We start from the raw sequence: 141,851 nt of genomic DNA, 5'->3' as shown, positions 1-141,851 counted from the left end.
ATATGGTGGTGATGCTGATGATCATTCTCCCATCATTACCAACCACACCACAACTGAAATCGCTGCTCGTGGTTTTCTTTCAATTCATGCCTCCCCATTCTCCTCCTCGGCACAACCAGGGCTTAGAGCTCTCCATTTGCCAGCCGCGGATCCGAATTGGTCGATTGCGCTTCCAAAGATGTTTACACGGCTTGGCATCCGCCGTTCCAGGCCTTTGAAACGGATCCTGCAAAAGTCAGCTCGACTTCACGACGCTCCTCCTTCCCCATTTTAACTCCTGCTGCCCCTTTACGCTCCATTTTCTCCGTCTCCCTTTGTAATCCCTCATTTTTCCATCGCCACATCTGGTTTCCATTGCTGGCGCTCTCTCCCTTTACCTTGAAGTTTTCAGTAATAAAGATATTAGGCAAAGGGCATCCGCGGCTCCTCAGTCAGAAGGATCCTTAACCCATTCCTTGCGGGGACCATCTTGGCTGCAAAGGCGGAACCCCACTAGGAAACAACAACAACAATAACAACAACGTCAGGAAAATGACACCCCTATGAAAGAGGTGAATGTGGGCGTCCAAACAGACGTTTTCCTAGAAATAACATTTGCCATTTATAAATTCCCATGGCATTGTGCTGCGATGGGGAAATGCCGCCCCTTGGGAAAGATGGGCAACTCGATCTGCGCAAGACAAAGGCAAAGCGGATTGACATTGTATTTCTGTTTATTAGTTTGTCCCACTGTCCTCTAGGGGGACGATTAATTAATTACTTTTTTTTTGCAATTACGCCGCCCCGCAACATAAAAAGCTCTTTGGGCGGCTTACAATAAATACAATAAGAAAGCAATTTAAGGGCAAAAGGAGACGCGTAGATATAAAATCAAACGCAACGCAAACGCAACCAAAAAGCCCTCACCACACGTCTGAAAATAAGAACACACTATTTCAGCTCAGGGACGTCGGTGTAGCCAGGGCGTCATGTATCAGACCTAACCTACCTCTCCAAATAGCTACTTAGAGAGGGTTCAAACGTCCGTTCCGAATGCGGACTGCTGGTGCCTAAACCGATTTGCAGCCTGATCCACAACCTAGCCAGGGCGACATAGCTCAACTGATTCAAGCCCCACTGGCTTCGTGGGCCCAGGAATAGGCACCTGTTGGCGGAGTGGACTAGTGTGAAACCAACCTTGAAAGCGTAGCAGGACGACCGTTTTTGGAGACGGACGGTTTGGCCTGATCCAGCCAGAGGTCATTCCTAAACCCTTCTGTGTTAACTTGTTGGTGTATGGGCAGCGCTTATTATTCAGGGGGAAATCCGTATATAATCTATATCCGGATTTAATAATATATTAGCAAGGATCCTTCACACACACACACAAACACACGCTCCTGAGAAGAAACCTGGACCACCTTCTTTTATGTTAGAGAAACACACCGAGCTGCATCGCCCCAGAAGAAGCTCCAAACCGTTGTGCTGCCTCGATTTCAAAACAACCCCTCAAGTCCTCCCTGGGCAGAGACTTTGGGCAGATTTCCGATCCAAGAAAGCTTTCGGCGGCTTTCCCTTCCTTATTCTCTTTATTACCTGCTTAATTCTTTCCTCATTTTTTTCGGGGCCTCTCCGCCCCCCCTCTCCCTCCTCCTTTGATTCCCCTCTCGCTCACCCTCTCATGACTTAATAAAAAGCAAATCAGCACAATGCGTGCGAGTCTTCTTTAAAAAACCGCTTCTTGGACGGGCAGTGGGGAATCGTCAGAGAGAAAAGGCAAGTTGGGGAAACTCGGGGTGTATGTGGTGGTGGGCTGGGGTGGGGGAAAAGGAAGCAGCGCGATTACCGCAGCCGCGCAGATTTGTAGCAGCAGAGGGCTTTGGACTGTCCCAATAAAACCCGTTCGCTTTGGGTTGCGCTTTTGACGCAGCAGCGCATGGGAACGCGCCCTTGGCTCAAACCCAGCTGAAGTGAGTCGCGGCTGAGCTCCATTGAAAGCAATGGGACTTGTGAGAGCCCCGACTAACTGCCTCCTATGGTTTGCGGTGAGACGATCGCCAAAGCCATCTTTAGCTGGAGAGAAAGAGAAAAGGATCTGTAGAATAGATACAAGGCAAAATATTATTGCTGCTTCTATTAATCATCATCGCCGTCAACTAACGAGTCAGATAATATTGAAAGCGAAATCTGATTCTTTCCAAAGAAGTACACATGAAATCAAAACGCGTACGACAACAGAAGAGGAGAAGAGATAGGAGAAGCAACAGTATGGCGTCAGGATTTCCTTTCATTAGACCCGACATTTATTTTTAAATGGAGAAATCGAGATCTTAAATAGAAAGCCTAATCCCCCATGCATTAATTTGGTAGTAAATTCTGCTGAAATCAGTCTGAAAGCCCCGGTGAAATCAGTTGCTTTTAGTGCTCTGGGAAATACAGTCGGGATCTGGGGATGTCGGAAACTCGATTCCATAAATAGCTTTGCAGAGTTGAACAGAACGACTTGGATTTTTAATGCGATTTTCTGTGTCGCTCCAAAGCTCAGCTCCCTCCGAACAGAATTCCGCTGAAAGTAACAGAATTTGCAAGTAAAACGGATTGGGCTGCAAGTCTCTGTAAGAACCTCATTTTTTGGGGGGATGGGACAGCGCCCCACCTCTGAAACCAATGGGGTTTCTTAACGCAAAGCCAGAGATTTAGGACTGGAAATGCAAAGCGCCTAACCTCGCTTGCTCCTAAACGACTTTACTTCGAAGTAAGTGTTAGTGAAATCACAGCAGAATTGGTTTATAGAAGCAGAAAATGAGTTCGGCATTATTTTTAAGCAGAACGGGCTACAAGGCAAAATCTAGAGTCTTGTAAATCGGATGCGACCATGAAACAGAACCTCCTCTTCCCCCTCTTTCTCCCAGAAGATTTGTGTTGTTTTTTTCCGGGAGCATCTCAGTGTATACTTTAAAAAAATCGAAGGAAAGATATTAGTCTCTAAAGTGGCACAGGGCGAGGCAATCCTATGCACCTCTCAGCAGAAGTGCGTCCTACTAAATTCAGTGGGGTTTATTCCAAGTAAAATGTATTACCTCGAGGAGCAATTCCAGGGGTTTGGACAGAGAAAAGCGAAATAGGAAGTCTGAGCGCCAAGATGCTTGGAATGAAGATCGCATTATAATTTAATTGGAAGTGCGGCGTTTTCTGCAGGAAGCTTCGTCCAGCGAAACCAGTTTTTGGGCCGAAGTTAAGAAACAGTTTTAAAAAAATAGTTTCAAAAGTAGTATTTTTTAAACCAGGTCTGTAAAGGAGCTATCGGTCTCCAAATTATTATCGCGAACAACAAATTGAGCTCCCTTCTAGTAGAGAAAATTGGGGAATCAATTTTCCCGTACTTGTTGTGAGACGGTCGTGTGGGCGTGAGCGTGTTTAAACTGGGTCTAATTTGCATGAAGTTCTGCAGATCCAGGAAAAAGCTTACAAACGGACCCGAGTGGCACTTATCCTGAGAAGGATGAGAAGGAATCGGAGCTCATGATGATCATGATGACGTTTAAAACCAGACTGATAAAAACAACCTGTTTTTACAGTCAAATTCAGAACCTTTTTACCGTCTTTCTGAAAAATAACAACACAGTCCTTCAAATAAACTTGAGAAAAGTCTGAATTTTTGCCATGACACAGCTAGGAGGGGCAGAGGCTCAAGATTACCCCACTGGCAATCACTATGAATGTGTGTGCGCGCGTGCAAGTTAGATTCAAGTTGAGATGCACAATTCACTCCTAAGTAGAGTGTCCACTGCAAGATCTGAGTTCTACTTACACAAGTTCCATTGAAATGGATGAAAGCTAGACGGTCTGGAGAATTCTTACTCAGCCCCCATCCATTCCAATGGGTCTTCAGTTCAGCAGTACTCTTTCCCTGTGGACTCTTGCTGCGTACACACCATACATTTAGAGCACATTTAAAGTACCCGATTGAAACGAATCCTGGGAACTGTAGTCTGTTAAGGGTGCTGGGAATTGCAGGTCTGTGAGGGATAAAGTACAGTGCCCACATCTCTCCCCCCCCCCTTGTGTGCTTTAAATGCCCTTTACAAAAGTATTGTGTGTACACAGCAACTATCTCGGGAATCTCTAGCCAATCCACGTATACCTGAAAGTAAATTCCTCATATTTCAATAGGATGCACCATCCCCCCCCCAGTACATTTGCATAGGATCTCAGCCTTAACCAAGTAATCGAGGCTCCTGGGCAGAATTCCACCCCTCTCCGGCATCACTAGCTGCACCGCAATAGGAGCAGCAAGAGTAACAGATACTATCGCTACTATCTCGAATAGCAGCAGTAATAAGTAATAGCAGCAGTAATAAGAGTTTCAAAATTGATTAGAAACCATCAACCTGGTCGTGCAACGTCTAGAGGGGTTGTGGTTGTGCTTGCTTAACCCGTTTCCTTTGAAGTAAAACTCATTGTGATCAGTGGACTTACTTTTATGTAAGCTCTGGTAGTTTTGCCCTGTAAGCATACAGTGCCATTCTATATGGTCTCCTCAGGCACCAATCCCATTGAGCTAAATGGGAATCCCTTCCAGATAACTGGGTACAGGATCGCATCCTTAGGCCTTAAGACTATCTCATCTTAATTTAACTCCGTCCCCCGCCCCCCAGTCTAAGGAAGTCCTTGCTCAGTCGCTTCAGGCTTCTCCCAGCTATTGTGTTTCTAGCTACCTGCAAAAAAGTAGAGTAATATTTTCACTGCAGGCAATGGTCGATGGGAGCAAGGAAGCTGGCAAGGCCACCCGAAATTTCCACTCGGAATTATTTTAATTCCTAGGAAAACGCCTATAGCGCCGCAATGGTAAGAATGCCTAGTTAAAAATCGTGGACAAATTAGGCGTCGCTGCCTTTGCGAGTCCAAATCTAGGGACCAAAGAATCGCCCGTTGACCGACTGTCCCAACACGCCAATCCAGAAACCCAGCCCCGAGGAAATAAATGGATGCTGCGCTCGTCGATTTCCATCATATACAATGTGCTCCATCGGCCAGTTTAAGGCTGGGGACCAAAGCGCACTTGCTTAGAGAAGTAAATAATTATAATAAAGCAAAGATCATTTGAGATCTGGTGTGGGGCTTAACTCCAGCGCTAACGCAATGCGGCTTGGAGAGGGCGGTTTTCTTGTGCATCCTCAGCAGTGCTCGACGTGGCATTTCATCGACGTTCATCAGCCAAACGAATCCAGACAGGTCGCTGTCCCCAAGGACCTCATACGAGATGAGGGAAGGGCTTTTTTTTACATACAGGTTTAGGCGGACGGGGTTACAAGGCGGTTGGACTATGACTATCATATCAGGAGAGGCTCTTGATGCATCTGGAGTGACTGAACCAAAAACCCAACCGCGGCTGCTCAAGCAGCGCGCGTCAACTCCGAAATCCACTGCGCAGCTCAAGGCGCCGAAGATGGATGGAAGGGGTGGTGGTGGTTGGAAACGGTTCGAGATGTTCCCTTGGGGCAGCACGACCGTCGTAAGATGTCTTCTGTGCAGTGGGTCTCACTCCCCTCTGCTACCAGTTTTAAGGTCGCGCTCAGTCCGATTCTATGCACGTGGTTTACTCAGAGATAAATGCCAGCGAATTCCGTGCCGTTTACTCCCAAGTAAGCGTGTGCAACACGCGATCTGGGTGTGAGAGATGAAGAATCCAATCATGTGCTCGCCGAAAATGGAATCCCTTTGAAGTGAATGGGATCTAACAGCACAGGATTGGATTCTGCTATCCAGAAGGATCCTGTTAGTAGGGAGGGGAACGTGGGTGGAACCAGGTGGGCCGCTCGATGGTGTCAGAATCCCAGCATGGCCCATGATCAGGGATGATGGGAGCTGGAATCCAACCATATCCGGAGGGTCACAGGCTCCCCACCCCGGAACTAGGGTCTGATCCTGCATACAAAGCACAAGCTCTACTACCGTCGAACCATAGCCTTTCCTTTGTACCCTCCGAGGAAATAGATAAATCCGGCTCCCAGCCTGTGCACACTTGCCAGCTAAGCCTTATTTAGCTCCCTTATTTAGCTCCCTTCCCAGTAAACATGCATAGAATCTATCTGTTAGAGGCTAGAGCACCTTTACACCAGTGTTTTCCAAACCTGGGTCTTCAGCTGTTGTTGGACTACAACTCCCATGATCCCTAGCTAGCAGAAACAGTGGTCAGGGATGATGGGAATTGTAGTCCAACAACAGCTGGAGGCCCAAGTTTGGAAAACACTGCTTTACACAATTTTATTTAAAAGCCCCCCCAACCCACTCAATATGTTCCTACCACCCCATAACGTCTGTGTCATTTCAGTAAAAATGCTCCATAGACCAGGCCACAGAATCCACAGTGACGTCACAGTAGAACTTTCCACGAGAGCGTGTTCTCAAACAAGTTGTACTTCCCTCCTAATAATGAGTGCTGGGGCATTTGTGCTCATGCGCGGCGGAGCGGAGGCAGAATAATGTGGACTGGCTTCTCTCATTATCCCTGTAGACTGTGTGACTCCTAAGCAGTTACCTGAAGAGCAGAGTATCTGGCAAGGCCTAGGTTTGATTTGCGGGGGTGGGGCCGGGTATCAGTACTGCAGAAGCTGGACGACGTTTAAAAACTAGAAAATCATGTTAGAGAATGAATCAAAGCATTTCCACCAGGAATTGCCTAACTCCCAGGGGATTGCATTTACTTCAAAGTAAGCTCAGGGAAAAGAATGTGTAAACCACTTACAAGGAAGTTCAACTCTTCTTTCCCAATGGGATCCTCTAAGGCCCGGGGTGTAAATTGACACTGAAATGCCGGCATGTGGATGTGACTTTGCTTCGGTGTAAAGATAAGGTCGGGATGCGAAGTTTGCTTCGAACTAAATAGGGGCCAGATCAGGTGTGACTCTGCAATGGCATGAATACAGAGAAGGAATTATTGTCCTCGAAGTAAATATAAGACCGGGTGTGAGAGGGATTTTACTTCGAGGTGATGAACAGATCGGGTGTGACTCCTTATGACAAGTGTGCAAGTAAAGTTCCGCTGAAATCGACTGAGCTTGACCTCCAAGTCCACGTGTAATCAGGATGGGAAGAAGTAACCCATTTAAGAGTCGACGGTTCTTATTTTCTGTTCACCACCCAACCCATCTTTCCAGAGGCTCTCCATCAGAGTCCAGCTTGGTCCGTTTGCTGGTCCTGTGTTCTTCTGGAGCCATTCCAGTCAAGCAGGAGTTAAGCAGGAGCTGCTGAACACCCACCCTTACCACTCATATCTCTCTTCAATTTTCTTTTGCTTGGAGGACAATGATTTTCCAAGCTGGTTTTTTAAATAAAAAAATTAAATTTAAATAAGAATTTTCTTTTCAAGCAAAGAACGTCCTTTCCCCATCATCACACCTCCTTCATAGGCCTCCATGGCGCTTGGGCAGGGGTCTGGAGCGCCCCACACAGCCTCACCCAGGGCTCTCGCCCTCGTCCTTTTTGGTACCTTCTACCTGATACACGAGCTCCGAGGCCTCCTATTTTTATCACGCGGCTGCTGCAGAGCATAAAATCAGGGAACGACATTCGGCGCTAAGCTGCCCCAGGCGAGGCGTTCCTCGTGCATCTCTGTTTGTGCCGAGGCTCGCATAGCAACGCGAGTCCTTTCTGGAGAGCCAAATGATACTCTTCGACCCTGTTTTGGGCAAAGAAAGCTTTAAGGTCGGGAGGAATGGAGAGGAAGGGGAGGAGGAAGGGACACAGTGGTGGTGGAAACCCTATCCATTCGTTTCAAAGGGATTTATTTCCCTGTAAGATACGATCGGGGTGTTAATTTATCCACAAACACACACCTCTCTCTCTCTCTCTCTCTCTCTCTCTCTCTCTCTCTCTCTCTCACACACACACACACACACACACGAGGTAGCGGATTGCTTAGGAATCTCCAGTTACACCGCACCTATCCTGTTATACAGAGTTGACTGCAGCACCCACAGGCCTAACGCACCCATACTTCTGAAGTATAACTTTGGAAATTCCAGTTACAGATAGGTAGCCGTGTGCATGCACACTTCTGAAGAAGTGTGCATGCACACGAAAGCTCATACCAAGAACTAACTTAGTTGGTCTTTAAGGTGCTACTGGAAGGAATTTTTTTTGTTTTGGAAATTCCTTTCTTCCACCTCGGTGCTAAAAACTTTCTCCAAGAAGGAAGGACTCCTCATTGGGAGGATTTACTTCCAAACCAAAATGCCCAGTATATGTGGAAGCAAGTTCCTTTTCAGTCCAGGGGACTTTCCGGTCAATATCCTGGTCTGGGAGGATCTCTCTTTCTGGGAGAGCGGGGGTGTCGGATGCGCGCAAGTCTCCCAGATTATACGCAGTCTTTAGAGAGCTTCATATAATCTGGTTCTACAAACAGAATGAAAGGGGGAGGGGGGAACTAGTTTAACTTCAACCCCCTTCGGAGTCTGCCCTCATTGGAAGCCTCTCTCAATATTAAGGTGAACGTTTACCCATTGATTTCAATGCCTGCCCGCTTCTGACTGTCGTTTGAACGGAAAGGGATTTCTTAATAAGGCTTCTCCAAATTAACAGTCTTTCAAAGGTGCGAGCCTTTGTATGTTTACTCGTAAGCAAGTCCCACAACGTTCAATGGCAGCTCTAAGAGGCAGAATCTCAAAGAACAGAGGCTCTGGTTATCAGGTGTTGGGGACACGGGATAGTCAATTTAAGACCATTAAGTCCGGAGCCTAATGCGAACTAATTTCACCTCCGCTGCTCTAGATTCAGGTAGGTAGCCATGTGGGTCTGACGCAGTAGAAATATATATAAAAAATTAAAAAATTGTCCAGTAGTACCTTAGAGACCAACTAAGTTTGTTCTTGGTATGAGCTTTTTTGTGCATGCACACTTCACACGAAAGCTAAAGAATAAACTTAGTTGGTCTCTAAGGTGCTACTGGACAATTTTTAAATTATATATATATATATTTCCGCTGCTCTGAGAAGGTTTGCTTCCTCTTAACTGGTTTGCGAATATTACTCAATCTGAGCCAGGCACGCGAGGTCCCACAAGCATGTACAGAGTTCCTCACCCCGAAGTAGTTCCCAAGCATTTAAGATTAAGGGTTAGACATTCCGTATCACGTGTTGTTGCAGCACCCAGGCTAAGCTGAGCTCCGTTTCCTGTCTTTTTAGAAAGCAGTGCCGCTCTCCTTATTTCAAAAGGGTGTTACAATGACGGCCAAGTTCCTGCCCACCCTAAGGGGTTTTAAAGTCACAACTGATTTTTATTGGACTTTGTCAAGCCCCCTCCCCCATTCCCGCCTCCTCAGCTTCGTTGGGCCAAACGTCTGGGGGGCAGAAGCAGTTATGGAGCCTGTTCAGCTGAGAAACATGAATTTTCCCAACCCTAACCTAGTGTTTCGCAGGCTTGGGTCTCCAGCTGTTGTTGGACTACGACTCCCATCACTCCTGACCACTGGTCCTGATGGGAGTTGTAGTCCAACAACAACTGGGAACCAGTACCACCAATTCCAACAGCCTTATATCGGTGCAAGATTGATAGGATGGAGTGTAAAGAGTGAACTCCACGACACAGATATAGACGATTGTACCACCACCACCCATTATTTATTCTTATCAGTATAATTATTCAGTATTAACCATTGTGGTTAACGGGACTCATTGTGGTTAATGGTGTGGCTTATTGTTATATGGCAGGGATGGGTCTTCAGAATTGCTGGACTCCAGCTCCCATCAGCCATGCTAGTTAGAGTCCAACACCACCATCTGGAGGACCCCTTCCTTCCTTCCTTCCTTCCTTCCTTCCTTCCTTCCTTCCTTCCTGCCTGCCTGCCTGCCTGCCTGCCTGCCTGCCTGCCTGCCTGCCTGCCTGCCTGCCTGCCTGCCTGCCTGCCTGCCTGCCTGCCTGCCTGATATCAAGAGTCAAAAGACTACCGCATTGTCGAGGTTCGGGGGGGATCGATTCCAAGACGATCTGGCTTGTAACTCGAAATAACTTTTCAAAATATTTGATAAGGGCGGGGGGGGGGCGATCCCGGCAGCTTCCCTGCCTATCGCTGCCAAATGTAAATGGCGTTAAAAGGGAAACCTCCGAAGAAACAGGGGGAGCCAAGAGGAGACGCTGCCTTATGCAATTGCTACCGAATGAACTGACTGACGGGAATGCAAGACGTCGGGATAAGGGAGAAAGACTGGAAATGGGTAAAATAAGCAGAGAGAGCCGTTCCCAAGCAGCAGCGAAGATAGACGGAAGGATGCCCTGAGTGGCCAGAGGAAGCTGATCAGAGATGAGTTTCTACACCGACCAGCAGCCATTCTCCAGGCAAGGTCTCAGACGCGAGTCTTCCCAGCCTTACCTGGAGATGCTGGGGTTGAAGGTGGGGGACCTTTCAAGATGCAAAGCATGATCAGGATTTTTTCATTTTTAAATGCGTTGTTCAGCCAGCCTGAAAGTCAATGCAGTTCCCTACTCGGAGAAACGGAACCTCCATCTTCAGAGAGCACCCGAGGTTGGGGACCAGCCAGGACGCGGGTGGTGGCCCTTTTCACTGGGGCTTCATGGTTGGTGGACAGACAGTCACACAAACGCCTTAGGAGGATGCAGAAGGCTGGCCTGGAGGGTCGGATCCAGCAGGCCGTTCTGACAGGGGTGCCTCTCAGTCTTAGAGGGAACAGGGGTGCAGTTAGACGGGTTGAGGCTCTGGATTGATTGATTACATTTCCAAACCACCTTTATCTTCCAAGGAGCCCGAGGTGGTGTGCACGGCTCTCCTCCCCATTTCATCTTCGCAACAACCTTGTGAGGTAGATTAGACTAAGAGGTGGTGACTGGTATCGGAATCGGATAGCGCAGGTTAGGTGTTCGTTTCCAAGGCAACGTAAAATGGGTAAGATCAGAGCTCCTAGTTCAGTTCCCTCGAAACAATTTGGCCGAATAGATTTTTGTCCTGCTGGCTTCACACGGTGCAAGCAGCTCCTTTGAATCCGGTTTGTCTGACCAGTTTGAGGACCCTCCTCTTAGGGGGTTCCTCGGCAACGCAAGTCCTAGCAAGTGTCATCCTCAAGTCACCTACTCAAGAAAAAATCACAGGCAAGACAATATTGCTACTCTAGAATTAAAGAGGGGGCGTAGGATCATTTTCTCTGCCATCCCCTGCAATATTGGGAATCTTTCTAAAGGTTTTCTTCTGGTATTGGAAAATATTCATCCCAGCCGAAAATGAATAGTTCATGGCAGGCCAAATGAGTGGCTGGAGCACACAGCTTGTGCTCTTCAGATTGGTTTTAGGCACAGGTGAGACAGGTAATAAGCATCGTGTGAATCACGAAGCTCCTTGAATTCCATCTTCTCTCCCGCATCACCGAACCCCCGCCCTTTTTACATTAACACCATCCCGGAGACTCCTCTTTCCACACCGTACTGGTTCCTAAGAGCCTGCCCAGATCCCCACTTAATAAATGGCAGAGCTAAGGCGGAAGTCGGAGCGCGCGATGGACGCATGGACTGCCTGATTTGTATCCCACTTAATTGGACGGAATTCTAAGCGTTCTCAAATCGAACTGAATTCGAATGAAACGTTGCTGGGATCGATTTGGAGGGAGAAAGCGCAGGGAAGCACCCCAAAATCCTGTGAGGTTTGCATTGTATTGGATAGGACCAGAAGCAACGCGCTTCCTGGGCTCCCACGCAATTGAACACTTGGAAGCAGCCCCAAAGTAAACCTCGCTTCGCCTACTAGGCTTATTTTTACTAGGAACTGAAAGCCATGGAAAAGGGTTCCACCATGGGAAATGCAAGAGGTGACTCAATTTTAAAAGACCTGCTTAGGTAATGGTACATCAGCATCCCATTGAAAGAAAAGAATACTGGGGAGTTATGCCTTCACAAAAATTAGCATTTCTACAGCCCAGTCATTCTTACACATTATTAGCCTCCATATGGTACATAGAACCTGTGCCCAACAGTGACTTGACTCAACCTAATACCTTAGTAGCTGAGACCAGGTTTGAATTTAGTATTTCTCATATCACAGCTCAGGTCTTCAGCCACTGTGCTAGGGCATGGTTTACTAAAAAGCATCATAAGCTACTGGACCAAATTCAAGGTGTTACTGTTAGGAAACTGCAACAGCTTGGGGCCAGTTTACTTGTGAGAGTACTTTACTTCATATATGCCCACTTTGACTGCAGGGAGTTGGTCTAGGTGACTCTTGTGGCCCCTTCCAACTCTATGATTCAATGATTCATCTATGATTTGCAGAACTGGCACTGTTTATGGGTGTTGCATAATACTTATGTGCATTGTAGGAAATCAGTCTTTGGTTTGATGGCAGCTCCTACACTTTGGAACTCCCTGCCTATTGATATCAGGCAGGTGCTTTCACTGTACTACCTAAAACCATTTTGTTTAGGCAAGCCTACCCAGACATGTCTTTTGTATTTTAATTATGTTTGTGTGTTTTTAAATACCTGTTGCTAGCCGTCTTTTGTTGTTTTTGCCATAAACTGCTTAGAGGTTTTATTACAATTGAGTAGTATATTAATTTTGGTGTTTTTTTTTTTTTTTTTAAAAGGTTAATGTGCTTCTAAAGAAGCAAGCATCAGGACTTTTCAGGCTCAAAACTCAAGACATACACCTGCTGCAACACTACAGACCTTTCTGGCTAGGTAATGCAGGTACTGTTGATGGGGGGACCCAATGCAGAGAGGGTTGTGCATCCTTATCCAGGAGCTATTGGCTGCAACACCAACATGTGGGTCTAGGTGGACCCAGACCACAATAGGACAACTGTTCAGGTTAAATATTGTATCCTCATTCTAACTCCAACTGGAATCAAAGAAACTACCACCTTTCACGCAATGTGTTTATGATTCAGAATGTTAGAAGGCACAACCCCCTGAAAAGATGTGCTACCTGTTGAAATGAAAGGGAGCTCTGAAGGTTACAGTGGTGCTAAGGAGTTATGTTGTGCAGCTTTCATTCATTTCAGTGGGGCTTGTTCAGGCCAGTTCCCCCAGAATTGTGTACATATTTTCCGCATCTTACTCCCCGCTCTCTCTGCTGAAGGCAGCTTACAAACAATATAATGCAGACCTTACTGTATAATGATCTTAATGTGACTACAATCAACATCACTGACATGCAGAAATGACTGCATCTTAAGTTTTCTAGATGAAGGCCAATGTCATTATTCATTATTACATTTCTATCTTACCTTTTTCTAAAGAGGTCAAGGTGGCAGACATGGTTCTCTTTCTCACCATTGTATCATCAAAGGCACCCTTTGACATAGCTGTCAACTTTTCCCTTTTCTTGTGAGGAATCCTATTTGGAATAAGGGAATTTCCCTTAAAAAAGGGAAACGTTGACAGCTATGCCCTGTGAAGTAGGTTAGGCTGACAGATTGTGACTGGCCCAAGGTCACCCAGTGAACTTCATGGCTGGGTGGGAATCTGAACCCCAGCATCTCAGGTCTAACACCACACTGGCTTTCTCATTTGGGCAACCAGCTCCACAACTTTGGGACCATGACCATGAAGGCCCTGCTGTCTGGCCTGCCTCCTTGGCTGTTCTCTAACCACCCTGTTTATGCCACGTTGGAGAGGGTTTATCTCAATATGACTTTTGCTCAGTGACTGACAAACCACAGTCTTACTTGCTTCCAAGTAAGGATGTTTAGCATAGCAAATGTCAACCTGCTTAAAATGTGGCATTCCATCTTAATTGGAAATGGCATGTTGTCTGGATTATAGGAGCAGCAAACGTTGATGCCATCTTTATTTTTGTTTTTCTTCTGATGGTTTTCATTTCAAACCACCACCCCCCCTGCTCATTCCTGCTAACAAATTGTTGTTTTTTGGATGTTTTTTTTCAGGAAAAAAATATATATCCACAACCTCTGAATAAGAAAAAAGCACAACTCTCTCTTTTTGTTTTAAAACACAATAGGTGATTTAAATGGGTAGGTTTTCCCCACCAGTTCCCCTCTATGCTAAGGAAAGCTTTGCCATTTAAATTATCTAAGACGTTCAAGGCCAAGCAGCCCAGTTCCGTCAGGGGGAGAGAAAGTTACAGTACTATGTATGTGGATCCAAAAGATAAAGTGAACATGGACTTAGGATTTAATGCTAACCCAACTTACCTGGGAGTAAGCCCATTAAATTCAATAGGACTTACTTCTCAGGAGACATAGCCAGGACTTGAGCCTTATTATTACATTTATATCTTACATTTCCTCCTAGGAGCACAAAATGGCATACATGGTTCTTCCCTTTTCCCTTTTATTTTTACAACAACCTTGTGAGGTGGGTTAGGCTTTGTGACAATGATTGGCCCAGGATTGGCCCAGGATTTGTGTGCAAGGATCGGCCCAGTGAGCTTCAAAGCTGAGCAGGAATTCAAACCCTAGTCTCCCAGCTCATACTCCAACAGTCTAACCACTACACCACTCAGTCGATGCTATATTGTTTGCAACTAGAGCAAAGTTGTAGGAAAGTCAACAATCCAAAAAAGCTTGGTCTTCACAAGCTGGTCTGGGAAAGCCATCCCTCCAGAAAATAGGAGCCAACTCCTAGGGGTCAAGGTTCCTTTAGCCCCCCAATTAAAATATTTGAAGGGGGTTTTCCCCCCAAATTGATGGACTGGACATTGCCATCCAAATAGTGTGCTAGTGCCACATCATGTGATTAGTTATGGGGTGGGGCTTACTTGGGCCCCCCAATATTTTATTCAGGTTGGCACCCTGCTCCAGAACCAGCATATGATAAGGCCAGCAAGTTCTGTTTACGCCACTGATTTCCAATCTTCAGCATCAGGAACTGGATTTGAGCTGTTGCTCTTGGGAGGATTTCTGCCTTCAACGTACTGTAACAATTCAGACCCTTAAACCGCTAGGGAGAAAACAACTGCTCAGCAGGGCTGCCACACATTTGCTCTCCTACATCTGCCATAGGTCTTGCCTTAAAAGCTTTGAATCCCATGCCCTTTCGAAAACCAGCAGAATAAAATCTGGGAGAGGCTGGATCAAGGCCCAACAACGCAGCTCGCCGCCACTGAACTGGACCTAAACCCAACACGTGGACGCAAGGCCTGCCCGGGAGGAGGAGGACAGCAGTATAAGGGGATGCTGCGGCTGCTGCCTCCTCATTGGCTAGCCGAGGAGGCGAGGGGCGGGGTCGGCGCGGAGCCCCGTCGCGGCAATTGGCCAGCGGGAAGGCTCAACGTGAGGAGCGCAGGAGAGCGTTGCCAAAGCCCGGCTTGGATCGTGACCTTCTCGAAGGTCGCTGGAAGCGCCCAGGCTCTTGGCACCAGTTGCCTTCGCGCTTTGTGGCATCTGCCACCCTGGAGGAGGGCGAGGGGGGTGTCCTAAAGCCCTGGGAATTTCCTCTTTGACCCTGGCCTGGGAACACAGTGCAGAGGGGGGAAGGAGGGAGCGCGTGGCCTCCGCAAGAGAGAGGGAGTTCAGCGCCAAAGGCCTCGGCCGGCCGTCGGGTACACCTGTCGGAGGCCGGAGGATCGCCCCACCCACTACGATCGTTGAAACTCAAAGCCTGAGAACAAGATCCAGGGTGGCAGGGGCCAGGGCTGCGAAAGAAAGGGCCCCGTCCTCGCCGTGATAATGCTTTCTTGTATTCGGACGCACTGTCAAACTCCCCACCTCCCCTTCTTCTCCCCGCTTTCTGTGCTTCCAAATGGAGAGCTGCCCGCTTCTTGGGAGTTCTGGTGCGATCTCAGACGCATGCATTACTCAGAAGGAAGCCGCGTCGAGCTTGCTCAGAGCGGGACTTATTCCCACGTAACGGTGCACAGGGTTGCAGGCTGAGTCGCAATTAAAATGGAGTCAAGCCCACGTTGCTTTAAAGTGGGAAAGGGTTTGTTTACACGTTGTCAGAATGGGCCACTCTTGCCAAGATGCTAGAAGCTGAGGTTGCGCCCTCGGCTTTCCTCCAACCGAAGACGCCCCTTGTACACGCAACCTTCTCCCGCGGCTTGCAAGAGGTGGCTTTCTTATCCCACTCTGAAATCAATGTAGATTTCACCTTTCCCATTTCTATCTGCAAATCAGTTTTTTAAAAATCGTGCGCTCTTGAAGAGAGCAGCTCTTTTCAGTGGCATCGTAGCATCGGAAATGCCTCCTGACGAATATTGCGTTCAGGATCCAAGCAGGTAACAGTTACCGTTTTCGAGGTTTTCGAAGAACACACTTGACGGGGATGTGGAAAAGGGAAGGAAAGGAAAATAAATAATAAAAACCCGAACGAACTGTTGCCTTTTTATTTTAGGAAGAGAGCAAAAAATCATAGTAGGAGTCTGCTGAGCACAGCTCTCGTTCTCTCTTTCTAAAACCTACAGCATTCTGTTAATATGTTAGCTAGACATGCACTAATTGTATTACCATGTTGTGAGACGAAACACCTCTCATTAATTTAATTTTTGCCCATTAGGTGACAGGATAAATGCAATAATAGCGCCACTGATTTTCGTTCTCTGGCGTTGGAAGGGGCTGGTCTGGAATCAAGCACCAATTTATTGACTCTAGGGGGAATTTCAGCAGTGTAACTGCATGATAAATGTACGATGGGATGTTATTGTAACGAATAATGACATTCTGCAACGGGCCACATCGTCCTGATAGGTTCATCACCAAGGATACAATTGCTACAAGGTCATATTATTGTTATAAGGTTAATTTACCGGCATCCACTCTATTTATACCACGAGGACGTTACTATCCTTCTGTCCTCATCATCTTTCATTGACTGACTGACAGCGCGGACCACTTAATTAACCCTCTCTCTGAATAGTAAAGCCAGAAATAGAGAATGCAATATTATTTACAGTTGCCTTGTCAATATTAATGCTCGGGCTATTTTCGATTCCCCGAGCTCTCTTCGGGATTATGAGGCTCTCACCCAGCGGCAAGATCAAGCCCGTTTCCCGTTCGGGTTAGGGGAAATCGCGTGCATAATTATAACCAGGTAAGCAATAAACGTGCACGCCAAAGACATCTCAACTAGCAAGCGGAGGGAGATAATCCGGAGCATATGCCCGATTTCCATGGCGTTGGGAGGAACAACCTAACGGGCCTGGCAGAAATCCTCCCTTACCCGAGGGGAGGCACCAAAGGCACCTCTCTCCCCGCCCTGCGCCAAGAAGGTCGCTGTCAGGTTGCGAACCACAAAAAACCCCCCCAAAACAGTTTTGCGAAGCACGAGAACAAACGCAGGCAGGGCTGAAAGGAAGGAGCAAAACATAAAACTGGCTGCAGCTTTAGCTCGGCCTGAGAAAGAAATCCGCCGAAGGGGTTAAAAAAAAGTCTTAAAACTTCCCCATAAAGCTTCGTGGGCCCACCTTACCAAGTCTCGCGAGCTTTGGTCAAGGAGTCTTTGGTTACGCGGTAGATTTTGAACTGATATGTTTGGAACGCGTTGCCGTTGCAAAAGATAAAGCAAAGCTCTGCCCGTTGGTCACAAATAGTTATTGCTCCGATGCGATCAAGGCCGCCCTCGCATCTGTCTCGGGAAAGACTCGGGACGTTTGAAACGCCTTTCATGTGAGGCTCACCACCGCAGCGTTGCGCAAGAAAATGAACCCTAAGGCGTCCCGTAGCGATAAATCTCCCCCGCCGATGGAAATACTTGCTTAAAGCACCAGCGACATTATTTCAGTAGGTTGAATCCATCAACTCCCAAAACTTTTCTTGGCTTTAGCATCACATCTCTTAGGTGGAGATATAGGCTTCCCCATCCCTCACTGCAAATTCCTTCTATTGTCCTTCTCCATTTTACTGACTTACTCCTTTTATTTAATTCATTAGCGAAGTCAACCTACACATCTATATTCATAAATAAGATAGAGGATTGCAGCCGTACTTGTTTATTTGCTGATTTGTATTATTATTTAGCAATCACTAAAGCAAAAGAAACACAAATCAAAGGCATGTGCCAGATTTTAAAAGAGGGAATGGAAACGAATCCCTTACCTCTCAAGTACTGGTTGATCCCTACATCCTAAATGATAGTGCTTTCTATTGAGCTCTTAATGAAATCCACGTCCCACTTTTGATTTATTAGTTAAACCATGGCTCCCTGTAGCCCTCTAAAAGCAGCAGCTGAGGGAGCCATCTCAAAAGGTAAGGAGGATGGCCTGCAATTGCTCTCCTGATATTTGAGCTCTGGCATTGGATACAGAGATGTGGAAAATCTAAGCAGAAATTGCTGCTCAGTCATGAAGCTGAAGCTAACCTTAATGCTTGGGCAAGTTTATATTAGAGGAGGCAGTTTGTAAGGTAACCTTGTCCCAGGACATACAGGGCTTTAAGTGCTGATGTCAACACTTTGAAATGAGCTCCAAAACAAACTAGTTGGAATGAAAATGGCTTAATCCAAGGAGTAATATAATCTGACCAGGTTGGCCCATATAATATCTAGAGGTTGGATTTTGAATCAGTTGGGTTTCCAAGCCATCTTCAAACATAGTCCCATATAGATATCATTATAGTAATTCACTCTAGCTCTGATAAGTGAACAAGGCTAGGTCCAGTTTCTCTAGGGGGATTGCAGCTGGCATACCAGCCAAATCTGATAAAGATCCCTCTGGCTATGAGTGACCATCCAAGAGCAGAGCATGATTGAGAAGGTCCCTCAAGTCATGTGCTTGCTTCTTAAATGAAAGTGCAATCCCCATCCAATACATGCTGAAGTCCCAACCATTAGTAACTTTCAGTTTGTTTACTCCCACCCCCACACAACCCCAATGCCAAACACCAGTTCAGGATTTCCAGAGATTAGTTGATGTCAACAAGAGAGAGAACTGGGTTCCATCTGCATATTGATAAGTGTCAAGGCCAAATCTCCAGATGACTTCATCCAGTGGTTCCAGTCCACAGCCTACATGGGCTACAAGCTGCTTCCTAAAGTGATTTCATAGAGTGTTAACTCAAAACATTTTGCTGCCTCAGGCAAATACAGGATCTGAGAAGAACATGCTAGGATCCTTTACAAAGTTGTAGAAGTTGCTGAAGTACAAACACTTGTATCTGTTGTATGTTGTGCAAAGTTGTTTGACCATCTGTCCATCTGTTCTCTATAAGTTTGGACACCTCTTGAGACATTGTCACTAAACTCAGCATGAGGGTTCCTGAGGTGGGGTAGAGGTTTTTTGTCAAAGTTGGGATGTTGGCTGCCATTTTGAATCAAGATGGCAAACCTGAATGTGACATTGGTGTGATGGGTCCAAACTGTACTGATTTGGACACCTCTGAAGATATCATTGCTCAAGTTGGTACAAGTATTCCTGAGGTGGAGGTGATGTCTTCGTCTATGGTTGGATGCCAGGCACCATGTGGAATCAAGATGGCGGACCAAATAAACCCTAATTAAAGATTAGCGCCCCCCACATCTAGTCATGGCCTAGTCAGGTGTTCTCTGGGTCAGGTTGGAATGTGCATGTTTGTTTGTGTGTGTGTGTGTGTGTGTGTGCACAGCCCTAAAACTCACAAATTACACCATTCATATAAAAATCACAGTATTTTTGGGTTTCTTCAAATTCCTGGGCAGCATTTGACTCTTCCTGCTAATAGCATATCATCTACAAATTGTGCTCCAGCCACCTCTGCAAGGGATTGTGCACCTCTCAGATCATGTGGTTTCATTGTTATCCATAATATCGTTACCGTCCAAGTGACTGCGGTCTTGCTCGTCCAGTTGGGCCAACCTTGTTTCTGTGCAGGAATTTTGTCACAGCTGAGACAGCTCTTACTTATCAGACTACTATGGAAAGAATGGCTGTAATGTCTAGAGTGTATGAGAACAATATTGAGAAATGGGGTCAATGGGACTTAAGATTTAACAGTGTGCTTAAATCCCTTTAATTACAATGGGGTTTAGGTACATCTAACTTTCCCAGGCTTGCGCCCTAAAGCTACAATCCTGAAATCGCTTCTTAATTAGTAACCCTGGGATTTTAGTGGATTTCCTCTGGGATAAATGATTTGAGATCTACAAACAAATGCTCCCGTGAAGAAGGAAGAAAGGACCTACACATAGTACCAGAAGGTAGGTTTTGAGCCACCTATCCCTGGTGACTTCAAATGATGGCAGGGAGAAATCTTAACAAACAACCTACCAGCAGAGAGATTTCAGTGGGAAAAGTTTGGGGTTTGTGACAAGTGATGGGTTAAATTTATTTGGTGGTGGAATGCAGTGAAAGATCCAGAGGCTGCTCTGAAGTTTGAAATGACAGTCCAGAGAGTGGAGCTGCAAAGCCACCTGTGTCCTCTCTGCCACTCAGATTTATAGAGTGCCACATTTTAATAAAAAACACACACACTTTCCCACTTTGGTGCATTAAGAGATTTCTAGCAAGACACAGTAATGTTGCTATAAATTTCTTTCCCAGCACCCTTGCAAGTAATAACTCAAACTCAGTATTTTGGATTAATGTTTATTTTGATGGCTGCATTCCAGGAAGGGAAGGGAAGGGAAGGGTGCCTCCCCACCCACCCCCAGATTGCTATTAGCCTGATGTTTTCAATAAAGACAAGCACAAACTGGGGAACAAACACTTGAGGAAAGAAGGAGGAAATCAAAATGTCTACCAGTGGGCACCTGAGCAAATAACAATCATATGGAGACTGGCTTAGTAAAATTATTGTTGAAGTCACCTCTCGGTGGATTGGGCTGCCTGGCCCACATAATCAGATCATGGACACTGACAGAAGCAGTACTTATGTCTGCGTACCGGAGAATCTACAGACACTATAGCACTCAGGAATCTTTAACCTTAATACAAATATGACCTATAGTAATGCATAAAAACTCTTGAGGGATAGTCTGGAACAACAGGTTTAGACAATCTAGCCATGCAAAGGATGCAGCACTGGTCATCTATTGTAAATTCTGTAATCCTTAAAGAGTTGTCCCTGAACAGTTTCCCTAGACCTTAAATAGTGGACACCTGACCCTTCCCTTACACAGTTCTGAGCCTGTCTTGTGTTGACCACTTTGTGCTTACTCAGGGACTAGAAGTCAGCAGACTGAACTATTAACATTTGTGCTGATCTAGGGTGCAAGACTGCTCTAAGTAGTGATCTCATCAGTGCTGACAAGAAGTTGTCTCATTAGAAGTATTATGAGTTCAAGAAGTAGTTGGATATCTTTTCATCACTTTGAGCAGGGATAGGGAATTTATAGTCCCTCAGGGTTCGCTTACAACTCCCATCATCTCTGGCCATTGGTCATGCTGGCTGAGGCTGATTGAATTTGGAGTCCAAGCACATAAGGAGGGCCACAGGTTTGTCATTCCTGATTAAGAGGATATGGCAGAATATGAGACCTGCGATAGGTTTGTCTTAAATTAAGTCGTCCATTCATCTGTTTGAATTATCATGCAAATTCAACCAGTAGACCAGGGCAAATAGCCACTGAAAATACACTGCACATTTCACTCCACTAACTTGTGGAGTTCTTCCTATGCTAAAGTCAACTCTGATCATAAACTTTCATCACCAGTGGTATTGAATGTATTGATATAGGGGAATAAAACAATTAAAAAAACAAACCATGCTATATTTTCTGACAATGCTGATGATTCATTTGACAATTGATTCCTCACAAGTGAAGTACTGGCATCAGTGGTGACTGGTGCTCATTGAAAGTGGTGGAGCAGATACAGGGAGCCCAACAGTACCTGGAATAAGAACCAATAACAGCTAACTCTAGTTTTGTCCACATCCTCCAACTGGATAAGATAAAGGGGATTTTAACTGTGGATGAAAACTTTATATATGCTCACACATTCTTAGCCATTAAATAAGCACAGGAAAAGGTTATAGATCAGCCTTCCTGCTGTCACCTCTGTGTAAATTCTCCCCCTGCCCCATGCAGTGCCCTCTTCCTAGCCATGTACAATCTCTTCTGGTCTTCTTTCATAAGTGCATGTCTTGTCACTGTCTGACACACCCTTAGACTGTCAGTTAAATTTGTGATGCTTGATGCTATAGGAAAGCCAGACTGATGCAATCTCTCTCTCTCTCTCTCTCTCTCTCTCTCTCTCTCTCTCTCTCATACCCTCCCTTATCCCAGTCTTTTTGCTGCTCTGTGTCAGGGTAGTGGTGGTTACACCACAACTGGGAAAAACTGACTTAAACAAACAGTGTTCCAGTTGCGTATCAAATCATCTCTGTGTGTTTCCTTGGCTAAAGAAACGCCACTGACGTAGAATATGTCAGATCGGCCTTCTCATGGACAATATGGATCAACGTGTTGGTATGTGGTACCCGAGGCATTGCTGCAGGAGAGATGAGATACCACCAGCCAGTTGCGCAGTATTAAAGGATAAATGGGGGCAAGTTCACTTGTAGCTTGTATCATGTTCCATAGTATATTTGGCTCTACATTAATCTACCTTATAAGAGCTTGGCATTGTTAACTATTCTGGTGGAGTATTGAAGTACATATGTTGTTGCAACTAGCAAGCCAAGAGAGCAGGAAAAATCTACCATCAACAATGGTAAAATGAAGCAGAACATAGCACCAATGGTATTTTCCTCACTGCAGCAAATAGCAGGTTCAGAGGCCAATTCTATTGGAACTATGGCATTATGGGAAAGTTAATCTGTTCTGCCCCATGGTCCTGATCAGACTCTCTTCAACAGCGGCTTAATTTTTTTTTTTAACAGCTATGTGAAATGCAGTCAATCAATGCATTTCACAGATTTTTTAGTTTGATTCTTAGGTTATTATTCTCATTATCCTCAAATGTCATGTTAATTTTTTTGGAAGCTCAGCATGTGGGGGTAGAGTTCAAAGCAACATGATCATGATGATGGTGATGATGAACAAGCTTTTTTGAATACTTCAAGTGGTCAGCTCAGTCCAGAATATGTTCCTGATCCAGTTCAGAGTCCTGTGCCTGTTTTGTGCTGAAAATCTGCAATTTATCCCACCCCCCAAAGCAGGGAGAAATAACAGCAAAGCAGGGGTTGAGGGTTGGACGGCATACTGGTGTGGGGCTTTGGTCTGGACTTGAAGCATAATTTCCATCAGTTTTATGTGACAAGCTTTTTTATTTTTATTTTATCATATTGTGTCATTTGGTGCTTAGCCAAATCTATAGATCAGCCAGGAAAACAGACTATAACATGAGCTGCTATAAGATTAACCAGTGCTGAGTCTAAGTGTGTAAATTCTATGCATTTCAACTCAGAACTTAGCTCCATTAAGATCTAGGGGGCTTATGTCCTGATTTATATGGCTAATTTATAGAGACCATTCAGACTACAAAAAGATGAATCTATAATTCAGTAATAGTTTTCCCCAGTGATATACCATATCAAAAAAGATGTTGGGAAAGGGAAGTAGCCCCTTAAGAAGGACATTTTATGTTGTTGTTGCTGCTGTTGATTAAATTTGAATATCACCCTTCATCCACAGATCTTGAGACAGTTACCTCTGGCTACTAGTAGCTGGCAGAGTTATGAAAAAAGACCAAGTTAGTGTCAGAGCAAACTGTGGTGTTCTGCTATGTTGTACTGCCTCCAGCTGAATCACTTTGAGTGAAGCAGAATGCAAGAGTCTCCAGAACAAAAGCAGCAGCAGCAGGACTGAGCAACATGCATATATGCATATATTTAAATTCTTCTGGACCAATTCTTCTGTAATTGGCTAAAAATAAATAAAAAATGCAAAGCCTATTCACAAGGCAGAGAAACAAACAAAACGCTTCCTGGTTCATCAGTACCATTCTACAATGCGATTAGATATCTCCATGAGATTCAAGTTTCAAATGAGGTTAAAAGCTTTATGATTTGTTTAATCAATCCATGTAAACCCAAGGGGCTATTTTTGACCCACAGGGTATTTGTGGCGCACAAAGGGAAGATATCTGTAAACAGACAGTTATATGGTCTCCTCTGTTATATTGGTTGGCAGATTCTAAATGGTTCTGGAATTAACTGGTTGGGGAACATGTTTTCTAATGGATGTCATGTGAAGGGTGTCATCAGCATTGCATTTGGGCAGAGACCAGCACTGAGATGCATTTTGAAGATAAAAATTTCCACAGAACCATGTGCATGCACCGTTCATGGTAATAATGTAATACAGTACACCAATTACAATTAACTAAACAGGCACTATTCTTTGTGTAATGATATAACATTATCGTTATGTGGAAAGACTAAAAAAATACCACTTTGTAGAAATGTGTAGGGAAGGAGAACCCAACACAGTGCCCTTCTTGTTGGTATGCCAGCTCCCATCAGCCCCAGACAATATGGCTATGGCCCAAGAACACCAGCAGGCACTACAATGGCTACTTATAATAGAGGGAGTAGCTGTGCTAACTGTTGGAGGCATCTGTATGCCCATAGCTCAGTCCGAGAGTCCACAGATTACATGCAGAAAGTCCCAGGTTCGGGCATTTTTAGAATAATATTTGCTAGCAAACCTGGAAAATGCCTCTGTCTCAGTTTTTAGAGAGCTATTGCCAGCCAGGGTAAACAATACAGGGCTAGATGAACCAATAATCTGACTCAGTATAAGGCAGCTTCATTTTCCCACATTCGTTCTTCAGTCTTTGCATTTAGGCTTAAGGCATATGGCAGCAGAGCTGCTCTACAGTTCTATGATTATTCCATATGAAGTGTACCAGTTGCCAGGCATGCACAATTTTGAACTTTGAGATTTAGTTAGTTACGGGTGCTGAGGGTTGTTAGGAGACCACTATACTGAAATTCCCATAGTCCCCTGGGAACTAAACCATTATGGGAACAGGCTACTAAACCCTCTCCACATATTTAACAACCTATAGCTCCCAGGATTCTCTGAAGGGAAGCCATGGCTGCTTAAAGTGCTATATTACTGCTTTAATTGTACAATGGTACCTCAGGTTACATATGCTTCAGGTTACATACGCTTCAGGTTACAGACTCCGTTAACCCAGAAATATTGCTTCAGGTTAAGAACTTTGCTTCAGGATGAGAACAGAAATTGTGCTCCGGCAGCAGCAGGAGGCCCCATTAGCTAAAGTGGTGCTTCAGGTTAAGAACAGTTTCAGGTTAAGTACAGACCTCTGGAATGAATTAAGTACTTAACCCGAGGTACCACTGTATAGTGCATATAGCAGAGCTTTCCAAGCATTTCATGTTGGTGACACTTTAGACACGCATGATTTCGTGACACAGTAATTCAGTTTTACTAATTAAACTAACCCCTTTCCAGAAGCAGGGGAGCTTTCACGCAACACACCTACACACTGCAGCCGACACACTAATGTGTTGTGACACACAGTTTGGAAAGCTCTGACATATACAGTCATCGTTGCTGTGGGTGGGGCTAGTTGAAGCTTAGTACACATTTACCATAACTCTTGTGGTATGTCCTATTTTTTTAATCCATTTTTTAATTAGCACTAAAACATTTTCCTGGCTTAAAAAAAAATTTAAAGAGATATAGCCCTATAATACAAAAATGCTATAATGTTATATTTTTAAATACTGACAAAAATACATTTTTTCCAGTCACTATTTTTAGCAACATTTTTAACAATGGTGACCAGAAAAGCTTTTTTTAAAGCAAACCATTTCCAAAAGATTACCGTATTTTTCTGTCTATAAGACGACCCCATGTATAAGATGACCCCTATTTTTGAGGACTCCAATTTAAGAAAATGGGGGGATATGGCCCCTGTGCATAAGAGACGCCCCCAAATTTTGGACATTATTTTTTAGGAAGAAAACCTAGTCTTATACACAGAAAAATACAGTAATATTGTAGCTTTATATATTATGGCACAAGACCTCTCTTTTCCTTACATGGGAGCTTAATACAGATGGGAGCTTAATACTGTAAACGGGCCATTCAGGTATCACAAATGGATTATTGGCAACAGTCTTAACAAGAAAATAACTTTCTTGGCTTTCCTCTGGAAATGGTAAATCTGGATTCAATGGGGGGAAAAACATGGGCTGGCATTTTAATGCTCTCGATGCCATATGGAGCCTGCGAAAAACTTGTATGCATGAGTAGCACCCATCTTAAAATAAACACCCATCTAGAAACACCCGGCACCTTTCCTGTTGCATGGCAGATGGGGATGAAACTCATTCGAATTTGTCCCTGGAGCATAAGTAGCAGGAGAAATGACTGCACAGACATGTCCTTCATCTGCTGTGGGATGAACTGGTAGAAAAAGCTGTGGGACAGACTGTATAGGAACAACCTGGTAACCCTCCTCTGATAGAACTGTGACCAACATTGTGATTGCCCTCTCTTGACCACAGATGGATGCATGGCATAGGGAGCTTCACCAAGGCCAGATGGACATCTGGGCACACCTGAAGCTCAAGCAGCTATGGGTTTTGTCTCATGCAGATGAAGTCATGAACCTGTGAAGATGTAGCTCTAATCTGCTCATAAATGTTAGGAACCCTTACCAAGCTATACTAGCAGGGCCTTCTTAAGCATATCCGGCGCCGTGGTGCAAAAATCCCTCCGGCGCCCCCCCCCCCCGTTTCCCAGTTGTTGACTTTTCCCCAAGCCTCTGCAGGGATTGCTCTTCTCCTGCGGAGGCTTGGGAAAGAAGCTGCAGCCTGCCAGCCATATACTTGGCGGGGCACAACTTCCATCCTAAGCTTCTACAGGAATTGCTCTTCTCTCGCGGAGGCTTGGGAGGCAACCTGCACACCCGCCAGGCATATGGTTGACAGGGCACAGCTGGTGGGTGTGCAGGGAAAGGAGAGGCCACTGGCAAAGCCGTGCAGCTCCCCCACTCGCTGGGGCGCCCCTGAGAGGCCAGCGCCCTGGCACAATGCACCAGTAAGCCCAATAGGAAAGACGGCTCTGTATACTAGTGTGTGAATGCTGGGCATTACATATTCCACTTTAAACAGAAAACAACAGGGACTTGGACTACTGATTCTGCACAGGATAGTAGAAGTGGCTGATTTGCTGTTGTCAGTTAAGTGTTGTCAAGACCCGAGTGATTTTTGTGAGGCTTGGTTCCTCAAGGAATCCTTTGTTCTATCCTGTCAACAAAAAGCCTGGTATAAGTTGTGACTCCCTATCAACTGGCTGCCTCTCCACTGATTGCTATCGTGAACATTACAAACCTAGGTCTTTGAGGTATAAACTAAACATTATTCTGATCAGTGGCAAAATTCAAATCATTGATATTTAACATGTATGTTATTTATTGCATTTATATACCAAGGAACTCAAGGCACCCCACTTTTTATCCTCACCACAACCCTGTGAGGTAGGTTAAGCTGAGAGATCGTGACTGACCCAGGGTCATCCAGTGAGGTTTGTGGCTGAGTGGAGATTTAAACTCTGGTCCTGGTTCAGTACGCTAACCACTATCCCACTGGCCATTTGGGAGTTTTTGTTTTATAGTTAGGGGAATAATGCCTTTAATACTCATTTTTTCTTTTCCACCAGTCCTGACTGCAGTTGCAAAGCTGTGGTTAGGATAAAAGTGAGCCAGGAGGCCATAAATCAGCCAGATTCAAGTTCCTTAACCTTTCATATTAACCTTTCGCATTGATTTGCATGACTGTGCTATGCTTTGCAGCTGTGAATCGTTCTGCAATAAATTTATCAGCTTCTGCTCTGTGAAGTGTGCACCCTTTATTGGCACTCTTTTTCTTGGCGACTCAGAAAAAAAAATCTTTCAGGAGAATTATTGGGATACTGATTGGGATATGTGACTATGAACCAAATGATCAGTCACTCTCCAAAGGGATCTGGTGGGAAAGCTGTATGTTTGTGAGTGGGGAAAGGAAATAAAAAAATCATTCCAGTAGCACCTTAGAAACCAACTATCTGAAGAAGTGTGCATGCACACAAAAGCTTATACCAATAACAAACTTAGTTGGTCTCTAAGGTGCTACTAGAAGGAATTTTTAAATTTTGTTTCGACTACGGCAGACCAACACAGCTACCTACCTGTAACTAGAAGTGGGGAAAGGAGTTCAGTTAATACAAAGGAAAACCTAATTCAATTAGTTCTTTCCTGGAGGGAAAAGGGAGCCAGCAGTTAAATCCACCTGAGGGTTTAAAATAACATGCCCACTTATACATGTACAATCAGAACCTTATTCCAGCAACACTCTGACAAGCATCTCTCTTGCTCTCTTTAAAAATTGGTTTGTTTAATGGGAACCATTATATGAACATAAGAAAAGTCCTGCTTGATAAGACCAAAGGTCCAATGAATCCAGAATCTTGTTCTTCATAGCAGCCAGTCAGATTCCACCAGGAAGTCTACAAGCAGCACATTGGAGGCAGTAACCCTTCCTGTTTTTGCTCCCCAGCAACTAGCTATCAGAGAGATATAATGTCTCTGATGATCTTTCCTTTTGTTTAGCCAGATGGTATGAAACTATGGTACTCTGATCTCTCTTACACAGCAGTAATTCCACTGGTGAAGGAAGTTATGCCCATGTCAAAAGGGCACGAGGGATGGATAGTATATTCAGGCCCTAGGAGTCATTTGAATGGCCAATTCCTTCTCACTTACTAAGCAACTCTAGTAATTTGTCCTTAAGTGCTTAGAGACACTGTTGTGTTGTCCTGTTCACCCTGGGGATTGCCAAGGGAATATTTAAATAGATTTGGGGGTCAATGCAAGGTGATTCACACTCCCCACTCCTGTTTAACTTGGCATTTGAAGAAAGTCATCAGAACCAGATTAGAACTTTTGATGTTGGTGTTCATCTGAATGGCAGCCACAAGCCTCTTGCAGATGCTGATATAAATTTAACAGCAGAACATTTGAACACATTTGAGGAACTGCTTCAAAGATGGACTTGCACAACAACAAAAATAGGTTTGAAAAATATTGGGAGCACATCCCATTTCTCAGTAATTAGTGGAATCTGGATGCTAAGAAGCAACACAACACATGGTCAGTCCTAGCTTTGTTCTTTGCATCTTTACAATGTCCACTAGGGATGGAAGAATCTGTCACTTTCGGTTCTTTCAGTTTCCAATCTTAAATTCAATTCTCCGCATTTCTACAGCAATTTGTATTGTGCATCCACAACCATCAGGAAAATCCATTACAGTGGTACCTCGGGTTAAGTACTTAATTCGTTCCGGAGGTCCGTACTTAACCTGAAACTGTTCTTAACCTGAAGCACCACTTTAGCTAATGGGGCCTCCTGCTCCCACCACGCTGCAAGAGCACGATTTCTGTTCTCATCCTGAAGCAAAGTTCTTAATCTGAAGCACTATTTCTGGGTTAGCGGAGTCTGTAACCTGAAGTGTATGTAATCTGAAGCGTATGTAACCCGAGGTACCACTGTATTTTCATGTGTATTTCTCCTAATGCACACATTTTTGCAAGCATTTTCTCCTAATATAATGCATCTTTGTATGCAGTTTTCACTTACTTATTTTTATTCATGCTTCCCCCTAATATATGCATTACTGGAAACATTGGTTGGAGAGGTGCATCACAAACTTTGGATAAGTGCACATTTCAAAGGATGGCTGTTTTTCAGTTCTCATGTTGTTTCAGAAAGTGTGAATTTGAGAAATTTGGCCTTAAATGTGAACTGAATTTCTTCCCCATTCCTAGTGCAACATTCTATCCCAGACAAAGAGAGCAAGACCAATCTGTTTTACCTACTCTCCTCTGCCCAGCTTCTTACTTTGACCTGGGGCTGATTCAGACTCCACAGACAATAGGAAGTGCTGGACTTCGTGGAGAATCACACCAGAACTTTATAGTATTTTAAAAATTAAAACCAAGCTGCTTAGGAATCTAAATCCTATATACAAAAGTGGAGTCACAGATACCTAATGTGATGCTTGCTTATGTGAGGATGGTGAAAATGAGGCAGGGCAAAAATAGTGACAGATATTTAGCAAAGGGATCATTCAAGGCATCAATAACCCAACAGTCTTCGTTCATAGTAGTCCTGGTGTGCAAATTGGTCATCCAACATGAGTATGACGTGGAAGACTAATCAAACCATTCAATAGATGGTTTCCTTTGAAGTTTCCCTCAGGGTAGCTGGCACTTGTTAACCAAAACCTCCTACAGTTTTATCTAGCAAAGCAAACGATGAGAGGTCTTAGCGCTGAAACAATCTCAATCTATTTTCAAATGGATTGAAATGGACAAGAAGCCCTGCTTGCTGGTGAAGGGGCTGGCCAAGCCTTCATAGTAGATCCTGCTTGTGTCTCATACTTTCATCATGTGTAAAAGCAAATTCATACTAGGCCTCTGTAGTGGTTTGTAGTGGAATGTAACATCTCACCACTCTGTGCAGGAAACACAAATCATGCACATGGTGGTGCCCAGATATGAGCAACTTGTTATGGGCAGGGAGCCAATGCAACATAAAAAGGCAATGCTCAACTCAGTGACCAATGCAAATGCAATCTGCAAATCAGGGATGGAATCCTCTGCTGCCAATTTTCTTGCTTTATAGCAGGCATCCCCAAACTCGGCCCTCCAGATGTTTTGGGATTACAACTCCCATCATCCCTAGCTAACAGGACCAGTGGTCAGGGATGATGGGAATTATAGTCCCCAAACAGCTGGAGGGCTGAGTTTGGGGATGCCTGTGTTATAGCTTTTGATCCAGTGGAGGCATCTCCTAACAGAAGAGAAGAGGCTACAGTGGAAGATTGGGAGGGTTGTGTGTGTGTCTCTTATGTCAGTGCCTCCTTTCCTGACCCGAAACCCTCCAGATATTTTAGACTTTGACTCCCATCAGTCCCAGCCACACAACATGGCTGTGAGGCTGAGGCTGATGGGAGTTGTAGTCCAAAAAATCTGGAGGACCCCAGGCTGACGAAGGCTGCTGTAGATCAAAAGCTATTCCACATGTGGAACAGCAGCACTGGATTTCAGCCATACTCTTATTCTTGATCCTGCTTTTTAGAGCATTACAATAAATTATACACTTTGTATCTTATTTTAAAAAGTTTAATATGCCATAGCTTTTGTTGTTGTTGTTGTTGTTGCATCTGGAAGCCAGCAAATACACAGTGGTTTCAAGGAGACAGCAGCAGCTGCCATAGAGTCAAGGGTTGTGAAAATGGGTCCTGGAGGCGTGGGCGTGATTTCACTGATGTCAGCAGTTCTACTGGAAACTGCGAGATTGCCCATGGCTAAAGTTGAGTGGGCTCATAAATGCTTGTGGAACACTAAAGAATAACTTCCACAGCGTATTTAAATAGTGCTCTTAAAAGTTCCCAATGAGAAACCAAAGCCTGGTCCACATTTGTTCAGCAAAACTATGACATAAGAATTTAATTCCACCGAAGTAGCACTGGCACTTGGCAACATCAGCCCACCACCATATACCTGCAGCACTATATTGTTACCAGAGCAATGAGACAAGTGTGAAGCAACTTACAGGGCTTTACAGAATAATGGGACCATAGGCATGTTGTTCAACCTTTGACAGAACCGGAAGTTTCTCTGGTCCCCCAAGGTTGCATGAAGTAAGCAATGTTTACAGAGCGCAGCTTCACCATTCATTTGAATGGCAGGTATAGTTGCAAAGGGCACGGAGAGATTTTCTGGGGCAAACACTAACTATAAGAAGTAGTTTAATAGCAACTATGAACAGGGTACTTGAGGCCGGTGTGAGTAGCAACTCGTAAATCTGGAACTGATTCTCTGAGGTGCTGTTGAATACTTTCAGCTCCCACTGAAGCCATTAGAATCTAGCATTTGGCACTTCATGAGTTTGGTTCAGCAACCTCACCAGAATCATTTTGTATATTGTAGTAGATGGAACTGATTTGGCTGGGACTAATTAAATTTGATTCCAAAATGGTCATTGTCATCTGACTTAATATGGAATGCAAACATGACTGAACGGTACAAATTAAAAAAGGGAGCAATAAGAAGATTCATTTGTCTACAACTCCAGCAAAAAATAAAGAAATCTAAATTTAAGAATCTTAAGGCAATGATTATTTCTTTGTTGGCGCTAATGTTCGCACGATCACATTCACTTAAAATATGTCATCTGGGAAGGGTTGAAGCTCACTGGCAGAGCATCTGATTTGTATGCAGAAGGTCCCAGGAGCAGTTTCTGACATCCACAGGTAGACCTGGGAATGTCCCCTATCTGAAACCCCAAAGCGATGTAGCCATTCAGTGTCAACAATAGATGGACCAATGGTCTGATTTTGTATAAAGCAGTTTCCTATGGGAGGAATTCAGTGCCACTCTACGGTGATCGCAAGCGCAAGCATTTTGGTTTCTTCCCCACACTGTTCTGGGGGTTGTCCCAACTCTCCAACTCAATTCCGTGTGGGGGGGGGGGTGGGGTGGGAGAGGAGAGCTCAGAAAGCCCCATTTTGTAAGCAGAAATCCTTGTGCAGTGCCTCTGCTAATGAGTCTCCCTGCTTGAACCTTCCCCTGTTTTCCTATGTTCTTCCTTACAAGACATGATAGCTCCTTTTGTTTTGGAGCAGTGAAATAACAAACACATCTTAAATCTGTAGGCCAGCCATTTTAATTCTGGATACCATGGAGACAAAATTGGGGAATGGAAATGTTTATTCTTATCACTGATCCTGAAACAAGAACCAGGGTGTCGTATTTGTTCCAGTTACAGGTAGGTAGCTGTGTTGGTCTGCCGTAGTCGAAACAAAAATTAAAAAAATCCTTCCAGTAGCACCTTAGAGACCAACTAAGTTTGTTATTGGTATGAGCTTTCGTGTGTATTCTGAAGAAGTGTGCACGCACACGAAAGCTCATACCAATAACAAACTTAGATGGTCTCTAAAGTGCTACTGGAAGGAATTTGTTTATTTTGTATTAGTTCCAGGTTAATCTATTGTGTAGTGTTTGATCCAGAGAAGTTGTGATGCACCTTAGTTCTGTGGATTTGGGATGGAGCAAACATACATTTTTATATTTCTTATCTGAGCACTACAGTTATATCATTAACAATAACTACTTAATGGATGACTGGTGAAAATTCTTAAGTCAGTTGTACACTTGGTGCAACTGGTGATCGATGTAATTTTTTCTGTTAAAAGCAACTGAGATTCTTTCTGCTATCACAGACTTCATGCTTGTACTCTGGAATCTCCTATACTGATGCTTGCTTTTCCTGGGTGAATCTGCCTATTTCAGTTTCTCCCAGTGTCTCTCCTTATGACAATCTTAACTTCAGTTCTCTACTGTCCCATATCAGTTTGCATTTTTTTTTATGTCCTAATGAAAATTCATCTGTGAATTTCCTCTAATATGCACAGGCTTGCACATGATTTTGCCTTGCACACACATTTCTGCAAAGCAACTCACCCAGATAGAATGCATTTTAAAGGTTGTTCGCTCCAATAAAAGCATTTTAATGCACACCTGATCCTAGTACACACGTTTTTGTGCTCCTAACTTTGATGGGAAAGGGCACTGCAAAATTCAGAGAAGTGTGAAGGATGGTTGTGTTTTGGTCTGTGTTTGATTCACCTTTAAGTGAGAACCCAATCAACTTTCTCCCCCATCCGTATATGATGCTAAGCCCCAAATGTAGGAAATGAACAAAACTATACCTTTTTTTAAAAAAGGTACCTTTTTTGCAGGTTCATTGTATGACTCTTCTAATACCCGTTGCATGATCTAGGATGGTCCCAGAAAGAGTGGACTAGCATGAGGTGTGTGTGTGTGGATGTCTGTGAATGGCAGAGATTTGATTACATTGGGTGCATGTTCATTTGCCTTTAAAACTACTCTGCTCCATAATCTAGCTTTGTGCTTTTATCTACAGGATGTATAACCAGCTTTATGTCAAGGATTTGTTAAATGTGTTAAAACCAGTAAAATAAATTAATAACCCTGACAAATGTTAAAACCCTAGCCCTTAATACCACTGTATCTCTGGTTATCAAAAGCCAGCAAAACAATGGGGAAAGTTAACTTTCATTAGCAAATTAGAATTCTTGCGGTCAGTTTTGCATAATCACATAATCACAGAGCCAGTGTGGTGTAGTGGTTAAGAGCGGTAGTCTTGTAATCTGGGGAACCGGGTTCACGTCTCCGCTCCTCCACATCCAGCTGCTGGGTGACCTTGGGCCAGTCACACTTCTTTGAAGTCTCTCAGCCCCACTCACCTCACAGAGTGTTTGTTGTGGGGGAGGAAGGGAAAGGAGAATGTTAGCCGCTTTGAGACTCCTTAAAGGGAGTGAAAGGCGGGATATCAAATCAAATCCATCTAGGTTTCTTTTGACTCTCCATGGTGAAAGGAGCTGCTATGCCTTTCTTTTTTAAGAACCACACTTTCTGCGCGCACACGCGCGTGCGCGCGCGCGCACACACACACACACACACACACACACACAGAGCTTTGAACATTTACCTCTCTACAGGAGGGGAATTGCCACACAAAGACAGAAGACGACGCAGTGAGTGCTAGCATCCTTGATTTCCTGCTACTTACATGAATAAGGAGTAGCTAATGAGTGACAATAAGTAAAACAGTAGCTTTGTGTTCCACCTAAGCTAAAATTAATCAATGTAGCATTTGCAAATACGAAAAGACTTATTTGGCTTATATCACCGTTCAGCACCTCAGATCTTGTTTCTTCACCAGCTGAGTCAAGCGGCAGTGACTATTTTTCAAGTGGAAGCAGCCGAAACACCAAATTAGGCCTGGCCAGTTTGAATAAATGTTCTGTGCTCTGTAGGAGAAGGCACACAGCTTTGCTTCCCATGATTCCTCAATGCAAGCAAATGGCTGTTCCTGACTCAGTAGATTTGATACTTAGTAAAGCTCAGCTAGGGTATTCCCAGTAAGAGGCTTGCATGGGATCTTTGTTCTTCTGATTAAGACTGCGGTGCAGCTGTTTCATGCATGCTATGGCAAAGGGCACTGAAGCAGCATTTGAAAGCAGATATCCAGAAAAAAGGAGAGGTTCATGAGATTTATAAAGGAAATTGGGATTTAAGTAATACTTTTGTTCTTGAGACATTTAATTTGGGATTTAGGATGTGTAATGAAGACCGAACATATTTATGACATTTCTCCATCATCATCATTGTTATTACATTATCTTCACCATTACCACCGAGTTTTCTTATTTTGTCGCTGAAGCTCCGAGGCCAATTTATGGACAGAGATATTCATGAACTGCAAGATTTTTGTAAGAATCAAGCCTGTATTCATATTCATCCTCGTCGTGTGAATAAAAACAGGTTCCCTCCTGAGGATGTGGGGAATGTCATCCTTGTGAAATCCATATTGCCATTTAGAAGTCAGCTCGGGGAACAACTGAGCTTGTAAGCTCTATTTGGTGTTGTGTTTGCTGCTGGAGAATCAAACCACGTGCTTGGAAACTGCACCGAGTAAACCAGTCTGTGTTGACCCATTCAACCATGTTCTATCACCATAGCGGTGAAGCAATGTCATTTCTACCATGCAGATATCATGGAACCTTTGGGTGCATCCAGAGGGAGGTTTTGAATAGGGGCAGATGTATATTTGGAGTACACCCATCTCTCACAGTTTGTACACTTTTGTGCCTTCGACCATAGTAGTCCCTGGCCTATCCCATCTGCCCTGTGAGGCATGGCGAGCATACAGTGATTGGCGCCCACCTAGTCATCACGCATGTAGTGCCATTGTAACAAAGAGAAAGGGGAAGTACCTACATTGTCCAAGTATCTACTTTCCTAGATGTTTGTGCTTGTGCTTTAGTGCACAGTTGTCAAATGCACTACCAGCAAGCACTGCACTCCTAACCACATTTATTTGAAACCAAATGCCACTTATTTCAATGGCATTTACTTTGATTGAAGAGTGCTTAGGCTCGCACTCATAGGACACAAAATTGAATTTACCTGGTATCCACTACACTCCTGTTTTGGCTTTGAACTGTTGAGAATGGAAGCACAATAAAGAATGGGTGGAATCCAACGTAGGGTATGTGTGCACCTATGCATGAGGTATGTGTGCATAGAATGAGGTCTGATTGAGCAACTAGACTTCCCCCCTCTCACCTTCCCCTGTGTGCCCCCTCTGCTCACCCCTAAACATGCATACCCTCCAACATTTCTCCAATGAAAATAGGGACGTCCCATTCCATAATGATAATTTTACTATTTATACCCCACACATCCTACTGGGTTGTCCCAGCCACTCTGGGCAGCTTCCTACATAAATAAAAACATAATTAAACATTAAATATTTAAAAAACTTCCCTCTACAGGATTGCCTTCAGGCAGCTGGGGGGGGGTGTCAGATAACTGCATACCCTCCAACATTTCTCCAATGAAAATAGGGACATGCTAAGGAAAAGTGGGACATTCCGGGACCAAATCACAAACCAGGATGGCTTCTCTAAATCAGGGGCATCCCTGGAAAATAGGGACACTTGGAGGGTCTGACCCTGTTCTGGGTATTCACTAAACCCCCCAGAGAAGATTTAGGTGGTATTGGGGGGGTGCGTCCAGAGGGAGGAGAGAGAGGAAAAGTGGAATCTCGCCTAATGCCTTCAAAGCAAAGAATATGATGGGGGGAAACTCTATTTTGGTAATGCTCCTGTCAAAGAGAAGACCTCAGGAGGGTAATGCTGAGAGCAGCACAATCATGGGGATTAAATATAATATAACTGGAGCACCCTCAATGCAGTTTTGACCTCTAATTTGTCAGTGGCATTATTTGGCAATTGAAATGCTCAAAATATACCACAAAGGTCTGTATGTGTATGTGAAGCTTTCTTGAACTTTGATCTGCTTTAGGTCAAACAATATTAGGTCAAACATTACAACGCAGGTGGCAACGTGAAGTAAATGTGAATATTCTGTGAAGCTTTGCAGAGCATCACGGACTTCTTCAGAAATGCAATTCTCTGAAATGGGGAGCCGTGCTTAGGAAGCAACAATGTCTCCCGATATATGGGAAGCCCAAATATGGCTTCTGGGTGAGGATTGAAATACTATGATGCTGAGAATCAGCATTTTCATAACTGAGAAAACACTTTCTGGATCTCCAGATATTTTAATTAAAGAAATGCAAGCTGCCCACACCCAGGCTATTTTAGCAGTCTGCAGGAAAATCATGCCCCACCCCAATTAAACAGGCCTCTACAGCTGTCCTCTAGTGACTGAACAAGACTTGTGTCCCTAGTTGAAAAGGGTACCCCATCTATCAGAAAGGAGAAGATGATTTTAAAATACATTTGATAGGCAGATTTAAGGAACAGACTATGTAGAGTCCAGAACCATCATTTTAATAAAACACTTTACTTTTAAACTTATTTAATTCCGTTCTAAGTTCCAGCAGTTCATTTTAGGACTAGACAGAAAGATAGCATAAGCTGCTATTATCCAATTTTATAGTTAAGGCAGGAGGATCTTGCAAACTAAAGTTTGGGGCATTAGAAAATCCGAAACTCTAATTGGGAAAAGCCAGTGGATCATCATCCCCCCAATTTTTTTTGAGGGTTCACAACTTGCATCTCAGTTCTGCTTCAGCTTCACTGGCTTTTCCATAAAGCTATAAATCCAGATTCACTTGTAATTCCTGGTGTCCTAGATTAAATATGAACTTCTATTCAATGGAAATTCTTCTATTCTTGAAATTAAGTCATGAAGTTATGATTTCAATTTTCAGTTCTTCCAATATACCTGAAGGAGCGTCTCCACCTCCATCGTTCTGCCCAGACACTGAGGTCCAGCTCCGAGGGCCTTCTGGCAGTTCCTTCACTGCGAGAAGCCAAGTTACAGGGAACCAGGCAGAGGGCTTCTTGGTAGTGGCGCCCACCCTGTGGAATGACCTCCCACCAGATGTCAAAGAGAACAACAACTACCAGACTTTTAGAAGACATCTGAAGGCAGCCCTGTTTAGGGAAGCTTTTAATGTTTGATGGACTACTGTATTTTACTATTTTGTTGGAAGCTGCCCAGAGTGGCTGGGGAGACCCAACCAGATGGGCGGGGTACACATAATATTTATTTATTTATTTATTTATTTATTTATTTATTTTACTACATTTACAAAATGAATCACACCACGCACAAACCAATCCAATGCTCATTCCTGAGCACAATGATTTGGATTTAAGTAATGCTCCAGCGGGAAGGTAAATGGCATTTCTGTGTGCTGCTCTGGTTCGCCAGAAGCAGCTTAGTCATGTTGGCCACATGACCTGGAAGCTGTACACTGGCCCCCTTGGCCAGTAAAGCAAGATGCATGCCGCATCCCAGAGTCGTCCGCGACTGGACCTAACGGTCAGGGGTCCTTTTACCTTTACCTTTGATGCTTTGGTATTGAAATAATTGAAACCCACTTGGAGCTGGACATTCTCCCCCCTCAAATTTCTATGTTTTTGAGCCAGGAACTTTAGACTGAGATCAAAAGATTTACTTTCAGGTGCACCAGGCTGCTCAGTGGTTGTTTTAAAAACAGTAGATCCCCATCCCATGTCACAAAGTTGTTTTGGGTAGTCTTTTCCATTTTAAATGCAGGTTGCAATGTGGCATGATGACTACTGCTTTTAAAAATACGAGCCTAAAGTCCCCATAGAGGTGCAGAGAATTAGACAGTTATTTGAATCCTGCCCTTAGACATTTTGCTGCCTGAGGTAGAGCAGAAAATAGCCCTCCCTGTGCTGTGCTCCCGGTGCATAATAGCCAAGGCCAGTCAACTTTTTTTTGGCACACAAAATGGGGAATCCTACATGCACGTTCTCCCTCCCCGGCAGCAAAAATACCATAATAGCAGACTAAAAGCACAAGCCTAACCATGTCTACCCAGACAAAAGTCCTATTGAATTAAATTGGACTAACTTCCAGGTGGGGACGCAGGTGGCGCTGTGGGTTAAAGCCTCAGCGCCTAGGACTTGCCGATCGAAAGGTCGGCGGTTCGAATCCCTGCGGCGGGGTGCGCTTCCGCTGCTCGGTCCCAGCGCCTGCCAACCTAGCAGTTCGAAAGCACCTCCGGGTGCAAGTAGATAAATAGGGACCGCTTACCAGCGGGAAGGTAAACGGCGTTTCCGTGTGCGGCTCTGGCTCGCCAGATGCAGCTTTGTCACGCTGGCCACGTGACCCGGAAGTGTCTCCGGACAGCGCTGGCCCCCGGCCTCTTGAGTGAGATGGGCGCACCAACCCCAGAGTCTGTCAAGACTGGCCCGTACGGGCAGGGGTACCTTTACCTTTACCTTTACCTTTAACTTCCAGGTAAATTGGGTTAGGATTACAACCTAAGTAACTAATAATTTGCTGCTGAAAGCCTGAATCTGCAGCCTGATGTGGTTGCCTCATTTTGCTTAATGGTAAGATTGGCCCTGCCTGATCCCAGCATTAATTTTATTCAGGATTTTATCAGGGACCTAGGAAGTTGCTATACATTGAGCCAGGCCGGTGGTCTCTCAAGCTCAATTCACTGACTTGCAGCAGCTCTTCTGGGTTTCAGAAAGGCACCCCACCCAAGCCCTATTTGGAAATGTCACAGGCTGCACCTGAGATCTTAGGTGCACAACATCCGAACTCTACCACTGAACTATGAGATAGGAAAATGGGAGTGGTTTTTGTTTTGTTTTGTTTAACTTCAGAACCATAACTACATACCGTGCACAGAGTATGTGTAATAAAATCCCAAAGGGCTGATTTTCTCTAGGGTAAGCAACGTCAGGATTTGAAGCGGGGGGAGAGTAAAGGGAAGGGAATGCTTAACCTGTTTCCTTGCCTGTTGCTTCATCACTCTGGGTAACCTGTCAAAGCCATTCCAGCCACTCACCATCTCGCAGTCAGAGCACAAAATGTGCACTTCTCTCAAAAGACTCATATGAAACTCTACTGGGGAGGAAATGGCTGGGTTTGAAACAGCAAGTGGGGAAGGGTTAAGTCTCTTCCCCCCTGACACAGTGTCACCATTCCAAATCTGCCTCTGAAGCTGCAAGTAGCTATTGGCTTTTGACACATGCATATGCATAGAGAACATACCTCTGTCCTCAGAAAGATACAGAGAACATGGAGGTGATTCACACAGTTCCCATCAGCTGTTGTTTCATGGCTAAACCCATGACTGCCTCTCATTTTTGTGAAGGTTTGAAAGTCTTTGGAAGAATAAGGGCTTCGAATCCTAGGACGGCCCACACAATCTGCACACTGAATCATCCATGGAACCAGGAAACATATGCGTAGCTGATGTGAAACTACTGAAAATGTGGAATGGTATTGGGGAGAATTATACAGTAAGCCCACAATTTATTCAGAAGTTACATTCCAGGAATCTCGCCTAAAGCCAAAACCGTGTATAGTCAAAACCCATTGGGTTCAACGGCAGGCGGGATTGCCCAAGTCATTTTCCCCAGACCCCCTCCTCCTGCCCCCTTTATTTATTTACAATTTTTGCCGCGCACCTAAGGCTGAATGCACACAAGTTAAATGGGCGCAAGTTTCAGGCTTACTGTGTTCAATTCCAGTCCATCCTCCAGCTTTCCTTCTTTGGATGACTTTTAGTTGGCTAGAAAGAATACAGAGAACTGCTGCTTGACTCCCCCTTCTTCATCAAAAAAACCCAAATCAAACCACCAAGTTGTTCTGCACCTGGGGTTCATAGAGAAGTCCCTTATCTCATCTGCCCTCCCCATCATCTGCATCTGAAGATCCAACTTTCCCACACTCCCTGTTGCACATTTCTATCCTAAAGAGACTCGACTTAAAGTTGATTTAGGAGAACAAATCCATCTTAAGAGAACAATACTCTATTAATATTCCAAATGGTTTCAGCTTAGCAGTTTTGCAGCTATTGCATCTAAATATTCGATTGGGATTAAGCAGCCACAACCTAGAATAGAGCTCACCTCTCATGTCCCCCCTCAACAGAAAAAAGAAAAGAAAAAAGCAAGCAAGCAAGAAAAAAAGGGTTTCTTTCTTTTTTCCTGCACAATATGGAAAATGTCTACGATATAAAAAAGCAAAAGACACAACACACAGAGGCCCTGACTCTACTGCCCTGATAATTCAGGAGGATATTTCAAGTTACAAGTTTGTTTACCTTCTAGAAAAGTTAATTAGATTCTTTTGATCTCACAAGGGAAACCACAAAGTAAATTTTCTTAGAGTCGTAGTGAAGCCAAAGCTGAAGTTACTCTCCTGACTTTGGATATTCATTAAAACAATTCAATTTGATTTTTAATTTAAAGAAAACATTTTACAATTTTCCCTTTGCTTATTATTAAGAACCCCCTTTGTCCTTAGGCTTGGATATAAAAGCTTTCTTTTCCTTCCTAGAAGCCAACACTAAGCAGTTTAATAACCTGTCTTAAGGCTGTGTTAACTACACGTACAAACAAGCTTGTGCAATGACAACAAATTTATACTCCTAAAAATATTATGACAAATTAAACTTCTTTGTGTTCTATGTACTAATGATGCCTGAATCAAGCTTACATTTGCATCTTCAAAACATATATTACAACTTCCAAAGAAACCCACTATTTCAAACTCAAAACCATTAAATTATATTTTTAAAGCAGGAAAGTGGCAAAAGTTATTCTCCTTAGGAGGTAGAGCAAATAATTTTTTTTTTTTAACATGTGGAATTCACACTGTTCAGAGACTAATTTTGATAATACTTGCTACAAGATTTTGGGCACCAAGACATGAATGCTTTGCATACATAGAGAAAAGACATCGATAAAGGCTCTTTCATTGTTAAAAATGGACAAAACGTAAAAAATAGACAGCAGAGAAACAAAAATAGGAATACCAAATAAAGTGAGAGGAATGATAACAACATAAAAACATTGGTTTTAATGTAAGGTGTAAATTACTCTGACCTACATAAAAATCAAAAGAGGAAAAAGATGAACAATAAATGCAAAACAGGATGTGAATTTTCACAAATATTTATGTAGACTTCATTGCAAAGCAATAGATATGCATGCATGTATTTATATCCAAGCCATAAGTAAAATATACAACTACTCAGATGCTCCCACACAAAACTGGCAAACAAGAATGAATGATTAATAAGTGATAATACATAAGCACCAGCATAAATTTATGTTGATGGATAATATCTTAGTGTATTTACTTAGAAGGTTATTATTTTTAATTATATAAAGTGTGAGGTTTTGTGTGTGCATGCGCAGAGGGTTAATTAGATGACGAGTAACACGTATTCTTCATTGTTGCCAATTTTTAATCAGCAAAATGGGCCACACAAAAGAAAGCCAAATATTTGTCTTGGTGGTTAAACACTGACTATTTGAATCTTGAACCCTTGCTCCTATTAGCAATGAGACTGGAAAACCACACTGTGCCTTGTAAACCATTCTATTTACATATTTTTCCATACATTGCATTTTTAATTCCACAATCTCATTTAAAGATAAGTGGCCCTGAAAATACCCAAATTTTAGTCAGCTTTTAAAGAATCGTACTCTATCCCTAAATAATTAAAAATGCTTTGAATTGCATTTAGTTATTATTTCAATTGCACCGATGTCTTGATCGGTTCAGATCAAAAGGCAAGCGAAACAGATGGTGTATTAGACTCCCTTGTCTTCCCTGCAAATATTATTTTGAATAGTGATCTTCCCCCACATGATTATTCACTAGTCAGAGAAAAAGCCGTCAAATTATTAAGTTAGCTTTAAAAGGTGGGGGAGAGGAAACCATAAACAGCACCATAAAAACTGTCACTTGATCTTTTTAACAAATGAAAGAAATCAGAGAGAAAGTTACATACAACCTACAGGGCGGAGAAGATGACCAAAATGAACAGTATGCCTCATCCCCACTGCAGCTCCATCTTAAAAGACAATGAACTTACCCAGGAAAGAAAGCAAAGTATCAGACCCTACCTTTGGTAGATGAAAAGGAACGGGGGACTGTGTTCCAAAAGTGTATATGACTTAGACTGCCAATATGGTTTGCCTTACCTTAAAATCTATACATTTCTAACCAAAACAGCTTGGAGCAATTCACATAAAACAGACCCAAATGTTGCCCATTCATGTACAAAGATCAGGTTTCTGTCTCAGCTCAGCCTGTGATATCAGGGTGGGTTTTTTCTTTTTTTTTTGGGGGGGGGGGGAATATATATATGTATTCTTATGTTTCCAGTCCTTCCAACATACTTTTTTCATCTTAGGAAAAAGGTCTCTTTTTCTGGTGTGTGGAAAAGGTTTCAGACTTGTCAGGACGCTGGTCTTTTCAGTACAATTTAGCTTTCACTTGATCATTTGCAAGGCTCGAACGATTTGCTGTGGTCACCGGCTCTTGATTATGAATATTGTTGCAGATACATAAAGTTTACTACAAGCAGTAAATATGTCAGGTTTTGCCATGAGGTTTACTAATAAGGAACGGTTACATGGGGATTATTAATGGCAAAGATAATCTTTTCAATAAGGGCTCTTGCTCTCCCATTCTCTCTCCCTCTCTCTCCCTCTCCCCAGGAAAAGCTTAGTTCAGGGGCATTCCTTAACAAGGAAAATGCAAGCATTTGACTCTTGGAAAAGTTTGCTTCAGGCGATGCAAGGAATGTTGGGCATAGGACTTCTGTTCTTGGCTCCCTTCTGACTTAATGTGACTCTGTCTTTCAGCACTATTTGAAATGCCTTTTTAGTTTTATTAATACGTTTGGTTTAATACAGCTTTTTTCTAAGAGTCTTTGACTGTACAAAATTGATGGATTGCCAGGGGACACTTCCCAGTTATTTGCTTAGGTGTTTCCTTGGGTCAAAGTAATGGATAATGTGGATGTTGTTAACTGGTACGCTTTCCCTTTTCATCCGAAGGATTTTGTTTTTTGTTTTTTAAAAGGGACTGTGCACAATCCACCCAAAGTCAGGCACTTTTAAGTCCCATTAATTTCAGCGGGGAGGGATTTAAGCAGGTTGAAATAAATGGGCCTTAAGACTGCTGCATGTTGGCAGGATCATACCCGCAGTTAGGAAGTAAGTGAGCAGACTTTTCGCCCTTGTTGTAGTTAGGATGCTGCACTATAGTATGCAATCACTTTCTTGTGACAACTCAACAATTTTTATTTGCTTTGGTATTCATTACAGTGACAATAAACATGTTGACCTCATCTGGTGTTAATGTGGTTATCATATGGTTGGTTGCCCGGAGAATTCTATGCACATTTAACATTAATTAAATGCATCATTATACACTGGGTATGCATGGAAGGGGAGGAAAAACTCATGGAAAAAGCCTTTCCTGGACTTAAATCCTCGTTTAAATTTATTTCCAGAAACTTACCGAAGGTGTTCAGGAGGATAGACAGGCTTGAGTCACTTGAGCCATTTCTCGGAAACCAATATTGAAAATTCAGTTCTTTCTTTAAAAAAGAAAGAAAGAATGGAAAATTATTATTTAAATAGTTTAGAGTGGCCAGGAGGTAGCTCTCAGTGATTTGATGTAGATCAGCAAAGATTTCTGAGACTCAGTTTTTTAAGAATGGCAGCAACAAAATAAATTTCCATTAAATTATACTTCTGAAATAAAGGAAGATCTCTCTGTGTGGTATCTGGAACAGATTTGTGTGTGGAAGGACAGTGAGCTTGGTTCAGTTTTTGCATGCTCAAAACAAATTCCTGGGCTAACGATTTTTAATGGGAAGTGTGTAGACCTGGTTGGTAGATCCACAAGATTCAAGTCTGTGCACCTCTGCTGCTATGCATGAATTGACTAACCAGTGCAGTGCCGCTGAATTAGTTCATCATGACTTTGAAGGCTATTAATACTCTGATAATATTTTAATTAGGCATTGTTCTCATGCATTGTCTTGTTAACTGAATGGTTCTTAAAAACCCCCAGCCAACTGCAGAATCACAGGAAATCCATACTTTTGCTATATTTGATTTTGCTGCAGTTCTGTGCCTTTTTGACAGAGGTGCAATAGGCAGAACAGAGGTGTCTTCCAGCTATCACATTCATATAAGTCTTCTTTCACAGGACTTGGCTGGAGAGTGGTCTGTCCATTGCTTTTTGGGGTATTGTATGGGTTGTTCTGATACCTACAATTCACATGGGTGGCTGTTCATTATTGTTATTATTTAATACCTTTATATACCACCTTTACCTTCCAAGGATCTCTAGGGGATGTACATGGTTCTCCTCCTCATTTCATTCTCACAACATCCTCACAACCTACCTCCTGTGAGGGAGGTTAAGCTAAGTGATGGTGACTGGCCAGCGAGGTTCATGGCTGAGTGGGGATTTTTTTTTTGTATTTTTATTAAAGATTTTCTTGATTTAATGTCTCTCTCTTGTATTTTTTCCATGTAACATTTTTACAAATCAGTTTCATTTGTTGAGACATTAGGAAGAAAAGGGGGAGAGGGGTGGAGGGTGGGGTTGGGTGGTGATGTTTCTATTTTGCTTAACGTATGTAGGGTTCGGTGTCAGTGTTGCTTGTGCAGGTTCTCTGCTGTTCACTTGTGTTCCTTTGGTGGTGAGAGGGGTTGGGGTTGGCCTTATTTGTTTGTGATTGGCTGTGGTGATCTTTGTTTTCATGTGTGAGTGGGGTGTGTGTGTGTTTTGGGCTGAGTGGGGTTTTGAGCCTTGCTCTCCCAGATCCTGGTCCAGCACTCTAACCATTACACCACACTGGCTCATGCCAACCATGCCCCAAATGAGGAACATGCTGTTTATCTGTGGCAGACATCTTAATCCTAACCAAATTCTCTAGACAAATGGGTTACAATTCCTGCACAGGTCTGTCATAATGTAGACATAGACCAGATTGGTTCCCCCCACTGAGAGATTCTGTGATTTTTGAAGGCTGGTTCTCAGCACACACACACATGTCCGTTATTTGATTTCGCATCACTTGCTTTCACAGTACAGTGGTACCTCAGGTTAAGAACTTAATTTGTTCTGGAGGTCTGTTCTTAACCTGAAACTGTTCTTAACCTGAGGTACCATTTTAGCTAACGAGGCCTCCCGCTGCCACTGTGCGCCGGAGCACAATTACTGTTCTCATCCTGAAGCAAAGTTCTTAACCTGAGGTGCTATTTTTGGGTTAGTGGAGTCTGTAACCTGAAGCATCTGTAATCTGAAGCGTCTGTAACCCGAGGTACCACTGTACTTGAAGACTGACATTGTCAATTTTCAACAAAACTGAAGGTTAGTAGATTCAGCACAGACAAAAGAAAGTATTTCTTTTCAAAGCACGTAGTTAAACTATGTAACTCAATTCCTCATGGCCACCAATTTGAATGGCTTCAAAAGAGGGTTAGACAAATTCATGGAGGATGAGGCTTCCAATGGTTACTAGCCATGGTGACTATATTCTGCCACCACTGTTGGAGGTAGTACTGTTTCTGAATACTGGTTGTTGGAAACTGCATGAGAGGAGAGTGCTGTTATGCCCAGGTCCTCCTTATGGGCTTCTGATAGGCATCTGGTCAGCTACTGTAAGAACAGGATGCTGGACCAGATGGACTCTGTTTCCTTAAAAAAACTCAATTCCTCTCAATCATCTTCACACTTCAGCCAGTATTATGTAGGGGTGTGTGTGCATATGGAAATCCAAATTCAAATCTTTCCTTAGTTAACACAGTGTCCTGTGGCACAAGTCACTCGCAATCAGACTTATTTCAGTAGCAAGGATCCTGTACGTGGAGGAGTTATGGTACCCTCTTGGAAGATAACTGTCTTCCTGCACAACAAGGGCAGGTTTAATTTGTGCCAGAGGTAACCAGGGCTCCATCCTGGCAACTGCTTCAGTGCCAGTACAACAACAAGAAGGAGAAGAAGAAGAAGAAGAAGAAGAAGAAGAAGAGGAGGAGGTGGAGTTTGGATTTGATATCCCGCTTTATCACTACCCGAAGGAGTCTCAAAGCGGCTAACAATCTCCTTTTCCCTTCCTCCCCTACAACAAACATTCTGTGAGGTGAGTTGGGCTGAGAGACTTCAAAGAAGTGTGACTAGCCCAAGGTCACCCAGCAGCTGCATGTGGAGGAGCAGGGAAGTGAACCCGGTTCACCAGATTACGAGACTACAGCTCTTAACCACTACACCACACTGGCTCTCTACAACATGCTGGGACAAATGAAGGAAGGAAAGTCAAAATCTGAAAAGGTGCAAAACGTGCTACAGAGAATCTACACACATCATGGATTAGGAATCCACCAAGCAGGGGGAAGTGTCCTAAGGAATGTGGCATGTGCCAGAGAGATTTTAAAAAGAAAATACAGAAACTAGATAGAAATTAAGCATTGCCTTCCAGATAAAGTCTATGAGGGTGTTAGTCTTGAATGTATAGATCCAGATATCTCTAGAAGCAGGAAAGGTTTTTCAGCCTGAGGGACACAATTCCCCTCAGGAGCCACATGTCAGTGGTGGGTGGGGCCAGAGGCAAAAGTGAGCAGTACAATGGAATGGGCAACAGGTTATATTCCAGCCACACAGAAATAAAGGGTCTGTACACACAATCCCATGCGCACACATCTTTCCACACATCTCTGTCCATGTAAGCATGAGGCATGATCACACTTCCAGCAAGGCAAGAGGACTATTCACAGTCATGGATTCCCACAGAAATAGTCCTGGGAACTGTAGCTTGTTAAAGCCACTGGCAGTTGTTAAGAGACCCCCTATTACCTTCAAAGTGCTACAATTCCCAGAGTTCTCTGGGAAGAGGATGGGAATAGGGATTCTTGCAGCAGCTGTCAGCACCCTTAACTAACTGCAGTTCAGGATGCTTTCAGGGAAGCAACAGCTGTTAATGTGTTATAATAGTGCTTTAAATTTATAGTGTGGATGCAGCTTTAGCTTTTAAGGTATCATAAGGCATTTTGTTGGATTTGTTACAACAGATTAAGGTGTCTAGAAACTATAGGGGAGGAAATCCACCTGCATCAATGTAGATCTTAAGGTGAGTGCTGGCTGGAGTTTTCATTTAAACCAAAAGAGCTTTCCTAGATGCCTTTATCACACTCATTCCCAAGCATGACTCCGACTTGACACAAGTGAAAAATTATAGGCCAATTTCTCTGCTGAACACAGACTACAAGATATTTGCTGGAATATTAGCAAAAAGATTAAAAAAGATTCTGCAGGAAGTTATACATGCAGATCAGGCAGGTTTTCTTCCAGGCAGACAGATGAAAGATAATGTTAGAAATATAATAAATATTTTGGAATATCTGTCTGCCAGGAATGAGAAACAAGCTATACTAATGTTTGTGGATGCAGAGAAGGCTTTTGATAATATATCGTGGGAATTTATGCTAAAAAATTTGGAAATGATGGAAGTCGGAAATGACTTTTATAATGGAATAAGGGCAATTTACTCAGAACAAAGAGCCAAACTGATTGTAAATAATATTCTCACAGAAGAAGTCAAGATACGAAAAGATACCAGACAGGGGTGTCCTCTATCGCCACTGTTATTTATAACAGACCTGGAAGTCCTTTTGTGCTCAATAAGGAATAATGAAATAATAAAAGGAGTAACAGTCGGTCAAAATGAATATAAAGTTAAAGCCTTTGCCGACAACCTAGTAATAACGATTGAAAACCCCCAAAATAGCTTAAATGAGGTGTTAAATGAAATTGACCAATTCGGTAGAGTGGCTGGATTTACGCTAAACAAGAGGAAAACCAAAATAATGGTTAAGAACATAGATCAAAGTCTGGTAGAAGAAATGCAAAGAGAATCAGGGATTGAAGTGGCTAAAAAGATAAAATATCTAGGAATTTGGCTGACCCCCAAAAATATCGACTTATATCAGAACAACTATATACCGGTGTGGAACGGCATTAAGAAAGACTTAGAAACTTGGAGTAGAATGAAACTGTCTTTTTGGGGCAGAATATCAACGATTAAAATGTGTGTGCTTCCAAAGATGCTATTTCTGTTTCAAACGATCCCTATAATCAGGGGAACAAGCGTGTTCAAAGAGTGGCAAAGAATGATTTCAAGATATATCTGGCAGGGCAAGAAGCCTAGAATACAATTTAAGTTACTAACAGATGCCAAAGAAAGAGGCGGTTTTGCCCTGCCGGACTTGAAACTATACTATGAAGCGTCTTGTCTCTGTTGGTTAAGGGACTGGATAAAACTAAAAAACAACAAACTATTGGACCTAGAGGGTTTCGATAATAGATTTGGTTGGCACGCCTACTTATGGTTGGAGAAGAAGAAAACTCATAAGGGTTTTGATAATCATATTTTCAGGAGCTCCATATTGGAAATATGGGAGAGGTACGAAAATATATTGGAACCTAAAGTTCCGCACTGGTTGTCACCATTAGAGATATTGAGTGTAAAGAAAATTAATATGAGAGGAAATTGGATAACTTATGGTGAGTTAGTAATGAAAGAGGGGGGGAAATGGAAAATGAAGCCATATGAACAAGTTAAAGATTATGTGTATGATTGGTTGCATTATCTTCAGGTAAATGAAAGGTTCAAAATGGACCTCAAAGAGAGGGGATTTACAGAGAAAGAATCGAAATTTCAAACAGAGATAATTGATAATGATGTTAAGATATTGTCAAAAATGTACAAAATACTTTTGGAATGGCAAACAAAAGATGAGGAGATAAAGTCGGTCATGATTCAATGGGCCAGAGATTTTGGTTATAATATACAATTGGATGATTGGGAAAAGGTATGGAATGATAATATGAAATTCACTGCATGTACGGCGTTAAAGGAAAATATTATGAAAATGGTTTACAGATGGTATATTACACCCGTAAAGTTAGCAAAAATGTATAAAACATGTAATAAGTGTTGGAAATGTAAAGAAAAAGAAGGTTCATTTTTTCATATGTGGTGGGAATGTAAGAAGGTAAAGGGTTTCTGGGAAATGATATACAACGAATTGAAAAAAATGTTTAAATATACATTTGTTAAAAAACCAGAAGCCTTTTTGTTAGGAATAACAGGAAGAGAGATAAAAAGATGTGATTATAAACTGTTTCAATATGCAGTTACAGCGGCAAGAATACTAAAGGCCCAAAAATGGAAACAAGAGGAATGTATAATTTGCTGTTGAAATGGAATACACAAGATGAAACGGTTAAATCTTCAATGATTAAGTGGGCACAGGATATTGGTCACAACATTTTGTTTGCTGACTGGGAAAAGTTATGGACCACTGGGATGAAATTTACGGCATGCAATGCCTTAAGAGAAAATATTATGAAAATGATTTACAGGTGGTACATGACCCCAGCCAAACTGGCAAAAATCTATCATTTGCCCGATAATAAATGTTGGAAATGCAAAGAAACTGAAGGAACATTCTTTCACCTTTGGTGGACGTGCCCAAAGATTAAGGCTTTCTGGGAAATGATATATAATGAAATGAAAAAGGTATTTAAATATACCTTCTTGAAGAAACCAGAGGCCTTTCTCCTGGGCATGGTTAGCCATGTGGTGTTAAAGAAGGACAGAACTTTGTTTATGTATGCCACAACAGCAGCAAGGATTCTTATTGCAAAGTATTGGAAGACACCAGAGCTACCCACCTTGGAAGAATGGCAGATGAAAATGACAGACTATATGGGACTGGCAGAGATGACGGGCAGAATCCGAGACCAGGAGAAAGAGACAGTGGAAGAAGATTGGAAGAAATTTAAAGATTATCTTAACAAATACTATAAAGTTAATGAAGGCTAGAATGACATGGGTTGGAAAATAATATGGTGTTCAGAGATGTAGATTAAGAAAAGGAATGGAATTGTCAAAAAACTTTGGGAAATAAGGGAATGGATTTACTGACTGGATAATGAAATTAGAATACAGAACGGGGAGGTATGAGGGAGTTGGGGAAAGTAGGTTGAGAAAATAAGGTTTGAAAGTATACTTGTTGTTTTTGTTTTTGTTTGTTTTTTATTGTTGTTGTTTTGTTTGTACATGTTCTTAATGGAAATCTCAATAAATATCTTTTTTTTTTTAAATGGAAACAAGAGGAACTACCGACCTTGACTGAGTGGAGAATGAAACTTATGGATTATGCAGAATTGGATAAAATGACTGGAAAAATTAGATAACAAATTCATTGAGGACTGGGGAAAGTTTACGGATTATCTGAAAACTGTATGTGATGAACAGACAACGCTAGTGGGTTTTAAAGAGGCTTTGTGATAAACAAAGGTATATTGTAAGAAAGAAACTGAGATGGAAGGTTATTATCAAATCGGCATTACTACATAGAAAATGTGTAAAGATATGAAAAATGGATGATTGAAGGAGGTACTGGTGGAAGTTCAAAAACTGTAAATTGGTAAACATGGTTGTCAAAATTATTTGTTAAAGAAAAACTTAATAAAAATTTATATATATAAAAAAATAAACCAAAAGAGCTTTCCTACCCATGGTGTCAAAGGCAGCCCTCAGAGCTAAATATAGTGAATGCACAAGGAGAATGCAGAGTCCCCTGAGGGAGAGGCCTGACATCATGACATGAGATAAACAGATCTGAATGATACCAATTAATTTCAGAGGAAAGAGTTTTCTTAAGGACACTGCTCCTCTATGTCCCAATTGATGTCTTTATGTATATATATCTCTATCTAAAAGAGAATTAGGCATGGCGAGTCTTTCCTGTGTCCCTTCCTCTTCAGCTTCCGCCCTTCCTTCCTTTCTGCCCGTCTTTCATTCAGTCGCTTTCTCTGCTGGGCTCTTTCTAACCTTCCGAACTTTATAAAAAAAACTTCAATCATGGGGTAAAGGCAGCCCCACATCCTGAGCATTGGCTTCATAAAGAGTCCTCACACAGGTCATGCCCTATCCCCTCCAGCGTTCCTTGTGGCCCAAAAGCTTTGTTTTCCAAAGGGGTGGGGGAGAGTGAGGGAAGGCAAGAGGTAAAGAGGGAGCAAAAGAGAAAAAAGAGCTTACAGCATGGTTAAACAATGCCAAATTTTGCCAGTAACAAATACAACATGTTCACTGTTTTGACTCTGCAGATTTATCCTGCAGGGGATAGTGGGTGTGGAAGTGATAGAAGGGGGGAATGGAATGATAAATTCACTTTGAAAGTAGGCTAAGCCTACTTTCTTTCTTTTTCTAGAGAGGGAAAGAAGGCTTGCTGAACAACCTCCCCCCAATAAATGCTGGGGGCGGGGTTCATAGTTACGAGGAGTAGACACAAGGAATTATACTGTTGCAGAACTCAAGATCTGTAAATTGAGAAAGCTACATCAGGAGGATGTCCTTCACAACAGGTTGAGCAAACTTTTGCAAGAGAGATAGAGAGAAGACTGTAGAGGCCAGCTCTGTAGTGCCCCACAATATAAGAATTCCCCCCAAAATCTGTTTTTTAATACCCAAGGCCCCCTTGCCCCTTTCTCCTCATCAGGTGCAGTGCCTCCTTTAATGGGAGAACCACAGAAGAGTATCTCTTTTACCTGAGAGGTAAGCACAGGTGAAGGTGACTAATCTCTACTACCCCCACATAAAGCCTAGGTTTAAATTTCCAAACTTCAAAGAAGAGCAAACAAGGTGTAGAAAGCATTCAGAGGTGTGTTGCTAGAGGTAGAACACAGCTATCACGGCTAGCCTTCTTCCCAAAACCATGAAGTCTAGGTAGTAGACAGTATTAAGCTAGATCTCTAGGAACATATGCCTGAGATTAGTTTAATTCAGGCCCTGGACTGCTACAAGTCCTTCTCCTGGACTTGATGGGCATTATCTCAAGGAATCTAGAACTTGGCATTTCCACCACACCAATCCAAGTGAGAGAGCACAGCAGCAAATTGAAGTCAGAACAAAGGAATGTAGGAACCTGCCTTATACTGAGTCAGACCATTGGGCTATCTAGCTCAGTCTATACTGACTGGCAGTAGTTCTCCAGGATGTTAGTCTCTCCCAACCCTACCTGGAGATGCTGGAGATTGAACCAGGGACCTTCTGCTCTGCAAGGCAAACACTCTGCCACTGTCCTATGGCCCTTCCTGCAGCTTTGTACTATAAGACACATCCATTGTAATCAGTGTAAAACCTTATCCATGAAAGGCAATTGCTTTGAACAGCGAGGAACTCAGGGTGAACTGTATGTAAGTGTCCTCAGTTCCCCTCCACCACCACCTTCTTCTTCTTCTTCTTCTTCTTCTTCTTCTTCTTCTTCTTCTTCTTCTTCTTCTTCTTCTTCTTCTTCTTTAACAAAAGCCAGCTAGTGAATTCACAAGGTCTTAACATCTCTACAGAACAACAGCTCAGTGGTGACAAAGTTCCCAAAGTCACCTTCCAGTAGCTGAGCAGGGCAGAGAGAAACAGCGTGTAATACATATGACAGCAAGCAGAGCATGTGCTGGGCACTTTCCTTATATTGTTACACTCCTGGAAACTCTTGAAACACATTGTAAAGGAAGAAAGCCTCCTGGGCTTGGACTCACCATTAGTCTCATCAAACAAGCCAAGCTTTGATGAAAACAACTCATTACCCAAAGTAGGGAAGAAACTTGTCTGATGTTGTTTACCATTGAGATCGCTCCATTGCTCCTTCCAAGCCGCCTGCGGATATCAGCAAAGAGGGGGGAATAAAAGCCACCATTATAAACTTTCTGTCCTTAAGGTGAGGAGTTTTTTTCCTCTCTCCTTTATTTGGTTTTGGTTGTGGAAAACAAATTTTTCCCAAACACTGACTAATTCAGCAGTTTGGGTCAGCTCCAAAGTATGAAGTGGCTTGTGAACAGAATGCCTCCAATGCTCAGCCTTGCGCCCCCACAACCTTTTTTTAATATATACATGACATTTGTTTTCCTGTGTCTCTTGGCTCATGGACTGGTGGTGGAGCCTGTAAAACAAATAAGTGGATACATAATGACTCTCATGCCACAACGGCATCTCATTCCCCCCAACACCATCAGCACGGTTTAGCTGCGACATTGACGCCTCCTGAGTTAGAGATGTTGTGTTGTATTGTTCAATGACCCTCTTCAAATCTTTGAAAGTACGGAGCTGAAATGTTCCTCAAAAGTTGCTGGGCCTAATTAGAATGTAATGTAATCAGTGGCATGAGTTACACAAGGCATGTGAGCTGATTCGAAACAAGGGTGAGTGAAAAGGCTGCTGTCTTAAGCACATCTACTTGAGATTATGTTCTGCTAAAATCATTTGGCTACACTTCCAAAAACTGTGTTTAGGACTTGCACAAATTGTATAATAAGATACATGAGTTTCTCTGAGTACATCTACTGAAAGCAATTCATCCCTAGAATCAGGTTTTGACAAGATTCATCACTTGGCAAGATGAATCACTTATGACAAGATTCATATGGAGGAGGAACTCCTTTGTGATAAGTAAATAGCTTGCATTTGTGCCTTGTATATTACTGAGGTTGAATGCCTTCTGAAATTCCCAAGAAGGTATGTTCTAGGTTGCCCTTGAAAACTCTGAATGACTGGGTAAAAAAAGAACTTTCATGTCCATAGGCAGTGTATGTTGGATCAATCCATCAGCTACTGGTGGATGATTTAGAAGGATTGGGTCCGGCATCACATTTGCTGTGTGTCAGTATCCATACTCAGCAGTTACATCTTATTACAACTCCTTCCTTAGAAGCATCTTTGGGGCTGAAGGTACACAAAGTAGGCAATCAACACTCATGGATGCCATAAATATTCAGTCAGGTATAGAGGTTTACTTAACAGGAATAAAAGCATATTGGTAGCAAATATATACAGACATTCACCACTGCTGCGGTCAAGGCATGCTTAGAGTCCAACAAGAGCTGAATACTGTCTCTCTGCTTCTTTCACCACAAGACGCAAGCAAGAGACTCACAACAAGTTACAACAAGTTACACAGAACCATTGTTAGCAGCACTTCCTGTCACACTGCACATGTCCAAAGAAAAGTTCCCACCGAAAATGTCCTTGCATAGACAAAACAACCTCAGCCTTCTGCTGCTTCTTGAATCTTCTTCTCTGTTCTCTGTTTCTGGAACAAATGATTCTCTCACAAACAGAGAGAATACCCCACACCCCCTCTCATTTTTACAGAAACAGTAGGAACCATGACCATGTACAGAGTGCTTACACATTGCACACTACAAACCCCAACATTTTAACCAGTGATGGTGATAGCTATACCCAGCTCCTGGTAGTCAGAAGTATTAACTTCAACAGTGTACTCATGCTTCTGACTACCAGGAGCTGGGCATAGCTATCAGTGGCGTAGCATGGGTTGTCAGCACCCGGGGCAAGGCACCCCCTAAAGCGTGGATTTGCGCCCCCTAACCCTAACCCCCAGATGTTGCGCCCGGTGCGGCCGGCCCCCCCTGCACCCCCCACGCTACGCCACTGATAGCTATCACCTCTGGCTGGCCAGCTCTGGACTAGAGGGATCTTGGATCATCACTATCACTCCATACGCTACTAATAACTTTTATGTAGTTGCCTCTGGATCTGTGCCTTCCATATAGCAAGGCATGGCAAAGGCTTGCAGAGATACATTCTCTGTCCATCATACTACCAGAACCCAGAGTCTTAAAATGGTAGCTGAGAGGTACCAGAACTGACTTCCAGATGAGAAAAAGCCCTGAGATTAATTATGATCAAATCAGACCCCTGGAGCTGCGACTGGCATCCTGTCTTTAACAGATGATCAGATTTTTTTAAAGACAACTTTTTATTTCATCCCATCCTAGGGCATGGGATACTGACTGCTTCAGGCTGCTTCATGGGAATGCCAACATTGATGAAAATACAATATGTTTTGGTTTGCGTAAGTATGGTGGCGCCTATTTAGCCTTATGCTGTCAACCAAGACTTGTGAACCTCTGTCATTCTGAAAGGTCTGAGAGTCCTATGTCGTGAGGGTGAAGGAGTACACCGGCCCATCATTTCCCCATTCCTAACCCAACTGTGCCAGTCACTCTGTGTCTATACTTTTGTGGTTAAAAATAAAAGTATTATTTGAGCTGCTATCTGTCCTCCACACAGCGTTCTCAGTGATTTTTACTCTAGCTGGCCAATAATGAGGTGCAGGATATTAAAAAAAACAAAACCCTCCTTGCCTGCAATAACTACTGTATATTTGCTCGTAAGGCAGAATGGATCTTGATGAACAATGTGGTTCTAATATCTGCCCCAATGAAATCAAAGGGGGATATTTTCCCTTTCTTTTTCTTCATCTTCTGCTTCTTTCTCTCTCTTTTTAAAGTTTTATAAAAGGAGTTAACTTAATTTCAAGAGCCGGTGTGTTTTTCATTAGCAACACAGCCCTTTGAAATCTGTCTGAAGAATGCCCAGCAGAAAAACAGAAATTGATATACAGTAAAAGGGTTTGCCTGGAGATGTCCCCTGTACCATGTTACCTTTAGCAGTGCAATGGCTTGGAGGGAAGAGAGATACAAGGGGAGAGGCAAGCCAGATTGCTTCTCTGCAGCCTCAGTGTCTTCTCAGGAGGAGGAGCTCAAGCATGATCAGGCCTTAGGACTGAAAAATCTGCAAATCCTCTTGTCTGTCTTTTTTTTTTTTGATGGAGAGAGAAGGAATGGGCAAATCTGTCAATTGTGATTTCTCTTTTTCCTGATTGTAAGTTCAGTTCTTCCACATTTCTGCATCAGATGGTGATATTTTAAAAAATGTTCTCATGAAAATAATTTGAATTTCTTCCAATATGCACAATTCTGCCTCTCGTGCATCTTTTTGCAAGATACTAATGTTTGCATCTTCATGCATGCTTTACCCTAGTAAATGCATTGCATGGCTGGAGAACTGCATTGCCAAATTCAGAGAAGTGCGAATTTCAAAGGATGGCTGTGGTTCGGTTTGAATATTGTTTCAGAAAGTGTGAATTAAGTCGGTTCACCTTTTATTGCGAGCTGAATCAAAATTCTCCCCCATTCCTAGGAGACAGCAAATCCAGTGGGGACTCTGCAGACTTTGCTTGTTATTACTCAACTGTAAGAGAAATGTAATAGTTGAGCTTGGATGGAAACAAAATGATGTTCTTCCAGAAGGCCTTAGCTACTGCCTTCAACAAGTCATCTATTTGGATTAGAGCTTTTTTGGAGGTGGGAGAGGGATGGGGGAAAGGAAAGACAGGACAGGGCTATCATGATATACATCTAGCAAAGCACATGCTTCACAAAGAGAGGGCAGAATTCAATGAATGAGAGTCCCATCAGTAGCAGCCCTGCACAAGGACTCCTGCTTGTGCAATGGGGCTGTCCCCATCTCCTTCCCCTGTGCTCCCAAAATCAGTTTTTTTTTGAGAGAGTGTGTGTGTCAGGAAATACCTGGAACAGCACATGGTGGGAGGTGGGAGGAGAATGGGGGGTTGTTGTGATGGAAAATATATTTGTGTGAGGCTTCCTGCTACTGGATGAACAAATAGTCAGATTTGGTGCAAGAAGGCAGTTTCCTTTGTCTTCAGTGAATGCATGACCTGATATGATGTGTGTGATCCCTCTGCTAGTGTACATATCTCCCCCAGCAATGGCTTAAGAACTGATGGAAAGTGACACTAATCTGAGACTCAGCTGCAAACACATATGAAAGGCAACAAACAGATGGGCCTTTCAGATGTTGGACCTTCATCCACCCAAACAACAAGGAAGTGTGTGTGTGAATGGAGAGAAATCTTGGTGTTTTCCTCTCCTACTTTCCCCTCCCTATCTTTTTGCTTCACCTCACAAAGCACACTGAGGATCTGATGGATGCTTTGATATAACACACATTTTTGTGCTGCAAATACCACCATGCTCTAAATTATTTAATGCCTCTATGAAGCTGCTGGAAGGAGTCAGCTAGAGATTTGGAGCACAGTGTTATCAGTATGCTGAAATATCATCAGCAACAGCAACAGCAGCAGCAACCCCAGTCAGCAAAGCAAGGGTGATGGAAGTGATAGTTCAACAACATCTGGATGGCACTAGGTTGGGGAACGATGCCATGGAGACACTAATAGTTGGCTGGACAAACCTAAGTCAATAGTTTGCAGTAGGGTTGATATAAACTGATAGGGATGGATGACAAGAAGTTCTGGAATTCAAACATCCAAAAGTCTTAGCAGTATGCAGTAATGATCCACAGAGAATTTCTGTTACCTCTTGCTCTTTAGGCTCACTCCTACAATCATTCACAAAAACTGAATCTCTGATACAATGCAGTTGATTGCTCCATGAAGTATTCCGGTGGAGCCAAAAGGAAAATCTGAGTTTATCTCAGCTTCCTTTGGTGGTCACATGAAGCCAATTAATGACTCCATTAATTCAGTATGGGAATAATGCCATGGTTTGTAGAGTTAAGGAGATGTCAGTGGTTTTGATTATTATTGAACTTCCTCTCACATAATTGATAATTACACAGTGGACGTGTCCCTTTTTTGTTGTGAATTACAGTGAACAAGAAAGAAAATAAATAAAATAGTTCTGTGGTCTTCTTAAATTCTGTGGGCATCCTGAGGATCATGGAAGGGAGAAAGAGGGAGAAGAGACCAGAATAGCTGTCATGGAATAGTTGACCTTTCTGGCCTTCTGATCCTCCACTAACTTAGCTACTGCAAAACCAGCTGTGGAACTAGAAACTACTTTGACGTCATGCCTGTAAGTTCCTAATTAGTTAATTTCCCAAACAATATGGGCCCCAAGTGGCTTAGCTTCACCTTTTGCCCTGGGCCAACTCACCCAATTTAGTGGTTCAAGGTTCAATCTTATGTCAAGGAAAGACACTTCTTTTCACCTCATTGTATCCTTATGAATCAGCCACATTATGTCATTTCTTCCTGTCCTGCGTTAACTTTAAACTGGTGTGCTACCTGGAGTCAACCACATGCTCAATGACCCTAATTACGAAGGATTTACAGGTAGCCACATATTTAGCAGTTCACTTTAATCTCCTCGTTGGGGCAAGCAGATCTGCATACTCTTTAAGAGGCTACAACAGGTAGGACTTAGTGTAAATGGAGAGATGCCTTTCATTATTTCATTGGTGCACTGTAGAACAACAGGGTGATGCAGAAATTGTAGGATTCTGGACATACAATTTAATACAATGTTTCTAATGCTCTGTTCAAATGTCATTCTAATTGTTTCCTTTGGATCAGTCTGTTAGCTCAGTTGTTGAAGCCAATGTCTATTTATGAAACGTTAAACCTTGGTTATCAAAAATATTCTTTATTTGCTCTGCCTTTTTTTCCTGCTTTTATGAATAAAAAGTAATGAACAAGAGAGAAACTTTACTTGCAGTATTTTCAATTTTATCTTTCACTTTTCTATGACAATAGAGATTATTTGATCATGTTTTATGCTTTGGTGTAGAAAGACAGCATAGAAATGCTTAAAATAAAGATGACATTTTAAAGGGGAAAAATTTAAATTAATGAAATTAGTTATTTATGAATATAATGAATCTCTGCGGCATTCTAGATGCAAGCTGTGATTTGTTCATGGACCCTGGTATTGTTTAGGTAAGAAAATAAGCATACCAGATGGTTCTACTTCAACAACAGTAATTTGCCAATGGACATTTGCTGCTGATATTTTTAATAGCACTTGAATTGCCAAATATAAGCCTTGAAAATAGTCTTCATCTTCTTTTTAGTGACAGAAATGCAGGATTTAAGAGCACTGGAACTATCATACTGGGTAGGCCAGTATCCAAAGTGGGCAGGGCCAATGAGATGTCCCTAGGATGCATTGTGTGATGGTGACTGTCACCCCTCTGTAGCTGGCTCAGAATTTGTTAATTGGAGAGGTGCAACTCTGCTACTTCTCTTTATAATAAACTGGTAGATTTATCTTCCTCAGTGCTGCTTGGCCTTCCCCAATACGTCAGTTTAAAATGTCCTGTACAGACATCTTTATTTTACAAATAGCAGCAATAATTCAAGTGCAGCCCACATGTTCCTTTTGTCTCCCCATGGTTCCAGCAATTACTACAGCTGTACCAGTTACCCCAAAACTGCTTTACTAATCTAGACTCTGTAACATTTCCTGTTGAGTTGAACTGAACAAGTGGAAGATATATCAGTTCTGAAAATGCTACCTTGGAAGCCTCAAGGACCTAAATTTGAGGGCAAAGCTAGATGCCTTGGAAGACACTGAGCTGCAGTCATAGATGGCAGTCCTCCTCTTCCTCCTCTTTCCTGTAATGCCAAGTTATCTCACCCCTGCTTCACACCCTCTGCTTTCATTGGTGGGAGTAGGGAAAGTCATGAAGTCATAAAGGTCACATCATGTGGGGAGATGTGGCGAGAGCAACATAATACCAGACTACACCCTGATTTGGGCACAGGTGGGCATGTTTTGGATGACTTATCTATTGTCTGCAGCAGCTTTGAAGTCTGGAAATAAGGCATGAAACAAAGTGGCCATACGCTTGTAAGAAATAAAAAAAGAAACAGAAACATTTCAATACTTTGTAGACAGACTGGTGGGAAAGAATATCAATGTTCAAACATCACATTAACCCTATGGTTGTATGGCAAGATAATATGACAAGGTAAGCATGCACTTGTGGGTCATCAGACAACAAGTATATCCTGGTACCATCAGCACTGTTCATGTCATATTTTTCTAGAAACATCTTTATGTCTTGCCTTAGCTCAAACAATCCTCCAAAGAGGGTTTGAAAAGACACCATTCCAACCTTCCTCAGATGATTTTTCTTGGAATGTCCACACAGGACTCATTCTTTTCATGGTATTTTTCTGCCATGCAAACTCAGCCAGCTATAGACAAGAGTTACTTTGTTATGCTCATTAGAGTCCTTTAATTGGATGAAGAAGAAAAAAACCGGACTCTTCTTTAAGAAGTTTCTAATTTAATAAGTGAAATGTCAAGAAAAAATCAATGAAAGTCTGTTTCCATCTTGCGCTATTATGTACAACATTAGACAGCTTTTATGTGCTGTTTATTGGTTTGCTTTCTCCTTTCTTTGTTTCTGAAGCATTTTAAAATGCGTAAATTTCAAGAGAGCCAAGTTGAGAGGCAACATTACAAGAGATTCATTTGGCTTCACTGGCAAAGGAAAAGTATCAGAAGACCGCTAACAAGACATTCATAGCTACAGACTACATGGGGGTATGGAGCTGAGGTGAAGGGGGAGCTGAACCCCTGACGTTTACTGATTGTGATATTTTTTTCCTGAGGTATGAAATGTTCGTAAATTGCTGCAGAACCCCTGCAGTGTTGAGAGGGACTTGATCAGCCAACCTGGAAGGAGAAAACCGCAAGCAACTTGTTAACATTATTCCCCCTACAGAGAAGGAGAAAGAATGCCTTTTCCAGTTCATAAACGCAATCTGCTTCACTGGAGAAATGCTTTTCACCCGGATGTGGCAGTTTTTATAGGCGTGCGAATATGAAACAGAATACGCAAAGGAAAGTATTACGGTTTAGAGCCTGATAAAATATGGTGCCACCCTGTTCTGATCTCCCTAAACCTCTGTGCATTATGCTCAGAATCAAAACAGGACCAGCAAAACGTGAAAGTTATGCTTGAAACAAGAAACTCTGAACATGCATGCTGACACTGTAATATGGAGCCCAACATTTCAGGAGTGTGAATATCAGTGTACACCTCAGGGGTTGAACAGCTGCTTTTCATGCAGGTTCAATCTCCAGCATCTCCAGGATGGGTAGAGACCCCTGCCTGAAATCCTGGGAAGCTGAATAACTTGTAGACTTCCAGATGTTGCTGGACCTCAGCAACATCTGCCCCAGCAAGGATGGTCAATGGTCAGGAATGGAATTTGTAGTTCAACAGCATCTGGAGGGCCACATATTAGCCATCCGAGTTGTAGGCAATGCTGAGCTAGATGGACCAGTTGTCCGATTCAGCCTAAGGTAGCTTTCTTATTTCTTTATTAAATTTGTTAGTCACTTTATCTTGCCCAGGGCAACGCAAAGCAACTTGCAAGCAAGCAAACAAACAAAAACAACCCACATAGATACATGAAAGCCAAGGGGAAAAGCAAACCTCACAGGTCTCAGACAAAACAAGCCTCAGTCTAAAATTCCCAGCTCCATTTCTAATGGAGGCTTTGTGCCACATATCTGGTATTCATTCAACTGATTTGGCTTCCCACACAGCTGGCGTTGCATGCACTACAACAACCAAATGCACACCTACTACAGGCATTTTTTTGAGCATATTTGTGAAAGTCAGTAGGGAAAGTGGGCAGGAGTGACCAGGCAAAAGTTTATCCAGTGGAAAGCAGTGGAAATGGGGCCTAGTCAGAACTAACCACATCCATTGAGTTCAGTGGGATTAACTTCTCAAGATTAACTGTGGCTGGGTTTTGCCCTGGACGTGTGCATGTAGGAGTAACAATTTCTCTCACATTAACCTGTCAGATGATCTGGGAATATTTTGTACCATGCCCCACCCTTTCTGAAGCAGAATCTGTCAGGGCACAGACTAGGGTCTTGCAACCAATCCTACATTATGCAATAGTCTCTTTGGAGAAATCTATCGGGCTTCTTGGGTTTTCTTTTCCATGGTTCAGTTAGCTTTCTGTTTGCCAAGGCCTTCAGTTGATTAAGCAGTTGATCACAATCTGACATTATTTTTATGTTATTTAAATGTTTGCTTACTTTCATGTTACTTTCATGTTTATATCTTACTCTTTGTTTACCTGAACTTTAGTAAGAGTGCAGGGAGGGGACTGAGTGGGAAACTGGCAGGTCTGGTTTTGTGGGAGTTTTTGGTTACTCCAGTGCTATCATTGCAGTTGACTCTAATCCTGGAATGAGTTTTGTTTAGTGTTCTGGGAGCTTTTATATTGTAATCTTATCTGCTTTGTATTGGCTGTCTGAGTTCTGAGAGAGGTTTTCAAAAGACAGGGAGCTGTGGGGCTGGGTTGGTTGCCACCATTCAGACACAAATGGGCAAAGGGGTATTTGGGGTCAGAGGTCTGATGTGACATTAAAGGACAAAGGCTAAGCATTTGGGACTATTCCTACTCTTCATCATGTTTACAACCCCCTGAAGCTGAATTGGTTAATAAAATCAGAAATCTGCCTGGATGAGTTGGCTGTGTATGTTATCTCATCCCAGCTTTATCCTCCAGGTTTCAGAGTGAAGACTTAAAGGGAAATGAAGCAGGGTCATGCTGGTCTCTTATGAGTCCCTTTCCCTGATCCGGTGCCCTGTCCAGCAGTTTCCAGGTTCTGAGTGGCAGGATTGGGATTCTGTTGATGATCTGCCAACTCTCCTGCCTGAGCTTCCTGAGGTGCTTTCTGCTGTGAAAATGGATATCTCCAGATAAGTGAATATGGGGGGACTTCTGTCTTCACACTAAGGCCTTCTTAGTGTCAACTGACAGCTTTTGGTCGACCAAAAATGAGGGCATCCTTTTGGATTTTCTATCTCAGGCACTAAAATATCTTACATGATCTTTACCAAGAACAGGGGCACTTGCAGACTACCTGTTTACTGAACATTATTCCTGATCTGTTTGCACAAAGTCTTCAGGGAAGTTGCCAGCTGTTTAACAAGTATTCGTTCAGAACTGTTTGCCAGGAGGTTATACAACACTGTGTCAAACAACCGTTTCAGTGCAAATTCCCCATCACTTTCCTTACCACAAACACTCCTTAAAAAAAGAGCTGGTTTGTTGTGCAAGAGCACCAACTCCAATTGCAGAGTTTGAAATTGCAGCAGAATCCCACCCACAAAATAGTGACAGTCTGGCTAGCTCCTTGTGCAAACAGAGAGGGGGAAGCCAACACGATGCCCTGCAGATATTGTGGGTTACAATTCCTGTCATCTTCCTTCAGCATGGCCAATAAACAGGAATGATGGGAGTTATAGTTTACAGCATCTGGAGGGCCCTGCATTGGCCGCCTGTGCCTCACAGAATGTGCTCCAGAAATGAATTTTGGCTTGGTCTCCTTGTGCTCCATGCAAATGGGAAATACACCACAGAACTCACCCATGTCCATCTTCCTGTCTATAGTCCTACCATAGCTGTCAATGTTTCCCTTTTTTTAAGGGAAATTCCCTTATTCCGAATAGGATTCCTCACAAGAAAAGGGAAAAGTTGACAGCTATGAGTCCTACCCCTTGGCCCCACAGTGCCAACAGTGCCCCCAGGACATCCTGTCAGCAGATATCAATATCCAGAGCACCATTAATTGAAATGTCAAAGGGAAGAACAACACAGCTACATAAAACCCTAAAACTTACCAAACCACCCTGGGGGTGGTTGGGTGGGGGAGATTTAGTTGGACAGTTATGGAAACCGTGAAAGGAAGTGAATTAAATGATCCTCTTCTTTCTTCCTTCAGTCCCATCTCATAAGGAAAACTGTTATTCGACTGGAAATTGAATTCACATGAAGGTAATTAGAGAAGCCAGCAAACTTCTGATTACATTTTCTCAGGAAAAATGAATGAACAAATGAATAAATACAAACAAAACAAACATATAGGACATCCTGAGAAAGGAAGGGTTCGTTGTGCAACTGTTATCTGTGGTTTGTGGTGGGGGGTGGAGATAGGCATTGCATTCTGTTGCAGAACAGATTCTGCTCTTGTAATAAGGGAACATAGCCATCAGGATTAGCAGCAGTTCATAGCCTTGTCCTCCATGAATTTGTTTAATCCTCTTTTAAAGCCATCCAAGATATTGGACATCACTGACTCTGGTGGGAGTTAATTCCATAGTTCAATTAACTATGGAATAAGTTAAGTATGAATAAGTACTTTCTTTTGTCTAGTCCTGAATATGCCAATGTTCAGTTTCACTGAGTGTGCTTGAGTTCTAGTTTTATAAGAGAAGGAAAGGGAGGGGAACCCCCCCTACTTTCATGCCATGCATAATTTTATACACCTCTATGAAGCCATCTCTTACTTGTCTTTCCTCTAAATCAAAAAGGCCCAAATGTTATAATCGTCCCTGACAGCTTACATCTGAGTAGCCAAGCATAGACTTGTCTCATTATTGTGGCACAAGCTTTCATAGGCTAAAGCCCATTTCATCTGACGCAGAGGAGTATCATTTGCTATCTCTTTTGATATTTTGCTCAATAGCTCGTTGAGCAATGGGCCTTACCTGCTTCCATTCTAGTCTATTTTTGCTGTTTCCAGGGCACCATACTTTTCTCTCCGCACAAACAAGATTTTGTTTGTGCAACAATCTGGCTAACTTTAGAAACCAGCCCCACATTTGCAAAACTAATTTTAAAGGGATTATAGTGAACCACTTGTAAACTATGTCCAATAATAAGAGGACTTGGAACAGGGGCTGTAAGAGGGTCTAAGTGACTGTCCTGGGGACTCAGATCATTTCCTGATGGTTAACAGCTCCTTCCCCCAACAATCAAAATGCAGTGATTGGACCTTTAGGATTCAAGCGGAGATGTGTGAAAAATTGAGAGAGGTTGATGCATACCAGGTGGCCGATTTATATTTCCTACTATTGAATGCTTTTGTTGGCTACACAGGCACAATGCATCTATGCGGCCACTTGAGTTTGCACAGTGCCATACGTACAGTTCAAACCTGTATATTTGCTGATACCCACACCTATGGGAAATCAAATGCGACCAATAAATAGCCGAATTCTATGTATTTCCCAAAATCTACAAGGAGTCTGGTGCTATCACCAGTTCACTATAGCTTCAATGACTGTAACTAACTGCACAGCAAAACGCAGCTTCTGGAAATCCTCTAGAAGCAGCAGAGCAGAAAACATCCTGTTATTAATATCATCTGGATAGCTGTGCTTGGAAGAGGGATCTCCGTGGCACAGATTGAAAATGTTCAGAAGTGAGTGAGGCAGAGAGGTACAATGAAAATTAAACACAAAGAATTCCAAGGGGTATTTCACATTTTATGGCCACCTCATAGAGGCCTTTGGGTGTCACTCTGCTTGGTGGCTCATAATGAGCTAATTCATGTGCTACATGGACTGAGAACACAAATTGCTCCCCAACCTACAGTGAACAGATTGAACCACACACCCCAGAAATGGAAGGTGGACATCCTTCAATTGAGTTTATTGAAGTTGGTTGAGGGCACTTTTGGAAGATATACTACGTGTGGAAGCTTCAATCTCTGTGCCTTGAAGGCCACAGAAAAAGTATGAGGCAGGAAAAATAACCTTACACAACACCTACATTCCAACTTTTCTGTTTTTGCTCCCAGGATAGGGTTTTTTTTTAAAGCAGGGTGAGCTTTTCATATTCTTCCTCTCATTGGCCCCTAAGTGTGGCCATGGACTTTTAACCATTTGAATCTGAGACATGAGATTCTAGTAAAATCAGAATTTGATGCAAGTTGCAGGGGTTTTGTACATCTTGCTTCAGGAAATGGGATGCAAAAGGTCATGCCAGAAATGGGACAAGCTATAGTTTTGAGAATTATGTGTGTAGGAAAGAATACAGGTAAGAGCAGCAGTCAACTGCATCTAAAAAACTTCTTTCACATCAAAACGGCAGGCTCAACCCAGCCTTCCCTGTAACATTCTGTTTTCCCTATGGGTAAGGAGATAGTTGCTTTGCTTATTTTAATAAGAGAGCATTCAAACATGACATTCCCCCCAACTGATATGGGACAGTACAGGGAAACGGGGTGCCCTGACCATTGCCTCAGGCGGCAAATGTCATGGGAGTAGGAAGTGGTGGAAATCCAGCCTTGTGCTCCCTAAGCTCGTCTCTTATCCTCAGATGTGGCAGAAGCAGTCACAGTTAAAGCAAGATTCAACCATCAGCCTGGTTGGCTTCTGTGGTTTGATTTGGCTGGGGTGCAGAGGGTGCCATTTTGTCCTTTGCCTCAGGCAGCAAAACACCTTCTTCCAGCCCTATCAAGGAAGGCATTATCAACAGATTCTGCTGCATGTATAAACTGACCCTGATCCTATGATTCAACTTTTGTGGCGTAAGAGCCAAATCTCTGACTAGCATACACTTCTAATGGCTGCCGGCCAAACCCATACATGTCGCCATCTTCTTTCCTGGTTCAAACGAAACTAATAAAAAGTAGCTGATAAAATAAGCTGGGTCGGATTTTAGTACATTGCACGTCATCAGTATTTTCACTGGCAGCTCATTACTAAAGGTGCGGAAAGCACAGAAAGTAGAAAGTGATAAATAACCCATATCAAAAAGTTGCTTGCTTGTGGATTGTGGGTTGCATGATTTGTGCCTGGAGAGCAGCAGTGTAAATGGCACTCGTTTGAGCCTGTTTTAGTACCATTTTAACAGTATTTCCAATACTTTCCAGTGATGTATTGGCTAGTCTTGGTAGGATTTGGACAGTACTCCCAGGGGTATTTTTGAATAGGTCCTTTCCTTTCCTTGATCCCCAAGGCCTCAGCAAGAAAGGCTCCCTTTGCCCCTACTCATGGACTATGTGCTGAGCACTGGAACGCTGTATCCATTTCTTTCAGATTTAGATCCAGCAGTCAAATTGTATGGATTCATAGGCAAATGTATGGTGCTGTTGTTGCTTTCTTTTACTTAGCCCAATAACACTTGTGCCCCTCCACATGAAATATTGCCTCCTCTAGAGTAGCTGTACTTTGCACAGCAGAAACAATTTTGAGCAGAAATCTGATGTTCAGAGTAAGATGTTCTTAGCTCCAATTCCATTAGTTGAAAAGTTGGTGTCTTTGGATGCAATTCTGTGTGCACTTACATGGGGGTAATCTTAAGTGAACACACTGGGGCATACTTCTGAGTGATATTATCAGTAGTAGCACTGTACTACTACTATTATATCCCAAAGGAGCCCAGGAAGGCAAGCACATTAATTTTTTAAAAATACATTTTAAAAGCAGTTAAATAAATTCTCTTAAACAGTAATTTAGTAATTTCAAAGTTGCCAGAAACAGTATATTTTAGCCATCAAATGACTAGGTAAACAGGAATGTTTTTAAATCCTCCTGAAAGTCACTAATGAGGGAGGGAGATGCATCTCACCAGGTGGAGGATTCCAGAAATGGGAAACCACCACTGAAAAGGCTCTGTCATGGGTCAATGCCAACCAGGCAGCCCCCTCCCCACACTGTGTTGTTAATACTCAAAGTTGTAGCTGCTTTAACTACTGACTTTTTATGTTTCTGCATTACAGTGATAACTTTTGCACAACTGTGATAACCAGGATATAAATATATATTTTTAATTATTGCCACCAATAAATAGGGTTGTGGAGGTTGCCAGAAAGATGTGTGTCTGAAAGAGAGAACTAGCAGGGGCAGAACAGTAATGCATATAGGTCATTTATTTAAGCCCTGGGGCCAGCTGCAAGTGCAGCTGAGTACCAATGATATGGCAAGTGTGTTTACCAAACATACAGAAGTCACGTGGAAGGAAGTTTGACTCATAGAAACCAAACTCAAATCTCATCCAGAGAGTTCCAAACAGAGCTTGTTGCATATTTGGCAACACACACAATGCAAATCTTTCCCATGTTGTGGTATCAATTTGAGCCATATAAAATACAAACTGGTTTTCCTGAATGACCATTGAGCCTCCCCAAAGTCATGACTTGTATGATGCTGTACTTTTCTGCCCTTATAATTTATCAGGCATTATCTGTAAAGCCTCACGTGATATATGTTCCATATATATGTGATGTGATGTGTGTATGTATGTATGTGTGTGTGTGTGTGGAGGGGGCGTACACACACACACACACACACATGCATCAAAGGTCAACATCAATGTGGTTTCTGAGTAATTTTGCCCCATTAAAATGTTACCAAAGGCAGATGTTCCAGCAGGGCCCACAGGATTTATAGAGTCACTCTCCAAAGAACATATTAGCAAATATGACTGTTCTCCTGCTGAATTGTTTGCACTCTGCTTTTTCAAAAGCCTCAGTGCCCACCCCAGATTAAAGCAGCATGTTGAGCCTCCAATGAAGATGCCTTTCAACGATGCAAAACCACTAATGAGAAAACATAGACAAAAGGACAGCCAGCTTCCTAAGGCCCCATTCCTCAATTCTGAAATACCACCCGGAGTCTTTGGTCACATTGACCTGATAGACTGGGAGGTTTCTAGACCAGGAAGTTGTGTTTTCCATAGCCCCAATATCTCCTACATTTATAGCAGAGAGACAACAGGAAGAAAGAGAGAGGAACTGGAGAGCAAATTGCTCATTTTTTTTGGTGTCAAGCTAGGGAGACCTCATCTTCCAAATGTTCCAGTAATTAGCCTCACTTTCTTGGCTGGTGTTAATTTGTTCCAAGTATTTGAGCTTTAGATCTAACCATGGGAACCTTGCTTCCCTGCAAAAGCCTTGCCAACTGTTACTAGACGTTTTACCACACACATGCAGGCCAAAAAAAGCACAGCTAATGACAGTGTTTGCTTTGCAATGTGAAATGTATTTGTTATGAGTTCAGTGTCTCCTAATGAAGGAGGGGGAGGAGAAAGTGAAGGAAACTTGTGCATGTGCATGATGCCTTTGACCCTGCACAGCAGGGCTATTGCTAAATCCAATTCACAAAATCAAACCTACCTAAAATGAACCAACTTCTTTGATATTTGATTCCAAATACTCTTGATCCCTCAGCTGTGGACATGCCTCGATTCCTCTGTTTTCAAAACATGTCTAAATAGGAAGGATAATCAAGATTTTGCCTGCTGTGACTTTTGGGTCAGACTCTCCTCCAAGGTTGAATTCAGGGATTCACAGTGGGAGAGAGAATTGCTCTCATGGCCAGCCTCAGAAGAACCTTGCCAACTCAACGAAGGCTCTTATTTAAGCTCTTATTTAAGGCTCAGCCTGAAGATGACTGCTGCTGTAGCAACCTCTAACTCTGGTCTCATGAAGTCTCCAGGCTGAGCCCTGCATGGAGCTGTCCAGGGTAGTCTTGCCTCTGCTGAGGTCAGTGCTCACAGCAGATCAATGGCCTTCATAGTATTTTGTTGTTGTTGTTGATTTTTTAAAAAAATCTTTGAGGGCAACTTGCTGCTGTTAACATTCATTTCATGAAAACAATTTACTCACTAGAGTGTTGCTAATGATAAGAGTCTCCAGTCACAAAGTTTATGTTAGATTCACAAACATCAGAGCCAGTTAGGCCCTGAACCAAGAACATTCAGATTGGCACATTGACAATAGACTTGAGAATGTAAAGGGGATGAAAAGTAGTGGTATTATCCAATCAAGGCTTCTGCAGGACTCAACTCCCAGACAGCCCACTTTCATATTGACTGTAGCTGGCTAGAAAATGAAATACTTCAAGTCATGTCTGAATCTCTGGTAGGGCAACAGTTAGTCTTGGTCATGATACTGTTTTCGTGCACCCATCTTCTTCCCTTTTTTATTGATTACATGAAGAAATGAATAATACATAAAACTCGTATTTTGCTTTTGAATGTATGATGTGCTTCACAGACATTTTCTTGTAATTCTTACAACATCAATATTGCAGATAGGAAGCTGATGCTAAGACAGGTTGTGGATTGCCCAAGGCCATTTAGCGAACTCAGAACAGAACCAATATTTGAACAAGGACTTCCAATTCACAACTCAGAATGCTATTACAAACTATTTATCAAATATTGTTACTGCATGGCAAATGCTGGTTACTATTATATTTCTGGAATGATGGGTGAAATCCACTCATTTCATCTGGAAATAAACTGGGTCTGTCTCTGAGTTTATTTGGAAATGCTATTTTTTTTCCTGAGAACTCTCCAAAGCTGAGAACTATCTAGGCCTGGGAATCCCCTCCACCATCACCAGCTTCTTCCTTTTCCAGTTTCCTTTCCATTTCCTACACCTTTCATCTGCTGCTAGGGAGGAGGCAGGGAAGAGGTACAATGACAACAGAGAGGATTATCAAAAGGGCTTTCTTTAAATCCCCAACTCTTTACAAGCTACTGAGTATGCTTGGGCATACCATCGCTGATGGGAACTATGAAAACTGTAGTTTTGTACTCCTCCTCCTCAATGTCAGTAGAATATCACAAAAGTTGTAAGAATTACCCTGCTGGATCAGACCAGAGACTTGTATAATCCAGCATTTTGACCAACATTGGTGAGCCAGTAAATGAAGGTCCCTTTGGCATTCAGAGGTTCATTATTTTAATTCAAGGACGATCCTTTGAGGTATCATGGTTAAGAGCTGTTCATGGGTAGCCTTCCTTCAATTGACTAAAAAGCAATCACATGACATAGAGATGGTGAATTTTATGAGCCAAGGATGTTCTGTTAAAGAGAGCTTCCCCCCTCTTAGCCCTTAAGGTATTATAAATTTCTATTCCATCTATTTCAGATCTGCACATAACAGTAGAGATTAAATATGGCAATGACACAGAGACTGTGTATTTTGTCTTATGTGAAATAGTAGCTTGCAATGTCTTTTGCCCAAGACTATTTGACAGGGTTCTAATGTTGCTGCTTCTAGCCTTTCAACTTGGTTTAGTATGAACTTGACAGCGAATCTGAGCCATAGGTGTTGCTGTCCTTCACCTTGTTTCCAGCTTATTTTATAAGCAGGATGCACACCAGTCTTACTTAATCTCACCGGCTGAGAACGGATTTTCTGAAAATGTCTATTTATGGTGTTTTTTTCATATTTGTAAATGGCATTTCAAGCTAAGTGTGGTTATGGTCCCGGCACGGTGCCCCACCACAGAAACCACCTCTTGCAACTTTGCTCTTGGTCTGAAAGGGTTTAGTTGTAAGCCGGCAACATTCTGGTGAAATTATCTTGCGGTGTCTTGGAAGCAAAAGGAGAGATGAGGCAGACCATGGAAAAGTGGATTGAGGGTGACCTTTCTATGTAAGGCTCCATCACAGGAAAATATTTGACTGTTACCTGGCCACAGAATTATAATTACCTGCCCTCTGAAATACATAAACAGCAGACGACATGGCCCAAAGAGATGACGAGCAGTCAGGATAGAGGGGGTTTGCATATTCCTTAAACATAAAAGAGATCTCATCTTAGCAACAGAAGATTGCTTTTGACAAGCAGCATTTGGACAGCCTTTCTTCTCGCATTCAAATGAAAAGAATCTCTGCCCCCACCACATGGCCAAGAAGTACAGGAAACAGTTCTCTGTTCTATTTAGCCCAAGGATCTTCTATTCTGTTTTCAAAATTTAGTATGTGCCAGGCTCTGAGAACAAGATGGCATTTTACACAGGCACAACAAAGGACAGCACTCCTGTGATAAATGGGACATGCAGCGAAATACTGTAGTGTGGACCAAATGCTCATGTTCAGGGTGCATGCCAGCCAGCCAGCCAGCCGGACCCTTTCCAGGACACTCCATTCTGTTCTTTCTCTTCAACAGTTTTCCGTTCCCTGCCTTAGCAAATAATAAGTACTCTGTGGCTGAGTTCTTTTTGGCCTGGGTTTTTTTTTGGGGGGGTCCTTCTTTAACCCCCCTTAAAACAAAACATGTTTGCAAGCGGGGCAGTGGGACGCTGATACCTTCCTCTTTTGCATGGATGTTTTGGCTACATAAGTAGTAAATTAAATGTGGGAAAGGGCCACATTTGCTATGCATGCAGAAGGTCCCAGCTTTAATCCCTAGCATCTCCAGTTAGGGCTGGAAGAGCACTTTCTTTGCAATCCTGCAAAGTCATTAACTGTCAGGGTAGACAGTAGTGAGCTAGATGCACCAATGGTCTGGCTCAGTATAAGGCAGCTTCCTGTGTTTCTATGATTCCACCGCTTTCTGGTTTTTCAAAATTAATCTCACAATTTGGACATGGACATATTTGAGTTGATGGCCAGCAACCTCCCCTTTCTTCAAACTAGAAGTCATAGAGAGCCAAAGGTCCATCTCCAAATGTATAGATCTAATATTGGTCACTGTGTTGTTATTTTTTAAATAAATAAATAAATAAATTGCATGGATTCCTGGGAGATCTCGTTTCCCCCTCTGATGAGCTCCTGTTGCAAGTTACAAGAACAGATCTCACATAGAGTGCGGACATGATGTACCGCCTTCCCTTTGGCGCCAACATCCAGCAGAAGAAAAGGCAGGAAAAGATCAAACATGGAAAGAACAGGAGACAGCCGAGTTGCTGCTGCTGTCTGTGCCTAGGAGAGACAAATGAGCATGAGGGAAGGAACGAGGTAGAGGATAATTACTTTCATCCCAGTTTTATTTTTATTCCCACAAATCCCAACCGCTTTTGAAGCCAATTTTCCTTTAATAAAATACACTATTAATGACTCGGAGTGGAAGCCCTTTGTTCAAAACAATACCCAATTCTCCAGATGGAATTGTTTTGCATTCTGGGCAATATACATATATGTATATTTATGAGCATGGCCCCCATTACTCTATTTTGTAAATCAAGTGAGTTATTTAAAAATATGTTGAACATGCTTTCTTCCTTTGAAATTAATTCTTCCTTGGTTCTCTCTCCCCCCCCCTCACAGCCTCCCCTCTCTTTTAAAGAGAAACTGATGCCAAAGAGAAACAAGAGTGATGGCTTTCCCCATTGTTTCTGGAAGCCATTCATTTGGTATTTCTGTTCATCAGCACTTCGTAGTGAAAGACTATAAAGAGCTACTTGATGCCTCCTGCCACTTAGCACAGATATATACGCACATTTGAAACACTTGGCAAAGGGTTCGCTTTGGTTTAACAGCTTGTGAGAAACATTGGCTACACATCTCATCCTGTGAACAGATACACTGTAGAACTCACTGAGGGGAGGCAGAGTCAAGCTACCTGCAGGAGAGCTCTCATCCACAGCACTGCCATTTTCCCCAACACTCCTAGGTTACAGCCCTGCTGTGTCTGGAGAGCAGGGTGTATAGCAGCTCCCAGAAGGGGCGCCATCTTGTCCTCAGGATTGTGAGTGCCCTTCTGCAATGTGGACGTGTGACACCACACACACCTGCACATAGTGTATGTGAAGTCACATGCACTATGTGCAGGCGTGTGCATGTGATGTCACATGTCTATGTTGCGGCGGATGGCAGCAGTGACTCCTCTTTCTTCTCCTCGCTGCAGCCAGTGAGGCACCCCTTTCCCTGGGGAAGGGCTCAGAGAGACTGCCTCCATGCCTGAGCCCCTCACCAAGTCCCTCACTCACTTCTCTCTCAGAAGCAGCACAGCTGCTGCCTGCTGGCTTTTTTCATTGGCTTTGTGGGTGCTTGGCTCCCACAATTATATTATTGTGCATGCCCAAACACCCATGGCCCCCAGGAGTTGGCTCCTATGGCTCCCAGAGAGGTCCATTATTATCAAATCATATCCTGCTCTCTTAAGCTGCTCCTGTTGTGACAAATGTACTGCAATGTGTTAGGCTGTGGGTTCTTAACCTTTCTAACTCCAAGGCACAGTTGGGAAAGCTGAAAATTATTTGTGCCCAACAGCCACAAAAGGGTAGTGCAACCTAAAAACTGTTGGAATTCTGCCTGGGTCAGAGGAATGTGCCACATCTTAGGCACCGGCAGATATTCCTTGTCGACCTCCCCGCTGCTACTCCCGGCAGATAAGCAGGCGAGGTCTCAGCGATTCTTCCCAGATGTGAGAAGAACACACCGTTCCTTCTCTCTCCCCTTTGGTATCCCCAGGGAGGGGAAAGAAGCAGACAGAAATCTATTTACATTCTTTATTTCTGTCTCTTACATCAGTACAGAGTGTACATGTCTGCACTCAACAGCAGTAAGAAAAAACTCCACCCATGTACTTCCAGTACGGGTCATATGACACACACACACTGAGCTAACATCCGGTGCTCAGTACAGAATGGACTGCCCCTATGTTCCCATGGCAACAGTCACAAACATCCTGTTTGGCTTTCCAGCCACCTGCAGCTGACTTAGCTGCTAGAGCCTTTGCTTGCTGCTGCATTGGTGCTTTATGGTAACATACTCCCCCTAAAGTATCAATGCGTGCTGCGAGCAAAGCGTCATCCAGAGAAGAAAACAAACAGTTGTTATACATATAACATTCCCCTGTTGTTTCAGTTCCACCCTTGGAACTACCCGCCACTGGCTTAACCAATGTACCTCTCTGGTTGTGTGACTTCCAAGGAATAAGTGCATCTGCATTACCTTGGTTAGCAACTCTCTGTTGTGCCTTTGTCTCTGACTCAGACACAGCTTCAATTTGTCCTTGGTTGTTTACAACAGCAACACATGCAATAGCTAGGTTTGCAAACTCCTTTGAATACCTCTTGGGTGGTACACCCTTCGTTGCTCTCTCAGACCTACGTAAGAGGTGCTGCTCTTCTTTGCTTTCTGGTTCAGCCTCTGAACTCTCTGGAGAACCAGTACTAAGCTTAATCAGTGGTTCATCCTCTTCTTCTGAGGGTCTAGTCATTATGTGAGATTTCCTCTCAATGACTGTGACAACTGAGCTCCCTGAGCTATCGCTGTCATCATCAGTACTACTGAACTCAATAAGATCAACATCATCATCATCAGAATCATCTCCAGTAGGAAATGTGTGAACAATCACTCTCTCCTGTTCAGGAGCACTCTCTAGAAATTTTGTGAGAATCACCTGACCAGATTCAGACAAAATTACTCTGTAGAGACCCTTTTCATAACCCACAAAAATGCCTCTGGCATTCTTTACCCCACCTGGAGTTTCTGTTCTCACATGAGACCCAAAAACCTTGAAATGGGCAACTGAAGGTTTTCTATGGAATAGTTTCTCAAAAGGAGAACATCCCAACCCTTTTGAAACCTTTCTCAACCATGTATAAGTGTATGACAATAGCGACTCCGCCCAGAATTCATTTGGCAGATGCGAACTAAGCAATTGCGCATGCATTCCCTTTTGCAATTCTCTGTTCACCCTAACACAGACACATCTCTTCCATGCTTCTTCAGAACTAGCGATCTTGTGTCTTATCCCTTTCTCCTGCAGGAACCTCTGGAAATCCTGTGAAAGAAAAATCGGCATCTCATCTGTACAAAGACAAGCAATATTAGCATCATGCATATTTTTAACCTTGTCACAAAACTCTTTAAACCTTTCTAAGGCTTCTTTTGGTTTCTCCAAAACATAAATCCAGACATAATTTGTGAAAGAATCCACACACACAAGGTAATATTTTGCATTGCCTCTAGATGGTGCTAGAGGACCAATCACATCAGCATACACCCGCTGAAATGCTCTGTCGACCCTCAAGGTCACCTTCTTGGCGTCCTTCTTGGTCAGACCTGCAAAAGAGATTATGTTAGAATCACAAGAATTACATTCCATGTAATCACTTTGATCAAAAGTCAACAAATACAGTCCATCTTTCTCTTTGGCAGAAAGATACAACTCTCCATCTTTGTAGATCTCGCAGCTTTCAGCATCATAGGACAGCTTTAGTCCCTTCTTAGCAATCTGCGAAACGCTTAGCAGATTGAACTTCAACTCTGGAACCAAGTAAACATTGTTTATAGTCAAGTTCAGACTTTCAAGATACACAGTTCCAATCCCGGTCGCTTCCAACTCCTGACCGTTGGCTTGTTGCACAGCGAAGCTTTGCTTCTTAAACGTCGAAAATAGCTGTCTGTGTCGACACATATGCTGTGTACACCCCGTGTCTAGGACAAAGAAGTTTCCCACCTCTGGTGTGCCTTTTAGCGACATCAAAACCTTTGCAGTCTTCGCCTTTGAGATGGTATGACTTTTGTCTGACGCCTCAGACTTTGTGGAGCTCACCTTGGCTCCTTTGTGCTGACGTGGCTTCTTGCAGTTCCGCTGAAGATGCCCAGTCTGTCCACAATTGTTACATCGGACAACGCTTAACGCTACAGCATTTTCTCCAGTAGCAACAGCAGTGGGGATGTTAGAACTCCGTTCTTCCCTCCCCCTGTCTTTCACTTCCAGTGCAACAAGTCTGTCATGTTCATTCAGAATCACGGCATAGACCATCTCCGCGGTCAAATCGTTCGCTGGAAGGGAACCAAGCTGACTGGCAACGGTTTTGTAAGTCCGATTCAGGCTGTTTATCACCATGAAGCAAAACACTTCCTCCTGCAAACGGAAATTGCGTTCCACCATCTGTTGCCGCAGATATTTCATTTCCGTCAGGTGCGCTTGAACATCTCCATCAGGCGCAAGCCTCAGATTGGTCAGCTTCTCAAAATACAGCAACGCTGAAGAACCTGCATCTCTCTGATGTGTCCTTCGCAGCGTGTCCCAAACCTCTTGCGCGTATTGTAAATCCTGAATATGCACAAGCTGGCAATCTGAAACACACAGAATTATAGCCGTCCTGGCCCTCACATTCTGTGACTCCCAAGCACATGTTGGTGCTGCAGGGATGGGGTTCTCAATCACCTCAAACAGTCTCTGATTATGCAACAGGGCCTTCATCTTAATAGACCAAGATGAATAATTGTCATTAGTTAAAAGGGGTGGACTAGGCAGGGCTCCCCCTTTCTTGGCATCCATTTTGAGTCCTTGCATTAAATCTCACTCTCAAACCTGCTAAATCCAATAGCTGGTTGTTTATGCTCTTGCCACCTGGCAGCTCTTAACGCTGGCTGCGTTGGAAAGTTCCAAGAGCTCTTTAGACACTGTAGCCAAAACGAAAGTTGTTTTTTGCCTCTCTCAGGCACAGCCTTACTGTCCAGCACTTACTGTAAGTTTCCACTTCACCGACGAGCGTTGCTTAGCAACTGTGCATTCCTTTCTTGTACAGGAAACCACAAGAATCTCTGGAATGTAAGCCTTCCCACTCGGAGCTGTTTTTCCCAAACGCTGCTCCCGTGAACCAGAGAATAACTCAATCTGCGTTCACTCTTTTAAGCCTGAAATTTCTCATACCTTGGGCTCCGTGGCTTGTCTGTCACTTCGTCTGGTCAGCTTCTGGCTGTAGGCAGACGTTATCTTCTTTCCGTAGGTGCAGAGGATCAACCTTTCATTGCAGACTTCCATGGAGCGATGAAAACAGTAGCTCTGCTACTATTGTTGCAGACTTCCATGGATCGAAACCATGCAGCCATCCTCTGCTACCACTGTTGGAATTCTGCCTGGGTCAGAGGAATGTGCCACATCGTAGGCACCGGCAGATATTCCTTGTCGACCTCCCCGCTGCTACTCCCGGCAGATAAGCAGGCGAGGTCTCAGCGATTCTTCCCAGATGTGAGAAGAACACACCGTTCCTTCTCTCTCCCCTTTGGTATCCCCAGGGAGGGGAAAGAAGCAGACAGAAATCTATTTACATTCTTTATTTCTGTCTCTTACATCAGTACAGAGTGTACATGTCTTCACTCAACAGCAGTAAGAAAAAACTCCACCCATGTACTTCCAGTACGGGTCATATGACACACACACACTGAGCTAACATCCGGTGCTCAGTACAGAATGGACTGCCCCTATGTTCCCATGGCAACAGTCACAAACATCCTGTTTGGCTTTCCAGCCACCTGCAGCTGACTTAGCTGCTAGAGCCTTTGCTTGCTGCTGCATTGGTGCTTTATGGTAACATATATATATTCTGGTCCGTATCTTTTGAAAACAAAGGACCATCTATGAATAATGGGAAGGTGATGGGTAACATTAAAAACAGCTATTATTGTAGCGGTTATGATTAGGCAATTATAATTAGAAGATGGAAATCCTGGATGTTAGTTTTTCAGCAATAATGCTGAAAACTTACAGTACAACATAGTTATTTTTAGGGAAGAGGAAGGAGAGAAGCAATGAAGACACAAGAGACAGTAGTTCTCTTGCAGAAAATGCTCCAGTTGAGAAAATGAGAAAAATAATTCTTCTCCCTGTTAAAATAAAGTTATCCGCTCAATTCATAATAGCTCAGGTCAACATGCTAGGTTTCCTCTCATGATGAAATATTTGTACTTGGAACACAGTATTATAGCCCAGGAGAAAGTAATGCAACCAGTTACAGCAAAACAAAACATATGAACAATAAACAGAGCATGCCTTGATGTGAGCAAAAATGCACACAGGGTTAGAAGGAGGGCATGACTCTAGGTAGAATACTGTTAACACTACTGGAACCTGGCATGGATCCCACTTTGTGAAACTTCATGCCAAGTTTGGTGATGATATCTTGAGAGGCATCCAAAACTATGGAGAAAAAAATGGATAAGCCACTTCCCAAAATATATAGTAGATAGAGAGACTGAGCCTAGATAGGAGCCTATAGCTTAACACTCTAAAGTCCATTGCTCCAATATCAGATCTGCTAAGTGAGCAGCTTGTACCCAAGCTTAGTTCTGTTCTCCCTCTGTCCCCCCGCCCAGTGACTATATCTACACACCCACCCCATGATAATACAATTCCCAGTCCAAAGGGGGGGGATAAAGACACACCCCTTTCTCCAATTTGGTCCTCTCCCTCCAGAAGAATTTTTGGCTATTCCTTTAGCCATTGTTAAGGCCAGCTGCTGAAAAAAAAAATCTGCTAACTACCTTTACCAAAGGATGATTAAACCACATGACGTTTACCTTTACAGTACTCAGATGTATTTTCAGTATTGCAGCCTGGTATTAAATGTAGAATTTCAGGTTGCTTGAAAAGCAACACAGCGGAATGTTAAAAACGTAAGCTGACAAAGTGCTCTCTACCCTTTGAAATCCTAGGTTACAATAAATATGCAAGCAAGTCTTTTGAGTGCCTTAGGACTCTGTCATTTTTGCCATAAAATTTATTTACCTATTAAATAAATTGAGAGCCAGTGTGGTGTAGTGGTTAAGAGCGGTAGATTTGTAATCTGGTGAACCGGGTTCGTGTCTCTGCTCCTCCACATGCAGCTGCTGGGTGACCTTGGGCCAGTCACACTTCTCTGAAGTCTCTCAGCCCCACTCACCTCACAGAGTGTTTGTTGTGGGGGAGGAAGGGAAAGGAGAATGTTAGCCGCTTTGAGACTCCTTAAAGGGAATGAAAGGTGGGATGTCAAATCCAAACTCTTCTTATTATGTTCCCTTATTACAGTATGCTTATTAAAGCTAAATTAAAATATGTTTTCAAGCAAAAACGATTGAGTTTGTTTTATGTTAAGAGTAAGACTTCAGCCCTTCAGCGGAGGTGCTTCCAGTCTCTTATTATTTTCAGGAGGGATCTAATCACATATCAGGAAATTCAGATTGCACAATTAAAGCTGAGCAGTGCTCTGGCATAATGAACCCACTCCTCCTCAGAATAGGACTTTCTGCGTAAGGTAAGTGATGGTCAAATGCACTGGAAAGTGTGGGATAACAATGGCTCAACTCAACATCATATGACCTCACTGCAAACAAATCAGAATGAATGCTCAATAAACTGCTGAATTTGTTTAACTTCCCCACAAACTCGGTGCAAGTGAATCAGGATGAATGTTCAATAAGCAGGATGTCTTCCAAATAAACTTGGTTAGGTTTATTGGGATATAAGAATCGAAACACTGAGACATTGGGATATAAGAATCGCAACCATTAGTCACTTCAACAGCTCACCTAACAAGAACAAGTAACTGACAAACATGAAACCTAGGACAAACTAATGGAATTGCATTCCACTCACAATGAAGGTCTCATGGGTTTGAGTCTGTCAGGAATGAAAACTAGTATCTGCTCTATGAACACTGAAATGCTATCTTCTTTTATACACTTTTAAGAATGGAAATGCTTTTCTGGAGATCTGAACAACCTTCACAAACCTAAGGAGGGGGTGGGGGAAGCAACACCCTAAATGAGAAATATTTCAGCTCCATCCCATTGAAATTAAGAGTTTTCCTTTGAGGCTGCCTGAAGGACCCAGCCTTAGCTTCACTAGATGTGCCCTCAGAGAGGTTATCTTGGAATCAAAAATCCTCTGTTGCGTGACTATCCATTGTTTATAGATTCGTCTAACTGACTTCATATGTATCTGGTCTGGGGAAACTGATGTTATTAAAACACAACACTGAGACATTGAGCTCTGATAGCAGTTCAACGTGAACAAATAAAGCAAGAGTTTTCCCTAAAGTAAAGCCAAGCAAGGATCCCGGCCTTCGCATGAACTGCTGGGATGAAAGGAGGATGTGATACCATCATCTGAACATTGACCTTTGCAATGTTGTTTCTTTTTCCAACCCGGAGCCCATTCCTCTGTGTGTGTGTGTGTGTGTGTGTGTGCTTGCTTCTCTTTGTCTCTCCCCCTTTCATCCCCTCTGGCCAACTTTCACAAATACACAGAGCAGGTAGACTACAAGCAGTAAAGCTTTTCTGAAATGTTTTGGCTCGATTTGTTGCCCTTATGTCCCAATAAGAGAGGAATGTGGATTGTTAACCTGACCTCTGTCCAAAACAAAAATCAATTGTGTTTTCTGGAAACATACCTCCTCCCAATCCCCCCCCCCCAAAATAAACTGCATTAAAGATCACTTGCAAGCCAGAGGTGGAAATTGTAACTGAAAGCTAACATATCACCAGTAGCTTATGTATAAGGATTTTCTGTCTGTTTTGCACAAAATCAAGTTGAAAGTGCAATCCTCACCACGTCTGCTCAGCAGTGAGTCAACAGAACTTTCTCCCAAGTAAGTGTGCTTTGGTTTGCTGCCTAAAGAATTTGATCCTCTTAATTAAGTGTAAAATTTCTACAAGTTACAAATTCTAGTATGTTGTGCAATTCCACACATGCACCACTGGAGTTTCCCTAGAGACATTAAAGCACTCATTTTTATTTTAAATTTTAATCACCCCTTCAATGAATTCATTCCCAGGTGGTCATGGTCATCTAGATTCTAGGCCAACCCCTGCAGGAATCTCAAACAAAGGATCCATGATTGATGACCATCCAGCCTCTGCTTAAAAACCTCCAATGAAGAAGGGTCCGCCACCTTCCAAGAAAGTCTGTTCCAATGTCAAATAGCTCTTAGCATCAAAAAGTTCTTCTTAATGCTTAGCTGGAATCTTCTTTCTTGTAACAGCTGTGTGTAGCAGCTTTGTGGAATGATCATAGAGTTCTGGTCCTTCCCAGTTCCTAGTCTTGTAGCAGGAAGAACCTAACAAAGGACAGACTTCCACTGGGTTGGAGGTCACTCTAGATTCTCCTTTGGATGATGGTAGTGTGTGCCTCTTTCGGTGATTTCCTTGTGTTTTACTTGTGACATGAACCAATATTTTCCCCAAAGATCCTGTGGGTTAAAGGTAGTCTGTCAGGGTGACTCAGATCAGGCTAGACAGATATTTGCACCAAACTGTATTAATTCCAGAGCTTTCCAATGCCTACAAATATTAGATACCTGCTCTAGGCGATCCCATCTGGGCAGAACAGTGGGTGGTAAACGAAAACCAGCAATTTTAACATTAAAATAGTATAGCAAGCACTTTTCTATAAACCAGGCATCCCTTCTATCTTTTTCAATTGCTTTTGTCAGTCAAACCATTTTTCTTTCTTTCCCCCTTAATATTTGTGCTCTTGGCCCATTAGTCTAGTTACTTTGGCACTCTTGTCAAAGTTACTTGCCAAGGTAACCAAGTCAAATCCACGAATCAATGCACCCTTCCGAATAGAAGTGTCAAGCGGCAGAAAGGAAGAAAGAAAAACTGAGAAGGATATTTACTGAATATTGACTTAAAATATACTTTTGAAAACAGTATTTAATTAAAGCAAACAAACCCAAAGAAGAACGCAGGCCTTGAGGCAGCGGCTATTTTCTGATAGACACACATGGATACAGATGCTAGACTACTCAACTAGGATCTCTCTGTGGCGTCATTCTACTAAGAGGGAATGCCGCTGAAACAGTGCCTGCAATTTTCCAAACATTACCGCTGTGTAACATCCATTCATTTACTTGGGTTTCTGCAGCAGGCCTTCTGATGTTTTACTGGAATGAATGAAGGCTATACAGCAAGATGCTTAGGATGAGGGTATTCGCCATCCACCAGGGTGCCTGAATGCTGTACAGAACTATTCAGGATTTATAACTGAGCTCCTCATAAAGAATGGACATTAGGAAGAACATTTATCCATAGGATTTTCATAATCAGAATTCAGTATTGTATTGTGAAATCTTAGTTCATGTGCACATATAAGATAAAAAAAGTACTTTTACACCCAGTGCTCAGTAAAGCTATGGAATCCACTGCCACTGGTGGCAGTGATGTTTGCAGTTTTGCCTAGCGTACACATTTTCCTAATGCAATTTCCCCATATACAATGCATTCTTGTATGTTATGTTCACAAATATATGCATTTATATTCATACTTTACCCTGGCACTGTATATGCATTTTTGCTCATATTACTTGGCTGCAGAAATGCACTGAAAGATTAGGAGACGTGTGGGTTCCGAAGGCTGACTGTGCTTCAGTTTGCATATTGCAAATTAGATAGGTTCACTTTTACATGCAAACTTAATCAAATCTCTCCCCCATCCCTAGGTCTGACAAGGCCACCACTGACTACATACATTTTTCCAGAGTGTCCACCCCTCATCCTTGCTACCTCATTCAGGTTCTTAGATTGGAGTTGCTGGGAACTGAACCTGGGATCTTAGGCATGCAAAGAATGAGATCAACTGCTAAACTACAGCCCATTCTACAGTGAAGCCTCAGCTAATTCTGCCTTGGGCTAGCATTGCCTTTGCTAACTTTCCTTTCCCATCCTATCTGTCTCTCAACTTCTACATGTGTAAATAAACAGATTTTCACAAAGGACTTCAGGACTGTCTTTTCTACAGGAGGCTGACCGAAACCTCCCACAACTCACAAAGGAGCAAGGGGAGGGGGGTGGGAAGAACAATAGTGACTGAGGAAATGAAATCTAAAAATTGTTACAAGGAAGACAGAAGTGTTTACTCTGCTCAGTATTATTCTACGGGGGAAAGCCTAGCGAATTTAGTTGAGTGAATATTTCAGTATCAATGATAATAATAACAATAACAACAATTTATTATTTATACCCCGCCCATCTGACTGGGTTTCACAGCTACTCTGGGAGGCTCCCAACAGAATTAAAAGCACAATAAAACATCAAACATTAAAAACGTCCCTAAACAAGGTTGCCTTCAGATGTCTTCTAAAAGTCAGATAGTGGCTTATTTCCTTGACATCTGATGGGAGGGCGTTCCACAGGGCAGACGCAGTGAGGGAACCGCCAGAAGGCCCTCGGAGGAGGACCTCAGTGTCCGGGCTGAACGACAGTGGTGGTGATGCTCCTTCAGCTATACTGGGCCAAGGCTGCTTAGGGCTTAAAAGGTTAGTACCAACACTTTGTGCTTGGAAACGTACTGGGAGCCAATGTAGGTCTTTCAGGACCGGTTTCACCATTTGCTTGATCCAATCAAAATACAGAAATGAGATATTCCTGAGTTGAACATGTGGGATGTGGATCTCAGCAAATTACATTTCTAAACAGAAAAGTTCAGTGCATTTTTCCAAGATTTGGAGCATTTGTAAATGCACATGCTACATGCAGTGATCCATTTGCACAGAGCATCCCTGAGCATAGGCCACATTGGCTGGTGCTGATGGGAGTTAGAGCCCATCATCATTTGGAGGGTCATAGGCTCTCCATCCCAGTGCCTAGCATTGCATGCCCAACAGCATGTATTTCCAGACTACCAGAAAATGATTAGGGCTTTTAAAAAGTTGTGCATGGAATGCATACATGGGTTGGTGTTTTACTTATAGCCCATGCCAGACCTTTTCAGTCTAAAGAGAGAAAGAGGAAGACAAACACAGAGAAAATAAACCTTAAGCAGAAGCACAGGAGAAGAGAAAGAAAGATTATTAAACTAAATGTTATACTTTTGAGAAAATCAGTATGTTTTTATTGGTGCAAATAAGCACAAGAAAACATGGAAATTCTTCCAGATATACAGAGTTTGTCAAGAATGCAATTTTAAAAACTACAAATAAACACAAAAGTGTGGAGCAAATGGAAACAGAAATAAACTGAAGACACCCCTGCTTCCAGACTTGCATGTTAATAAGCTAGCTATTACGTGGAGACTCTGTGGTGATGGCTAAATTGTCAAAGTTTTTTTTTTTTAGTTTTTTTAAAAATCTTGTAAATCTTTAACCAGTGTGACTTGAAATGATTATGTGGGTTTTAAAATAGCAACTTGGCAGTAAATTTTTATAGCATATATAAATAGTATTCCATTTAATTTCTATATGAAGTTGCATTAAAGGCCCAATACATGATCTGCCAAAAAGGCAGTCTCCAAGAAGTATGCAGGCTGGCAACAACATCAATGGAGAAGCCACCAAGGAGTCCTAAAATGAGAGGTGGACCTTGACACGGATGGCAGTCATCATTCTTGTTTTTCTGTGTTGTGTTATATAGCTTTAGTAAATGGTAATATCCTACTTCTGTTCCCTACCTAAAGCTTCCATACCTAGTTAGCAGGTTGCTATAGGCTGGAAAAGGTAACCTTTTTTCAGCCTGAGGGCTACAATCCCTCTTGAAGAACCTTCCAGATCCTGCATGTCAGCTGTGGGTGGAGCCAAAGACAAAAGTGAACAGAGCCGTACTATGTTCCACCTACTGTCAACTGCCTGGGAAAAACAGGACATCCTGTTTTTTACCTGCAGAAACATGGCAGCCATTTTGGATGCCATGCTCTCGTGTGATTTCAGGCTGAGATCTCCCCCCCCCCCAGTGTTTTGGGGCACCGTGCACGAAAAAGTGCTTTGACCGGGTCTTGCGCAGGACATGTGACTCACACAGGATTTCAGACCTGGAAGATGGTGTCCCAGATTTAGGCAAACCAGGGTATGTTTTCAAACCACACAAAAGCCACAGGCTTTTACTCATGCACACACACCCTCTCTCCATCTTTCATGCAGGCAAGAAAGAGGCATCATCGTAGTTCAGAGACAGATTCCAGCCACCTGAAAGTTCTTGAGGGCATGGAGCATGGCCAATGAGGAGCATGCACGGGGGAGAGGCACCCAAGGTTGGGGGGGTTTCACATGCACACGACATTATGTGCACATTGCATGTGTGTGACTCCTGGTGCACACAATGTCACATTGTTGGGAGGAGGCTGAGCGCTGAGACCATGACGGCACAGCATGACTTTCTCTCTCACCCTCAGGAGGAGCCAGCCATCGAACGATGCCATGCTCAGCCTCCTCTGCCCCTCAACATTACGGGGGCCTGGCCCCCTGCCAGCAAATATTGAGGGGTCCGAGGACCCCCACCCCTGGGAGTTGGTACACCTGGGAGTTGGTGCACCTGGGGAGAGGAGTATGGTTTGAGGAAACAGGAAGTTCCAGGGGCCTGCTAGTTCTCGCTCTGGAGGACCACTTTCAGCCCCCAGGCCTGAGACAGCTCACCTCTGTCTTAGGCCATTGGTCCACATAGCTCAGTGTTTTCTGTAGTTGGTTTCTACAGTGCTGTATGAAGTGGCACAAACCCTACCATGGACAGCACAACCCACATTATGGCCCAAGTAGGCCTGTGGCTCTTCTTGGACAAAACAACTCTATAATTTAGTAGAGCTATGTGCACAAGCAGAAGGAAGTCTGCCTCAGCACTTCCTCCAAGGATTGGAAAAATCCTTGTCTGAACACTGGTTAGTTTAAGCTATGGTTTGTTCAAACAAGTCCAAATCAAGCTGTAGTTATGATCCTGGCTTGTTAAGAAATCATAGTTTAACTATTCACCGTTCTCCTGAGTTCAGCTGTAAGAAGAAAGTTTGGGTAGTTTAATCGTGGATGTTTATGTGCTGGGAGCTTTCTGCTGTGTCAGAGGAGGAGAGAGTAGGAGGCTGCTGTTCATGCTGTCAACAGTAAACCATGGTTAAGTGTTACATGTGAACTGAACTTGCATGGACTATAAACCGAGGCTGCAACATATATAACTCAATATAACAATACAAACAAAGATTGCAATGAATTGCACTGGTGCAACAGAATATTAAAAGCTCTTTGCTTTTGTGTTTCTTAAATTTACACATACGCAAGTTTCTATGATCAGCACCTGTAGACCCGCAGTGCTTTTGGGCCTCCAGTCTGTGTACAGCATTGCTATATCTTTCTCTTATTTGTTCAGCAGAGGCAGAAATGTTCCCACACACTGCCTTTCCTCCTGTCCTTGAAATATAAAGCTCACACTTGTCATGTTCAGAGGAATGGATTTATGGCTGAAGCTGTCTCTCTTTCCCGCACAGACCTCAGTGGAACTGGCATCCAGATGGGCCCATATTATGTAGGAAGCTCTGCGTAGGCCTTCCACCAAAACACAATTTGTTCCCAAGAATATTCTGTCTCAAGTGACTATAGGAGTTGGTGGGCTGGTTTGCAAATATATCTCTTTTTATTCCTTCAGTGTGTTTATGATTTACATACTATAAAAAGCATAGTATATCTTTCTTGTCCCAGGGCTAAGCAATATGTGCATGTCTGTGAGAAAAATCAAAGTTTATTGTTTGCTGTCAAATGTGTGGTTGAGAAGCATCCTTTTCCGTAATAATACAGAACCTTTAGACTTGAATTTTGGAGCTGTTGGGGTGGGAAAGGGGAAACAATCCCCTCAGCAAATTTCAGGTGTGGACCAGTGTAGCTACATCAGCTAAAGGCCAGATGGGGGAGCAAAGTTCTTCATTAAAAAAGAAACCTTCTTCCCTGGGTGCAGTGGTGCACCTACATTTTGGGGGCCCTAAAACTTGAATTATCATGGGGACCCCTTTGCAACTAGCAATGAAGTGTGGGCAGCCAATGTCTAGGGAGGCCTCAGAATAGAAACTAGAAAAAACACACAAACACTGTTCTTTCTCAGAGCATGCGCTATTCATTCCTTTCCCATAGATTTAAACAAAATGCCAAACATTTAAGGGCTGCTTAGGGGTTTCATAGTTACCTGGGAATGTGAAAGTCTCTTCACAAAATCTTCATCCCCCCACTCAAAATATTGCCTTTTCTGAGCACCACCTCCCGTCAGATGAGCACAGACAATTCCTTTTAAGGATCCCCTCACAAAATGTAAAGCAGAGTGGTGGTTCTGTGTGTTTAAGGACCAAGAGACTGAAACAAAGAACAATAGTATATAGAGGTGCCTGTTATAAGGTCTGGACACTAGAGGCCCTGATTCCCTCCTTCACAAGGTGGGCGGAAGGCCAACCGGTGCTGCTTTTTTTTTTTGCCTTAGGGGTATAAGACACAGCGTGTCCATCACAGTTTGTGTGAGTCAACAATCTTGCAGAGTAGGTCTCCAGAGAGTGCCTGGCCATTCCACTTTTAATAGACAGCCGTGTCCTGCTGCTGAGGGATCAGTCCCCAAATAAATGTTTCTTATTTATCCAGCTTTCCCTGTGCCCTGAACTTTGTCTGTATCTTTGGCTAAAAGGGCAGCTACCCCAGGTCAGAGCACTGCCTTGGGCTACTAGAGGGAGTCAGCTTTCAGTTTCTGCAGTGACTTTCTTTCCCTTTCTCCCTCCGCCCTCATTCTCTTATCCCTCCAGCCATCGCAAAATAATTCCCATCCCTATTAGCTTACGCTTCTCCTCCCCCCCCCTTTCCCCCTTCCCTTCTCCTTTGAAATCCTCCCTCCATTCCCTGGGACTGGGTGGGGAGAAAATGTCTGCAGAATTCCTGCTGATATTACACAAAAGCCTCATGTATCCCAATGTCAACCCCAGAGGGCAGCTGAATAATTCAATTAAAACAAGGGGGGATTGCCCCCCATTTTATTATTTCATTTTTTTAAAAAAACCTTTTTAAAAAATATGAGTGAAATAAATTAGATAGCAACTCAGAAGAGGATGAAGGCTACACACAGACCATACATTTACAGTACAGTGGTACCTCGGGTTAAGTACTTAATTCGTTCCGGAGGTCTGTTCTTAACCTGAAACTGTTCTTAACCTTAAGCACCACTTTAGCTAATGGGGCCTCCTGCTGCCGCCATGCTGCCGGAGCACAATTTCTGTTCTCATCCTGAAGCAAAGTTCTTAACCCGAGGTACTATTTCTGGGTTAGCAGAGTCTGTAACCTGAAGTGTCTGTAACCTGAAACGTATGTAACCTGAGGTACCACTGTACCGATTTGCCCCCTGAATCCTGGGAACTGAAGTTTCTTAAAGGTGCTAGAAAGTGTAGCCCCACCATGAGTGGCAAACTACAGCTCTCAGAATTCTTTTGGGGGTGGGGGTGTGGTTTAAATGTTCTTTGTATGTATGTTGTACATGCAGCTAAAGTTTATTTCTGTGTTCAGACTGTTGCTAACGGAACACCAATGGGAGGAGACAGGTTTCTCTTGTCTCTCCTTTGCCCCAGGCCTGCTGGAAGGTCATCCTGGTTTCTTAGAATTAAAAGTAAACCCCCATGTGGCGAAAAAACCAACAACATTCTTTCCATTCCTCCCTGCCCCCCCCTTACCTCCCCCTTCCTCTCAGGTCTACTTCCTTCTGCCAGCGGTGGCATCAGAGGAGGATTTTGGGGCAGATGTCCAGGGCCCCTCTTAGGAGACTGGCCAGACACACCCCACCAGTAAGAAAAGTACGGTAATGCACATTACCACCCGAAGAGGGTCCTTGCATAGCAGAGGGGGCCCTAAATGCAGCTTTACACATTTTGAAGGTGATAAGGGCCCCCCTCTTCTACCATCTAAAGAGCTCTCCCCCCACATAAGACCATTAAATCCAGAAGTGACCTCACTGCATCATTGCCTCCTGCATTTATAAAGGGTTCCAGTCCAACTTAAGACTGGTGACGAAGGAGTGCAATAGTACTAGTGACTGACTTGTTCCATGGGTTTTTCATGCTACTTAATCACAATTAACGTGGGCTGGATTCTGATGTTTGATTGTTTTCTTGCTTGCTTATTACCTGCCTTTCACTATAAGGCCCCAGGGTAGGTTACACCATGAAAAAAAAAGCTCACAGTCATAAAAACGTTTCTTTGCACCCTTTGTGAATGTCTATATATGTTGTTGTTGTTGTTGTTGTTGTTGTTGTTGTTGTTGTTGTTATTGCTAGATTCTTTTCAGAGTGTTGAAGATGGCATGAGGTGGTGACCTGTAGTATACACATAAAACTCACCCCTCCATTGTGGTTTATATGCAGGTTTTGCAGGCTTTGTGGTGTTGCAGAAACAAAAAAAAAGAGGTTCGCCCAGAGACAATAGTGAGACGTTAAGAGTGGATATGCCTCTGTGATACAACACCCCCCCACAGCAAAACACTATTGTTTCCAGCATTATTATCCCCCAGTCACTATCTCAAGTTTACCTTCCCTAAGTTTATTTCAATTTTATTTTTCTTGCCTATTTTGTCCCCTTTCCTTATCCCCTCCCCCCCAAATTACACTTTTTCAGATTCCTGACTCCCACCTTTCATTTTCTAAATTTTAACACAAATGCATTCTTTCAGCCTGGATGGGCTGAATCTATACCTAATAATTAACATCTTTGTTCTTCAACATGAAGTAAACACTTTTCCTTATATCCAGTTACAGATAGGTAGCCGTGTTGGTCTGCCATAGTCTTCCTTATAAATATTCACTGAGAAGCACATAAAAAGCACTTGATGATTACCTCAAGAATATCTATAGCTCCCTTTTTACAATAATGTTGTAGTGATCCATGGCCATCTGCTATCACATGCTTTTGGAGGAGGATCTCTGGTCCTAAAGCTAAGGAGTGAGATTCACTCTGCCATCTTAAAGGGCCTGGGGAGGAGAACAACCATCCCACTTAACAGAGTACCTTCATATGTTTAGGCTCCTAAGCTGGGTTCCATTAGTTGCTCTGTACAAATCTATTGCCTCTTAGATACATCCAGACCTTCAGTTCTGCTTATGATGCCTTTCAGCTTTATGTACACTTTAGCACATCATAGATTATGTATATAGGGCTACACTGACAAATTTGTAAGCATAGCTGAATTATATTATTATATGTTCAGAAGACTAGGAATTCTGGGATGGTATGCTTCCAGGCTTCAGACAGCTGCACCACAGCAGACTGTATGCCAAAGTTGAAAAGTGATGCTAAAATAAAATAAAATAAAATAAAATTAAATTAAATTAAAAAAACCATCTTCAGTGGAATTTCTTGCAGAGATAGCAGCTCTTGCCCAATAAATTCCAGACAGCATCAGGATTCAAAGGCCATGGGGAGCTTTTCAGATCATTCCCTAACACAGACCCCAGCACCATACTCTGAAAGTTGTGGAATCCCAAGAGCAGCATTCCATGAGAATTGCAGAAGTATTTCAGGAAGGAAAAGCTGGCAAGACCCCCACCAAAGTTCTCTCTGGACCCCAACCAATATCAGGGTTAAATGATACACCTTGTAACCTACTGACAGTGCAATCCTAACCACGTCTACTAAGAAGCAATTGTCCTATTGGCTACATTGGGACTTGCTCCCAAGTAAGTGGGTTAGGATTGTAGCCTTTCTTAGTACTCTCTTGCTTTGACATCACCAAGCCTAATTCTTTTCTGTTTGTGGGGGGTGTTAGAGAAGAGGGGGATTTGGCGAGGGAAGACTAATTCTGACCTCCTCAGGTGCAGATCACCTCCCCACCCCCCGGAATTAGGTTGGGGGGGGGAAGCAAAAACACTTCTTTCAAGCCCAATTGGTTGAAAAGGAGAGTGAACATGTGTGTAGGTCAGATTGTGGTGTGTACACAGGTGTGACAGCTGTGCATGTGTGCGTGGTTCTGGTCAGTAGTGGTCTGCATGGCAGGGCAGTGGTGCCTACATGACCTCCCATTAATGGCATCACCTCGCTGGGAGGGAGGGGCAAGACAGCAGTGAGTTGGTGTGGTGCAAACACACCAGCAGAGCAAATCCATTAGCCCCGCTGCTGAACTTACCCTGTGCCAAACTTGCCCCTGCATTGCTTCCCTCCCATCTCCCTCCTGGTAGGCTGCAGCAATACTGGTGATGGGAAGTCAGGAAAGCCCTGCCTCTCCATCCCACTGACCTTTACACACTGCTGACCTCTAGAGCGTGTGTTGCTGCTCACAGCATCTACAGTTGGGAGCCTCTGGTCTAGGAAAGTGATTTTTGTGGAGGCTGCAATTCCACTGACTCAGTGAGGTTTGAAGCTGCCATGTGGACGGTGGGGTAGAGGCCATGGAAGGTGGAACTAGGGTGGTTTTCTGGTGGAACCAGCAAAGGGCTTGTCATTACCACCTGACAACATCTGACTCTGAGCCCTAACCAATCTGCTAGAAGCACTAGTGCTGTAACACGATGATGTTCTTGAGCCTACCAATCCTATAGTGATGTTTTGCACATGTCCTTGGTCCAGGATACAGACTGCAGAGTCTGAGGGTCTTTCTTGAAGGGCATTAAAGCTCCTCATTAAGTTCTGATTTTGGTGAGTAGCTGCCACTGACTCAAATTTCCTTCTTGTAGCTGCAACTTGACTCCTCACTTGTAATTTCTAGTATTCAAAATTCCACACTTTTACACCATCCAGCCTACCAATAATGGATCAAATTTTCATAGGGCATAATGAAGTTATTAACCCTAAAAAACCCCTCGTTGTGTGTATCACATGCTCATTACTAAAAGGCACAACAATCATTTTACGATTTTTGGGCAAGATCTGCGAAGGGACTGTACTACATGTTTCTTGGACAATTGCTTCTTTGTTCTTCCCTTTTTCCATTTTAAAAAGTGAATTGTGGTCAAGCTAGATTTTGATCATTTTAGTTACATCGACTCAGGAGATTTCTTCCTGCTTAGTTTATTTTCAGGGTCTTGGCTTATTTTTAGCACATAATCTTTCTGAACTCTTCACCCACTTCCATGCTTCCCCACTCCCTCACCTCTTAAGCCATGAGTAAACTTCAGGGACATTTCCCACTTGACGTTTCTGCCCCAAATGGACAGCAGAGGTTAACACAACAAGTGAGAACTTCACGTAATTCCATTCACCTTTGTGCTGGGACTTTGCTTAGCCATTTTTTGAATCCTGTGTCTGCACAGGCTCCACTTATTAAAGAGGACACATTGACCAATTAGTTGTTATATAATAGCTCTCGATGGCCAGGCAAAAGATTCAAGGGCAGTTGTTCAAATTAATGGGGTCTGGGATTGATTTACGTCAAGGGAAAAACTTGTCAGCATCAGGCTGCAGTGGCCCTCTGGTGTCTCTCCATCTTGCCAGAGAGAGTTTCGAGAGATGCTATTAGTGTAAAACCATCTGCTACCTAAGCATATAGGTGTCGGATATCAGAAATACACTGGCACTTGAGCCCTGTGTTTCTGACTTGTGGATTTTTCTCTCTTTGATTTACATTTAATCTGCAAGATTTTATTTTTTAAAGGAAAATGCACACATACACCTTTTTTTAAAAAAAGAACATTCTGAGTATCAATGATATGGTCTGATTTTTTAAAATATAGATTCATATCCCAACCTTCCCCCAAAGAACTCAGGCTTCTTCTCTGTCACTTTTACTCTCACAGCAACTAGGAATTGGGAAGAAATTTGGGTTTAAATGTGAGCTGATCTGGTTTCCCAAAACACCAACTAAACACAACTATCCTTCAAAATCTAAAAACTGTTCTATACAGTTCTCCAACCAAAAACCATGTACAAAAATACATATATTAGGGGGCACATGCACAAAAATGTGTGTATTAGTGAAAATAATGTACCAAAAATGCTCTATCAAATCTTTTCTCTACATATTTCGTATGTGCTAAGAATTAAGTATATTTTAGGTGGTTATATATTTTCTGGATCTTTATATTATAAATTTAAAAATCTGTGTGAAGCAAAAAATGCATTACAATTGGAACAATTGTATATGTTAGGCAAAACTGTTTAGGAAAGTTTTTAAATGATTGATGTTTTAATGTATTTTTAATCTCCTGTTGGAAGCAACCCAGAATGGCTGGGGAAACCCAGCCAGATGGGCGGGGTATAAGTAATAAATTATTTATTATGATTATGATTATGATTATTATTACTGCTTACAAAAATATATCTATTAGGGGAAATGCACACAAGAATGTGTACGAATTTTCATGCAAGGTGATGTAGAAATGGGTGGAACTAAATCTAAGATTAGAAAAAAGAGAAATGGAAGCCATGTTTGTGTTTTACTTATATGAGTGGCTTACCCATGTTGATGGTCATATTTTGGCTCTGGCTCTGCCATTGAGTCTTCTTGCTGTAACAATTTTATGTTACACACTCCTGTTTGCAGATATACAAACTTGCAAGTACAACTTGCATTGTCACTCCATGCGGCAAGGTGAAGTGACTTCTGGAGAAGTGGTGCTGGCAACGGGATCAGTTTCTGGCGAGATCTCATGAGATCTCACTGAAATCTCATGAGATCTCACTGGAAGCCGGTGCTTTGTGGACTCCGCTATGCAACACAGTTAAAGGAGGGCTTCAGCGGCAGCGGCAGGGTGCTCCTGTTTTGCTTTAGGTGGTGAAATGGGACTTGCCACCCCAGCTTGGGAGAAATAAAAACTAACAGATTCACCCATCTCTAACAACAATCCAGGATTGAGTTAGGTTAGACTGAGAGATGGTGACTGGTCTAAAGTAAGTCATAAACTGACTTTTAGTAAATATGTGAGGAGGAAGCAGGATCATGCCCACTGGCCAGGAGCCCAACACAGACATGACCATGCCTATCCCAGTATTCATTGTTAGTGAGAACATGATGAATGTGTGCATAGGGCTTCTCCCTTTGATCCCGGACTGTGTCCAATCATTGTTCCTAACTGGATGGAGGAGCCTTATGCACATTCACACATAGGTTCCCCTTTCTTCTTGCCAGGGGCTGCTGGATCTGTGGGCTGAACCATCAAACTGCAAGTGGCAGCTTCTCAGTGACATACTTTGCCTCTGCCCGTTGGATCCACCTGGACAGGTAAAAGTAGAAAGGGCTTCCTTTTCCAGTCCAGCCTTGCGTGAGCAACATAGTCATCCTGTATCCTTTGCTATTTTTCGGTCGGTCCTGACTTCTGACTCAAGTCTTTTTTGACCCTGCCTTCTGGTTTCTTCTTAAGTCCTGATGGGTCTTGACTTATGTTTTTTCCAATGGTTCCTAGCAGTTATGGTGTGTGAGGTGGGCCTCTGTGACTGTGCACTCTTCTGGCTGCAGTGGCACTGCTACCTAGCAGGACTGGCATGGGGCAGGACAGTAGATGGGGGGGGGGCAAACACCAGGTTTGTAGTGTTGCTGCAGTGGATGATGAGGCAGTGGCAGTGTGCACACCATAAATGGTTTCTAGTTCCAGGTTACTGGCTCCCCTCAGATTGCTTTCCATGGCCCATCCCATAGCCCACCTCATGGCCCAACCCATGACCCACTTGCTAATGGCGGCTGGTGATGGAGGAATGGCTCTGGTTGCAGGTCATTCTGAAGGATTAGTAATGGGACAACCTCACACCAACATTACTCATTTTGCAAGATCCAGTTGCAATGCAGAGGGGGACAGGGCACACAATGACATGGAAGTTCTACTCAATATTGATCCAGAGTAGAACTACAATGTATAGTTAGCCAGGGGCGCCGACTTATAAAAAATATTGGGGGGGCCCATACTGGGGTCCTGCCCCGGGAAGTTTTATAAGATCCGCTCCCGGCCCGTTGCTGCTGCTGCCGCCCGCCTCGTGGCCCCCTCGCCAGCTGAGGGAGGGAGAGAGACCGAGAAGGAGAGAGATGCGTGGTGGGCAAGGCAAGTGCCCGCCGCGCCTCGCCTCCCACCGCCCCTCGTGCCGGCCGCCCCCTCCCCTCCCTTCCCCCCGCGCGCGCGCTCGCTCGCCCTCCTCACCCCAGCTCTTGGCCGTTTGCCCCAGGAACTCGCCGCTGTTGGGGTTGTAGATGAACCTCCGCCACTCGGCCATAGACTGGCTGAAGGGCTTCTCCTCCTCCTTGGCCATAGCGCGAGAGAGAGAGAGAGAGAGAGAGGCTGGAAAGAGAGAGGGAGCTCGGCGGTTCGCGGGCGGCGGTTTTTCCCCTGCCGAAACAACAGCGGCTCCTCAGAACCGCTAAGTAACTCTCCCTCAGGCGCCCGGCGGGAGAGCAGAAGAGAGGAAAAGGAAAGAGGGGCTGGGCCAGTCGCACGCACCGAGCAAAACTACTCGCGCCGCCTCTTTTACTACCGTAATAATTATTTGTTTTAACTCATTACTGAATGTATTTTAAAAGGTAACTATCATCAAACAAGGAAAATAAAAAATACCAACATAATTTTGTGATTTTACAAAGCATAATATAACTACCGTATTTTTCGCTCTATAACACGCACCTGACCATAACACGCACATCGTTTTTAGAGGAGGAAAACAAGGGAAAAAAACATTCTGAATGAAACAGTGGATGTATCATTTTTGTGCTTCATGCTGTGGCCACAGACAGATGGTGAATTTGGGGTGACCCAATGCAAAAATCCTGAGGATCCATGTGGATCCATGTTTTGTAACCACGTTTTTGCACCATTGCAGCCCCAGGCAACAGTGGGTGCGTGATTTTGGGGGGGCAGGCTGTAGCCATGGACATGCTATGTGCTCTGATGGTGAATTTGGGCTGACCCAATGCAAAGATCCTGAGGATCCATGTGGATCCATGTTTTGTAACCACGTTTTTGCACCATTGCAGCCCCAGGCAACAGTGGGTACGTGATTTTGGGGGGGCAGGCTGTAGCCATGGACATGCTATGTGCTCTGATGGTGAATTTGGGCTGACCCAATGCAAAGATCCTGAGGATCCATGTGGATCCATGTTTTGTAACCACGTTTTTGCACCACTGCAGCCCCAGGCAACAGTGGGTGCGTGATTTTGGGGGGGCAGGCTGTAGCCATGGACATGCTATGTGCTCTGATGGTGAATTTGGGCTGACCCAATGCAAAGATCCTGAGGATCCATGTGGATCCATGTTTTGTAACCACGTTTTTGCACCATTGCAGCCCCAGGCAACAGTGGGTGCGTGATTTTGGGGGGGCAGGCTGTAGCCATGGACATGCTATGTGCTCTGATGGTGAATTTGGGCTGACCCAATGCAAAGATCCTGAGGATCCATGTGGATCCATGCTTTTTAACCACATTTTTGCACCATTGCAGCCCCAGGCAACAGTGGGTGCGTGATTTTTGGGGGGCAGGCTGTAGCCATGGACTTGCTATGTGATCTGATGGTGAATTTGGGCTGACCCAATGCAAAGATCCTGAGGATCCATGTGGATCCATGCTTTTTAACCACATTTTAAGTGGGGAGGGAAGGAAAAACACAGAAGGGACACGGAGCAGGAGAGGGGTGTGCAGAGAAGCAGCTGGCTAAGAATGCAGGAGAGGGGTATAACAGGAGGAGGGAGGAAAGGAAGGCAAAAGTTTTCCCTCACCTACCCACCCAAGTCAGCCAGCTCGCGCGCTCTCGCTCGCGCGCTCTCTCTCCCTCCTGCACGGAGCACAGAGACACACTCTGCTTTCCCTCTGCCTGGAGGGGAGGGGCTTTCCCTGCTCTTTGTTCCGTTTGAGCAAACACAGCAAGGAAACAGAGCAGGGTGGGCAGTAAGACCCTGAGGCAGAATGCCGGAAAAATACGGTAATAATTTTCTTAAATTATTGGGGGGGCGGAGCCCCCCCAAACGAATTTTTGAGGGGGCTCGGGCCCCCTCAGGCCCCATGGAGTCGGCGCCTATGTAGTTAGCAGAGCAACAACTTAAACACGTTGCAGGATTCGCCCCAAAATAGATCGGAGGCAATTGTATTTCATCCAGCAGAACTTTACTGCTAATGAAGGCAAATGAGCACAATGGTCACAAATCCAATACATTCAGGATTGGCACTGTCTTTAAGAAATCCAGTTGCAGCAGACTTAACTTAAATTTACAATAACTTATACAGTCGTAACTTGGATCTCGAACGCCTTGCCTCCCAAACACATCGGCTCCTGAACGATTGAAACCCGGAAGTGAGTGTTCCGGTTTTCAAACATTCTTTTGGAAGCCAAACGTCTGATGGGGCTTCCAATTGGCTACAGGAGCTTCCTGCAGCCAATCAGAAGCCATGCTTTGGTTTTTGAATGTTTTGGAAGTTGAACGGACTTCTGGAACAGATTCCATTCAACTTCCAAGGTACGTCTGTAATAAGACTAAACTTAACACTAAGCATACTATAAACAGAGCACCATACAAGAAGGAAAAGAGATAGAAAGAGAAAGTGAACCCCAGGTTCCTTCTGGCCTTCCTTTTATAGTCAGCATGACCGGGACAAAAAAAGATAAGAGAACCAGTTTAAACCTCCTGTACTCAGCTTCTCTGAAGGAATAACCCAAAAATCATGAACCTTCTGCTTGTTTCTTTCACACACAGAAGCTTCCAGAACCCTCTTGAATTAAGTAGAATAGGAAAGATCTCTACACATCAGACCAATACTTTCTGCACTAAGAAATGCAAACTGACACACAACAGAGATTTTGAAGGTCAGAATAGACTACTGGGAAATGTACAGTGCAGATTACAGCATTAGTACCCTTTTGCATGATATTTGTACATCTCAGGCATTCACACAACATGCCATTCTGTGTATTTTTCAGCTGTACCCATTCCATCTTACTAATACTACCCATTTTGCAGGATTGTTGTAAAGACTGCAATTGGAGTGTGCATGTGAAGTGCTTTGAACATTTGAAAGCACTATATGAATACAAAGTAGTAATATTATTATTAATGCCTCAGACTGTGGCGAGAGAGAAGCTCTGCTTGTTTTCAACAAACTGAAAGACTTGGCTTGCCACTATTACCACTGCTGGTGCCACTGCTACACCACAGACTTCTGAGTTGATGGGGGGATTATAAGACAGGGTGTGTGTGTGTACATCTCGGAGTTTGGGTTGGAACATTGACTGTGGGAAAGTAAAGAGCTGACAGTCAAAACTAAACCTTCTGACACATATGCTGTGAAATGCAGTTTTCTATCCAAAACTACTTTGTAGAGGGATAGGGTAAGATGAGCACACCCTTCATTATGGGAGGAGATGAGATGTATGGGAAAATTTTCACATCCCTTCCCCCCTTTTCCTACAGAAGAGTGTATGATGATCTATGGGATCACTAGATTAGGACTACATTGTGAAAATGGTCTTAAGTAGGAATAAGAGGTGAAATATTTATGAGAAGAGTTTAGACAGCAAACAACCTTGTCATCATTTCATATACCTTGGCTGTTAAATACAGGGTTAGTAAATATATGTTCAAATAGGACATGTGAATGCTTTATATTCTGCAAAATGCAAGCTAACAGTAATTACAGTGCAATTCTATACTCCAATTTATGTCAAGGTAAAGGAACATGCCAACTGGCACAACACAAGGCCAGTGCTAACAAGTCACTGGCACAATTGACCATTGGATTGTTCTGCCTCCCTTTCTTTTTCAAGTGCTTATCCAGGAATGTCCTTCGGGATCCTAGTGTTGCTGCATTGTGGCATAAATTGAAGCATTGACTTTCATCCATCAGGGATGGCAACATCAAATATTGACATGTCTGTTTGAAACAGTCATCAAAGACTACGAGAGATTCTACAGCAGCCTATATGGGGGAGCAGCATTGTTCTCTGCATGTGGCAACAGAACAGTGATCCATGTGCAGGAATCTATTCTTTTGTACACCCCCCCCCTTTGCTTTAGGTGATGGTAACTATTTAGACAATCATTCATAAAATTCCACCCTTCATATCACGCCACAATATAGGCATAGGAAATGCTGACACAGGAAATGCAGCTCTTAAAAGTTAGAATTTCCCCTGCTAGGGTTGTATCTTGCTATTGATTACTTGGAGTGCTTTTGTAAGGAATGAGTAACGAGGAGAGGAGAGGAACAGTAAAACACCACATGGTGACATTGTTCCTGAAAGCTGATCACATAAACTCACCTGGAGTTTTTCATTGATGAAATAAGCAAATTACAAAAGATGGAGACTGGCTGTTCTCCAGCACCGTTTTTACAGTGGGCTGTGAATCTGTTTCCAGCTATCAGATATTGCCCTGTAAATGGAATCTGTGGAAAGTGGGTGCAGGAAATTGCACAAAGGGGAAAGGTGGGAAGATGTTGCATGTTAACTATCTCACAGGTGCTATGAATGTCAATTCCCTGGGTAGTAGTGCTCCACGATTGCTTTGAGACGCAGCCACTTATAAATCCCTCTGGGGGCATTTTCTGATCCTAGAAACAGCCTGGTAGAGATAGTGTTCTCCAAGCCATGTTTACCCCTCTCAAGTTCCACATGTTTTCCTGAAGTTCCATTTAGTAGCCCTTTGGCTTCAACGCTCAGCCTATTATTAGGGAAACAAGAGCTTAGTATTAAGTGATGGTTATACAATTTATTTTGACAGGGAAAAAGTGAAAAGGGGAAATTGACATTTGTGAGTTCACTTGTGTGCTGACAACCCTAATTAATCTTAATTCTGGCAATGAGAATGATAAATGGATGTGATGGGAAAGCTTCATTTTCATTTGCTGCTGCCTGTGGAAAAAAACAGACCCTTAGCTGGGGCAATAAGTCAGTAGCTAAAAAAGAAAAGGTGGGGATTGAGAAATGTTATTTCTTAGAATTAAAGTAGGCCAGAGAGACAAAAAGAGAGAATAAACACTGAGAAACAAAAAGTTAAATTCACCACATGGATAAAATCTTTGCTCCACTTGAATCAGTCAGAGTTCATTGTACATTCATTATGTGCATATCACCCACATTATGCCAAGGGTCTCATTAGATACCTCACTTCCTGTGAGGCAGTTCTAACCCATTCCTAATTTTTACGGATTTTTTTATATTTCTAGAACTCAGTCTATAAAAAACTAGAAAACTTATTTTGTTTACAGATTTTATGCACTGATTTCTTTTGTCTCTTCCAAGTTTCCCCCCTCATAGTGTCATTTAGGAAGGCAGGATCGTGTGCCCCATCAGTCAGTCCCATTGTCTGCTTCAAAAGCATGTGTTTCAAATGTAAGACATCCATTTGTCTGCCATCACACCCACTTTAAAATTGGGGTGGGCAAACATGTCACAGTCAAGGACTGCATTTCCTAAAGTGAAAATGTTTGGGAAGCGGGGGCACATACTGGTGGTGGTAGGTCAAAGCCAGTATCAGGTGGGGTCACATCCAAAAGCAGGTGGGGACACCCTTCTCTCACTCTTTCTCTCTTATACACACACAATAATGGAAGAAGAACCTGTTGGATCAGGCCAATGGCCCAGCATCCTGTTCTCACACTGGCCATCCAGCTGCCAATGAGAATCTTCTCCCCAGCAACTAGTATTCAGAGGCACATTGCTTCAAAAAGTGGAAGTAGAGAATATTCATCCTGGCTTGTAGCCACTGATAGATTTTTCCTCCATAGTGTTGCCATACGTCCAGAATTTCCCAGAAATATCCGGAATACTGCAGTCGGAGGCAGTGTCTGGGTGAAAATCGGCAAAAATATCCCGGAACATCCGGATGTCTGGCAACCCATGTCAGCAGTGTTGTTTTTGCTGATTTTCCATAAAAATAGCTCAAAAGCGTCATTTTTGTGTGTGTGATTTTGCCAAAAAAAGCTCTATAAAGTAAACTAGTTTGGGCAAAACTAGAAAAAGATTTTCACTTTTTGAAATATGGGAACCCTAATCCTCCACGAATTTATCAAATCCTATAAGGAGAGTAGGACAGACACACAGGCTTCCAGAATTTCTTGGAAAGAGGGACTGATTATTAAATCACTCTGGGAATTGAAGCTCCAAACAATTCTCAGCACCCTTAACAAGCCACAGTTTCCGGGATTCTTCAGAGGGAAACTGTGACTGTTTAAAGTGGTATAATACTGCTTTAAATATATCATGCAGAGGAACCTGAGAAGAGCTTAAGGGTCTCTGTACCTCCTATACTGTATAAAAGAGGCTTGAGAAGCATATAGGATTCAGTAAAGATAGAGAGATCAACAAGAAAACAAGACTGATTATATCTAAATAGAAATGAGTGTGTAAACATCAGGAACATGGAAAAGTTCAGGTGGGACATGTATGTGTATGTTTGAAATTCAGAATACATCTGAAGAAGACTCCCTCATGAACAGCTGCGTATTTAACTTTCCTTTTCAAAATAAATGAATCCTCCTGATACCCTGTTCCTGCTTTGTTCAACTCAGCAAATGAAACATCTGATAGAAAACAACAAAAATCTGAAAACAGCCTCTTGTTCATTTCAAGAATATGATTTTTTTTTAAAGGTATTGCTCTTTTACATTTTAATTTTGTTTTGAATAAATGTGATGTAAGTGAAGCAGCACAGCTGGGTTTAGCATGCCTCTCAGAAGAAAAATAAAGAGAAAACCCAAGATGAATATGAAACTGCAGGGGAAAGCGAATAAAGAACAAGGAAGGCATGCAACCTTGACCACATTACGCGTTTTCGTTGAGATGCTTGAGTTGGCAAATGGAAAAGAAAAGCTAGACTCAAGGCCGCATATGCAGCATTATGCAAGAACTCTCCGTGATTCTGTCAGAAAACACGATACTGTTTGGCTTTAGAATTTCCTGGAAAAATTTCATGGGAGGTTTTGAACATTTGGGTCTGGCCACCAAGTTCATGACAGATCCATTCTGCTTCGACACTGGGAGCTTTCAAAAATTAGCGGAACTAATCTCATAGACAGACAAGGTTTGGAGGTGGAGTGGTTGGTGCAGTAAAGTGGAAATCTGACTAAGGCAAAAACGATGAGAAATGTCTTGATGGAGGGGGAGTATCTGATTTTGTGCATGGCTGCTGCCAAGCAACTTTCCATGTCTGGCTCAGACTGGTTGTTCAAGCCAACATAGTATTCTTCCCACTGCTGGATGCAAACCAAGGAGCTATACTGGTTGCAAGAAATCTATGCCACAATCCCAAATACTGATGACTGATTAGACTTCCTCTCCCCTTTTGGACAGAAACCCAATGTTTACTGAAAGGTGTTTACTTAGGATACTTCCAACACATCAGAATAGTGGCTCCAGATCATTATGAGAAGTGTGCGGGGGTGGGGGGGGGGAGAGAGAGAGTTGGAGATAGCAGTGTATATTCAGGAACCACTTGGGAACGAGATGAGAGGCTTGCACCAGATTTTTGCAGAATAAGCTTAAGAATTTGCCCATTATCCAGTCACTTGTTGTGTACTTGCTGAACAAGCAAGTCAGCCTCTGATGTCCATTTCTATTATTGGAAAATATACATTAAAGCTACGTTGCTGCCACCCAGGGTGGCAAAAAACAAAACAATACAGGTTGTTGTGTTGTTGGTTTTTTTGAAACCAGCCAAATGTTCTCAAAACAAATATTTCAAGTTTGCTAGAAATAATCTTCAGCCCCCAGAGGCTTGATTGAGTGCTTTAAATTCTGCTTAAATATGAATAATGAGGGAGGGAAGACGCACTTCACTGGGGATGGGAGCACTCCCTATGTGGGAAAAGAGTCACTACCAAGTAGGCCATGTCATGAGTCAACACCACCAGTGGGGCCTGCGTTGGTGACTACTGGGAAAGGCAATCTTTTAGGTGCTTGGGTCCCAGGCTGTTTAGGGCTTTGTATGTTATGACTTACACCTTGAATTGGGCCAGGTAGCTCACTGCTACCCAGTGCAGTACTTTCAGGCTGCCTCATTCATCAACCTGGTTCTGTGCTAGCTGCAGCTTCCATACCTCCTTCAAAAGGCAGCCATTGCAGTAGTCCAGACGGGAGGTCACTAAAGCACTGCCACCATCACCTCTTCCCTCCACTCTCCCTCTTGGTAGCCAGCAGTGACTCTGGTATTGGGAAATCACGTAAACAGAACAGTTCCCCTCCCCGCAACCTTGCCGACTGCTACTGCTTCATAGCTTCTCATGGTTCAAATGGAATGGAGAAATAGAACTGTGTGCCATCAGAATACCGATGTTCCAAATCCCAAGGTGACAGCTGTCAAGGCTTTCTTACAGAGACATCAAGCAATCTATATCCCAACAAATGAACTGACCACTCTATCATAACAATAGCATTCTGACATTAGAGGGAGGTGTTCTGACACACTGTATAAAATCAAGGAGTCATGTTTAAGGCCAGTCAATCATTTCCATTTGAGGGCACTGATTCCACAGCTTAGTAGTAGAGTTGGCATGCAAGAGGTTCCACTTTCCATCTCTAACATCTTGAGGTAGGGCTGGGAAGTCCTTTCGCCCTCTTATTGGGTGGGTGGCTTTGCAGGTGGGCCCTGGGCCTCCCTGGGAAACCAGCCTATCACAGGCTGGGTCATCTTCCTGCTGCCAAATGGATCAATGGCAGCAGGAGTTAGGGGCGTTCCCCTGGGCACGGGACCAACTGACCAATTGCAGCCCTTGGTGCTGCGCCCAGGGGACGTTTAACTGCCTGGCCTGCTGGGCCTTTTGGCCTCTCTGTCGCTGTGCTGGTTCTACCTGAAACACCTCTACCTGAAACTTGGAAGAGCCATTGCCAATCAGTTTTGATAATACTGAGCTAGATGGACCAATAGCCTGGGACAGTATAAGGCAGCTTATTATGCTTGTAAAATACATATACTGGTACATTCTACAATTCACATTCCTATCCAGCAATAGATTCATAAATCATGGGTCAACCTAATAACTAGATAGGGGTTGGAATTAACCACAGTGAAAACCAATACATTTTCAAGGATATTTTCCATTTACTTTTCAGTATTCTTACACATCTTCAGGTTTGCTTTAATAGCAAAGTGCTAGTGTCTTGGACTCTCCCCCTTCTATTAAATGCTGAGACTCTGAAGTGACTTGAATGCTTCCCAGCTTAAGGGAAAAAGCACCAGCTAATACAATACTCACAACAAAAAATATTCCCTGTGAGATTTCATTGTAGAGAATCAGTGGTAGGAGTATTGGTTTGTTCTTGTCTGTTTCCTTCTGCAAGTTACAAGATACGAAAAGGAAATTAAAAGGAACCACCTCAGCCCCCAACACATCCATCCTCTTCAGCCAGATGTGCCACTGAAAGTAAAAGTGAAGGCAACAGCAAAGATGAGAGCAGAAATCTCACCTAATCAAGGAGAAAGAGCAGGTTTATTGGGATAGCATTTCACTTACAGGAAAAAGGGCATTTTGCAAATTTGATGTTACACTGAGCCAAAGAACAGCCAGATTGGTGAACATATGGAATCCTACAGGGCCCAATCCTGTGAGGAACATCAGGGCCTCACTTATCCAGATTGCTAATGAAAGATTAAGCTCACTGACTTTTGGAATTTATCAGAACTTGTTGAAAGAGCTTGGTGGTACTAATGTGCAAGATTTCTTCCATTAGCTCAGGATGAGTGAACCCAACCACACAGCAGCAAAGCGTGGTGCTGGTGTTGGTAGGGAGACTGTGTGAAAATGGAAACATTGAAGCATGGGCAGACTTTGCTCATGAGATCATGGACATTTGGAACATTGTTAGTTTTGGATTAGTGGCTTAATGGAGTTGCCTTCTGTAGGTGGGACAGTGCCATGAAAGCAACACATACCATACATATTTCACACATGGATGTGTGGATATATTCCCATGATGTTTCATAGAACTGTGTTAATACGGCGGCACTAAAATTGCTCTCCTTCCACCATTTAAACAAGGTTTTGAAATTCTCTGCAGGAAATCTGGCTTTGATAGCACATTGACCTATGGAAGATTCCAGGGATACACAAAGTCCTGTGGGATATAGAATGACATTTAGAATATGATAAAGTCCAAAGGTGATCAAACATCAATTTGTGATTATTTGTCTGTCTTCACTGAAAATGGTACTTTCAACAAGTATAATGCAGGTGAACCATTCAAAGTTTCAATGTTTATGTGTTTTTTTGTATTCAGTACTCTTTTCCTAAACAGAGGTTCTTTAATGAAAAATTTCAAGTCTTTTGAATATTTTTCTCCTTTCTTTCCTTAGTAACTAGCAAAACAGATGGCATTTTAGAGAATGGGAAGTAACTATGCAATCCTTTCCCTGTGGAGACAAAATTGGTGTTTGCTTGCTGCTCATTGCTCTTTCAGGTGTTATTTAATATTACTAACACTAATAACATTCCATTGATGGGAAATGTATGCCCCGTAAAGCCTTTGGGCAACCTGAACAAAAATAAATACAAAATATTTCTACATTAAACTGGAAAAGTGCCCAACTATGTCACAGAGCTGGGAAAGCATAACAGGGCAGTAAGCAAACTCACACACAACCCAAGCAGCAGTCCCCTCAACAGCCAGTGATATAAAGTATACTCACTCCATAGCTGTGCCATGGATGTTTTGGGTCTACAGAGTCAACTCAAAGCTTCTACCTTCGGCTGTGTGAAAAATACCAACACCTTCCAATGTGTATGTGAGTGGGTGGCCCAATTCTAGCCTATGTACATACCATACATTTATACAGTAGAAGTATCTCAAAGTATCTTGGGAACCGTAGTTTCCCCCTCACAGAGCTACAATTCCCAACACCCTTAACAAACTTCAGTGTAGGTTAGACATAGGTTAGACTGAATCATCCAGTTGATTCATGCAACTTGTGGAGTAATTTCCAGTATCTATAACTGGTGGGTAGTTTTCAATCCTGCTGCATATATTGTCTAGTGAAGAGAAGCAAATACTTGTTTTTGTTTTTCAAATGCCATGTTGTGCCAACGGAAAACAGACCTACAAGGATTATGTGCTCACACAACACTGGCCTTGCTCCATGTACCCAGCCAGCCAACAAATGACAACATTTCGAAAGACACTAGAAGAAAAAGAAAATATGGTATGTAACACTTCAGCAGCTGTGATATATGGAAGAAAAATATCCCTAATTGTTTCTCTAGGGCAATTCTGAAAATCTCCCTGCTACTTGGTAGCACAGTAGAACACAGTTTTAAAATGAAAGCTGAGATTAGCAGCAGGATTTGAAAAACGACCGATTTCTGGGCTAGAAAGCAAAAGAGAATGGGATCACAACATAAATATTTCTCAAAACCTTCTCTTTCCTCCTCCTCTACCGATTTATGCTATTCCCATGACTTCACTTATACTTGTTACAATTCAGCTTCTGATTCCTGCCCACTTTTCAACGAACATTTGCAGAAGCACAAGTACAGTAGGCCAAGGTACATACACACCACTGGAGACTGCTTTGCAATAAAGGGAAACTTTAAGACATTTGCATGTATTTCCCGGATTCGGACCATAAACTACCAATGCAGTGGCAACCCGACATTACACTTTGTTTATGCTCTTTGGCCATAGATAGGTGAAACCAGTAGCATCGTCCAGATTTGGAGTAATCTCCATGGATTAAGGCATTTTCTGCCATTCTATGTCATTCCAGGGAGCTGTTTTTGCCTAATTCAAATGACTAAAGCAATTTTTAAAAAATAGGTAGGAACTTCTAAGAAGACTTTTTGTCATTGCTATCTCCTCTGTTTAGACACCTGGTATGATGATGATGGGACGCGGGTGGTGCTGTGGGTTAAACCACAGAGCCTAGGGCTTGCCGATCAGAAGGTCGGTGGTTCAAATCCCCGTGACGGGGTGAGCTCCCGTTGCTCGGTCCCTGCTCCTGCCAACCTAGCAGTTCAAAAGCAAGTCAAAGTGCAAGCAGATAAATAGGTACAGCTCCGGCAGGAAGGTAAATGGCGTTTCTGTGCGCTGCTCTGGTTCGCCAGAAGCGGCTTAGTCATGCTGGCCACATGACCCGGAAGCTATCCGCTGGCTCCCTCGGTCAATAAAGTGAGATGAGTGCCACAACCCCAGAGTCAGCCATGACTGGACCTAATGGTCAGGGGTCCCTTTACCTTTACTTATGATGATGATGTTTAGACATCTGGTGTGAAATGGCCAAGGATGAAGCCAATAAATTAACACTATTGCATACCAATTCATACTTGGACTAACTGCATTTGGAGAAGAAGTAGGAAGGATGTAAAAGCCTGAAAGGAAATAATCTACTTTACCAACAAGTACTTCCTAAAGGAGAAAGGATGGACATGTTGCTTTTCTATCTCCCCCTACTGGTTCATGTAATTTATTGTTAATATTGTTCTTTCACTCTCCAACACTGGGATTATTCATTTGCCCTGCCCCATCTGTTGCAAGCTGCATTATTGTTGTTATTTTGCTTGAATTTTGTATTTGCACGGCTTGGGGGCCGTTACCAAGCATCATCACCAAGTTGATACAAGGAGGGTTTTTGGACAAACACAGCAATAATTAAACTAAGCCTCAAGTCATTAGTTTTGTTGAGAGGGAACAAGCTAATGAAGTGTCACTAAAAGGAACATTTTTCTACCTTTGCTCTCTATCAGAAAGATAAGAGCGGGAAAGAAGGGGGAGCCCAAATCAACCCTCCCTTCTCATGGAGTGTCTTAACACCAGCAAAATCCCTCTCACATCGGGTCAACCAGATTGTCTTTCAGAGGCTGATTTTCCTGGCCAATGGGATTTTGAGGCAGCAGCTGAAAGGCGCTGAACATGAGGAGCAGGTGCAGAACAGTTGTGGCGCTGGGCAGATCCAAAGCACCTATCCAAACAAGAGAAAATTAGAAAAGGGAGAACGAACTGCCACGGTGCCAGGGACAATCATGTGTAAAAGAATGTGTGATGCGCTAGGATATTACAATGCACAACTAAAATGCGTTCACAAGGTTACTTGGAGGAAAGCAGTATAAGGGTGTGTGAGATTTTGTTCTGTTCATCATCGTTATTAAAGACCACAGTGGTCTTAATTCACTTTTAAAAATCACACTCATTCAATTATTCATTTGTTTCAATATTTTTAACGTTTTTTTTGGTCTTTTTTCTTATTTGTACATTTGTGTGTGTGGTGTTTTTGAAAGCCACTCCTGGGTGGCACCATTTTATTTTCCCATAATGCCTCACATACTGCTTTGTTCTCCACCGTTTTGGTGGTGGTGCGAGGGAGAGAAATGTACTTACCCAACTGATTTTATTAGTAAGTTGAAAGGCATAAGACAAATGGATAAAGGTCCTAGAGCTTGGGCTTACATATGAACTAGATAAAATACAAATGTCTAATAATTTTCTTTTTTAGTTAGAGGGCAAATGAATGCAGATGACTTCCCAGCAGCCTGAACAAAATTTCTCTCATCACATTCCAGCACATTGGCTTTTACTGAAGTGTGCCGTGATGATATGAACAGCGATGTGGGAACTGCAGATATTTCAACTGATTTTAATCTTTGCATATTAGATTGTCTGTTTTGATGAGGGAAAGAGGAAGAGACATGAAAATGAAATATACAAACGAAATCTAACATGTCTCAGTCTTGGAGGATGGATTTCCCACTGCTCTGCATTTGATAATCTCCCTAGGCCTGACATGAACCACTCTGGTTTGGAGCCTGGAAGGGGAAATCCCTGAAGATCACATATCAAACCAGACCCAATGTTCCTGAGCCAGCCAGAGAATTGCCTGGTGTGTGGAGCGATCATGGCTTCCTGTTTTGTTTTGAGCACAGAGACACTAACCAGGCCCAAGAACAAGCTCACGGCCTAGTTTTTCCCTCCCGCAGGGTGTGCCAAACAATTTCCCCCAGCCCATAATAGCCTTTCGAAAAGCCAGAAAAGTAAGAACTTTTCATTTTGGTTTATTTGCACCAAACAATTTTGAAGAAATGCATACATTATGACATTATTGGTCATGTATGAGGTTTCTTCTGGAATAGAAGCTCCTGGTCTGTTTCCTTCAAATGCAGTGGCTTCATCTAGGTGAGTTTTCAAAGTGGATTCCCATAGGCAAGTTAAGTGCAGACAGAGGTAATATGTCAGGAACAAGGAACATAGCTGTCAACGTTTCCCTTTTTTAAAGGGAAATTCCCTTATTCCGAATAGTATTCCTTGCAAGAAAAGGGAAAAGTTGACAGCTATGACAAGGAAGGGTCTCACCCACGGTGCATATTTAAAACATGCTTTTGCCACTTTAATAGCCATGGCTTCCCTTAAATAATCCTGGGAACTATAGTTTGTTAAGGCTACTGAGACTTATTAGGAGTTCACAGAGCTGCTATTCCCAGATGGGGTGGATCAGGGTAGCGGCAAGAGCGAGCAGAGCACTTGGTCAGCTGTTACAGCAAGCTTAACTGCACACCCCCTGTACTGCAATTGAGGACAGACCCCTGGAGAGGATTTGTACAATGAGAGAGAAAGTGTCGTAGGAAAACCCATTATTCCTCTCGTGGTTCCCTATAACCTCTTCTATTTAAAAAGCACAATCGCAAAAGCTCTCAACTGCTTTGAAAGTATGATAAGCAGGACACAAGCTCACACTCCACCCATGATCATTTCTCTGAAATTTCATTTCATTTCCTAATTCCCAAATGCAATTTACTTTTTCATAACTTGGTTAAGAAATGTTTTTTTAAAGCAAGAAAATTTATATACACCCAACTATAAATCACCCCAGCTCTACATGACATAGAAGTGATAGATGGCAGCATTTGTTGTATGCAATGTCTGTGCAACAATCAGCAGACAGACAGCAAATTGCCCCCTTAGATAAATGTACTATTCTGCTTCCTCTCTAGGAAGTGGCTTGCCCCTCGTAATTAGTTTATATGGAGACCCTTCCCCTAGCAGAGCACTCAAGGCATAATATTTGCCTTAAGAATGCAATTGCAGGATGCTGTTTATGTAACACTGAAGCGGATCTCCACGTTTTATACGGGAAAGGGATGTGAAGCAGAATTGATTTGCTCTAGCTATACATTTTCACGCTCTGCAGATGAACAGGGATAGGATTGTCTGAGCAACAGTGCTTCAGTTTTGATTCAGTTCCTTCCGGGCACCACACAGGGCTTTCTTTTTGTTAATCTATGTCTAGCGAGAGAAAAGGAAGATTGAATGAATGTCACTCAATCTATTTTCTTTAGATCTTCTTAAAATTTCATCTTGATTTCCTTGCTGTTTCTTAATGGAGAAAGATAGTTTAAAATCCATTGTTACTGTTATGGGCATCTAGGGGGCAAGGATCCCCTAAAATTCCTGAGTGCCGGGTTATCCCCATAATTTCTGAAATCAGTAAATGTGGGGTTTGAAGTCAAGCTGAACTTAGAGAGATACCATCCAAGAACAAGGCAAGTGATAGCAAAGTCATTACCCTGACAAAAGGTGAGACATTCAGCATCAGACAAGGAAGGGAGAGGCCACCAGTATTACAGGCAGTGCTTTTTGGGGGGGAGGGGGTACACATACCCCTAAACATTTTGTGAATTTTTGTACTCTTGTTCATTTACTGTATTTATTTTTCCCAATTTGAACTATAAAATGGTGATTTTCTTGAGTCAAAATGAGAGTACCTAAACATTTTTTTAGAAAAAAGCACTAATTACAGAGGGCATGATGTCACCACAGAAAAAAGGAGGAAGCTTTTGAAATGGAGGTTGCCATGGTGACAGGGGGGATGCTAGAAGTGGAAGGGGAGGAATTGTTTTCTGCAAAGGCTGCTGGGAAAAAGGAAGTAGATAGGAGCTGCACTCAGAAATCAGGGGCCACGATTGGCTGCTGTGTTGGACCCAAGCTTGCTGAAGCTACAAGAGGAGCAACGAGAGATACTCTTTGGATGTAATGTTGTGCACTCCCTCCATTGAAGAATTTAGAGGTAAATATGTGTGAATATACCATCTTTCTCAGACACTGCAGACTCTGCTGTTTAACCACCAGTTTGATCACCCTGTAACTTCTGCTTACATTCCTGCTAGACTTACTCTTGAGTTTTTGAACCGCAGGCCACATCTACCTGTACGCCATCATCGAATTGGTCTTCTCTTCCCTTTGTTTCTAAGGAAATTGTAACTTCTTCTGGTCTCTGCATGCCAGTGTAAAAGCTCTCCTCCTCACCTGATGATCCTTTGAAGATGTGCATTCATTTTCTTTGGATCTTGATGAACTTGAGGGGAAATGTCTGCAAACTTTTCCGTATATGCAGTGAACAATTTTGTGTATGTGGCTCCCCAGGGCTGCCTATGCTTACACTTCTAGCAGCCTGCTTGCTATATGCGCCTCTCTGAGGAAAGTCTGGCTCATTCTGACACATCACATCCAAGCATGCCCAGTTCCTCATTCTGCTTCTCCTAAACACATTCTCAAGAGATGTGTTTAGCTGCCCTCTTTGGGCTTCTGCCTCTCTTTTAATAGAGGGGTAACCAATGTGGTGCCCTTCATGTGTTGTTGGCTTCCAACTCCCTTCAGGCCCAGTTGGCATGAGAGATGGTGGGAACTGGAGTCCAGCCACATCTTGAGTGCCCCCCCAAACAAAAATCCTGGCTACGCCCATGAGGGCACCATATTGGCTACTCCTGCCTTAGGGCATCACTTGAAGCACATGCACTTCCCCATTTTAGCACTACCATTCTAGCCAGTGGCGTAGCGTGGGGGGTGCAGGGGGGGCCCGGCCGCACCGGGCGCAACATCTGGGGGTTAGGGTTAGGGGGCGCAAATCCACGGGTTAGGGGGCACAAATTACTTGCCCTGCCCCAGGTGATGACAACCCACGCTACACCACTGGTTCTAGCTTCCCTGCAGCGTGCTAGGATATCGGGAACTTATTTCAGCTTGAGCTTCAAGAAAAAAATTTGCATGGGCCCAGAAAAGAAGAACGTTTTCTAAAGCTTGATCTTTCTCCTCTGCCCAGGGTCCAAAACCAAGCAGTGGGGAAATTCAAAATCTAAGTAGCAGAAAAATCTTCACTGCCCTATTCCACTTGCCGAAGTTGTCATGAAGCAGTAGCTGGCATGGTGGAGTGGATGGGGCTGCATTGCTCCCCTGGCTTCTCAGTGCTGTGTGTCACTGCTAGTTACCAGGAGAGATGAGGGCAAGGCATCAGGGAGCTTGGAATGGTGTGAGTGTCTCAGTGGAGCCTTTTCTGCCCTCCTCCATCAGTAACTGGCAGCAACACACGGCACTGGGATGCCAGGAAAGGCATTTAGTCTCACCTACACCACTGTGCTCGGGACGCGGATGGCGCTGTGGGTTAAACCACAGAGCCTAGGACTTGCCGATCAGAAGGTTGGCGGTTCGAATCCCTGCAATGGGGTGAGCTCCCGTTGCTTGGTCCCTGCTCCTGCCAACCTAGCAGTTCGAAAGCACATCAAAGTGCAAGTAGATAAATAGGTACCGCTCTGGCAGGAAGGTAAACGGTGTTTCCGTGCGCTGCTCTGGTTTGCCAGAAGTGGCTTAGTCATGCTGGCCACATGACCCAGAAGTTGTACGCTGGCTCCCTCAGCCAATAAAGCGAGATGAGCGCCGCAACCCCAGAGTTGTCCGCAACTGGACCTAATGGTCAGGGGTCCCTTTACCTTTACACCACTGTGCCAGTGACTGTTACGACCACCAAGATACCTTGACACATAAGGGTCAAAAATGGGGGAGATCTGAAGTAGGTTGATCAAACCAATGAGGGAATTGCATTATCTTACCAAGGAAAGAAAGTGATCTGAATAGCAAAGGCTTTGAGAAGGCTAAACTGAAGGAATGCAGAAGCAGAGTGTGGAAGAGCAATGGGGAAGAGTGATAACCAAGAAAGTTATATATGACACAGGCATCTTGGCTCATCCTTTTCTAAACAGTCCTGGGCTTCCCTTGCCTGGGCTGTACCTGAGGGCACATTTCCTGTGGAGGAAGCGCCTGCCACTCCACATCTGGTCCTGATTTCTTTAGAGTGCCTCCACTGTGTGCTCTTAGAAAGGATGCACCTGTGAACATCTCTGAGATCAGCCTCGTAGGGTATGGATGCAATTAATATGACAGGGTGTCCATAGTTGGAAAGGAGAGTAAGGGCCTTTCTGATAAACCTCCCCATTACACTCACATTGCCAAGTATATCTGCAACCAGACATTAGACAGAAGTTTCTGAGAATACTGCAGAAAGCTTATCTCCCCACCCTGCACCATGCCACATTTTATGGGCTGCGCATGAAGATCTGCAAATATGTCTTAAATGCAAAGGCATTTGCACATGTGTTTACTACCATAAGCAATGGGATGGAGAAAAAAATATCAGGACCCAGCCAGCCTGGCCACTAGACCTGATTCTACAGGCACGAGGTATATAAACAGAGCAACATATCACCATGGTTGAAGCTGATGAGCTGTGGTTAATTATTCTTCCTGATCTTGTTGGGCTTCCCACACCAGTAAGGATTATCCCACAATTATGTTGCTTCCTCTCTACCCCGAAGTAACTCACAGGATGGGCTCTCATTCACTCCAGCTACTTTGTCACAGGAGCTGCCAGTATCTGTCCACAGCTACCCCATGCGGTGATCCACTGAAACCGCAGGTAGCAACTTCTCCTTGAAGTACCCTCAGGCTTTGGACTGCCCCATCTGCCAAGGCTAGCTGCTGGACAGAAAGTAGTAGTAGAAGAAGAAGAAGAAGAAGAAGAGTTTGGATTTGATATCCTGCCTTTCACTCCCCTTCAGGAGTCTCAAAGCGGCTAACAATCTCCTTTCCCTTCCTCCCCCACAACAAACACTCTGTGAGGTGAGTGGGGCTGAGAGACTTCAAGGAAGTGTGACTGGCCCAAGGTCACCCAGCAGCTGCATGTGGAGGAGCGGAGACACGAACCCGGTTCCCCAGATTATGTGACTGCCGCTCTTAACCACTACACCACACTGGTGTACAAGGGGTCTTGAGCAACAAAGGCTTCCTGAGCTCTGGTGTGCTTCTGTATCCTTAGTTGTCCCATAGTCCTGGTTTGTCCTTTAGTTCTCACTTATACTTCAGTCCTCATGACTGGTTCTGACAGGTTAGTAGTCCATGGGGAGCACTGTATTGATTTCTTTAAGAACAAAATTTCACGTAATTACAAAACTGACATTTACAACACACAGTGCATGCACCACATTCAGATGCACACACAGAGAGACAATTTGTGGAATTCACTTTAGTGGGGTATGTGTACATTGAATGAGGTCTCCCCGTGTGACTCCCCATGGCCCCCACAAACCTTTCTGGGCTTTCCTTCAACTCACCAAAGCTGATTTAGGAAGGGGGGAGTCCTGTTGTGTGAGCAGATTTCATTCCATGCAACAACAGCTTAGTCAAATCCTGCCCAGCACTCCCTAGGGAGACAGAGGGAGAGAGAGAGAGAGAGGTCATTGTCTTTACTCCCTAAGTCTGTTGCAGTGCATGAGGTGCTGCCGCCGCCACTGAGCTGCCCTTCTGGTATTGTCACTTGCCAGGACTAGGATGGGCAGGGGAAGCACAGGCTTGGCAGTCAACTGTCTTGAATCTGTACTACTCAGAGAAACTGATGGATAGGAATGCAGCTCTCCATGGTATTCCACATTTCTTTGAATGTTGTACACAGTTCTTGGTTAAATCAATATAGAAAACAAAATAAAAAACGTATGAGTTAAAATGCAGTTTTTAAGGGAAACTATATCCCAAAACAAGTATTTAAATTTGGATATTTAATACTGTAATGGCATATTAATCCAGAAACAGATGGAACGGGCATATGGGTGAACACATGCGCACTGATCCATCCAGCTACACTCTAGAATTGGGATCTGTGTGGAATCCCCCCCTCATCCACAGCTGCACCCACAGAACCACATGCCCACACATACCCACCAAGTGTGAGAAATTTGTTTGTAATGCAGATAGGAATACCGAACAAACAGAAATGAAAACGAAGGACGCCTGTGGCGCATATGCACCACAGGCTTATAGGAGCATGTAATGCTCCTGCTGACCTATAGTCTCCCCGCGCACCTCCCAAGCAGTATCTAGGAAACAAAATGTGTGATGTGACATTATCCCATTCAGAATTCTCACCCACAGTCCAATTCATTGGCTGCAGCTTTGCAGAGCTGATGGTGATGGTATCATGATATTTTACTAGATGCTACCAGGGAGACATGTGGAAAGAGAGATGGGTTGCTGGCAGCCACATGTCCTCCCTAGCCTCCAGTCAGACCCTTGCGCATGTGTGTGCTTTGCCCAACTCTGCAAAAATGAAGAAATAAATCGTTCCGTTTTGTTTCATAAACGTCTCTCATCTTTACTGAAAGTCAGTGTCCAGAGTTTGGAGTGTTTCCTTCCCTCTCCATGTGATTTTGATTCCGCTCATTATAGTTAATCTGATAAAAGAAAGGAACTGCAACAAATGAGAGCAAAAAGGCAAGTGAGTAAGGGTCAGTCTTCCTGACAGAAATAGAGAGCTTTGTGCCCATAGACCAGTTTGCTGCAGGGCACAAAGGTTACAAAAAAGCATCTCCAGCTGCTTCATCCGTTCAGCCAACGGGGGTCATCCTGAGCCGTAAGGCCACCCTATCTGCCCATCTCGACCTTTGCACTGTCCTCCTCCAGCACAGCCAACACACCCAAGGTGGTATTGTGATGAAAGGCAGCAGGAAAACATATGAGTCTGTCCCTGAGAATCACATTCAGCCAAGGGATGGAAGAGGATTTTGTTTGATACACATTTTTAAAAATCTACTTCACACCTACTGGACGAATGCATGGATTGGAACATAATTATATTTCAGATTCTGCACTTTCCCAAATGTTACGATGCAGTTCTTTCCTAATAAAAAGTACCATAATAGGTGAAAAAGTACATATATTGATAAAAACACATATGTATTTAAATATGGATTTTTGTACAGTTTTTTTTATAAATCTCAGATTGATATGAAAACAGGATTGATTTATGAATGAGCACATGCAAAACTGAAATCTGAAGTGCTGTGTCTGTACAGTGGCAGTGGGTTTAAGTAAGGTCCAATGATTAAGCAAAAATCCAGTTAAGTTGCAAAATAGCATCAGATTTTAAGAGCAATTGTTGCAGTTGGTTTCTCCTTTTTAATTCTTCTCAAAAAACTTTAGCAGTCTTCTCAATACAACAAACAGGTACTACCTTCTGTTTTTATTTCATTCATTCATTTTATTTGTATGCTGCTTTTCCACCAAAAAAAATATCACACTCAAATTGGCTTACAACAAAGAAACACTACAAAAACAATTTCATGCAAACATGGCAAAATAATAGAAAATATAACATGCAAAAAACAACAACACCCCCACACATTTCAATATTATAAATAGGGCAAGACTACTTAAGCAGCATGCAGCATCCAGTAGCAGAACTAACAAGGGAGCTTCACAGTTTCACCTTAGTCCTAGAAACACCTCTCCCATGATTTTTCTCACAGCCTCTTTCCTGTAGCCACATACCCATCAAGTGTGATAATTTTTTTTTTTGAAAAGTGCAGAATCTGAAATATAATTACGTTCCAATCCATGCATTCGCCCAGTAGGTGTGAAGTAGATTTTTAAAAATGTGTATCGAACAAAATCCTCTTCCATCCCTTGGCTGAACATGATTCTCAGGGACAGACTCATGGGGTAGCTGGAACCCCCCCTCCTTTGAAGTTACTTCATTGTATTTTAAGCAAAGGGATTTCTGCTTTTAATACGTATGTTGTATAAAACGGGGGGTGAAAGGCAGAGGTAACAATTCTCCCTTTGTAGCCCTGCATGGATTTGCAGCTGAGTGACATTCTGCTGTAATTACAAAAGAAAAGAAAAAAGTCTACCCCCTACCCGTGCTCTGCTGTAATTATAGAAACAACCCACTAGATGTATTTTTTGTATATGATTTCCTTTCAGATGAGCTGCAGCTCCCTGGCAGACATCTTGTTGAATGCTGGCAACGTTTTTGGCCTTGGCAAAATACCAGTGAATACCAGCAATAGCTAAGGATTACAGCATCAGGTAGATTGGAAACAACGAAGGTTTAACGAAGAATTTGGAGGAGGGGAAGATGTGGACAGAATGTGCTTGCCTCAGGGATGGAATGTGACTATTTAACAGTGTGCCGCCCGCAATGGATGAACTTCCCTGATTGCACCAGAATCTCCCCAATGAGTTCTCCAGTGTCAAGGGCTGCTTTGCTTCAGTTGCTCTGTCAGGCTCCGTTTGTGATCCCTCACCAGCTCAGCCACTCTAATGTGGCCGCCCTGACAGCAGCTGCCATTTTTTTAATGCTACAGGAAATCAGTAGTTCTGTTTTGTCTCATCAGAGGGAAGAAGCTTACTCTGAATCATAGAATTGTAGAGTTGGAAGGGACACCAAGGGTTATCTAGTCCAGTGTTTCCCAACCTTGTGCCTCCAGCTGTTTTTGAACTACAACTCCCATCATCCCTGACTAGCAAGACCAGTGGCAAGGGATGATGGGAATTGTAGTCCAAAAACAGCTGGAGGCGCAAGGTTGGGAAACACTGATCTAGTCCAACCCTCTACAATGCAGGAAACTCAACACGTGGGCCCCCATCCAATTTGAAACAATGTCAGACCCTGCTTAGCTTTGCAAATGTGCTATCAATTTTATTGCTGCAGTTGATGTTTCATCCTACCTTATGGCAGGAATCACAACCTCTTGGGGTTGCCCCCACCCTCCAGAGATATCAAGGAATATCAAGAAAAGTCTCAACATACCCAGCTCCTTCAAGCGCTCCTCATAAGGCTTTGTTTTCAGACCCTTGATCATCTTGGTTGCCCTCCTCTGCACACGTTCCAGCTTGTCAACATCATTCTTCAATTGTGGTGCCCAGAACTGGACACAGTATTCCAAGTATGGTCTGACTAAGAGTGACTGACTGACTAGAGTGATACTATTACTTCCCTTGATCTGGACACTGTACTTCTCTTGATGCAGCCTAGAATAGCATTAGCTTTTTTTTGCTGCTGTATGACACTGTTGACTCATGTTAAGCTTGTGGTCCACCAAGACCCCTAGAGCCTTTTCACATGTACTGCTAGTAAGCCAGGTGTCCCCCATCCTATATCTGTGCCTCTGGTTCTTCCTGTCCAAGTGCAGAACCTTACATTTGTCCCTATTGAAATTCATTTTGTTATCAGGACACCTTCAAATAAAGGACTGGGCTGCCAACAGCCATTCAAATAGAGGAATGTCCTCTGTAAAGCAGGAGACCTGGCCCACCATTGGAGGCATTTACTTATTTTTAACATGGGTGCTCTCTATACATCCCACAAAGACTTAAGATTATAAGAAACACAAAGCGTCCTTCATCGCTCTTTCCTGCTTCTTCTTCCTAGGGAGGGAAGCATAGTTCTAGAATCCAACTGAAGTTCAATCACTTCCCCTTGATGAATTGTCGTTGATGCTGGGCAGTGTAATTTTCTGAGAAAGTCAAAGCGACTGCAGCGGCAGGCACAGAAAGTCCAGCTGCGATAGGATCAGGGATATGACACCCCCTCCTCTCTTCTGCTAGTTAGTGCAGGCTCTTACAGCTCCATGCAGCAGGTGAACAATTATCACTTGCCCTCCGATTTAATGTTTTACAAGGGATGTGGGCTGTTTCCAATTAGCCCCAGGATACAATGAAAATTAACTCGTTTGTGTCACCTTGAAAAGGCTGGGGGCCTACATCTGACTTACATTTGCCCTGTTGCCATTGGAAAACATGCATCCATGTGAGTCTGGCAGCAGCATCCTACGCATGCTTACTCAGAAGTAAGCAGCACAGGGTCCAATCGAATTCTCTCGCATGGATTTGCCTTAATTCATTCTTTACTTTGGTGAGGGTTAAAAGAAAGGATGGAACAGGTGAGGGTTAAAAGAAAGGATGGAACAGGAGTCCAGAGGTCTGGTTCCCAGCCTCAATCTGCTATGGATTCCTTAGGTGGCACTTCATTCCAGCTTCAGTTTTCCCTCCCTTGTGGGAGTAATGCAAGCTCTTTTCACAAGGTGCCCTTCATACCTAAGTGCAGAACTGCACCTCCTGGCTGCACCCTTGATGTCACAGATCCCTGGGCCCCACTCTGTTCACACACTGAGTGTGAATCATGACCTCTCAAAAGAAGGGCCTATCCATGTGGACTTCCCATTCATAAGATGTATTGGACCAGCATCCTGTTAGCCATAGTGGCCAACCTGCAAGCTTGGTGTGTATGAGGATATGCATTAGTTGGGTCTGCAGATTGGGGAGGGGGAGGGCACCTGGCTGCCACCCCTTTACTATGAGAGGAAAAATGAGGTGGAATTGTAGATCAAAGCAACCAATCACATTTATTTTACATCCTGCTCAGTATGAAAATATGATACTAGAGCCCGAGAAACTGGGCAAGACTCCTACATATCTAATTCATACAGAAGTTTCCTTGTGAAAGTATCAGATCAGTAAAAAAAAAAACCTTTAAGTCTCCTTTGGAAATGAATGTGAACTATCCCCACTGACCTTACAAAATGAGATTTACACAAGCAACAATAAAAACAACAACTTAAAGCCTACCAACTGCAACTAATTTTCAGTGAAAGTATGCATATCCCCATGGATTTTTTTTTTTTTTTTTTTTTTTTGCATACTACTGGTGACTCTGTTAGAAGCTGAAAGCAGTTTCGGCAAATTAGCACTCATCAAAAAAACTGCAGTCTATAGGATTAAGAACAGCTAAGCCACCTTTGTCCATCCAGTGTGACTGTGCATGAGAAATTTACTTTTGGGAAATAATTTATGATTTTGCAATGAAAAAGGAGAGAGAGAAAAGAAAGCTTCAAAGTGAATCGGTTTATTTACAAAATGTTTGCAGCTGCATTGGAACACTAGAATAAAACATCAACAGAATAATACCTTAATTAGGACCAAAACAAGTTACAGAATCGCCAACAAGCTTTGTGAACCTCTTATTCTGGCTGGATGTTATGTTAAGCAAAAATAGCGAAAAGGGAGGTGTTTCGGAGTACGGTACAAAGCCCCTGTGTAGGCAATGGTCTAAGTTCAGAAATGTAGAAGATGTACAGAATTAAAATAGAAACTTTTCTTTCATGACTCATGAAACTATGTGTATTCAATAGGAATCACAGTGTGTATGTGGGAGTTGGTCTGTGTACTGGGTTGCACTGGGCCCAAAAAATGATGTTTTGGGATCCGAGTACTATTCATAGCCTTATTCCTAATGAATTTGTCCAATCTCTCCTTTTAAAGCCATCCAAGTTGGTGCCCATCATTACATCCTGCATTAGCATTCCCATAGTTCAGCTATGTGCTGTGTAAATAAGGACTTCCTTTTATCTGTCCTGAATCTTCCAATATTCAGTTTCATTGGATGGCCACGTTTCCAGTATTATGAGGGACAAGGGAGAACTTTGTTCTAGCCATTCTGTGCCATGCTTAATTTTATACACCTCTATGATGTCTCCCCCACCCCGTTACTTGCCATTCCCCCCTAAACTAAAAAGTCCCAAATGTAATTTTTCATCATAGGGGAGTTGCTCCAGCCCTTGATTATTTTGGTTGCCCTTTTCTGTACCATTATGCAATCGCAGAATCATGAAAGGGACCCAAGGGTCATCTAATCCAAGCCTTTGCAATGCAGGAATCTTAACTAGATCATCCATGATAGATGGCCATCCAACCTCTGCTTAAAAACCCCAAGGAAGGAGAAGCCACCACTTCTCCTGTGAGTCTGTTCCACTGTTGAACAGCTCTTGCTGTTCTTCTTGGTGTTTAGTCGGAATCTCCTTTCTTGTAACTTGAAGTCTTTGGTTCAGGTCCTACCCTTCAGAGTGGGAGAAAACAAGCTTGCTCCATCTTCCATGTGATAACCCTTTAGATAATTGAAGATCACTATCATATCTCCTCTTATCCAAGCTAAACATGGAATTCTCTCAATCATTCCTCATAGGGCTTGTTTTCCAGACCCTTGATCATCTTGGTTGCCCTCCTCTGCACACATTCCAGCTTGTCAAGTCAATATTCTTCTTAGGTTGCAGTACCCAAAACTGGAAGCAGTATCTGGAAAACGAGCAAGGTCCCAACTAAAGAAGAATGGCAACTTAAGCTGATGGAATATGCACAGGTTGCAGACTTAACATATGGAATAAGAGAACAAGAAGAACAAATGTTTAGTGAAGATTGGAAAGAGAAGAAGGGAAGTCATTGATATTTGAAGGATGTTTAAATGAGTATTCTAAATTGTAAAACATAAAATTTAATAAAAAATATATTTATATATAATTTATTTATATATATATGTGAGAGAACTGGGCACAGTATCCTTGTTGAGATCAGAACTTTGCACAGTATTCCAAGTGTAGGCCCATCATAGATTCTAACAGCAGCATTATGATATTGACAATTTTATTTTTAGTCCCTTTTCTCATGATCTCTAACATGAAATTCACCTTTTCCCCACAGCTGCCCCACTCTGGGCCAACATTTTCATTGAGCTACCCACCACAATCCCAATATCTCTTTCCTGAGAAGTGACTGCTAGTACAGACCACATGTTTCACTCTCATCATACGAATGCTGGGAATCAGTTGGGTTTAAGACAGTGGGGAGGAAGTCCCTATGCACTGACTTAGGGTAACTTCTGAAAACAACAATAGCCATGATCAGCTTTGAGGGCAAGCATGATCTACATTAGAGGGACACTTATAGGCAATAGACTGAGGAACTGACTTATCCATGGGATGCTGAAGGTAGCTGGTTGTTAACCCTTGCAGAGACTTTCCTCAGCTCTCTTGGTCCATTATTAGGGGTTGTACGCTATTCCCTGATCTAGAGCAGGGATCAAGTGCTGATTAAAGGTTTGTAAGCAAACTGTGGATTGGTGCATTTCCTTTTTTCTGAGGTTTCATTCATACCCAATTAAGCATTTTCCCCGCACTGATACTTTTGGCAACTCTCTGAGCATGAATCAAACATGCAAATAACAGAGTGATACGCATTCCTTGTTACATGTTTTAATTTATGCTTATTTACAAATCTTCCTCACAGATACCAAAGGAGCTACTGTGTGGGACAGGCAGAGCCTGGGTAGACAAAGCTATTTGGGAAGGCAAACTGAGTGTGGAGCTTAGGGGAAGAGTGGAGGTTTGAACTGACATATATTAAAGTAATAAACAAGTAGGTTTTTTTTAAAAAAAAGTCAAATGGAGGAATAGCTTTCTGGAGCTTTTGGGAATGCACCAGATGTCGCTGATTTGTTGAGTTTATATCAATTCTTTGTTCATTTATCTGATACCAAGACGCTTCTAAGAAATAATGCACATACAGATTTCAATACTTGGAACTTATTCCATCTGGTATAAAAGGAGGGCAGTGTGTATAGCAGCCTTTATCATTGCTAGGACTTTTTGTTTGTTTCCTTTTTTAAAGATTCTGGAGCAGTACACATTGTAGATTAACTAAGTAATCACTCCCAAGCTAGACAGAGGAAATCAACACAATTTGCTTTTTAAGGAAATGTTAAAAGATAAAATGTTGCAAGCCACTCAGATTTGCCGATAGAAGAAACACACAGACACCTCACAGATACAGTGGTACCTCGGGTGAAGAACTTAATTCGTTTGGAGGTCCGTTCTTAACCTGAAACTGTTCTTAACCTAAGACACCACTTCAGCTAATGGGGCCTCCCACTGCCGCCGCACAATTTCTGTTCACATCTTGAAGCAAAGTTCTTAACCCGAGGTACTATTTCTGGGTTAGCGGAGTCTGTAACCTAAAGCGTCTGTAACCTGACGCGTCTGTAATCCAAGGTACCACTGTACTCACTTGGGGCTCAGTCTCCTCTGTTGCTTCACACGTAGCCAAGTGAGTGCCAGACTCTCTCCTGAGGCCTGTCGCCTTTGAAGATGGGCGAACCCCTTCCACTATGATTGGCCACTATGACCACTAGCCCAGGGCCAGTCGCACAAGGCAAAAATATTGTTATTTAGGATCCAAATGCCACTGATTATACGGCAGTGGCTTATTCTGAAAGTCTGGCCCCCACCCACAGCATCTCTACCTCACATTACTTGCTGGTAGATAGAACCCAATTTACAGCACAGTGCAGAGGCCTCATGCTTCATGGAGAGGCATTTGATAGTCCTGTGTGATCAGCATTCAGAAAAACTAGGGGTAATGGATTAAACCTATCTAGAAAAGATCTCACACCTGCAAGAAATATGGCCCTAAATCTCCCATGGTACTAGCTATCCAACCAGCAAAGGACAGAGGGATGCCTTTTCTTTTTCTTGTTTTAAAATTGTATTTACAATGCTCAGATTTATACATTTCAATAATTTTACAGTCATTTTAACATTTCAGAACTTCCTTCCCCCTCTTTCTGCAGTTCCTTTAATTTATTTTCAATATCTTCTGCATATCCAAATTAACTTAATTTGTTCATTTATTCATCTACTTAAATATATACTCTTATGAAACTGCAGGTTATTATGATAATCCTGCCAATGTTCATATCTGTAAATATGCAATAAACAATTTCCATTCTTTTATTAAAAAAAAAAGTTTGTTATCTTGATTTCTCATCAGAGGGGTGCTTTTTCTGATGGTAGTGTTTTCATCGGCAGTGTAGTACATTTCCTCTTACTAAATCTGACCATTGGTCCCTCTACCTCAGTATTTTGTACAATGACTGGCAGCTTCTCTCCAGATCTTCAGGCAGGAGTCTGTCCTAGGTGTACCTGGAGATGCAAGAGGTTAAACCTGAGACCTTCTGTCCAGAAAGCAGATTATTTACCACTAAGTTATGGTCCTTTCCCTTTGAAAGGATACCATCTGCTGATCACTGTTGTAGTACAAATGAACCCAACTCCCCCACAATTCCTGGTCAGATCATTAATCACAGGACTTATCTCACATAAATACAATCCAGCCATGGTAGAAGACACCAAAATTCACAGTTATTTTACAGCTATCCATCAAGTACTATCCTATACTTTAGATAAGGGGATATCATTTTGGTTCTCCATGCTAATGAAATAATTGTTTGATAAAGGATGTTGATCATGTTTCTTGAATTAAATTCTGCTTTAGTATTTTAGAGCTTATATTGATTTAATTACCAAAACGTGCCTGTGGACAAGTTATGCGTATGAAAAATACACAATAACAGTCCTCAATTTTATTGCAGCAATTAGATATAACAGCAACACAGAACTTGTGCTCTTTGCACTGCAGTGATGTAATTAGCATTCATAATGACAAAATGGAGCTTGTGAAATTTACAACAACCGGGAACAAAGACAGTGGGGGATTCACTGGGACTGGGGTTGACTTGGGGGTGTAACAAATAACAAGCCACATTTCCTTTGCTCAAATCCAGTTGAAGAAATCAAGTGTTTCTGTAAGAGAAACTGACCTTAGCCAAACATGAATCTGAACCATGCGGCGTTTGGATATGGAACAGAAATATGCAGCTTGGGACCTTCTCCAATTTGTGCATAACAATTATATTGTGCTACTTTATTCTGTGTTGTACAGGAAATGACTAAGGGCCATAAGAACTGCAAAGAAATCAGCAAATTTGAAATCTGGGGAGAGATGTAACCATTAATTCCTGGATCAGTGCCCTCCTAGTTTTTTCTCTGAAACACAGCTACTCCAGTACATCTGCCCCCTCCCTGCTTTATTTCTTATGCCCTTGGATAGGCTTTCTTCAGCTCTATCAGGTCATTTTGTTAAATCTGGTGCACACAGAAAAATGCTGGTGCCCATTCCTCCACAATCTAGCCCCAGGACAATTACCCGATCCATTTAGTGGGTGATCGAGCTTGTCAAAATGTCTGTGATTTACATCACAGTAGTGTACAATAACTTCAGCTGCAATACTCCACAGGCACACTTAAAAGAAAGTTCCATTGAAGTTAGTTCCTAGAAAATACTTTAGCAGTGGGGAGGTATGTTCTCACCCCCCCACCTCCTGCCAGGGAATCAGCAACACATCTTGCCCAATTTAATGTATAAGTGCCACTCTTTGGGGACAAGCAGTATTCTAAAATTACAGGAAGCTCACAAATCGTTATGAAGATGAACTAGTGTTTCAGTTTCCAAGTAAACACAGAGTAGAATGTAAATGAATGCTGGATTATTTGATGGAGAGATTTGGTGATTCTTGAAATGTTGGGGTAAATGTCTGAAATAATGTTATCCTGAGTTTTGGTGTGAATATTTACTAACATGCCTTGGTAAATGTTCTCCTTAAAAATTCATTGGCTAAAGGAAGTTGGCTAGCCTTGAGATTGTCAAATGTGGAGAGTAGGCAGGGTGCTGAAGTTTGTTAAAAGTGAGCAAAAGAATGAGCTTCATCAAAGCGCTCTCTCTCTCTCTCTCTCTCTCTCTCTCTCTCTCTCACACACACACACACACACACACACGTGTCATGCTTCACAAGTAAGAGCTTGTGATCACTTTTCACTACCAGTCTTCAGATGTACATTTCTCTCATCACTGTTTTCAATCTCTGAGCTTAAGCTCTCAGTTCAGCTCAACTCAACTCAACTCACTGTCATTGTTTTTGTGGTTCCCACCAGATCTGAGGTGATGGCAATTTGTACTGGAAACTGTGTGATCCATCTGTTTACTTGGTTTTAATGCACAAGATTTGCTTTACAGTTGACACTATTGCAGATATTAATATTGTGCCGCTCGAAGCAATTGGAAGCATAAAAACTGACTCCTTTTGGAATAAAAATTGTCCAGACCTATAAATATTATTCAAAGCTATACTAACCAGAACTTCTTCAAAGCAGGTACAAAAACAATCAACGATGCATCCAAATAGTTCCATAAGACATGTGTTTGTCAAAGCATAGGCTCAGCATTTTCTTAGGAATATTATAGAACTCCAAACATGCCTAGATTCAAATGCCTCTCTCTCCACACAGACTCCATTAGCTGGCATTCCAGGCTGCATTCATGAAGAGACTTCATGAGCACATCCTTCTCTGACTGTGCCTAGGAACAAAAACCCTTCAAAATGGAGGTCTGCAACTGAATACTTCACTCATATGATCAAAGGTTAAACACTCACATGAAAGAACAGAGAACCTCAACAGTTAATTGTTAACCCAGCTAGAAGCTTAGAAAGCTCTCTTCTAGTTTTAGTATACCACAATGGAATTTTCCAGTGTTAAACCCTTCAAAAATATACATACAGGCATTCTCCATTTCAGTGTGCAATTAACCTGAAACAACATTTTTGAATGACAGTTTAACATTTTTGACTCACTGGTCTAAATCTCAACAATGGTAGAAAGGAATGATACACATTAGAACCAATGAGGAGGAACAGGAACAGCAGCAGCAACCATCAGCACTAAGAGTAGTTGAGTCCCACTGAGGGAAAGGACCAAAGAGGGAACTGGTAATAGTACAGTAGTGAAGAGAGGTACTCAAGCAGGTAGTCAAACAGCAGACTGAGCCCCTACTATCCAGAAGCAATTTCGGGAGTTCTGGTGCCTCATCAAGTGCTGAACAATACTGACCACTGACACCATAATAAGCCTATCAGTTCTAATAAGTTTAATCTTATTAACAGCACCATGAGCAAACTTCAGAGATTTGAATTCAACTCCTCCTAATCAAAACATGTACCATACCTGAGACTACAACAGTCAGTCTTATTGTTGCCTGCTCATCTTTAGGATAGAGCTCAAAACAGCTGCAATTGTCACCTCTCACAATTTGCACAACACTGGCCTCCCTGCTGCCTGGTTCCTCTCCTCTCCTATCCTTTCCAAGAAGTAGCAGGGACCAACCTGCTGGGAAGCTAGTGTAGTGACTCCAGCCCCACCCCACAGCTACTTCTGCCCTTTCCTGTCATGAACCATGTAGGGGTTTCTCTGCTGCACTGAAGGCATCATAGGGGATGCCTCTTACACTAATATTTGCATCTATAAGCACTCTTCTGTGTTTAGTTAAAAACACAAATTAAGTAAATATGCATTTCTGTGATATGCCTAATTTACTCCAGTCATAAATTTGGGAACTTTTTTTGAACAAAATTACAGTTTCCTGGGATTTTTTTTTGAACAAAATTGCTGTTTCTTGAGCATCAAAGAGAGCAAAAGCAAAGCGCAGCAAAACCCATCACGTTTATTTTGTGTGAAGTTCGTTATACTTCTCCAGATCACCTTTCGGAGCTGACTGCTCTAAGCTGAAGTTCTGCGACTGAATAATATCATTTTGATAGCCTGAGAGGCACCGCGTCTCCTTTTGTTAGGCTAGCAGGGGTCAATTTACCATTTGCTGGTCTTCTGGAAAAAAAAATCTTAAGAGATGCAATTTGGGACTATCAAAGTGAATGACTATAGCTTTTAAGGAGCTGGGTTTAAGAGAGATTGCTTCCAGGTGACTTTTGGCTGGCTCAGGATTCTGTCTGTTGCCGTGCAAATCAATCTGGTGGGGTTTGAAGGAATAAGATTAAAGCGATGGACCACTGTCTCGTGTTAGTACAGGACTACAGACCAAGTAGATTAGCAGGAATCTAGGGCATAATTGGAACAATTATCTCCCTCTCCTCCCTCGCTCTTTCATTCATGTAATAGGAATGGCACTGGGAAGTTTGTACCAAGCAACAGTGACACTTTCTGGAAATGGTGCATTAAGAAGCCATTTCAAGAAATCTCCTGCATGATAGCAAATCATATTTGATGGGTATGTGGAACAAGGAATAATTTAATGGCACCTTAAAAGCTAAGGAGTTCATCTCCAATGAGCCTCTCCTACAAGGCTCTTTGCTGCTTTACAGACTAATGTGGCTATCTCATATGCTTAAAGTTTGGTGTTTGTAGTAGACAGGAAGATATGACATCTTGATGGGACAGATAGGCTGGAGGCTTGTTGGCATTCCAAATCTCTGCAGAGATAGTATGAGGAAAATCTGTACCCAGAAACTAGTGGATCCAGAAGGGTTCCTCGTGGCTTTAGTGGAATTTCCTTCAGCCCACAACTCTCTATGAAGCCTGGCCAACCTCTGGCATAGAAGAATTGAATGAGTGGTGAAATAATTGCTTCTAAGAAGGCTTTTCCAACTTATTTGAACTTAGTCAAATCCATAGTTTTCTGTGGATCTGAAAGTGATGAAATTGCATGGATGATGACTAGATCCAACTAGACTAGAGCACACATTAAGGTTTTACTCTGGGGCAGATAAGATGTTGTACTCTTTTACCACAATTACACCTGTGAAATGCTGCCCAGGGGAGCTGTTCCAAATAGTGAGAGGCCTTTTACCTTCTACATCTGAAGGAGTTGTAGGAGAGACCTAGAATGCCTGCAATGAGTAGACACTTTGCAGACAAAATTGATCACACTTATTCTGAGTTGACCTGCAGTCAGTTTTAGGTGAAATCATAGATCCATCTTGTCAGATTCATACGAGTAATTTTCAACTAGTGCTGTCTGTAGACAGGTTCTTTGGAGGGTTAAAGAACCTGTCTACTTGCTTGCTGCCTGTTCTTCCTGGCTGATTAAAGTGACCAGCAAGAAGTTGGCTAATTTGGCGATAGAAGTGTTAAAGCATATTTGTGAGAAGCCAATTGTATGTGTGTGTAGGGAGAGAGGTGGGTTAAATTGTTTGTATAGATGCAAATGCTTTGGGTATTTATATATGCAATAGTTCTGCGTGTGTTTATTATATCATGAATTAGGAAGAGATTCAGAAAAGAGAGGGAGACAGAGACAGAGACAGAGACAGAGACAGAGACAGAGAGGGAGAGAGAGAGAGAGAGAGAGAGAGAGAGAGAGAAGCAGCTCAACTAACATAGGATTTGGAAGCTACACCCTTTTCATGCTCTCAGTCAGGCCCTGACCTGAGCCACTGTTTCCATGCACGTCCTCTTCCTTCCAAGGATCTCAGGTGCAGTTAACCCAACACACCAACTGTTCTTGTGGACCTGTGGGAGATGAGTGGGGGGAGGCTCTGAGAGATAGCCATGATCCCAGGCAGCTGATATGTGGACCCCCAGAGCCAGGGAACGATGGTCTGACGGTTCCTCAGGATCATTGGCAGTGTGGAGATCTGCTAGAGGGCCCAGTTTCCCTTGCTCTGCTTCCAGGAAGATGTCAGGTTGGATGAATCCTGACAAAATAAGCCTTCAATAGATGTTTTATTATTTGCTATATCTATTATGGGATGGAAGTCACTTGGAATAACTTACTGTATTTGATGCAAGGTGTGGGACGAAAATATATAAAAAAACAAACATGCTTAGATTGCACGTCCCACTAAGCACATCCTTCATAACAAAAGTAAACTTTGTTGACAATTTTAATGTTTCTTTTGTTTTTTGTAAACCACTTAGAGGTTCTATGTAGAATCAAATGGTATATAAATTTTGTTACATAAAATTAATTCTAGAAAGGCATCTGAGGTATTTTAAATAAAAGCTTATGGATTTCCATGTAAGCGCCATTTTTAAAAAATGGATCAAAAGCAGTTTACATGTTATTGCTACCAGTGCTATTTTTCCAGAAAAAAGATGAATGCCTCTCTTGTTCTCTTATAATTGCAATGGCGCCCACCTGAGAGGTGCAGGAACTCAGTTCTGGTGAGTTCCAACTGAAAAAACCCCCTGATTACTACTACTGCTGATTAATTTTATACACTACACTCTCATTAGATAATTTAATAGTATATGCCTTTAAATAGTGTCTTGAGAGAAAATATACATTTTCATACATATTAAAATAGATATTTTGATTTTTTGGGGGGGAAATCATATTATTGTAGAAATGGAATGGAATTCTGGGTAAAAATATGTGAAAGTGATGCAGAATGGAAAACATGTAGATTCATCCATCAACTCTAATCAAATGAGTTATAGTAACTAGGTACAACCACTGTAACGGAGAGCTAGTCTGGTGTGGTGTTTAGACTAGGCCTGGGCAGAACTAGGTTCAAATCCCCACTCAGCCTTGAAGCCCATTGGGTTACCTTTGGCCAGTCCCTATATTTAAGCCTAACCTACCTCACAGGGTTGTTGTAAGGATAAAATGGGGGTGGGGTATGTGTAAGAGAACAGAACCATATAGTCCTCCATGAATTCCTTGGAGGAAAGGGGGATATCAATATATTTTTAGAAAGAAATTGTGTATTAGTTAACATTGTTCGATTTTACATTTAAAATACAGAATTGGAAAGCTGGCAATTGATATCCAGCCCCTTATGTACTGCAAATTATTTCAGTCTTCAGAATACCAGTACTGGACATTCCCATCTCTGCAGAGTAACTTACTTTTATCACTTCTTTTTTTAAAAAAAGCATAGCGATGGTCTGCAGGTGTGTTCTGTAGGCAACAAAAGCTCGTAATTCAAGACAGCCACTGATTAAAGTATGATCAGATACACGATTCTGCCTTCACAGGAACTATGGACAAGCTCTGTTCACAATGGGTTTCCTAATTATTATGGACAGAGGTCCCGACATAAGAACAGCCCATAAAAACCATAAGCAGGTGGCAACTGCAGCCCAGATTTCGGCAGAAACATGCTTTGCTGGAAACTGTTTTTGTGTGCCTCTCACATCTTCTCATATTCAATGGATTTTGGCCTATGTCTGCACTGTTGTTATCTTGATTTTCATCAAATGTTCCTGTAGAGCCTATAGCTTGTTGCATCTCAAGCAAAGATTCCAGAAACTGAAGATTAAGCATTACCTGTAAGGGAAATCCCCCACGGACATTTTACCTGTATGAATGATTTTTGCATCTCTTTGCACTGAAGCCCACACTTTGACCTTGAAAGATGTCCTCCCCTTTATGCCCTTTGCACATTCTTTTGTGTGCTCATTCATCTCTAGACTGGAGCAATTAAGCTGCCTAAGACCCATGCGAGCTTCAAGGGCTGAGTTCTTGCTAGACTTTAAAATTCAGATTTAAGCCCTATGCATAAAAGATGAGCTTTCTCTCCCCTTGCCTCCTGCACCCGCATTTAAATTGTATAAGCCAAAGGGAGGACACTCTCCTCCAAATACAGAGGGGGAGAGAGAAGTGTGAGGCCGATTTTGCTGTGTCACAAACTGATCTTTCACAGATGCTGAAAAGCTAGGAAGTGCAATTATGGGGAAATTGCAGTAAGGCAAACAAGTACATGCCAAGGACTGCCATTCCCCATTACTCACCTGAGCCTACTGATTGTGGCAGACACACAACATCTGTATGTGCTTTATGGCGGGAGGGGGAAAATATTCTTAAGAATGGCAATTGAATGGGAAAAAGAGGAGAGGAAGAGCCTGAGTCACTCCTAGAAACAGACGACATTCGTGTCATAGGCTAGACCATCGCAAGCTTGCCAGCTATCTGTTATGGTCTTCCAGGTGCTTGACAAGATATCTGAGCATGGTCCCCACCCCTAGTCCTGGGTTGTGTACATGCCCATTCATAAAGTGCATTTGCAGTCGTTAGCAGAAACCTTTTTTGGTCATTGTACACACATTATCATCTCCACATGGTTGGTATATGGTGTTTGGAAAGCGCATTTTAGTAGAGCGGTTCTAAGCCACCTCACGCATTCGAAGGCACCTCTTGCCTTGTGTGGAAACTGAGATTGCCTCCTCTGGGGAGGGTCTTATGATGTTGCTGAGTTGCACTTGTGTAGCTCCCCCCGCCCAGATTAACCTGAGAGCCACCTAAGCTACTTGATTTTCCAGATTACCTCAGAGATAATCAAGTCAGTTTTTGTAAAATATTTTTTCTCATGTCTGTCAATATACTGGACATTTCGATTTTTGGAGAGTTTTCACTAATGTTTCACTCTTTAAAAGGAGAGGCAGAAACTGCCTCCATTAAGTGTTTATGCTTTTAAAAATAAGGGTAGAAAAAGCAGCCATGAACCCTTTCTCCACTGTACTCAAACATAATTGGAATGGTGTTGGCTTCCACCACAGCATTATTTAGTATTGCTATTTAAGTAATCTCTCCAATTTATCAAAATCCCAAAGCTTTGATCATCTTAAGGACTCAATCACTATAAACTTGTTTACACCAGAAAACCCATTATCTGACTGCTAGTGGTGGCAGCATGACAGATTTGAGGCAGGTCTATTTTGTGTGTTGCCTTTTAACAAAAGCTGTAGCTGTAAGTTGCCCTGTAAGAAACCACAATGAGTTGTGAGCAGAAGTAATTGGCATAACAGGGAGCAGATACATGGGAAGTCTGAAATGCCTTTTTTTGCACTCCTCATTCAATAAACCACACTGTGTGATGTTCCCTGATGCCTGATGCCAGGGCGGGGAGATTCTGAGCATACCATATCATGAGTGCTTTGCAATAAACAGATATGTTGTTGTTGTTTAGGCGTTTAGTCGTGTCTGACTCTTCGTGACCCCATGGACCAGAGCACGCCAGGCACTCCTGTCTTCCACTGCCTCCCGCAGTTTGGTCAAACTCATGCTGGTAGCTTCGAAAACGCTGTCCAACCATCTCGTTCTCTGTCGTCCCCTTTTCCTTGTGCCCTCCATCTTTCCCAACATCAGGGTCTTTTCCAGGGAGTCTTCTCTTCTCATGAGGTGGCCAAAGTATTGGAGCCTCAGCTTCACAATCTGTCCTTCCAGTGAGCACTCAGGGCTGATTTCCTTAAGAATGGATGCGTTTGATCTTCTTGCAGTCCATGGGACTCTCAAGAGTCTCCTCCAGCACCATAATTCCAAAGCATCTATTCTTCAGCGACCAGCTGTCAGTAACTACCCGTGTTTAGTGCTGGAAGAGGCAGTCTCTGAGCACACTTGAAGTGCCAAAATAAAAGAGATACGGAGTCATAAAGTTGCCTGCATGGTACAAGGGAGGGAAGCCTTTGGAAACACAGAGAGGGTTGTATCAAAGTAGGTCATACTCCGAGAATTAACAGACATGGCTAACTCAGGACCATTCATTTCAGTGGGTCTAATATGAGTAGATGCTACTTGGATACAACCCAGAGTGCCTTGCCCCTCCCACTGCAAGGAGAAATGTAGTCATGAAGTTGCCCACATGGTGCAAGGGAAGGAAGCCTCTGGGTGCAATATAGCTAACAGCCTGTACAACCTGTGCTACTGGACTTCCAGAATATCAATAAATTTGCAGGATTTTTTTTAAAAGAAGTGCAATGGACATTGAATGAAAGGGAGCAAAGTAAGGAGTGTGTCCCAGCCATAGATGACACACCTTTTGTGTGTACAGATGGCAATGATTTAACAACTGATTTGCATAGTGTGCAGGTATGGACACTTGCAAAGCAATGTCTACAAAAGTGTTTTAAGAAAACCCCAAACCACAGTGCTTCGAAGGCTGAAGTATGTACACAGCTCCAGTGCACTCCTCAAGTCTCTAGTGGGCCTGGCAGGTGATCTGTGTTTAGCTTGGTGGGTCATGAGTTGCACTCCTATTTGATAGTAGCAATAACAACAGCAGCCTGATTTGGTTTTGTCGGAGGTCACATGGTGCCGCCTCAGAGGAACTCTGATATCATGTAGTAATCGGTAAGCTTTGGGTCTCTAGAGAAATCCATGTTACTGGAACGTTATTTTCCTGTAGTGGCATTGAAGGACATTAGTGTTTTCTGTTTGGACCTGAAACAACCCAGGATCAGTCACATTTCATGTGTGTGTTGGACAGAGTACATCTGCTTCTTATCCCAGATGGATGGCAAAAGTCAATCGCTGACAGAAAATAAACAATAACCAGGAAGACTTGAGAAAGGAAAACGCTACAGAAATTAAGCTGGTCCATGAAAAGTGCTCAACCAAAGAAGACCTTCATTGCCAGAGTGTCCTTCCTTTCTCGGGTTCAGAACCATTTTAGGCTGGTGATTGAGATTTATTGGTTGCACAGAATTAAACAGATTGTAAATATATTCACAAATCAATGGTAATTTGGAAAGTTATTTCAATACTGCAGCACTTAAAAATGGTGCTGTTACACTTACCCCAAAGGGGTACCGAATTTCCTCAGATCTGGTTTCCTTTGCAAGTACATCAGGGAAGCTAGGGATGGGTGAATTTGTCCGTTTCTCATTTTCCCCAGCCTTAAGTTGTTTGCCCCATTTCCTCATCGATTTATAAATTCTTCATTCAAAAGCCAGAATGAAAATTAATGCATTTCACATTAATTCTCCCAATATATGTACTTTTGTAAATAAATCTGCCTTTTATGCAGACTTTTGCAAGCAATTTTGCCTAATATAATGTAGCTTTGTATCTTGTTTTGACCAATGTCTGCATTTTTGCACATACTTTCAGCTGGACAACCTCATCATAAAATCTGGAGGTGCAAATTTCAAAGGTTATCTGTGTTTTAGTTCATTTGTTGGTCTGGGAAGTAAGAATTAGGTCAGTTTGCATTAAAATGTAAACTGAACTAATTTCTTCCCCATCCCTAGATGAGGCTTATGGCTTTTAGTAACATTGGAATTAATTTACAGGTTGTGCACTGCCGGAGCACTCCAACAGACAGCCAACAAGTCCACTGCTACGAAAACAGATTTCTGGAGAAACAGCCAGCACCCCAAAACACTGCAAGCCTATAGAGTCAAAAAACCACACCAGTGCCTCTCTCAGACTGCAATTCTTCCCCGCCCCCCCGACAAATTGATGACATCATCTCCAGAAGAAGTGGGGTTGTTGTTTGCAGTGGAAAGAGAGGTCCATTTTTCTAAATGACTTCCACTTTCAGAATATTGCGTGGCCATTTACCTGAAATTTCCCAAAGACATGGAGACACTTGCCAGGGCTATTAAAGACAAGTCATCTCTAGCAATCCTACCAGTTCTTTTATACCTCTCTTGTCCAATTCCCAATCCTGCAACAGTACATTCTGGCAGCCTTCCCAACCTGCCACTCTCCTGATGTATGAGGCTACACCTCCCACCATCCCTGACCATTGGCCACAAGAGCTGGGGCAGATGGGAGTTGTAGACCAAGCCATCTGGAAGACACCGATTTGGGGAAGGCTGCAGTATAATATCACTGCCCTTATATGCAGATGCTATAGTCTGTAACACTGTTAAGGGTGTTCAGAAAGATTCCCAGGGTATCATGGGATTTATCTCAAGGGCATAGTTAAGTAGCTCAGTAAAAGGTAAAGGGACCCCTGACCATTAGGTCCAGTCGTGACCAACTCTGGGGTTGTGCGCTCATCTCGCTCTATAGGCTGAGGGAGCCGGCGTTTGTCCACAGACATCGGTCATGTGGCCAGCATGACTAAGCCGCTTCTGGTGAACCAGAGCAGCGCACGGAAACACTGTTTACCTTCCCGCCGGAGCGGTATTTATTTATCTACTTGCCCTTTGACGTGCTTTCGAACTGCTAGGTTGGCAGGAGCTGGGACCAAGCAACGGGAGCTCACCCCGTTGCGGGGATTCGAACCGCCAACCTTCTGATTGGCAAGTCCTAGGCTCTGTGGTTTAACCCACAGCGCCACCTGCATCCCCAAAGTAGCTCAGTAGTTATCCTTAAAAAGGTAAAGGTAAAGGGGCCCCTGACCGTTATGTCCAGTCGCGGACAACTCTCAGGTGTGGTGCTCATCTCACTTTACTGGCCGAGGGAGCCGGCGTTTGTCTGCAGACAGTTTCCTTACCTTGCATTCAAACTTACTCTCAGGCACAAGAGGAAATGCAGGGAAAGAAATACAGAGAATCGGAATGGTGGAGGAGCAGGGTCAATCTCTGCAGTTATTGATTATGAAATTCAGAAGTCAAACTGGCAAGCTGATCAAGTTTTAGGAATGTTTAGCCAAGCTGTTGAGTCCACAACTTACTACCTCTGTTTGAGCATTTGGAAGGCCATTTAAGCAGTCTTTATGTCTTCTTATGTGCAGAGATGATGTGCTTTTAACAAGTGCATAATAGCAAGAAACAACCAAAATCCATAGCGGGAGCTTTTTCAGGAAAAAAAGTCCCACCTGTTGATTTGTCTGTTTTGCAGCTGCCAAATTGTGCCCCCAAAAAGAGGTGGCACCCCACTTTTCATTACACTATAAAATAAAATAAAAATCAAACTCTGCTGACATTATTATGCAACAAACTACAGAGAGAGAGATAACAACTCTACAGTTCTATGATTCTATGAAATGAGAATGGTAAGAGATAGGAAACACCAACTATCTGGATCACACGCTGCTTGTCTTTTGTTGGCTGCACTTTGGACCTGTAGCAGCCTCCCTGTGAAGAGGCAGGTTTTGTTTCCCTCTCCTTAGTTGGGCTCAGCTCTCGTAAAGCCTCCATCAAAACTGTCAAAGTCTCTGCCTTTGCCTGAAGGACTAAGTGTTGCTTTCCAGCAAGGCCTGGTGCTCTCCAAGTGGATTGGAAGTGACATTGACTCCTTGGTGAACGAAGCAGGAAACAAACAGCATATTGAGCCCAGAGTGTTGTCGCATTCCCCTCCTGCCAGTGCAGACTGTCATCAGAGATACCCCCAGGGTAAGCACAGACGGCAGACATCTGTACTGGGTAATTTCAGAGCATGATCTTATGCAAAGCTTTGTTTACCAAAAAAGTCGCTACATCTCTCCTGATTGTGCTTCATATCCATATTGAATTCTTTTCAAAAAATGCTAATATGTCAAAGGATTGTGTCTGCTATGAATGCATATCTGATGACATCCCAAGGCACCTAAACTTAGGAGATTGCTCCCACTGTGTGTGCTTTAAATCCATGAAAGATCAAGATTCAGCCTAGCATCTTTGATCGCTTGACTCTGCTGGTTATATTTTTTGAGGACTTTAGCCAAAAACGTACCTTTGGTTCACTAATAAGTTTTGTGAATGAGAAACTGTCAAGCAAACCTTGGATTCACATTCTGAATGAGATCGTTTTAAATTATAATTCAAACCTGGAATATTTTAGAATGATTGGCACACCTCAGTGGTTTTGATTTTGGAACTTTTAAATATAAAATGTCACAAGCAGTCAATAGTTCAGTAGCCATTAAATTACTAAATCTGATTCAAAACAGGGGGCTGATTTTTGCAATCATTTTTGAAGCACCTAAGAAATCCCCTCATTTGGGATGATTTTTACAGGGGGCATGCAGGAATATAACAATCGGTGGGTGATATCCAGCTAATTATATGCAGAGTAGAGTCTGGGCCAATCTGCACTGTAAATTAAAAGTAGTATCATGCCAAACAGTCATGGCTCCCCCCCCCAAAGCATTCTGGGAAATGTAACTTATTTCATGAGTTCCCTGGGAAGAGGGACTGATTGAGAGGAGAATAGGAGTCTCCTCCTTAGGAGGAGGAATCTCAGGATTTGGGGGGTGGGCATGACTACTTGTAGTGGTATGATACTGTTTTAAATGTACAGTCATACCTCGGTATGAATACGCTTCGGATTAAGCATTTTGGGTTGCGCTCCGCGGCAACCTAAAAGTAATGGAGCGTGTTACTTCCGGGTTTCGCCGTGCGCGCATGCGCAGACCATCAAAATGACGTCATGCAGAAGCATGGACACGGGTTACATTCGCTTCGGGATGTAAACGGGGCCCTGGAACGGATCCCATTCGCATCTCAAGTTACCATTGTATAGTGCAGATGGGCCTCATTCAAATTAATTGGCTTATTACTCAAGTCCACTGATTTCAATGAATCTCCTCTGAGTATTACCAGTGTTGGACATCATCCAATGCAGCAAGAAGAAAAAGAATTATGACATCACAGCATCACAAAGACAACCAGACTGGACCATGTGGTCACATACTTAAGGCAAAGGAAGTACTTGCATCACCCTGACTCTGTGGAGCGGGGGTCATGTTGCCAAGGCAACTAAGTTGATATGTTCAATCTTCTTTCTTCCTTTCATAGTGTGGTCAGTGCAAGGATTTCTTCGCTCTCTGTAATGTTACTACGTGGTTAAATAAGGCTGACTAATAATAATACTAATAATTTTATTATCTATACCCCACACATTTGAGTGGGTTTCCCCAGTCATTCTGGGAGGCCTACAGAATATTTAAAACACAATAAAGCATCAAATATTAAAACTTCCTGATACAGGGCTGCCTTCAGATGTCTTCTAAAAATTATGTAGTTCTTAACAACCTTGACATCTGAAAGGAGGGCTTTCCACAGGGAGGGTGCCACTACTGAGAAGGCCTTCTATGTGATGCTGTGATGTCATCTTGCTGGCTAAATAATCGTCTGCTTTAATTGTGCAGCCTGAATTTGCTTGGATGTGACTGAGTCTCACCTGAAAATAGGGACAGTCTGGAGGCATCAGAGATGCTAATGGGGAAAAGGAAGCCAACTAGCTTGCAATTCTGCAAAATGCAGTGACATTCCTGTTGAAATCAACAGGACGGACGGAAGTACATGATGAATGACCACAGATTTCCATAGGACCCAACAAGTATACCAGCTAAATCTGATTTAGTCCAGATTTAAAGGCGAGCCTGCCTAATTGTGCAGAACTCTCCCAAAAGAAAGATAAAACACAGCCAACCTTTGAAATTTGCACGTCTCTGAATTTTGCAATCCTCTTCACTTGTCATGTAATGTATACTGTACTAAGTTGAAGTGCCCATATAAATGCCCATATCAGTGAAAATAGCATAAGACACATTATATGAGGGCATCCTGCTTTGCAAAACTGTGCATGGTAGAAGAATCACACTGAAATGCTAATTAATTTTCAGAAGGACTTCTTTTAAAAAATCAGAAACTGATGTGAAGATGTGAGAATGATGATGGAGTGAGCAAGCTCACCCCCCCATACATAACCCCTTTAGAGAATGTTGGAACAAGGCTTTGTGCAGCAAATTTGGGATGATAGTCAATGCTAGTCCTACTCAGAGTAGCCCTGTTGAATTTAATAGACCTACTATCTACTCTGATCTACTTTGAGTAGGGCACTTTGTAGTTGAATCCTACCCTTTCTTCCTTTTTTATTTTAATGATAGGGAATGAGAGAGGACAATTCAAACAGGTTTTAGAAAATAAAACCTCAAACATGAGGGGGAAATGTAGCCTGTTGCTTTATCCTTGATTAACCTGAACTCGGTCTCTGAAGAGCATTCATCCTCTCACAGAATTACCTCAAAATAGTTCCTCAAGAAAAATCTCAGTAGACAAGGCCTGTTAACTATACGGAATCTTCCATCGTATTCCACAGCAGCAGCAGCAGCAGCAGCAGCAGCTGAGAGTCATACACATTAGCAACAAAGCTGAAATGGGGAAAGGACAGATGGGTTATAGACTAACCACAGAAAATTGTCTGGTTTTAATGCTCTATTTATTCATTCCAAAAGAATGCAGCATAGGATGATGTTCAGAGTTGTTAAAATCAAGACAACATTTTGACATTTAATAGCTGTCTAGAACTGAGAATCCTGCTGCGATCCCCACAGGGTCTTCTTTCTGTTTTGCATTCGCTGCAACAAGCATGCATTTATACAAAAATATGGATTTATTTCTCAGCGGTGGGAAGGCCATTTTACAAAACAACCACAATTCATCACAATTCCCTTTTATGCATTATCTTTATGCTGGTGTGATGGGGTGGGTGGTTAGAACATTTTCTGAATCTGTTATATGTTCTAATGCAGTCTTTGCCCATCTGGTGTCCTCCAGTTATTTTGGGCTTTAAATCCTATAATCTTCACCATGCGGCCTGAAGCTGATGAGAGTTGTTGTGGAGTATCATGTGGGAAGGCTGCTCAGAACCTAGAACTGGATCTGTGGTATAATGCAAGCAATGCGAACTCTTGAGGCCCCTAGCAGATCACAAGCCCTCTGGACAGGAATTGTGCTGCACTTTCCTATTCTGTGCCGCTCTCAACCGATTGCCCTTTCTAAATGTTAGATCACATGGGTGGAGAGGGTAATGTTATGGGCTTAAAACATGCATGTCCATCACTTGGTGGTTGCAGCTTCAAGGTTTGGTTCACATGCATGTGCATCATTTGCTGACTGAAGCATTAACTAGTTAAGATATCAACGTATGTTAATAAGTTGCCATCGATCAAACATCAGAGATGACACCTTGATAACAAATACAATGTTTTCTAAAGGAGCCAGTTTACTTCTTCGATTGTGATCCATCAAGCAGAGAGCAAGAAATCAAGAGATGTACACAAAGGGACAAAACCTCTCCCACTATAGTTGTTCCCAACCTTTCTCTTGTATGGGCAACTTGAAATTTGCTGAGGGTCCTGGTGGAGCACTTAATGATATTTTCCCTGCCTGTTGTAGGCTATTGCAACATGCTTTGCAAGATGCAACATGATATATATTCTATTCTATTGCATTACAATTTGAATTCCATAGAAATGTATATCCATGAATTAAGCTTCTTATTCTAGCCTCCCATTAACTTTGCTGCTAAGCCTCTCCACTGATTTCAAGTGCCTCCCTCCCCTGTCACTTCCAGTCTGTCCTGCTCACCTTCTGAGAGGGTGACAGAGCACCCACTGCACCCTGTTATGTTGTGGGTGAACATATCAGACGACAGCAATTTCTCCAAAGCGTTAACTTAATTTATTTGTAAGCTGGAACAGAAGTGAACTGAAGAGCTCAGTCAGCCTGCTTATATAGAGCTCCAGAACAAGGTAACTGTTGCAACTTTCTAAAACTATCCAATCACTGAACGTCACTTTCGATCCTTCATTTGCATACAAACTATCCAATCACTGAACGTCACTTTCGATCCTTCATTTGCATAACTATATACAGTATCCCCCTGCTGGCCTAGGGTGAGAACTTCAGTACATAACACACCCCTTGCTGCTGCTCTTCCTATTCTTCACAGACATGCTGCAGACCACCTATATGAAGCTCACAGACCACTGATGGTCTGCAGACCACAGCTGGGGTACCTCTGTTCTAGCATCTCTAATATTATGTTAGCCACATCTTTGAATCTAGTGCTCCTCCTCTTTTTACGCTCACATGAGGGATATGTGTGTGAATTCGTGCTGAGACTATTGTGCAAGAGGACTCGCACCATTCTGATGCTGGAATTCAGCCTCCCCCAAAGCTGCTAGTTGAATAAATTGCTGCACAAAAATCAGCTACAGGGGCAAATAGCAGTAGGATGATTTTCAGCAGGTAATGCCAGGACTGGCCTTACCTTGAGGCGGAATGAGGCAGCTGCCTCAGGTGGCTAAAAAGGCATGTCAGGTGGTCATGTCTGCCCTGCAGCCCTGCAGCTAGCTTGCTGCCCTAGCATGGGTGGCACACCAATGAGGAGTATGAAGTAACCTGCCTCAGGTAGCATATGCCACAGGGAGATCCTGATCCAGACTTGGCTTCAAGTAAACAAAAGATGCAGCCAAAAACCAAAGCCAGTGGGAGCAGTAGCAATGCCTCATGGAACACCCCCTTTCCACCAAGACTCTCGGAGAAAGGGGGCACACTCACAGAATGGCTGCATTGCTGCTGCTCTCCTCCCACCCTGCCAGGGCGTGGGCTTGGATCTGGGGAGTGCTGGTGGCACAGCTTACCTCAGGTGCCAAAAAGTGTTGGGCCAGCCCTGGGCACAG

General features: G+C 43.0%; 1 long non-coding RNA gene across 1 annotated transcript; it reads left to right on the top strand.

Moving 5' to 3' along the window:
- The first annotated feature begins 32,363 nt into the window (after window positions 1-32,363).
- On the top strand, window positions 32,364-83,198 carry LOC310851367. Its single transcript, XR_014567728.1, has 3 exons — window positions 32,364-32,581; window positions 79,805-79,910; window positions 83,097-83,198. It is a non-coding gene; the product is annotated as an uncharacterized lncRNA (long non-coding RNA).
- Window positions 83,199-141,851: the final 58,653 nt, after the last annotated feature.

This window comes from Podarcis gaigeae (assembly GCF_964106915.1).
Source record: "Podarcis gaigeae genome assembly, chromosome: 1".
Lineage (NCBI taxonomy): Eukaryota > Metazoa > Chordata > Lepidosauria > Squamata > Lacertidae > Podarcis > Podarcis gaigeae.
Note: the sequence above shows the minus strand (reverse complement) of the source record. Positions and strands in the feature narration are given on the sequence as shown.